At 52.3% G+C, this 130,444-nt stretch overlaps 4 protein-coding genes across 36 annotated transcripts; all 4 read right to left on the bottom strand.

The window, feature by feature from the left end:
* Positions 1-15,551: 15,551 nt before the first annotated feature.
* Positions 15,552-79,853, bottom strand: Cacna1g (calcium voltage-gated channel subunit alpha1 G). Of its 29 annotated transcripts, XM_038324877.1 has the most exons (38): positions 79,612-79,853; positions 72,459-72,570; positions 72,141-72,274; positions 71,732-71,829; positions 69,645-69,804; positions 68,411-68,711; positions 68,156-68,248; positions 64,873-65,656; positions 62,699-63,075; positions 50,218-50,369; positions 49,345-49,530; positions 49,143-49,257; positions 48,908-49,063; positions 45,806-45,874; positions 44,226-44,310; positions 43,948-44,144; positions 40,303-40,734; positions 39,394-39,494; positions 39,146-39,269; positions 37,429-37,497; positions 37,082-37,266; positions 35,415-35,541; positions 33,777-33,902; positions 32,818-32,907; positions 32,185-32,377; positions 30,046-30,099; positions 25,213-25,364; positions 24,424-24,533; positions 23,626-23,759; positions 23,298-23,368; positions 23,083-23,161; positions 22,863-22,984; positions 22,051-22,404; positions 21,249-21,392; positions 19,414-19,548; positions 17,809-17,986; positions 17,401-17,570; positions 15,552-16,283 (listed from the first exon to the last, which is right to left on the bottom strand). In XM_038324877.1, the coding sequence occupies exons 1-38, from the start codon at positions 79,851-79,853 to the stop codon at positions 15,552-15,554; spliced, it is 7,143 nt and encodes a 2,380-aa protein (XP_038180805.1). The 29 variants fall into 29 exon arrangements, with proteins under 29 accessions (XP_038180805.1, XP_038180806.1, XP_038180808.1 ...); XM_038324878.1 differs by lacking the exon at positions 30,046-30,099 and having other exon boundaries at positions 32,164-32,377; XM_038324880.1 differs by lacking the exon at positions 19,414-19,548.
* A 5,762-nt stretch (positions 79,854-85,615) lies between these two features.
* Spata20 (spermatogenesis associated 20) lies at positions 85,616-92,865 on the bottom strand. 3 transcript variants are annotated; one of them, XM_038327049.2, is made up of 17 exons: positions 92,770-92,865; positions 91,957-92,216; positions 91,666-91,848; positions 91,517-91,581; positions 91,260-91,414; positions 91,040-91,183; positions 90,758-90,959; positions 90,387-90,517; positions 90,194-90,298; positions 89,916-89,990; positions 89,618-89,827; positions 89,342-89,534; positions 88,957-89,125; positions 88,507-88,718; positions 87,082-87,281; positions 86,126-86,206; positions 85,616-85,948 (listed from the first exon to the last, which is right to left on the bottom strand). In XM_038327049.2, the coding sequence occupies exons 2-17, from the start codon at positions 92,031-92,033 to the stop codon at positions 85,778-85,780; spliced, it is 2,373 nt and encodes a 790-aa protein (XP_038182977.1). In that variant the 5' UTR covers positions 92,034-92,216; positions 92,770-92,865; the 3' UTR covers positions 85,616-85,777. The 3 variants fall into 3 exon arrangements, with proteins under 3 accessions (XP_038182977.1, XP_038182979.1, XP_038182980.1); XM_038327051.1 differs by having other exon boundaries at positions 92,076-92,216; XM_038327052.1 differs by lacking the exon at positions 91,957-92,216 and having other exon boundaries at positions 92,770-92,844.
* Positions 92,866-97,674: 4,809 nt separating this feature from the next.
* Positions 97,675-106,953, bottom strand: Epn3 (epsin 3). Of its 3 annotated transcripts, none has more exons than XM_038327771.1 (10): positions 106,743-106,953; positions 103,183-103,862; positions 101,911-102,029; positions 101,144-101,224; positions 100,834-100,962; positions 99,903-99,990; positions 99,195-99,464; positions 98,928-99,044; positions 98,600-98,827; positions 97,675-98,507 (listed from the first exon to the last, which is right to left on the bottom strand). In XM_038327771.1, the coding sequence occupies exons 2-10, from the start codon at positions 103,721-103,723 to the stop codon at positions 98,182-98,184; spliced, it is 1,899 nt and encodes a 632-aa protein (XP_038183699.1). In that variant the 5' UTR covers positions 103,724-103,862; positions 106,743-106,953; the 3' UTR covers positions 97,675-98,181. The 3 variants fall into 3 exon arrangements, with proteins under 3 accessions (XP_038183699.1, XP_038183701.1, XP_038183700.1); XM_038327773.1 differs by having other exon boundaries at positions 98,928-99,038; XM_038327772.1 differs by lacking the exon at positions 106,743-106,953 and adding an exon at positions 105,231-105,279.
* Positions 106,954-108,437: 1,484 nt separating this feature from the next.
* Positions 108,438-127,228, bottom strand: LOC119813197 (MYCBP associated protein). The gene is made up of 19 exons (XM_038328382.1): positions 127,186-127,228; positions 121,151-121,278; positions 120,414-120,573; positions 120,211-120,314; positions 119,344-119,527; positions 118,939-119,054; positions 117,923-118,064; positions 116,887-117,002; positions 116,685-116,800; positions 116,169-116,280; positions 114,860-115,049; positions 114,311-114,498; positions 113,124-113,270; positions 112,380-112,805; positions 111,880-112,001; positions 110,871-110,986; positions 110,304-110,449; positions 109,997-110,167; positions 108,438-108,539 (listed from the first exon to the last, which is right to left on the bottom strand). Exons 1-19 carry the CDS (start codon positions 127,226-127,228, stop codon positions 108,438-108,440), a joined length of 2,829 nt encoding a protein of 942 aa, XP_038184310.1.
* Between the last annotated feature and the right edge of the window lie 3,216 nt (positions 127,229-130,444).

Raw genomic sequence — 130,444 nt, 5'->3', positions numbered from 1 at the left:
TTTCTGAGGAGGCTATAGAAAAGTATATAAAGCATATGTATTGCATGTAACATATGTTAATTCTATTTCAGCCTGACCAGGGTGGGGATGGGCAGTGAGACCCCAGGAAGAGCTCCATACTAGCAACTTCATCTTAATAGTCGGTCTGCTAAAATGGCCTTCCCAGCTTGGTTGTGCTGGGATCCCCTCCACCTCTCTCTTTCCTTATAGGATCCCAACTTACAACCCATCCCTGGAGCTAAGCAAAAAAAATCTTCTTGGTCTAATTTATCGTCTTTATCTGCAAGCTCCTGGTGTGTGTGTGTGTGTGTGTGTGTGTGTGTGTGTGTGTGTGTGGAGGAGAGAGAGAGAGAGAGAGAGGAGAGAGAGAGAGAGAGGAGAGAGAGAGAGAGAGAGAGCGGAGAGGTCGGCCCTCCCTTGGCACTTGTTCCCAGATGGGATAGGGTATTTTCTAGCCTCCTGGGGGTTCATGTACGTATTGCAGGGATCCAGGAGGACAGTGCAGAAAAGATTCATCTCTTACACCTCTGAACTGCAGGCAGGAAGTCCTGGGAAGCCAGGATAGAGATGAATCAGTAGAGTGAGGTGGGCAATGGCAAATGAGGTCCCCTCCCCGCTTCCCAGGTGGTTTTTCTGGGGACCTGTGCAGATTCTCTCAGCCCTTTTTTCCTCCTTCTTTCCCACACTGCCTTCCCTGAACCTTCTCTGTGCAGAAGACTTTAGGAATTTCATACCTTGTCAGTGTGCTTTTGGTTACATTTACTTGCGAAGTCTTTCTTCTTTGCCGGTCTAAAATGTCCTCATGGCCAACTGAGTCACCTCTACCTCCCCTTCCTGCCTCAGGTAGTAACTTTTGTGCACTATGTAACCTTAACAGGCTCCTGTGTCTCTGGGACCATTTTCACCTTATAAGTGAGCAAAGTGCCATGGAAGCTCTCTTCCTAACTGTGGTCCAGGTCCCTAGGACCAGAGCATCTGGGAATCAGTCTCTAAGCCTTCCATTATCCTTGAACGCAACTTCTTAGCACCTCTGCCTGGCATTTTACTACTGACTCTCTCTTAGAGTCTGGCCATGGTTTGAGGAGACTAAGGGGCCTCCCTCTGGTACCCTTTAAGAAGTGAGCTCCCCAGGTACCCTTCTGGTTCCCTGGGACCTTCCAGCTCAAGGTCAGCGTGGACTCCACCAGTTAACTCTCTGATTTAAGGACAGGAGTCTGGATTCAGCACTGGAGCAAAGCTCCATCTTCTGTGACATCAGCCTTTCCATCCTGCCTTACCTTACCTTACCATACCATACCGGGTGGGAGGTTCTGCAAACAACGTGCAGTCCCTGGCGATCCTTGCCTTCCTCTGCCTCTGGAAATGCTCCAAGTTCATTCCCTTGGCCTCTTTCACATAGTCCTTGAAGAATGAGCATAGTGTTTGTATGACATCATTGTTTTGGTTTAATTGGCTCACCAGAACAAGAGATTTCAAGCCTTGGGACATTCCACAGTTTGCCCAGGGCCTCAGAGCTTCGTCTGGCACAGATATCAAGAGCCTTCTTCTCCTGTATGTAGCTTCCACACATGGCTACTCCAGGCAGCTCCCTGGACAGGATGCATTTCCTGGACCCTTGACTATTGTACCCCTGCCCCTAGCCCACCTTCTAAGATGCTCTGCCGACTCCCTAGCTCCCCCAACTCCCTGTACCCACCAAACTCTGTTTATCTTTCAAGATATCTGTCAATGGCTAGGCAGTGGTGGAACAGGCCTTTAATCCCAGCACTTGTGAGGCAGAGGCAGGCGGATCTCTGTGAGTTCAAGATCAGCCTGATTTACAAGAGCTAGTTCCAGGACAGCCAAGGCTGTTACACAGAGAAATCCTGTATAGAAAAAAATTACACCCAGTTGCCAAAGATTGTTAAGACAAAGATCCCAAGGGACTAATTACTCTCGGTTTGGGGATGGAGGAGCCCAACAAATAACAGTCGTGGCAGGACCAGATATTTTGCTGAATTTGTATCTGTGATACTGAAATTGTTTCTGCGAAGCTCTGGATACATGAGAGAGGGAATGGAGAAAGCAACTGACAGAAAGAGACATGACGAAGTTGTCAGCATTACAATTTCCTTTTGCAAGGCGACATTCTGTTTGCCATTGAATGTGTTGAATAAAAACAGAATGAATTCCTCTGTGAAGGAAGCTTTCCATAGAGCTAAATGCTGATAAGTCTGAGGTGTATAGACAGATACTGCCTAGACATGAATAATCACACAAACTATATTAGTTGCAACATTGTTTGGTCCATGATTTAGGCATACTCCCAGCTAGCTCTTACATCTTAAATTAGCCCATTTTTTATTAATCTATTTATCGCCACAAGGTTGTGACATACCAGTAATGTTCTAGCACTTTTCTCCTTCGGCAACTACATGGCATATCTTTGACTCCACCTACTCTCTCTATATATATATCTCTGTTTGAATTTCCCACCTGGCTTTACTCTGCTAAGCCATTGGCCAAAACAGCTTTATTCATTAGCCAAAAAAGCAACACATATACAGAAGGACATTCCACATCAGAGGTATGAGCTAAGGTGGCTTTGTGATAGCTAAAGAAACTCCATTTTATGCTAGCCCTCCGTCTTGGTACCCACTAGCCCCAGTCCTGGAAGACAAGTTCCTAGTAACTCTGAATCAGTGGCCCAGAGATATACAGCCACGACCATCTACTTGCTATGATATGGCTAATTGCTTTTTTGGCTTTTGTAAGTCAAGGATTATTGTGGTTCGTCTTGTCCATTTAACTTGGCAGAACAGACTAGTCTTTGCTTACTTTTGTAGATATTGAAGGTCTCCTTGTGGGTTTTTTGCCTTTAAAAAAATTGTTTCTGAGCAGGAGAGATGGCTTAGAGGTTAGAGCACTGGCTGCTCTTCCAGAGGTCCTGAGTTCGGTTTCCAGCGACCACATGGTGGCTCACAATCATCTAAAAGATCCGGTTGCCCTCTTCTGGCATGCAGGCAGAAACACTGTATACATAATAAATAAAAAATCATCTCCTGTTGTGTGATAGTGGACACACCTTTAAAACCCAAGCACTGGGAAGGCAGAGGCAGGAGGGTCTCTGTGAGTTTCGAGGCCAGCCTGGTTTACAAATCAATTTCCAGGACAACCAGGGCTACACAGAGAAAATTCTGTCTTAAACAAACAAACAAAACCCACACAAAATAAATCAAATAAAAATAAAAATCCCTTCCACATACCCTTTCTCACGACAAGCCCTGAGATTCAGTTTTACGGCTGTCGTCCTGCTAGCAGCCAATCAATAATCCTTTAATTATAATTGAATTAAGTCCATGGTCTTTCCCCAGGGGTCACAAACTCCATAAAAGCTTGAAATAAAAGTTGAATGCCTTGAGTCACATAGTAAGAATCAGTTTGTAAACTGAAAGTCTGAACAAGGATTTGTTTGAAGGCAGAAAGGGCAGTGAGGGTAAGGGCTGTTTGGGGGGGGTAACAAAAAAAATGCCATGCTCCAGCCTCGTTACAGCAAGGTTGGCTTCTTTGCCCGATATATTGGCTCCATCTGAGAAATGATAAATGCACCAGAAATAGGATGTGTACTTGCGGGACAACAGGCCTATAAAGGAAGTAATGAAATTCCACAGAATTTTATAGGTGTGAGATGAAGAGAGATTTGTCCCCCACAAAAAACCAGTCAAAGCTATTTGCTGGGGATGTCTTGTGTGGTCTGTGAGGGAAGGTTGAGATTGTCTTGAGATACAGAAGAATAAACAATATCAGAGTCTTGTTCAGTGAGTCAGGCAGTTCTTCCTCTGCCTTGTGTAAGAGTGATTGGTGAGTAAACATTTTTTATTTTTATTTTTTGGTTTTTCGAGACAGTGTTTCTCTGTGTCTCTCTGACTGTCCTGGAACTCGCTCTGTAGGCCAGGCTGGCCACAAACTCACAGAGATCTGCTTCTGCCTCCCAAGTGCTGGGATTAAAAATGTGTACCACCACCACCACTTGGTGAGTAAACATTTTTTTTCTTTTTAATATTTATTTATTTATTATGGATACAATATTCTGTCTGTGTGTATGCCTGCTGGCCAGAAGAGGGCACCAGACCTCATTACAGATAGTTGTGAGCCACCATGTGGTTGCTGGGAATTGAACTCAGGACCTTTGAAAGAGCAGGCAATGCTCTTAACCTCTGAGCCATTTCTCCAGCCCGAGTAAACATTTTTTTGAGTAAAAATATTTTGCTTAGGCATACTGTTTTTAAATGCTGACAGGAGAAGTTAATTGTTCCAGTGACTACCCTAAAATCTAAGTGTCTGTGAAAAGGTTGTCTTTGCTGCAGACCTGTGTAAACAAAACTCTACTCCAGCCCACTGGTCCCCCTGGGCCAGTTTCTCTCTGCCCCGCCTCTTCCCAAATAACTACTCAGAGGCTTAAAATCAGTTACCAATAGTCTGGCCAATGGCTTAGGCTATTACTGGCTAGCTCTCTCTATAAATTAACCCATTTCTATCAATTTATATTTTACCATGAGGCTCGTGGCTTGTTACCTCACATTTTGTTTCTTGGGTGGCTACATGGGATCTCCCTGACTTCACTTACTCTCTCTGTATCTTTGTTTGGACTTCCTGCCTAGCTTTATTCTGCTAAGCCATTGGCCAAAACAGCTTTATTCATCAACCAATAAAAGCAACACATACTTGCAGCATACAGAAGGACATCCCACATTAGACCTGGAATGATTAATTGTGGTTACTGCAATGAAAGGGGTCAGGGTGTGAGGTGAGCGTCTCCTTTAAGAGAATCAAAAAGGTGAAAAAGCCCCATAGGGAATTCCCATTCAAAACAGAGGCCCATTGATACTGCCTGGGAACTGTTGAAGAGAATTTAACATTGTCTTTCTTGGAATAGACAATGATTATCAATAAACTTTAATAAAAGAATGAGTAACAGAATTCCATAATAGCTGTCTGGGATCTCTGTTTTAACAAGGTATATTACCTTGTTAACCCACCATTGGCAGAAGGTGAGGCTATTGGTCACACTTGGTGAAGAACATTCCATTGAAAATGAGACATAAATGCATGATTATAAAGAGTAGGTACTGAAAAAGCAAATCTTTAACATCAGGGTGTAAAGGGACAGTTAAAAAAATCTTAAAATCAGTCAGGTGGTGGTGGCACACACCTTTAATCTCAGCATTTGGGAGGCAGAGACAGGCAGTTCTCTGTGAGTTCAAAGTCAGTCTGGTGGTCTACAGAGCGAGTTTCAGGACAGGCTCCAAAACTACAGAGAAACCCTGTCTTGAAAAACAAAACAAAAAATCTTAAAATCAATAATAATAATAATAATAATAATAATAATAATAATAATATAACATGGAGCTGGGTGTGGTCATGCATGCCTTTAATCCTAGTCCTTAGGAGGCAGAAGTAGGTGATCTCTGAGTCTGATGCCAGACTCAGAGCAAGTTCCAGAACATCCAGGGCTCCACAGAGAAACCCTGTCTTGGAAACAATCAAAATTATAACAATAACATCGTAGTCTGAGGAACTGTGGTAGGAGAGGGACCACCTGGCTGAAGGACACCAAAGGGATGACGATGTGTATAAACAGCACAGAGATCTTATAAAAGCCTCCATTGACCAGATCCCTCAGGAATACAAAAAACAGGAATAATTCAGATCCGAAAAGATGGTTCTGTATGGTCATCCTAAAGCGCTATTAAATTAGCTGGTGTAAATATTTAATTTCTTTGTTTCCTTTAATGGGTCACTGGCTTACCCAAATTGGGGGATCTTTTTATCCTAAGCTTGGGTAGGTGTTTTTCAGTGGCCCTTCGATAAGAGAATGTTCAAGTAAAGAGTTGCTACAACCTCCGTGAAACAGGAGGTCTTGTCCCCAAAGGGAAAAAGGTCAAGGATGACATAGACGGTTGCAATATGCACCTGGATTCTGGGAGCAGCAAGGAAGGTTTCTACACTTGGTAGGGGATGTCTTTTGCAACCACCACCTTGGACATCTACTACTGAAGATCTAAGCATAACTGGAGAGACAGGATTATTCAGCTATAATGGAAACGTGAGCTCCTGTACTGATAATACCAGTTGTGGGGATCTGGTTGACTGAAACTGCAATATAAGGTTTATCAAGAGACATCAGCTGAGTCCGGTATGCATCTGAGGAATCAAGTCTTTGATTTTGTCAACAATCATCAAGAGTTTCTATGATAAAGGCATTTTATCAAGATGTTAGATCCATCAATTGCTCCAATTAAGTTAATGTTAGAATTTCTTGGAGTAACTGGGAATGAACCTTAATATGAATTTGACCTGTGTAATTTGTATCAATAACATCTAAATAAAAATTCTCTTTATAATCCAATTTGATTTACCTCAAATTTAGCCAAAACATTTTGTAGGAAGGAATCCCCATAAGTGTGTGAAGAATCTCATTACTTTTCCTATTACACCTAATTTTATATCTTTAACTAAGGATAGATTCATGTTGAATTATTTTTAATTGTGATCTTACTGTCTTGAGGTTAGGGGTGGAGCCAGATGGAATGTTTCAAAAGGCCTAAAGCGAGGAGACCAGCTGTGGCTACAGCTGGCTGTGCTCCTGGCAGCTGGGAGACAGTACAGGGGAGGGGACTCTGGGCTTCCAAGTTGGGGGTGTAAGAGGGCTGATTTATGTCTTCTGCAGTGTCCTTGGGACTCATTTTTCCATTTCCAAAATTGGATCACCTTCTTTATCAAATTTAGAATGACACTGGCTGGCCTAGGGAAAACCCATTATACTTTGGGCATATTTCAAAGGTGGGTTTACCAGGATGAGGTTATTTCTATCTGTTTGTCTGCATTGCTTCTGAGAATGGCCTCTTTTCCCAGGTTTGAAGCATGCAGGAGGTTGCAGAGCTGCTTCTACAATTTGGGCTTTGTGCTCCTTGGTTCCAATGTTCTGACATGCTTTGACCGTATCAGCAATAGTATGCATGGCAAGCTGTCTTAGTTACCATTCCTGTGATGAAACACCATGACCAACAGCAACTTGGGGAAGAAAATGTTTATTGGACTTACACTTCTACATCACTATTCATCACTAAAGGAAGCCAGGATAGGAACTCCAACAGGGCAGAGTCCCAGAGGCAGGAGAAGATGCCAGAGGCCATGGAGGGGTGCTGCTTACTGGCTTGCTTCCCATGGCTTGCTCAGCCTACTTTCTTATAGAATCTGGGGCCACCAGCCCAGAGGTGACCCCACCCACAATGGCTGGGCCCTCCCCATCCATCATTAATGAAGGCTCAGGCTTGCTTACAACCCAGTCTTGTAGAGGCATTTTCTCAGTTGAGGATCCCACCTCTTTGATGACTTCAGCTTGTGTCTAATTGACATAAATCTAGCCAGCACAAACACTGACTGCAAGGACCATGGGATGAATTTTTGCAGTCCAAATTTGCATTTTCATAAACTAATGAAAGAGATAAGATGTAAAAAGCTGGGGCTGGAGAGATGGCTCAGCGGTTAAGAGCATTACCTGCTCTTCCAAAGGTCCTGAGTTCAATTCCCAACAATCACATGATGGCTCACAACCATCTGTAATGAGGTCTGGTGCCCTTTTCTCGCCTGCAGGCATACACGCAGAAAGAATATTGTATACATAATAAATAAATAAATAAATAAACAAATAGATGTAAAGAGCTGCTCCAGGGGCTGGAGAGATGGCTCAGAGGTTAAGAGCATTGCCTGCTCTTCCAAAGGTCCTGAGTTCAATTCCCAACAACCACATGGTGGCTCACAACCATCTGTAATGAGGTCTGGTGCCCTCTTCTGGCCTGCAAGCATACACACAGACAAAATATGGTATGCATAATAAATAAATAAATATTAAAAAAAGAGCTGCTCCATAGCTTGTGTGGAGAATCAAGCGTATGAACGTAGGGCTGTGTAGATCTTTGTCTGATAGTGGAAGGGGACTGTGGAAGAGTTGTTATGGTCGGTCAGGGAGCTTCTTCCAAGCCCTTGCCGTGGTTCTACTGATCTGTTTATTAACCAGAGTGTTGGTGAGTTGTAGAGCTACAGTTTCAAAGTTTCCTTGTCTGATTAGTTGATCTCTAAATATTTAGAGAGGCTTGTTCCCTTGGATTATGAGCAGCAATAGGCCGGCATCTGTTCATCCATTCATCCATCCCTGGAACTGTAAACAATATTGAACAGTGGTCAGAACTGTTTTCATAAGGGTTTGCCAGTAAAAAGGTATCATTTCACACACGTTTGCTATAAAATCTATTATTTCTTGGTAAAATAGCCTTGGCCTCCATTCTCTAGAATGCACTTTTAAAAATTTATTTTGTCTTTTATTTATTTTTGTTTTGTTTTGTGTTTGAGACAGGGTTTCACTGTGTAGCACTGACTGTCCTAGAATCCACTCTGTAGACCAGGCTGGTCTCGAACTCAGAAATCTGCCTGCCTCTGACTCCTGAGTGCTGGCATTAAAGGCGTGTGCCACCGTTGCCCGGCTCTATAATGCTCTTTTATTTTTAAAAAATCTTTAAGCAGGAAAACAAGAACCCTTCTTGGCTGGGAATTGTTTTCTCTAAAGATAGGGCATGCAGTTAAAAAATCCTCTTTGAGAAGCCTCTTCCAGGCATTTTTGGAAGGCACTGTGTGTATGTAGATTACTAATTGGCAGAAAATTAGGCCGACGGGGGTGCATGAGTTTTAGTAGGTGGTGGTTTTCCCAGAAGTTCCCCTTTCCTCTATTGCTAAGATTCTACAGTTTACCTAATATGGTTCCAAAGAACCAGGCGTTTCCATTGAACCTGTCCTATGCCACAGCGTAATTGGATACCAATTCTATCCCCCACCCCAAGTTTCTAAATCAAGCATCCCACGATCGGGATACCAAGGGCAATACTTGTGAATAATGCTTAAGAAGTTGTTTTACATGGACTGGAGAAATGGCTCAGAGGTTAAGAGCATTGCCTGCTCTTCCAAAGGTCCTGAGTTCAATTCCCAGCAACCACATGGTGGCTCACAACCTTCTGTAATGGGTCTGGTGCCCTCTTCTGGCCTGCAGGCATACACACAGACCAAATGTTGTATACATAATAAATAATAAATAAATATTTTTAAAAAAGAAGTTGTTTTACAGGTGTCTTAGTTATGATCTTTATAAGCAGAGTTGTTCATTGCTGTGCATGAACTCTAAATTAAAGAGACAGGGTCCTGAGAGCGAAAGTCAAAACCAGAATAAAGCAGGCTGGCAAGAAGGAGCCTGACTTACTAACACTCACCAGCAAAGCCCCATGCTTGTTGCCCGCCTACCAGCTCCAGTGACCAGCTGGGGGTGCCACCTTTGCCTTTTCCTCTAGGTTTCCTCCCCACAAGGCTCCACATGGGTCTCTGCCATGTGAAAGAAGACAGACTAACACTTGGTGAGCTTTACCCAAGAGTGGGCATCATATCCTGAGAAGGGTTTGGGTCTCTCCTGTCCCCGTCTAATAGTAGTCTAGTCTGAAAGAGTAACCTCATTTAAGAGAGTCTCAAAAGGAGCTGCTGGACAAAGGCTGTCCTCTCCATATTGAGCAGCATAACAAATCCAGTAACGAAAGGGAGTGAGGAATCTTTGTCTTCATCTTTTACGGGAGTCTCCTAGGGAGAAAATTGTCTTCCTGGCCCTACTGACTCAGAACAACACATAAAGTCATAATCAGATATAATGAAACTATACCCACATGTTGGAGGGGAGGTGCTGTTGCTTTCAATGCCTCGTTGCTTCTAACAAATGGTCTTAGACCTGGTTCTCACATCTTCCATACACATACATTGTTCTGAGTCAGAGGTGTGAAAGATTCCCAAAGGAGAAACAGGGAACTCGGTACATTGGGATGTCTAAGGCACAGCAATACTGACTGCATTCTTAGAAGGTACTTCTGAACAGGTTGAGCTCACAGCCTGCAAACAGAATGAATGCAAAGCTATAAATAACCTCAGCGAACGTGGTTAATTGGTTACAGGTTGGGTGAAAGTTTGATTTGTAAAGGGAAACTTTAAACAGGGTTTCTCAAAAATGCCATTTCCGCCATAGGTAGGCTACCCTGTCACCAGGAACAGTCCCCGAAGTGAGCATGGCCTCCTTGGCTTTTGAGTTTTCAGAACCAAGATGTTTCTAGCCAGAAGGCTGCTGAAAGGAGCAACAAAGGCCATGTGGTCTGAGCTGTGGCACAGAGGGGAACACAATCTGGTGACCAGTGCCTCCCCCTTCCCTTCCACCTGGCTATGATTCTACAATAGATGGAGGAAGCATGCTCTGTGCCTCCCCCTGCCAGTGAGCATCCCCAGGCAGCCCAGCATCAGGGTTTCTTCTGGCAAGAAAATGGTAAGGGACAATCACTGCAAATACAGGACAGGGAATTGAAATCAGGGTAAAGGGTACAGGGAAATCTAGGCACAGGAAATGCTGCCTGGGGACAGGGCAGGTTGGAGCTAGCCAAAGGGACAGTGTGGAAAAAAAACAAAACAAAACGATGCTATCAACCCCCGCCCCCAACCTCACTGCGGTTGCTCCATTAAAAACCCCTTGGAGTCTGGGAACACCCTTAAATTATGCTCCAGCACACACCCTGCCTTTCCTTCTGGCTTCCCAAGCAGCGGGCCTATTTCCTCCAGTCTGCAGCCTAGTTGGAGCCACCTGGTCCCCTCCCAGGCTCAGCAAGGCTGCCCTCTGCCCTGGCCTGCTCCTCATCTAATTGGTATGCAGGTGAAGGCTTGACTACTGTACTTGATCCCAGAGTTTTCAAAGTAATAATTAATAGACAACATGGGCCTCAGCCAAGCTCGCACACTGAGACAGGGGCTAGGCATGCAGAGTGTCATTTGTAGCAGAATTCCCTCTTGGAGTTTACTGAGCAATTCATTTCTTAATGCACCTTATCCTGCCCTATAGGTGGGACCAGTCCGCACGGAAACTTGCTTTGAGAGTTAAGTCCCCTACCCACCATGCCACCTCTGTCTGGAAATAGTTCATTGGTTTTAGGGGCCATCATTGGCAGTAGGGCTTCACTCACCTCCCTTTCCCCCCAGCTGTGGCTCCCTAGCACTCAGATGGGATATCCCAGTCCAGGCTTCCCCACAGACAAGACCTTCAGCTTCCTCTTGGGGGGGGGGGTTGTACAGCCCTTCTGTCTGTGGAAGGATCCATCAGGGTTGCTATCTTCAGCCTGGATTCACCCCTTTTCAGAAGAGACCTTGGGTGGCACCAAGAGTGCACGATGCTGCCCTGTGGTGTCTAACGCCCTCATTACACTGCCGTCACAGAGGTGGGGCAGGCTGGCAGCTCAGCAGGTCAGGGGAGAGGAAAAGGGGCCACAGGGCACTAGGTTGTGATGGGTGGGGAGAACGTTTGAAGGTGAAACTTATTTGGAAAGTGGGCAGAGGCCTAGGTGGGGACAGGAAAGGAGAAGGGTGGAGACAGTGGTGGCTGAGGAGAGCAGGTGCCAGGGTTTCAAAGAGCAGAGCCATTCTAGGGAAGGGTGTTGCCTGGAAACCCCGGAGCAACTGAAATCACCCATAGTTAAAGGACGCCCTCACCATCTCTGGGATCACTGGGATCACGTTGGAGGCTAGGATCTCACCAGGTGGGAGACTGTGGACCTCTCTAATCCACCAAGTATGCCACGTGGAAAACTCAAGTACGTTCTTCTGGAACCAGACATGACTGCTTTAAGAAAGGGTCCCCTAGTTTCCTTGCAAACCCTTTTCGTTTTGCAAGTACGATTCTTCCCATCGCTTCCCATTCTCTCCTCGATGAGAACCGACTGAGGTGGTGCAGGCTGCAAGGACAAGTCCTGACGTCAAATCCTAGCTCTGCCAAATTCTGGCTAGGAGACCTCAGGCAAGTCCCTTAACCTCTATGAACCCGCTGCTGCCTGGACAAAATGCTAGCGGGGTGCTTCCCTTGCTGAAGCGTTTGGAGGAGTAAGTGAGAGACTGCGTTTGAGCCTCAGGTTTGTTTTTAGCACCAGCTCAGATCACTCCCCTTCCCAGTTCCCCACCCCCAGACAGGCCTTTTCCTGGAGCCTTTGGGGGTGGAGGAAGCCGCAGCAGCCACGCCTGAGGCGGAAGCCTGGTGCTCTTGACACAATTTCCTCTTTGAACCCCAGGGAGAAGATTGAACAGAGGTGAAGCACAATTGTTAGGGAGATAGCTGCTCTCATTTCCAAAGGCATCCCTATCTCAGAAGCCCCTGGGCAATTCCAAGCCTGCCTTGGAGGGTTCTAACCAAAGACCTGCCAAGTCCCCAGCCCCATTTCCACTTCTCTGAGATCACCAGCCACCTGTCAAAGACTCAGCGGCAGCCTCTTCTTCACTTTTGAACCCATCAGACCCAACGATTTCTTCCCATCAGCAATGTTATAGTTTTGTTGGTGGTTTTTTGTTTGTTTGTTTGTTTGTTTGTTTTTGACAGGGAATTTTCATGAATCAAGCTGGTCTCCAACTCACTCTGTAGTGGAGGATGACCTTGTAATCCCAAGCCTTTTGCTTCCACCTCCCAGGGCTGAGATTACAACACAAGCATCCCCATGCCTGGCTGATAAATACATCTTCATATTATTGGGAAAGTGGCCACAATACTTGCCCCCCCCCAAACATTCACCTTGACTCTGCTATTAATATGCCCACAGCATCACCAAGATGCCTCTGTAGTCACTGCTTCCTGCCAGAGACTCAGGGCCACAAATGGTGTAGGGTGAGAGAGGGTAACTTTGCCTTCTCATTGGTGGATCACAGTAGATCTCTGAAAAGCAACTCTAAAGAATATTGAGTGTGGCCCCTAGCAAGCTTCCTTAGTCCTTTCTGGGAAGGGAGGACTAGGGGAAGGGAGATGCTAAGAAGAACCAGGAGCGCTCTGTATTACCTCATGTGACACTACGGTGGTACAGCACACTGCTGTGTGTTCACAGAGGCAGGGAGGGTGGTGAGGGAGGGCTGGGTGAGAGGAGAGGGTTCAGCTTTCTGCCTCCCCTCGACCCAGAATCTTCTGACCATTAGAAGAAGAAGGGGGAATCCCAGAACAACCCCTCCCAAACCTCCCACCCATAAGGCACGGACAGCTATAGAACTGCACAAAAATACAAAAGCTTAATCTCCAGATCCAGGTGGCAAAACTCTAGGAATTTTGTACAGCTCCCCACCCAAACCAAAAAGGAAAAAAAAAAAAAAAAAAAAGAAAGAGAGAAGGAAGGAAGAAAAGTAGGAAGAGTCAGCTTCTCCAAGCACCCCTTTCTTCAGCTGACAGGGCTAGAGAATGAGAGCTTGGCACTATCATACACCCTAGGAAGATCAAACCAGGTGTTTGATTCAATGAGTGGTATCATTTCTGTCCAATAGAGCCATCAGAAAAGCTCTCTCAGCTTAGGAAATAGGCCAGAGGATGGACGCCTGCAGGTTCAGCCTCCCAGCCACCAGCAACTTGGCACTGGGGCTCCCAGCTGCCTATGCAGATGGGGGGGGGGTGCTGTAAGTGAGGGTTCTTGTCGCTGAGGCTGCAAGAATTCAGTTCAGGGCTGGAAGTGCAGCTCAGTGGCAGAGTGCTGCCTCAAATATGTAAAAACCCTGGGTTTGCTTTCTACTCCAAAGCTTGCACACACACACACACACACACACACACACACACACACACTCAGAGCTGGTTTAAGAGAGGCAGGGATGTTCAAAGGAATGGAAATAGGACAGATGTTCGAGGTGGCTGATGGGTGTCAGGCTGGCTGACTACTCCCTTTTGGTAGGAGGACTTCAACCAAGAGACTGTTGCCAGCAGTAGCACCAGAAAGGTGGCTCTAGGCCAAGTGGCTCTCCCCACCTCTGCCCCCCACTACGCTGGTGGCCTTTCCCCCTCTTCCCTCTCCCCTGGCTCCCTCCCACTGGGCAAGCAGCAGCAGACCATGTAAGAGCCTTGCTTGGATCATTCATCACTCCTCAGGGAGTCAGATTCCTAGCTCAGTGTTCTGGCCATCACCAACCCTCCACCTTCATCAGGAGGTCTCCAGCCCTGGTTTCTGCAGTCTCAGTCTCGGGAGGGGACAACCGGCTCCGTTTATACAGATTAATCTCAATCTCAATGGGCAGGAAGATGAGGCCTAAGGGTTTAGCCCAGACACCTCAGGTCACCACCCAGCCAGAGTGTGGCAAATGCTGGGGTGGAAGAAAAGGGCAGGAAAACCCAGCAGCATTTGCCCCTCCCCTCAGGAGCCCCTAGATTTAGAGCGGCAGCAGCTGAGGCTGCCTCCCAGCCTCCATTGGCCCCATTAACCAAAACAGCTTCATTATGCCAATTTCCAGCTTTCAATGTGCGGCTGATAGCTGTCAGCAGAAATAAGAATTAATCTGGAATTACCCACATTCCCTGAGCTGCCTGGCTCCAAGGATGCGATAAAGCTTTGACAGAAAAACAGAAACCCCCTCCCCCTCCACCACCACTCCCCCCACACCGCCCAACCCTACCTGGCACAGGATTTTCTTCTCGCCATGGTTGCAGGGGAGGTGCAAGAATGGAGGCCTCCACAGCTGGACATTTGTGCTTCTCCTCTCTCAAACACACAGCTCATATACATGCCAGTGCATACACACCCAAACACACACGCACCCGCCTCCCTGTACACACGAGCACACACACACACACACACACACACACACACACACACACACACACACACACAAGCGGCCCCGATTCTTCCCTCCCACCACCCATTCCCCGCTCTCCAAAGCCATCTGCACACACCTAGCTTTCCATCCCCTTTGTTTTTACTCTGGACTGTGATTAACTTTTTATTTTGGAAAATTACTTTATTTTATATAGATATATAGATATATAGATATGTATGTATGTATATATAAAAAGATTCCATTTTCATTTGTAAAATCTCATTTTTTCTCTTTTTCTCTTTTTTTTCCCCCTACAGAAAACGATGACGATGTTAAAGGAGAAAATAAGTTACATGACAGTTTCCAAAATGGTTCTCGCTTTCCACTGAAGATGGGCCACCGTTGGGTTGTAATGCACTCACGGTCCCTGCTTGTGCTTTACAAGAAGAGGGAATATAACTAGACTGGTTATTTTAGGTTAAAATAGCCAAGAGACAGACGCCTTCGCCTCAAAAATATTCTGAGACACATAAAAGTAGAAGGAAACCAGTCTCTTCAGTCACAAAATGTCGTACATCCGGCATATACTAGATTCAATTAATTTAATAAAATAGAATATACATAGAGATTCTGCACAAACGTATTGCTTTCTCCCAACAGCTCCTGGTGTCGGGAGCCTCGGCCACACTGGGCTTCTCCCTTTCTTTCTTCTCGGAGGCGGTGGTGCCAGGGCTGTGCTCTCTTCAGACTCCCTGGAAGTCCTGCTTGTGATCCCGCAGCCACTAAAGAAGGCAGGCGAAGCGCCTCGATGTGCATGTGGGACTTTTCAAGAAAGACTGCCCAGGAGGCGGAGCTAGGATCTGCACCCAGTAGAGAAAGGTGAGAGGGAGAGTGGGCGGGACTCAGGGGTCCAGGTCTGTTGGGTCAGAGGACAAACCAGACAGACTCAACGCATCTTTCTTTGGGGAGGGTGAGGCAGCCGAGCTGTCAAGGGGGCCAGAGGCCGAGGGATCCTTGGAGTCACTGGATGGCGCCCTCCTCCTGAGGCAGACACCAGGACTGCATGGGGGCCGAGAGCCCTGGATCTCCGGGGGGTCTATAGAGATACTGGGTGGGCTGAGTTTTTTCTTAGGCCGACTCCCAGGTCCCCCAAGAGGTTGTCCCCCTAGGCTTGAGGGGCTTGGACATAGGCGGGGTTGGGAGCCGCTGTCCAGGCAGCTGACCGCAATGGAGTGTCTCCTTTGTTCGTCTAGCCAGGACCCAGGCCTGCGCCGGCAGCTCTGGGCTTCTACACTGTAGCACTTCTTCAGGTCCCGTGGGGACAGGGGTTCCTCCTGGCTGCTGGGCAGGAGGTCTCCTGAAATCCAGCTCAGCTCTGTGTCCAGCTCTAAACTGCTTCTGGTCTCTGGAGGGTCCTTGGCCCAGCCGGGTTCCAGGCCTGGGCAAGCGGCCGGCCGGCGGATGTGCTTGGAGACCTTGCTCTGGCTGCCAGCTCGCTGCTGCACCTGGATGCTCGATCCGCCCCAGAAGGATGAGGATCGGGTCAGAGGGCAGGAGGGCCCACTCACCTCTGACAGCAGGTCTTCCCGGCTCCCCAAGCCTTGCACATCCAGGGAGTCAGTCCTTATTGCTGCCTGTAGGGAGTGGGTGCAGGGCTCAACCCAGGGATTTCTTTCCAACAAAGATTGTCTTCTATCCTTTCTGTCAGACTGGGTGTTCCAGAACCCCAGGAAGCTGCAGGACTACCGTATTAACTTCTCTTACTGAGAGAAGGGGGCCCTGAGCCCTCTGTGATCTGTGGTTCAGGCTTCCACCACTTCAACCACCAACCCTTTCTTTAGTTCTCTGTGCTCTGTTTCCCCAAATCCTGCAGGAGGAACTCTGCAGTCTTTGCTCCCCCCCCCCCCCCCGGGGTGGGGGAGCAGAAAGAATTCTGTTTCCTAAACGGCCCTTTTGTGCCTCTAGCCCTTTAGAGAAACCAAGGAAACAACTCCCTTGGCCTTGAATTCCCTTCCCAACAAGTGTCCCTCACTCTTCTGAGCACGGGTTTTGTGTGCCTGGCAATCCACTTCAAATAAAATTAACCCATGTCTCTTCTGGATTCCCTGCCACACAAGCACCTTGCAGCTATAACTTGCGGCTGCAGTGTTCTGGTGGCATGCATGCCGCCACTCTCAGACTGAGCCCAGACAGCAGGGACTGTGTCTCAGTGCCCAGTAGCTGGAGGCTGCCCAGTGAGAGGGTGCAGGATGAGGGGACCGTGCCTGCTCCCCAAGAGCATTGGGCTGAGCAGAGATTCATATAACTGTGCTCAGACGCCACAACACAAGGCACACAAGCCTCCCTAGGCTACATGAGCCACAGAAGGTGGACCCCTGCCTTGTGTCCCTGAATTTAGTTCAAAGTGTGAAGAAATGCGGGAAACTCTGAACCTGGGATTGGGAGCCTTGGTACCTGGGTACCACCTTCACTGGATGTCTGTTGCCCTGGAATCAACCGTCCCCCTGGACCCTAGGCCTCGTCAGTAAAACAAGGTATGTGCATGGGGTAGGAGGCAAACCCCAGCCACTTCCGCTTTATCCAGTATGCCATGTCCCCATGGCCTGGAGCCGTGGTGTCGTTGGTACACGTTCCACACTCGCTGGAAGAATGAAAGTGTCCACTCTGCTCACTACCAACAGCACAGGGGTTCCGATCCAGAGCCTTACCCCAGGGCCCAGGGCCCAGGGCAAGTCCTCCATACTTGCTTACCTGGCGCCTGAGCGGCCTCTGAGCCAGAGGAGAACGGCCTGGTGGGGGTAATTTAGGGATGGCACCCCAGATGGGGGCCCCATGAGGCTGGAGCAGATAGGGTGCATCTTTGGGAAGCTGTAGGATGCAGCTGGTGTCTGCTGGTTGGGAGTGAACAGACAAGATGGAGCCTGTGGGGAAGGGGCATGGAGGGGTGAGTAGGGAGGAATCTGTGAGGCCTCCTGTCCGACCTTCCTCCCCATCAGGGCCACTACCCCTCACTGCCCTGGGATGAAAGCTACTTCCTCCAGTCTGGGTATTTCCCTTCAGCTCAGGGTTTCCTCAAATTAAGGACCACTTCTTTTGTTGGTCTTAGGTAAGGTTGGGTCTCCCTGTGTGAGCTAAGCTAGTTTACCCCAGCCTTGGTACCTGACTGGGCTTTGGGGAGCCCCCAGCCCCTGTGTCCTAGGGATCTCTCAGCAATGCTCCCATTGCGGCACATGTAGCTGTCATTGGGCAGAGAGTGCGTCCGGCTGACACCAGCCTTCCTCACTGTCAGCAGGTCTGGGCCCAGGGGGCCTGGCACCTCCTCAGGGTGGGGTACCATCTGCAAAAGGATCAGGGGATGGGGTAAAGAGCATGCAGCTGGGTTTGATAAATGAGGAAAAGCTAGACAGCGGGAACTAAGCCCTCCTCCACCAGATCCACAGCCCTCTCCCCCCATCTACCCACACCCCCCTCGACACCCTCCTAGGCCAAGGTGATAGGCATGAGCGTGGGAGGAGATGGGGAGACATACAAGGAGTTTCTACATACAGGGAGGAAGGAGTGGAGAGGCCCCACCCTGAGAGCATGCTCACAGGATCCCCTGTGAGCCTCTGGGCTGGGGATGGCGAAGGGAAGGATAGTGAGGGATGAGAGAAGCGAGAGCAGCCCCCAGCACGGCTGGTAATCCTCTTAGAGAATTTGAAAGTTACCCCAGGGATCCACAGGGGGCAGGCCTGAGTCAGATTCATGCACAAGGGGCATGCCCCATAAGGGGCACCTAATCTCTGGCTCTTTAACCACACAGCCACTCTGGAGAGTGGAGGTGGGTAGCAAGGCCTGGGTACTGGGGACTCAGTACTCCCTCAGTGCACAGACTTGAGGTGGGAGTGGGTTTGGGAAACCTGTTTCAAAGAAAGGCAGTGATAGGCCCTGGACCCCAGAACAGGAAACCAAGGCCTGACCCAAGAGTCTCTCTCCCCCTTGGAACCCTTTACCCTGCACTACTCATTCCCAGTTCTCAGGGCTCTTCCTCTCACATGGGCTCAGCCAGCTCCAGCTCCAGTGGACATGGCTGTGCTGAGTATAGTCTGAGTCTTTCCCTCCTATTCTCAATCCCAGGGCCCACTTCTTCCACCCAGCACAACCTCTAGAGACCCTCCCAGCCTTTGCTCAAGGTCCTGCCTCAGCTGGACCAGCTCTCACAACAGAAGGCAAGTGAGAAGAGGAGGGGCTGCTCACTGTCAGAGGGACAGAGGGAAACTGAGGAAGGGCAGAAAGGTCAAAGTATCAAGAACCCCCCAGTGCTTGTGGAGGACAGAACACAAGGACACACAGGGCCAGCGAGAGGAGACAGGAACAGTCCCCAGCGGGGACGGGCATGGTGGTAGCAGCAGAGATGGGACTCTCACCCAGGACAACATGAGTCTCTTGAGGGAGAGGCAAGAGGAGGGAGGGGCAGGGAGGGAGGGCGGGCTGGCTGGTACAGGGCTCCAAACACAGAAACTGGCTCCCAAGCCACTTCTGTTTGGGCTGTCATTCCTGGAATAACCCTGTCACCACTGATGCCCCTGTAGCCCTCTGAGAAGGGCCTTGGTTTTATCTTATCTAATTCAAGGAAGAATCCATGCCAGCAAAGGCTGGGGCACTGCGTGCCCACAGGTGAGTGCCTCTGGGTAGGACCTGGGCACAGGGTAGGAAGAGGATCTGGAACCCTGCAGCCAGCCTAGCCCAGGCCGGGGGGAAGCAGCAAGGGATGTGTGCATGTACATTGCTCTCCAGGGCATTAAGTAAGAGTGTGTGAGTGTCATCAGGCAAAGAGTCATCCGTCAGAGCTAGAGAGCAGGACGGTTCAGACACAATCTCTGACGTCAGAGACAGAGCCTCCATCTCAGCTAGAGGGATCTAGACAGGAGAGAGATGAGCAGGCATGAGAAACCAGGACACATACACGTGGCACACTCGCAGCCCCCACTTCCCCTCTCCATAAAGCAGGGAGGAAGGTATCCCATTTTGCTCTCCACCCCTCGCCCAATAGACCCACAGCACCGCCCCCTCCCACCTCAACCCCCTGCTCTGATCAGAGAGTCTGCAGCAGGCACCAAAGAGACAGAGCAAACACTGGCAAAGCAAAGAGACCAAGAGACACAGAAACACATTCTAAAGATACCCCAGGCATCTTAGCAGCCCCCTCCCACACTACCACCACCCAGAGAGAGAGTGGCGGAGAGGGCTTCCACTCTCATAAAGATGATACCAAACAAAAAAAGAATGAAGAAAGGCCAGCAAAGCCCCGTCTCCTCTCTGCAGACAGAGCGGCATGGGGGTGGGGGTGGACGCACTGGGGACAATGCCGACAATCTGACGGCTGTTTTCTGCCTATTCTCTTCGCTTCCAAAAGCCTAGCAGGACTTGGCCTGCCCCCAGATTCCTGCTTCTCCCCTCATGGGCCCTCCTCCGCCTGCCTGCAACCTGCTCCCCCTCTCCAATGTGGGCCTTGAGAAGTGCTCTCTCTCCCAGCTAGCCTAAAGGGGGCGCACTGGGGCCACCACATCATCAGCCTGGCTCATCTAAGGAGAGTCAACATCTGCAGGATATGGGGGCTGAGTGGTGTTCAGGTGAGTGGGCTGTTCTGACCATTGTCCTAGGCCACCCTCCTCCCTCCACCTTTCCTGGGGACCTAGTTTAGAATGGGGGAGCCTGGGGAAGGGACCGACTGCATTCCTCTTCCCACTGACCATTCTAGGTCACTGCTGGGTCTTTATCATGTGAAAATCCCTGTCTATTTACTACCAGGCTACAGGCTCCTTAGGAACCTGGGCGTCTACCCCTTCTCCCAGTAGGGTTTGTGCCACCAGGCTCCAGCTGGAGTTGACACCCATCTCCTTAGTCCACTCTAGAGCTATCGTCCCTGACCTGGGGTAGGGGGGTGGAGGTCTTGAAGGAATACTGGGCCAAGGGAGGAGAGCGGGGCTGGGGGACCAAGACAACAACAGCTCAGGGTTTGCCGGACCCAAGAAAGGACACCCTAGGTGTGTAAGAAGGTGGGCTTTTGGTGAGAGAACCAAGCCTACTTCATGTTTATATTCCAGAATTCACTTATATTGCCTCAGGTCAGAAAACTGCCTACCACAGCCCTTATCACGTCCAGTGGGTTTTGTACTTACAAAGCCACCAGAGGAGGGAGGATGGGTACTGGACACTACAGAAGAAACAGACTGGGTAAAGCAGGTCCCTCTATGGATGCCACAGCCACTTGCACTAACCTCAGAGGCTCTTCTTGCCTGGACCTGGCACAGCCTCCTTTACCCCTAAAGTCCACTGTCCCTTCTCTTCTCTCTTCCAGGTTCTTCCCTCTCCAAGCTCGTCCTCCATCCTTCCTTCCCCCCTCAGAGTGTGATCTCAGCCTCTCTACCTTGCAGAGCCTGGAACACACGCACCCCTCCTGCCTCCTTCCAGATGTAGTGCTCGACTGTGGCCCTACACCTGCTCTTTCTCTAGCTACCCCATGGGCAGGCAATACCTCCAAGCACCCCAGAAGCACAGCACAGCATGGGACAGCTCGGCACGGTCAGAGGAAGTGGCACATGACAGGGCACAGTAACCTGTGGGTCGGAGCCGCCCGGGCTGGGGGCGGAAGGGAAGGCAGAGGGCTGACCCCCTGGGCCTGCCAGCTCGTCCATCAGCTTCAGCTCCCCCTCCAGGGAGCCCTGGATCAGCAGAGAGATGGTGTCAAACATCTGTCTGTCCTGGGAGGACCAGCCCATAAAGGGAGCCGGAGAGCCAGAGGGGCAGGGATCAGAGGGGCAACAGTGAGAAGTGTCAGGGGCAGGGGATTAGAGAGGGGCAGAAGGAGCGAGTGGAAGTGGAACCCACGTGACAGGCACACATGAACGCATGCGCGCACACACACATACACAACACACAGCAACAGAGAGGTGAGAAAGAAGAGCATAGGGGAGGAGGAAGGAGAGGTGGGGGATGAGGATGATCAGGGTCCACAGGGGAGGATGAAGAGAAGATGCAAGGATAGGGAGATGGAAGGGAGTCAGGAAGGTAAGAGAGTGGGGAGGGAAGAGGTTTGACAATCAGGTAAAGATAAAAAAGAAATAGAAAGGAAACAGAGAACTTAGCCTTGAGCTTCAAGCCTAGAATGGGAAGCCACACCAGGCTGGAGGAGCCACCACTTTGCTAGAGGGTGGCCGTATACAGTGAATATGGGTAACCATTCTAGGAAGGGGCAGGTGGCAGCTAGTCCCTCAACCTCGAGGAAAGAGGGTTGGGAGGATGGAGGAGAAGCCCTGGGGCCTGCCGGGCTCCTATGTACCCTCATTAAGCTGCTGTTTGCCCTGCCCTCCCTTTCCCTCTCCTGCCCCATGGCCCTTTTGAAGGGGCACCGTCGCTCACCGTGGGGTGCTCAAGGGAGAAGCCCGAGGCTGCTCCAATGTGGGCCATGGTGTGCGGAGCCCCAGGCTTAGGGCTGCCAGGGCTGTTGGCCCCGTCCACCCCAGGCCAGAGGAAGGGGCTGCCCAACGGAGAGTGGGGCTGCGGGCTGAGTGTCTTCATCTCCAGCTCCAGCTCCGCCTCCAGCTCCGCCTCCTCCTTGGCCTCTTTGTTGCTTTCTTCCAGGTGCTTCATCAGCACAGCTATGACCACGTTGACCAGCACGAACTGGGCCGTGAGCACAAAGGACACGAAGTAGATGGGTGAGATGACTGTGTTGTAGCAGGTGGACTCCTGGTCACAGTCCCGCAAGGTGTCCTGTGGGAAGTGTCAGGGGCAGAGGTGTGAGGGTGAGGAGGACAGAAGCTGGAGCTGTCCTGGAAAATCAGAGTGCTGAGGGAGAAGGACCTGGGTGGAAGGGTGTTTGACGCTACCGGAGCAAGTCCGAGTGAGTCAGAGGATGTCCTCAGAAGAGAGTCCAGAATGCCCTTCCACGTGCACCAAGGGGACACGTTTTTTTTTTTTTTTGCTTGTTTTTTGTTTTGTTTTGAGACAGGGTTTCTCTGTGGCTTTGGAGCATGTCTCTGGAACTAGCTCTTGTAGATCAGGCTCGTCTCAAACTCACAGAGATCCACCCGCCTCTGCCTCCCGATTGCTAGGGTTAAAGGCGTGTGCCACCGCCGCCCGGCAGGAACACACTTTTATTAATGACTAATACATCTTCTCAAAGAACCTTAGGTCAGAGACTGGGGTGACCTCCCTGTGTGGGCTCTCACCTTCATTATGCCATTCCAGTTGTCACCAGTAGAGACTCGGAAGAGGGTCAGAAAGGCCATACCAAAGTTCCTAAAGGTGGCATGCCGTCCCAAGCCCTCACAGGGGTGTGTCTCATCACACTCTGGGAGAAGAGGGTAAAGGAGAGAAGCCATTTTACTCCCAGGATTCCCCCCTTGCTCTCCAGCCCTGACTCCTCCACCATCCCCAATCTCAACTCACCCAGGTCTCCAAAGAGCTCCACACCCAGAGCTGCAAAGATGAAAAACAATAACATGAAGAGAAGTCCCAGGTTCCCCACCTGGAGAAGAGGAAAAGAAATGGAAAAGATGCTGCTGGCTCTCCAGTCAGCTTCCCTGAGCCCCCTGCCCTTTCGGAGGGCACCTCCTCCTCCCCAGGAGGACCCTTCCCTTCTGCCCACCCCACCTCCCAGCTACCTGGGGCAGGGCCTGCATCACCGTGTCCAGCAGCGCCCGCATGCCCACAGCCATCTTCAGCAGCTTCAGCACTGAGGAACAGGACAGTGTCAAGAACTGGCGCCCTCCGGGTCTCCCATCACTTCTCTGGGAGAGCCAGGCTGGGCTGTAGCTGGTGGGATGGTCCACCCATACCCAACCCACTCGTGCTGGACAAACCCCTATGGCGGGGGCTGGGGGAAAAAGCCCCTGGGAACCCATAGCCATTCCCATAACCGACTCTTTCCATCTCCCCCTGCAAGCCGGTTACTGTGGGAAGGCGGGCACAAGCGCTGAAAGCCCGACCTACCTCGGGCGATGCGGAGCACCCTCATGATACGGATGATAGTAGGGTTGATGGGCAGTGAAGCATTGACTTCAATCTCCTCCAGTGTGATGCCCATGATGGACAGGAGAACAATAGCCAGGTCCAGCTGGTTCCACCTGGAACATCGGGAATGCAGCTCTATGAGTGGGGGAAGGGGTAAGGGGTGCTGTGGGGGCTCAGAAAAGCAGAACAGAGGCGAACCTGTGCTTTTCCTTTTTGAATCATTATCTAACCTCTCCTTCCCACACACACACATGGTGTTGCTCAAACTGACCTCAAACTCAGCAATCCTTTGGTCTCAGCCTCCCACCATGCTGAGACTACTAGCCCGAGTCTCAGTCTCCCAGCATGTTGAGACTTCACCTGACTTTGTTTTCAGCATTGATATGTTTACTTTGCACCGAGCACTGTTTTAAGAGCTTTATATCCATACCACAACTCTGATATGGAGAGAGACAGTTCATGTTTCGGGCAATGCCCGAACTCACCCGTCACTAAGTAGAGGAACCAGGATTCGAAACCAACCCAGGCAGTCTGGTTCCAAACTCACAGTGATTTCTTGCAGTCAAAACCCTCTACGTCTTCCCTTGTCAGACCCCCGAATCCCTCCCTCCCATCCCTTAAGCCCTGGATCCGTGACCACCATCACTATCAGTCCAAGGGTGGCGGCTGGACTCACAGAGTTAAGAAAGGTCTTTAGGCTCAAAGCCTTCTGGGTGTTTCCCCAGGAGACACACCTCTATTTCCTCTCAGCTCTACCAGACCCCTCTCCTCTGTTACCTGTCCTGGAAGAAACGGCGGAAGCCAAAGGCCACAAGTTTGAAAACCGACTCCAAGACGAAGATGACAGTGAAGATGTAATTGCAGATCTTCAGAGCCTCGTCCAGGATCTGGCAGGAGCGGGGGCCACGTGCAGGGTTTCCTTAGGGCCAAGACTGAAGCCTGCCCCACCCTCCATCACTGTACCTCCCCAAGCGGGGAAGCAGGGTGAAGCTAAGGAAGCCTTCTTTCCCCATCTCCTACCATGACAGCCGACCACTGACTACTACCTCATGACAATTCATGGTGCTTAATCTCTCCTTGAGAGGTGGTGAGGAGCACATGAGACTATGCCGGAAGGCACAGAGCGTCAAGCCTGGAGAGAGGCTTGCATATTAATCAGTTTAACCTCCTACTTGTACAGATGGGGAAACTGAAGACTAGAAGGTAGACGAGAGGGATGGCTGGAAACAGAAGAGCTTGGGGGCTGAGTCTTTACTAGAATCTAAGTCTTGAGGGCCAACATCCATCTGTCTTCTTCACTGTCCAAGGCCCAGAGCCACACATGCTAAATGTTTGATAAAAATGTACTGGTCCCCCACTTCCTAGCTATGTGATCTTGGTCAAGACAATTAACCACTGGGCCTCAGTGTCTTCATCTATAAAACAAAGGGTATAGCTGCCTCCAAGGAGACTGCTGCAGGTACAAAGACCCACACACTGTTTCCAACACGTGCCGGGCACATGGAATTCAGGTTGTTGCCTCATCTGGGGAGGTTCCAAGGCTGCTGGCCCATCACTTGTTCTTACCTGGGGCTGCTGGTAATGTTCCATGGCCATAGTGACCACATTCAGCCCGATGACACCGGTGATGAAGAGGTCCAAGTAATGGCTGGTACACAGGTGGTGGACTAGAAGCCGGAAGCGTGAGTAGTCTGAGTAGTAAGGCTTGCTCTGGGCTTCTGGTGGGGGGGGGGGGCAGGAAGGAGAGTAGAACAAACATCAGGCCCTGCCCCCCACACCCCTCCACCCACAGCCCCTCCCTGCCGCCAGCCTCTACCGCCAGTGCTGAAACATTCCATGTCACCAGCATCCCAATGGCGCCCCCCACCCCCACCCTGCCACCGCGGTGCCCTTTGCAGGAGACAGGCTGTTTTGGCCTGTCCCCAGTCAAGCATCTGTTCTACTGCCTGCAGTCAGAGGTGAATGGGATAGGGACATGCAGAGCCCCTCCCCTACATTAGATACTGGGTGAGCCCCTATCCTAGGGCAGCCTCTAAATTGTGCCAGTTCCTTATAACACCTTTGATTCCATGTTCAGTAGCAAGGTGGATCGATAAGATGAAAGATCCCATCTAATCGGGCTCAGAGGGAGCTCTAGCCACAGAAGCGAGGCTGCGATGCCTTCTCCAAGCTCAGCCTCTGGGGCCCGCCGAAGGGATTACATGGATCTGGGATTTGTGATAGGACCAGAGATTGGAAATTGGACATCTTGGCTGCCTGCTGACCTACCACAGGGCCCCCAGAGGACAATGGCTCAGACTTCCCACAGCCTCGTGTGGGGAGGGTAAAGGGGAGGCCCAGGGCTCTGCTCTGTCCCAGACTCAAGCTGGGAGGGTGCCACCCACAGACTCACCCAGTTTCTAATGAGGCAGTACCCAGTCTACCCTGGGTATTGGGGTGGCCTGACACTGCAGGCTGGGCTGAAGCGCTGTCTGAGATCTGTCACAGGCACAGGGTTACTCTTGTAATTAGCCGACCCCTTAGAGAAGTCACAGTGTTGGGGGTTATCCTGTCGAGCAGGCCAGAGAAATCTGGGGGCAGATTTCAGAGGGCCCTCCCCCAGGTGCTGAAGTAAGGGCCAGGCCAAGGTGGGGACAGGCTATCTGGAAATGTGCCAACATATAGGTCTCACAGGAAGACACACAGAGGGAAGAGAGCCCTCTCCTGGGAAAGCATGGCCCGCCTCAGGTCCCAGACAGCCCTTCCCCTCTTAGGAGGTCTTGGCAGAAGCCAGTCAGCGGGGGGGGGGGGCCTACAGAGGCCCATGCCAGTAACCAGCTGGCTTAGGGGTGGCAGAAAGCTTTGGGCCCAGGCCAGCTCAAATACAACTATCTTTTTCCCATGCAGAGGATTCCTTCACAGAGAGTTAAACTGAGGCAGGGAGTGGCTTGGGGGCGAGTTCCCACCAAAAGCCAAAGGAAGAAGCGTGCCCAGAAGTGGCAGGTTTGGGTTTGCGAACCACTCTGCAAGCCCTTTCGACCCGACTCCACATCGGCCTTGAGGTGTGGATAACCTGGGGCAATAGGGGCACAGACCCCAAAAGGCCAGGTGCACATCAGAGGTACATCAACCCATCTCTTTGTTTTCAGAGATGGGCCAGTCAAGTGTGACTTTGCTCTGGCGGCCCTCCTGACACCCAAGAGTATAGGGAGTGGAAAGGCCCGAGGCAGGGGCTCCATGAGACCACAGGTCATCCACACCCGATAGTGGAGGGTGGTTGGGCCAGCCAGGGCCTCTTTCTTTCTTCCTTCCTTCCTTCCTTCAGTACCATGAGAACCAGAGGGCGCTAGTCACCCTATGTTGCTTTAGCAGCCGGAACTCTTTCTCTGCATTAATCTCCATAAATGCCGAGCACACCCGATCCCATTATGCTAAAATATGAATGGAGAATTAACTAAAATGTTTGAGTACAATTAGGTTAAAAGAAGCGGCTCCTTATTAGCCCCATTATTAGTCGAGACAATGTCGAGGGGAGGCTGGAAGGGAGAAGTCCCCTTGTCCTCTGGTACCCCAGCCTGACTATTGCAAGCTCACCAGGGCCAAATAGAGGTATCACTAACATCCATGCCTTCCAGCCTTGCTTCAGGAGCCTGAGTGGTATGGGGGGGGCTGCATTCATCCAGGGACCCTCCAAGCAACTAGGCGGGAGGGGGGGGCTAGGGGACAGGGAATGACTGAGGCAGGACATCTGTTCATGGCCACAGGTCCTAAATACCCTTCTACCTGAGCCCCCAGCCGTGATCAGCAGGCATCCAGGAAATCCTCCATTAGCACACAAGTCAAAAGAGCATCGAGCCAACTAGAGTGGCCTGTCCTCCTCCAGCAGCCCCTCCCTCTACCGTCCAGAGAGACCCAGAGAATAGGTGGCCCAGCACCAGGATGAGACAGCAAGACCCCAGCCTCCAGCCTGACCTCTCCGCCTCTGGCTGGTATCAACTGCCATGGGCGGAATTGGGCTCAGAGTGAAACAGCGGGAAAAGAGCACCAGGTCCCTAGGGAGGTCCAGGGGCATTTGAGGAGAGTGGAGGGGCCTGTGAGTGACAGCAATGGGCACAGTGAGTTAGTAGAGGTCACGGGGAGCTCAAGGCACAGCCAGGGTGACGGGCTTGCCAAGGACAGTGGTAGGGGATAAATAGGCTTTTAGTAGGGATATAGGCCTATCTCCCACAACAAAAGCCATGCTGCTGTGGGTCCTGGCCTGGTGGGAAGAAGAGAGGATGAGTGGGGATGGAGGCTAGAGGTGGCTGAGGTAGAAGCTGGTGCTGGAGGCCAAGGTTCACAGGGCTGGTCTTGTCACCCAGAAACCCCCTCTCTCTCCTTTCAGATCTAAGTGTCTGTTTAGGCCCAGTGTCTCCATAATCCAATTTTCCCTTTCACCTTTCCCTGGGCACGTGATATTTTCTGCTGGCTTCAGCAGAAGGGTGGGTGAAGATATTTTAGCAGAAAATGGGTTCATATGTTGGACCCCCAGAAATCCCAGGCTAGAGACTTCACCCTTGTCATTGTGGTAGGTAGGCTGGCATACCAGCACCCCAGCATCTGAGAGTCTATTAGAAATTCAAGGCCAAGATCCCTGTGGGAGGAGACCTTTAGGGTGCGTCTCTGGAAGCCCTGTCCTGTTTCTCCATGTAAGTCTTATATTGAAGTTTGGCAGGCTCTGGTCTAGACTCTGATGGACCCCAGGCCCTGAGAAGAGGGATGTAAGATGTTAAGAGGCCCTATTCAGAGTCTAGGTTGTTGCTACAACCCAAGAGACCAATGCACATGCCAGCTGGAGCAAGCCGGGGCTCCTGGATAGGAGGGCAGGATGTCAGTGTGTGCTGTGGCGCAGGAATGGTGTGCTTCGACAGGTGTGCCTACACATGCTGATTAACGGGGCAGTCCCCTGGGAGTGGAGCCTCAGTGGGCCAGCCCTGTGATAGGATGGTGTTTAGGGTAAAGGTGAGCATGTGTATTCTTCAGTTTCCACACCAACCTGCTACCCAACACCTCAGAAGAGTTAAGCTGAAGACCGCTTCCTCCTGCCTTCCCCACATCCCCTACCATATCAGAAATTCGGAAAACAATTCAACATGGAGTCACGGGGATCCTAGCAATAGAGGCACAAACCAGCCAGAGACTCCTGAGCCCCCAGAGGGACGCTAGCCAATGTCAAACACCATAGCTCAGGACCATAGCAACGGGAGATGATGACCTGCGGAGGCTCAGAAGGCCCCACAGCCCATTCCCCCGGGGGATGGTGCCCGCTTGAGGAATGATATCGTCAGCGGTTCCCAGGCTGAAAACCCAAGCCCTCGGCAACAGAGAAAGCAACCATGTGGGGACCTTTCATTCTCAATAAAATTTCTCAAGGCTTAAAGGAAATCATACTTTCGCTCATGTGAAGACCCCATAGAGTAATTTAACGGCAAAACAGTTCTCTTCACCATCATTAGGTGTGTGACCTTCTGCAGCTCAGAAGCTCTGATCAGCAATTAAATGTGCCTTTGATTAGTAAAAATAGTGAAACAAAAGCCGTTATCCACGTGCTCCCGACTTCAGACAGTCTTCCAAACTGCAGAATCTGTGGGAGGAGGCCAGAAGGGGAATCCTGGGATAAACAGCTTGGGAACCACCAGGTGGAGACGTCAGGGGATGTGATGAGGCCCAAAGCCCTTGCCATAGACTCTGATCCTCCCAACCTCCATCTGGGACCAGTATACGGGGGGGATTAAGAGACAGAGTCGGGCACAGGGTGAGGGGCAGGCACTGGGGAGTCTTCCCAGAGACACACACAGCTTTTGGAGGTAGGGACTCAACTTGTTCTCAAACCTCTGGCTTTTGGGGGAGAAGCTTGTAGCTAAGGCACTCTTTCAGCTCCCAGTTCCTGGTGTTTATAGCGACGATGTGGCCACTGTGATTACTTGACTATTAATGAGTTGGTTCAATTATTCATTGCGACATTTTTTTAAAACAAATCCTTCCCCTCCCTGTTCCTCTCATCCTCTTCCTTGGATCAAAGACTCCCCTTCAGACAAGAGAAGGCAGAGAGATTTGCAGCTTAATAATCAAAAGGTTGAGGACAGGAGAACAGGGAGGTGGTACAGAATCCCGGGGCCTCTTCAGAAGACCCGGACCCTCCAAGAACTGTGAAGCCAGAGGGGGCCAGGCCCACCTCACTTCCATCCAGCTTAGCATGGGCCTGGGGTGGGGGGAATGGGGTGGTGGATGACGACGCAGACCCGACGCTTCGGACTCTGCCCTCTTGGGGGCCCCAAGGACCCTCAGCCCTTCACCCCTAGAGGATAGAATCAATGAGCCACGGAGAGGGAGCAAAGAGCACGTCCCCACACGCATGAACCCACACCCCAGACGCAGTACCTGACGCAGCGCTGGCTGAGCTGCCGGAAGCAATTACATCGTCCAACATTAGATCTAAAAGAACGAAACACGACATTGGTCATTGACCGGACCAGGTGCGCTGGGCCAGGTGCGCTGGACCAGGTGTGCTGGACCAGGTGCGCTGGGCAGGGCCCTCGGCAGCCCACTCCCCCTCAGCTCCAACCCTCATTCTGCCTACAAATAGGGTCTACTGAGCAATAGCCATCGCTTCTGACTGCCCAACCCCAGACTCAGGCACATGAAGAGGACAAATGTTTTATCCGACTCTCCAGGGTGGCAGGGGTGGGAAGGTACTGGAAGGGAGCAGGCAGATTACCATCAGAACAGACGTGTCCACTCCCACCCCCGCTGTGGTCTCAGCTGTACCTGAACAGCTACAGACCCCAGAAGTGGAGACAGCTGGTCAGGCAGGGGCCATAGTGCCTCCTGCCAAAACAATCCATCTGCAGAGGCCGTGTTGAGGCATCTCACTGCAAGGGGTGTGCATTGGGTGGAGCAGAAGTGGGAGCGTGGCCCTGGGACAGGGTACCTGCTCAGCTCTAGAATCTACAGGAAAGCCAAGGCCAGACCCCAACCCAGAGCTGGGTAGAGGGGGGCCTCTGAAGGGTGATAGGTGGATGTGAGAGAAAGGGAGCTGCACCTGCTCATGGCCACCTGGAGGCCAGAGTCCCCCTCCACATCCTCCTGGAGCATCTCTGGCTCCATCCCACTCATCCTTTCCTGTAACTCGGCACTCTCCCCTTCCTCCAAGCACCTGCCGCAGGCAGCAGGAGATGCAGCTGAGGGCACAAGCGGGCAGAGGTACTGAGCCCCTGACTCATTTATTTGGTGGTACTCACATTTCCACACACCAAAGGGAAACTCAGAGCGCGGCACACATCTGATCGGCGGAAGGCAGACGGTTTGTGAGCGGGTGGAGGAGAGGGAAACCCACAGACCAAACAGGGAGAGACACAGGGAGACACACAAAGGCTTTGAAACCCACACACAGAGACACGTGGAAGGACGTGGGCTGTGACTGAGAGGCATCGAGATGACAGAGCACCAGACAGACAGGAGCCCCGAATGGGAGCCAGGTGCACACACACCTGCACACACGCCGGAAACAAAGCAGCTACAGAGCTGCTCACCTCCCTTCCCAACTCTGTGTATCTTTCCCATGTGTCTCAGCCCGTCCACGGCAAAGCTTGAAGGTGAGAGGCATGAAGCCTCACCTGCCCCGTGCAAGAGATGCTGGGAGCACAGGTCAGGGCCTGGAGGTGGTCTTGGGCCAAAGAGTGGTCATTTAGCTTTCCTATGAGTTTAAATCTTTCCAGATACGAGAGAAGCCTCTTTTCCTGTCCTTTGATTTTCTCCTTCTCACCCTTCCTTTCTTTGTTTGACTTTTTGAGACAGGGTTTCACTGTTTAGCCCAAGCTGGCCTTAAACTCACTGTGGAGCCCAGACTAGTTTTGAACCTGTGATCCTTCTGTCTCTGCTTCCTGGGTGTTCTGATCACAGACTTGTGCTACCACGCCTGGCTTTTCTTTTCTTTCTTCTTTGGCAAGAAAACTACCAACCATCAAGGAGCCAGGCATTTTTTGTTGGAGAAAAGGAAAAGGCTATGGTTCTAAAGTTCATTCTCAACCATCAGCTTTTTGCAGGTTCACTTGAGCCCTGGCTGAGCAGCTAGGACTCTAGGACTCTGAGAAAGTACAGGGGTTAGAACACTTTCCGGGCAAGCCTGTGTTGATCTGAGTCGACACCTATGCTAATCCCTAGGTCACTGGACACCACTACAGGGAGGTGTAATGTCAGGTCAGGGGGATGTCCTTCCTCTGAGAGACAACTGAGATGCTGAGTGTCAATTTCTCCCTGGCATCCTCCGGGGAGTATGAGGCTGAGACCGAGGGAGCCTCCAGGGGGGACAGCTCCTTCCCCATGGAGCTGACCCGGGTCTGCTTCATGCAGGCTCTAAAGGCGGACATGCTGTCGGGGAAAGGAGATGAGGAGGGGGGCAGGAACACTTCTCCCAGCCCCCGACCCCAGCTCCCAAACCCCTGCAGTCGCAAGGCCAAGGTCAAGCATGACCCAGAGAGACGTGGAAAGACTACCGACCGGCCATCTGCTTCTCCTTACTCCTTCTCTTTTTCTCCAGCCTCCGGAGCCGCTTCTCCTCCCGGCGCCGTGCCTCCTCCTCCTCCTGGTGCTGCCGACACTTGTGAAAGTTCTCCACCACCACTCCCACAAACATGTTCAGGACAAAGAAGGCCACGATGAGCAGAAACGAGATGAAGTACAGCAGCATCCAGGGGTTGTGGTTCATAATGGGCTGGTGGGGAGCAGGAAGGCTATGTGGTCACCTCAGCCTGACGGGGAGGCCATCTCAGGCGCTGCCCACCTTGGCTGGACTTGTACAGAGTTAAATAGCTTCAGGGATCTGACAGGTGAATGGCTGGTGTGAGCTGGCACCAGGCAAGGATGGCTATTCTCTAGCTAGTAGCTGTTTCTTTGTTCCTGCTGACTCCTGGCCTGAGGGAATGGGAGCCCCATGTTCTCAGACCTTCAGGCTTCTCATGCCAAATTTACCAATTTTTAACTCTTCGGCCATCATTTGGAAAAAAAAAATTAAACTTATTGTAGGCTCACAGATGCAGCCCCGCAGTAAGCTGCAGCATGTTATTCTGACCCATGTTCGCCTGGTTACCCTTGGCAACCAGCCCAGGCTGAATGACCTGAACCCAGAAACGGTCTTTCTCATCCCCACCTTACCTGCTGGTCCACACCCACAGCATCCAGCCCATCATACATGATGTCAACCCAACCATCCTTGGAGGCCAGCACAAACAGAGACATCAGAGCCTGTTGGATGGAGGGATAGGAGAGGAAATGACAGACTGTTTGAAACCTAGAATGTGTGGCCAGACTACCCACCACAGACCACCAAAGCACCTCCTGGAAATATCTTGGGATCCCTTTTCCAAGTCCCAGGAGAACACTCTGTCCTGGGTCCCATGGTTGGTCAGAAGCTATGAGAGATAACTAAGTCTCTGGCCTCATCTAAAGTGGAGGCTCCTAAGGCCCTCAGAGTCTGGAAACCAAAACAAATCAGGAAGAACCAGCCACTTCATTTTCTTTTTGTGCAGTAATAGGAATCAAACCCACGTTCCCAAGAATGGTAGGCAAATGTACCACCCTGGGCTGCCCCAGCCTGTCTACGTCACTGTCTATGTATCTGTTTCCATGAATGGGGAGGAAAAGGGATCTTCTGAAAAAATAAACCCTGACGAGGCAAGCAAACACACATTTCATAAATTATACATTACAAATCCCAAGAAAACAGCAGGGTGAACTCTTTTCCAGATGGGAAATTGGAGGTCTCCATAGGTCAGCTGCCCAAAGCTGACCAAGATGGTGCCAGGGTTCATATCAAATTTAACTTGCTCTCAACCTCACATGTGTTCTCTGCTCTACCATGAGACCTGCGACCCTGGGCCAGCCCCCTACCTTCTCTGAGCCTCCATTCCTCCATCTTTGGCAAGCTACAGGCCTTTGTGGTCTGTTCACTGGGGTGTGCCGGTCCACTAGCTCTGGGACACAGTGGCAGTGAGCCAGCTGAAGGCCAGACTCTGTGGTTGCCCACTCTGGCTGACTTGGCACACATTGCTCAGGATGGATGTGTCCTGTCCTCCTCCCCACAGGATCCTCCTCATACCAAACCTATCACTCACCTGGCCCAGGTTGTCAAAGTTGTACTTGTGCCGGACCCATCGGTAACTGGCCTCAGCACAGTCTGATTTGTTGGTGATGTTCCTGGTGTCCTCACCCTGACACACGAAGAACTTCCCCTTGAAGAGCTGGACACACACATGTGGGAGAAAGAGAGTGAGCCCGGGGCTCCCAACCCTACCATAGCTCTGAGTCCAAGGATGTAACATGCCCTGAGTGACAGGACTGTTCACCTCTGGGGTCAGTCAGAAACCCTGACAGGAAGCTCCCCTGTAGGTGCCCTCTTTCTTTTCCCAGGGAAGAAGGACAACGTGGAAAGAGAGAGTTAGCCATTACCCTTCTACCAAGAGCAGTGGTGCTCTGAATTGGGGGGGGTGTCCAAAGTCACCCAAGAACAATGCTCTACCCAGACTTATTGGATCAGCTATGCTACAGTGGGCTCCATAATCTTTTAACAAGAAGCCTGGGTGATTCTGATGGATGCTCAAGTTTGAGGGGCCATGCTGAGCTAGGGCATTTAGCTCTCATAGTAACTATGAGGTGCGTAGGTTATGAGCCCCACTTTAGAGAGAGAAAAACTGAGGCTCAGAGACCTTCACTCACTCACTAAGACCATAGCAGCAGAAAAGGTCTTACATCTGGGTCTGCCTAGAAAGCTTATTCTTGCTTCAGAATAGCCCAGGCCATGCCTGCTGGGGTATTAGGGAAGGGATTTGAAAGACAGGAGAATCAGGGGCCTGAGGGAACCATTCAGGGCAAACATAAACCCATGGGATTGAATTCAACAATGGCTCACTCTCCCAAACCAAGGGAAGTGGGAAAGGGGTGGGCCCCAGACCACATGTGGGATGGGGGTGGGTTAGAGAGGCTCTGCACAGCCTTGGTAAATGTAGCCTGGTCCTTGGGGCTAGAGAATTTCTAGGAAATCAAGGAACAGCCCCTCCCCAGAGCACAGAGGGCATTCTAGAAGCAGAAGGAGAAGGGAGGGGAGAGTAGCTGCAGTCACCCAGGACTTCCCACACTGCCCAACAGTCAGCTGTCTACCCTGCAGCTGGAGTGGGGACACTAGCAGATGAAGATGGGCTGAGGGGCTCCCCCAGTTCCCTGAGGTGTCTGCTGAACCCTGCAGGCTGCTATGGCTCTTTTTCCTTCAGAGCTAAGTTCCTTCTCTGGGCCAGAAGCCAGGTTTCTCAGGCAGCCCCCACTTCCTGCCTTGTCTAGGGTCTACACCCGCCTGCCTGCCAGCACTCGGTTAACCTGGCCCAGCTGTCTGGGCCCTGGATCCCCAGACCTGGCACTCAGCCCACCCTGCTCAGAGAAGCAAAGAAAGCGGGAGATCCTGGAGCAGACCGACATGTGTGATCAAGACACAGGGGGTAGGGACAACAGGCTACAGTTACCAATGGGCCTGAAGCTTCTGTGAAACTGGGTCCTTTGGAGGGGGTTCACCCTAAGGGGTCCCAGTTTTCCGTAAAACTCCCATCAGGCAAAGGGGCCTGAAGCCTAGGCCACAGAATAAATGGGATGCTTTATTTTTTATTTGAAACAATGGTAGCAGTAGCATGACCCAGGACCAACAGGAGAGGAGGAACTCCCCAGGCTCTCCCGACAGACTCCCCAAGCCACCCATCCCTGCACACCTGCACCCCCAGAATGCCAAAAATGATGAAGAAGGCACAGCAGATGACCACAATGTTGCCGATGGGCTTGAGAGAGGACATCAGCGTCTCTACCACCAGCTTCAGCCCCTGGGCCCGGCTGATGACCCTGGAGAACAGAGGAGGGGTGGTGGATGCTTAAACACTCCCTGCTAGGACCCCTCTTCCCACCCTAACCTTAGCTTGCTGTCTATCCACTCTGCCTTCCCGCCATGCCATGTGAAAGTCCCCTTTTCACAGAGCCCCCACCACGAGGACTTCCCCCCTCTGCAGTCTCCAAACAGGCACCCACAGCGTCCATGGCTCCACCTCCACTCTCAGGCTAGCAAGTGTATTTCCTGATCAGGCTGGAAGTGGAGAAGACTCAACAGGAGGGAGACAATACCCAGAGATGCAGTGTGACTAGGTGGGGGTGATGACAACCAGGAGCCTGTAGTAGGGGCATGCAGGGAGGTACAGGGGAGAGGAGATGATGGGTACAGACAGAGAAAGAGCGCCATGGGTGTGGCATCATCCCCACTCAGGAGAAATTCTGAGTTAGGAGGTTGGGGCCGCCTGGCTGGGGAAGGAAGATCCCCTGCTGGAAGAGTTAGCAGGGATGACTCCTGAGGGGGCAGAAGGTAAGAAAAGACAGTAGAAAGATGTGTCACTCACAGGGAAGGCAAGAACATCACCCTGAAGGGACTCGAAGGCAAAGCTTCAACTGGAGGCCATGGGGTAGGGGTGGGGTTATGATCTTTTATATAGAGCTGACTTGTACAGATGTGTGTGCCACACTGGAAAGGGGTGTGCAGAACTCACAGTGGCTATGAACCTGTGTGCTGCACTGGAAAGGGGTGTGCAGAACTCACAGTGGCTATGAACCTGTGTGCTGCACTGGAAAGGGGTGTGCAGAACTCACAGTGGCTATGAACCTGTGTGCTGCACTGGAAAGGGGTGTGCAGAACTCACAGTGGCTATGAACCTGTGTGCTGCACTGGAAAGGGGTGTGCAGAACTCACAGTGGCTATGAACCTGTGTGCTGCACTGGAAAGGGGTGTGCAGAACTCACAGTGGCTATGAACCTGTGTGCTGCACTGGAAAGGGGTGTGGCAGAACTCACAGTGGCTATGAACCTGTGTGCTGCACTGGAAAGGGGTGTGCAGAACTCACAGTGGCTATGAACCTGTGTGCTGCACTGGAAAGGGGTGTGCAGAACTCACAGTGGCTGTGGACCTTGTGTGCTGCACTGGAAAGGGGTGTGCAGAACTCACAGTGGCTATGAACCTGTGTGCTGCACTGGAAAGGGGTGTGCAGAACTCACAGTGGCTATGAACCTGTGTGCTGCACTGGAAAGGGGTGTGCAGAACTCACAGTGGCTATGAACCTGTGTGCTGCACTGGAAAGGGGTGTGCAGAACTCACAGTGGCTGTGGACCTTGTGTGCTGCACTGGAAAGGAGTGTGCAGAACTCACAGTGGCTATGAACCTGTGCGCTGCACTGGAAAAGGGTGTGCAGAACTCACAGTGGCTATGGACTTTGGAGGGAAATGACCAGAACAGTGACTTGAGTGTTGTCTGGAGTAGAATACAGAACCTGTGGGATCATAGCCAGGAGGTAGAGTTTTGTTCCCTTGTGGGGGTGTTGGTTAGGAAAGGTGGGGGAGTCACCTGAGTGGACGTAGGGTCCGTAGCAGCCGTAGCACCCTCAGCATGCCAAGGATCTTGGTGCCACTGTCGGAGACCATGGATACCAGGATGTCGATGACAGAGATGAGCACCAGCAAGCCATCCAGCACATTCCAGCTGCTGCGCAGGTAGGCCTGCTCCCCAAAGCACCAGCCGAGTGCCACCACCTGGGGACCACCACCACATCATTGGCACTAGCCACTCTCCCTGCAATCCCCAGCCTTGCCCTCCACCGTGGCCATCCTTCCTACCCACTCCCTACAAGTTCTATTAACCCCACATCCACTGGAGATCCGAGGGCCTGAACCAGTGCTACCCACCCCCCTCACCTTCACTGTCATCTCAGCCAGAAAGACCGCGGTGAAGATGTAGTTGGAGAGAGTCAGGAAGATTCGTTCCTGCAGGAGAGAGAAGGCGGGAACCACCCATCAGGAGGCCCACCCGTGAGCCAGATCTGCTCTGCATGAAGAAATCAAAACAGCTCCAGAGACTTGATACTTCACAGTGTCACCTCCAGCCTCACTTGTGGCTCTGAGGAAAGTTTTGCCCTGCCCAGAACAGAAGAACCTCTGCTGTGTGCTGTAGAGGGGATAGGCTGCGATCTGAATCCCCAGTTCCTTGATTTCTTTCTTGAAACTGGAGCAGGATTTAACTGGATCTCCAACCCTGCCAGCCATTCTACCCAACACACTTGCTTTCCTGCTGTGAGCCCCAGAAATGGTGCAGCGGGCAGGCTGGGATGCTTGGGCACAGACTGTGCTATCCTAGGTACTACGTTTATGCCTATGCCGGGCATTGCTGGTGGTGACCCAGTGCCCTGGCGTTTATGGGCTGAAGTCAGCCCTTATGGCTGAGGGGGAAGCTTGAGGGGTGGCCAACAGTACTAAGCATGTGTGTGTGTATATATGTGTGTGTGTGTGTGTGTGTGTGTGTGTGTGTGTGTAAGGGGGACAAAGGATGGAGGGAAAAGGCTGGAGACAAAGTGGGAAGGCAGAGAGACTGTGTCAGGGTGTATGGGGTCTTGGGTGGACAGCAGGCAGGCATAGGGGGTACACCATCCCTGAAAGGGAGTCCCCAGTGCTCACCTACCCACTTAGTCCTGGTGGGCAGGTCCCTCCAGCTCTCAGGCTTTCTCCCCCTTTCCTGGCCTGGCTGGAGCCCACCCGAATGGAAACCAAGTCCCAGCAGCACTATCTGAACGATGGGGAAAGCAGCAATGAGGAGTGAGGGGACCTCTGACCACCTTGAAGCAAGTGGTGCACATTGTCAAGAGGGGGAAACAGGGCCACCCCGTCACCCTTCTAGAACCTCAACTGCTGCCCGTGGGAAGGGCTCTGATCCCAGGCTGGGAGAGGCAGCTCCTAGAATGGGCTGGGCCCATCCAAAGAACTGAGGCCCTTGGGAAGGATGTCTAGCTAATGAAGCCTCTGACCTCTGCTGTTCTGAGTACTGGAAAGATTCACAGCCAAACAGAGGTGACCAGCATACCTCCTATCCTCCAAAGGCCCCCCAAAGCCTAGTTGTTTGAGACTTGGTTAGATCTCAGGGAACAAACAGTAGCTCCTCCATCCAGCTCTGCTTTACCCTTGGGGTGGGGTGTGTGTGTGAGAGATGTCCCCGAACAATGTACCAGTCACAGTGACACTGAGATTCCTGGCCAGGCACAGGGGAAAGCAGCTACCGCTCTGCCCATATAGGATCAATCTTATGTGTCACCTCATCTCAGGACAGGGCTCAGAAGATATGACTATATATGTCTGTGTGTGTGTGTGTGTGTGTGTGTGTGTATGCAATAAAGTGCCCAGCTGGGTTGTTATTCCAGTAGAAAGGAAACTGAGGCAGGAGAGGACACGGAAGGCATCTTGGCAATGGGACCAGAAACAAAGGCTAGAGTCCAGGAGACCTAAAGGGAGCCCTGGCTTATCCCCTTGCCATGTCTGTGATATGTGACCTGAGGCAGACCGGGGACAGTTTGAGCTTTCTCCCCAACTTTTCTTGTTCTGACTGCTAACCCAGGAGGAACCTGGCACCCAGCAGGTGACTCACAGCGCTGTGGGGGTCAATTTTGGGGCGCTCCATGGCGATGGTGATACAGTTGAGGAAAATGATGACAAGGACCACGTGGTCAAACATCTTGTGGGTGATGATCCGGTGACACAGGAGGCGGAACCTGCTCCAGGGACAGAGGTAAAGGCTGGAAGGAGAGGCACCTGCAGACTACCCCTGCTGCCTTGCACTGGGACCCAAGGCTAGCATCCCCATGGCTGGCATCCCCAGGTAGGGACACAACAGACCTTGATTGAGGAGGAAAGATGTAGGCAGACCAGGAATCTCGCTCTCGGCAACAGGCAGGAAGCCGGGCTCTGACCCAGGCTCGTATTCGTTCCCCTTTGCTCTAAGAAAGGAATACTGGGGTGTGAGCAGGACCAAGACTCCAAATCATCGACGTCTGTCTCCTGAGCAGCACTGAGCCTGGTCCATCCTTCCCAGCCTCTACCAGTCCTCTGCCCTGTTCTTTACCTTTATCTCTAAAACCACCTCTCAACTTGACTCCCTACACACCAGCCCCAGCATTGCCCTCTTTTATCTGCCCCTCCTCCCCTGCATTCCAGGTCTCTTGCCTTCAGCCTCCAGCCCAGCTCCCTGCTTTTCTTCCTCCCCTCCCTGCTGGGTTTGGAAGCTGCATCAGTTACAAACACTGTACTCATCACAGCTGTCTGCTCAGATACACCTGGGCAGAGGAGACACGGCCCCTTCTCATGGGCTACGCCTGCATCCTGCATCCCTGTCCCTGTGCTCTTCTTCAGGGTTAAGGGGGTGGTGAATGGGATGGGGGAGGAGGAAGTGGCTGAGGACACGCTGTAAGTCAAGGCTTGTGATGAGGTTCAGCCGAGAAAGGGGGACAGGAGGGGAGGGGAGCGATCAGTTTAGAGAGATGAGTGATGGGTCTTCCTGAGTCACAGGGGGAGGGCCATGAAAGATTCATACACATCTGCCTGAAACCATTCATATCCACCAAGGACAGCGGAGAGCAGTCAGCCCTGGCCACAAGCATGCGGGATTGAGGCTCTGCAGGGTGGCAGAGAGAAAGAGGCTGCTCAGAGGTCAGATTGCAAGCTGGGCATTCCTGGTGACAAGTCCCTTATACTGCTGCCTGAGCAAGGTCAGGGGTAAGGGGTCACTGTACCCCGCTGGGATCTTACCAGGTTGCCCTCATCATCACCATCATCTCCATCTAGTGGAGGGTCATCCGGCCTCAGGGCCCGGGCCAGACGCCCTGAAGCTGACTTGCCATTGCAGCCTTGGTGCTCAGAGGCAGAGCTTCGGCCGCTGGCTGTACGGTGCAAGCCTGGCACCTGCAGGGTGTCAGGCAGGTCAAAAGAGCTCTTGGCCTCACGGTCCAAGGAACCCCTGTGGCGATGATCACTGCCTGCTGGGCTGGTCCGCTCCTCTTCTGAACTCTCATCCTCATCCTGGCTCTCTTGACCCTCTCCTGACAGCAGGGACCTCCGTTCCCCACTCGGGCTCCTACGCTTTAGGCTGGGAGCCCGGCCCAAGCTGTTGCGGCTGGAGCGCCTGCTGGTCCAGCTGCTTGCTGCACTCCAGGGACTGTGTGGGGAGCTGCGGGCACTTGGCTGTGGAGTGAACAGAGGAGAAATGAACTCAGCTGAGGCTACAAGGATCATCATTTCCCTAGCCTGTGAGCCTCCCTGGAAATGGACACTGGGAGAAGCAATGTTAATCAAGGGTCTGGAATCCAATGCCTCAGTGCAGACATTGTTTCAACTTTCCAGTTATTAAGCCTCTCCGTGCCTCTGTTTTTCCATCTGTAAAGTAGATCCAGCAATAACACTTGTTTTTCATTTAGCTGGCGAGATGAGTATTGTCATTACTGAGAGGCCGCATAAAATAACGGCAAGAAAGAACTCAATAACAAGAAAGCCAGAGGTTCTCAACGTGCGGGTTGCGACCCCTTTTGGGGTTGAATGACACTTTCACAGGGGTCACCTAAAACCATCAGAAAACACAGACATTTATATCTATAATTCATAACAGTAGCAAAATTGCAGTAATGAAGTAGCAACGAAAATAATTTTATGCTTGGGGGTCACCACAACATGAAGAACTGTACTAAAGGGGCGCAGCATTAGGAAGACTGAGAACCAAAGCCAAAGCAATCCGACTGAAGGCCGGGTGCGATGGTGCAGGTTTGTAATCCCAGTACTTTGGAGGGAAGCAGAGACAGGGACCAGGAATTCAAGACCACCCTTGGCTACTCATCAAGCCCAAGCTCAGTGCTAGCCTGATACAGAGACTGCCTCAAAACAAAACAAACAAAACAAAAACCGAAAGTGAACGGAGGACCCGAGTAAACATTTCTCAAAAGACGACAAAACCTGCAAGCAAAAACATGGGAAATGTTCAGTATCCTAGCCGTCAGGGAAATGCTAATCATTTCTTTTCCACCTTTGTATGTGTGTGTATATGAGGTCTATGTGTGTGTGTATGAGATCTCTTTCTGAGTATATGAGATTTATGTATGTGTGTATGAGGTGTGTGTGAGATGTGTGTATATGTATATGAGATCTCTGTGTATATGATATATCTCTGTGTGTATGAGATTTATGTGTGTGTATGAGGTGTTTGTGTATGTGAGATATGTCTATGTGTATGAGACCTGTGTGTATATATGAAATCTCTCTCTCTCTGTGTCCTGAGTTCAAATTCAGGTCCTCATGTTTATATGGCAAGTGCTTTCCCTCCCGAGCCATCTCCAAACTCCCTAAATACAAGTTAAAAGCACCTAAATACAAGTACCTCACACCTGTTGGAATAACTATGGTCCACGTCAATGCGGAGAAAAGGGAACATTTGCACACTGTTGGTGGGAATATAAATTAGTACAGCTACCGTGGAAAACCATATGGAAGATCTTCAGAAGTCTAAAAATAGAATGGCTGTATAGTCCAGCAATTCTACAACTATAGGTATATAGAGAAGATATTCTAAATCACTATGCAAAAGATCCCAGCTCTGCTCTCATGTTCATTGCTTCACTTCTCACAATAGCAAAGTATCCCTCAGCCAAAAGGATTTTAAAAATGGGGCTACACAGATGGCTTAGTGGTTATGAACACACAATGCTCTCTCAAAGAACACATCACGAGGCTCACAACTGCTTATAACTCTGGTTCCAGGGGGATAAGACACACTCTTCTGAACTCTTGAGAGCACTACACACACATACATACACACACACACACACACACACACACATGCACATATTTATAATTAAAAATAGAAATAATTTTCTAAATAAAAAGAACATATGGCACATATACAACACTCAGCCTTTAAAAAGAAGGCGGCTGGGGAGATGGCTCAGTGGGTAAAATCCCTGCCACACAAGCATAAGGGCCCGGTGCGGGTAGCCAGCACCCATGGACAAAGCCAGGTTGTGCATAGCTGTAACTTTAGCACCGGGTCAGGGTGGAGACAAGCACGTCCCCCAAGTTTGTTGACCAGCCAGTCTAGACAGTCAGCGAGCACCAGTTTTACCCAGAGACCCTTTCTCAAAAGATACGGTACAATAGAGAAAGAAATCCAACACTGACCTCTGGCCTCCACACATGTTCATACGCGCACACACACAAACACACGCACTTAAACCCAAATAGTAAAAATGGAAAAAAAGAAATCCTGTTACTGCCAGTAACGTGGGCGACCTTGGAGAAAAGGATACTAAGTAAAATGAGCCAGACACGGAGAGGCAGATTTTCCCATGATCTCAGTTTGGATTCTGAAAGGAATGAATGTATACAGGAGCTGAACGGTGCCCCATGGAGCTTGGGAGGCTCGGAGCTATTGGTCCAAGGGAACAAAATGTCAGTCAGAGCAAAGGAGTGCACCTATAGTGGCATGGTGCCTATAGATAGCAATGACATAATGCACGGTCTGAATCTGGTAAGAGAGTAGACACATGTTATGACACAAAAATGTATGTGAGATGCTATGGTCATTAATCAGCTTAATAACACCATTTCATATTCGCATGCACCAAATGCCACATTTTACTACATAAACATATACAATAATATATTAATTATATAAAAAAAAAACTCTTAGCTAGCCAATGTGGTGGTATGCACCTTTAATCCTAGCACCCTGGAGGTAGAGGTAGGCGGAGCTCTGTGAATTCAAGGCCAACCTAGTCTACTAGTGAATTCCAGGCAGCTAGAGCTACATTGGGAGACCTTGTCTCAGAAAAGCAAATAAATAAATAATAAAGTCTTGGCTGATGGTGCATACCTCTTATCCTAGTACTCTGGGAGACTGAGGCAGGAGGTTCATGTGCTCAAAACCAGCATGGGCTATGTAGTGAGACCCTGTTTCAAAATGCCAAGTAAAATGATAATAAATTAGAGGTAAAGGCCTAAAAATAAAAATAAATAAAAAGACAGTATAACTATAGTCTTCTGCCCTATAAAACTGGCTTCGTCACTCACGTCAGCCACCTGAGACTGGGGTCCCCATCAGTGAGATGGAAGCAATGATGGTACCTCCCTCACAGTAGCTGGCCAGTAAAGATCGCAGTCACGATATCCACAGCAGAATCTAGCATGGTAGCAGGAGCTAAATGAGGGTTTAAGTATAAAGGGGAAATGTGTTCCCCATCCTTGATCTATAGAAGGGGCCCAGAAAAGTTAATCCTTCCCGGGGTCACATGGGATGAGAACAGGGGCGCTGGGTAAGAACACTGCTTCCCTAGCCCTGGTTGCTCTGTCCAGCCCGTCCTCCTGCTGTCCTGTTTCTCTCCCACAGTGGGGCACCGACGTACGATCCCTTACCGGTGACTTCATCTCATGATGGGCAGTTCCAGGTTCAGCGGACCCACTACTACTGGTGCGGCGAGAGCCGGGACCCAGTGCCTCCCCCACACCTGTGCTGGAGCTCTTGGGCAGTGACATTGGTGTAGCAGCCGTGTGGATGATGAGGGGCGGCAGGAGGCTCTTCTGTAGCTCTGGGTGTTCTCCCAAGGCCACCACTGCGGGAGGAGAGGGGAGATCCTGAGTCCATCCAGGCAGGTTTGGGGCCAGAGGCTATTCCCCTCAGGACCTTTACTCACAGGCCAAGCGCTTCTTCCTGTCCCCATCACCATCCACGCTGGGTGAAAAGAAATCAGGCTCTGACTCGGACTTGGTGGCATCTCCCTAGGGTCAGGGAACGGTGGATCATTAGGACCCTGGTCAGGCAGGTGTCATCAGCCTGGGATAAGGTCTCCCTCTCATCACATGAACACACCACACACAGACCACAGGAACCAGCAACCACGACATGAGGCATGCATGGGGATGGGCCAGACCACCCAGGCTGGGGGCCTGGGGCTTCCCATGGCTGATGCCTCTGCCTCCCACCAGCCAAACCTTATGAAAGGCCATGGATAACCAAGCCCACAGCACAGGCAGCCTGGCTGGACTGGCACTAAAACTAACTGAGGGGACAAGGGGTGGCTGGATGGGCAGGTGGCATAAGCCAGAGGGGTGGAGAACCAGGGTGAAGTGGTCACTACAGCCCCAATTCCAAAAGCCTACTCGGGACCCCTTCCCCTCACCTCATGTCATCCCTCCCTGAACCTCATACCTGTGGATCTGTGAAGGAAACAGAAAGACCCAAGCCAGAGCAACTTAGCACAAAGATGGCACGTGAGTCCCTTAACCCCTGGCCTCCACCTACCCCAAGCTCCAGCTTCTTCCTGGCCCCATTTCTACTTCTCTCTCTGTCTCTGGGATAGATTTTTTTTCCCTCCCTTCTTAGCAGGTCAGTAGGTTTCCCAGTAATTATACATTCCTCCTTAAGAAGTTATTAAAAAATACTTGATTGCTACTTTTGATAAGGGCATAAATACTGGATAATTGGCATCTCAGGGGATCATTTTCATTAACTCAGTTTACATCCCTAACGAGGCCTTTAATTATCAAGTGGGATCTCCAGGGGGCTGCTAGGGATGCATAGCCCTATGGGGTCCCATGGGAAGCCTGGCTTTGCCCCAAATTCTAGTGTCAGTGCAGGAAACAGCAAAGTACAGGTTTGGCTTGAGGGGCCAAATGGAGAGTCATGCTCAGAGATGGCTGGTAGAATTTAATTCAATGACTGGTGGTCAGAGACTCAAAGGTGGCTTTAAAATCGTACGGCCAGAGCTACACCCCATCTCTGCATCCTCCAAAGACTTGTACTGAGCTGAGATATCTGTGGGACCTTCAGTGGAGACCAGGGCAAGGGGTGACAGGGAAAAGAATGAGGGAGCATGTTCTATGACCACAGGTCTTGCTTCCACCGAGGCCGGATGTTTCAGGCTCCTTCAGGACCCAGGTGCGGGCAGGCACGCATGCGGTGCCCACATACATGTGCACATAGAGGATTCTAAGTCCCTTCCTTCTCTGGCCCATCCACAGGCCCGGCAGAGATGGGAATGTGCCCTCTGCAACCTGATGTGGGCAGAGGTAAAGAAGCTCCTCCCTTCCGTGTCCTTAAGGTGGGGGGAGCGGGGAAGGGACTTAAAATCAAAGCAAACCTCATGACACCAATGACCACCACGGCGACCACAGGTTGCACAACAGCTGAGCATGAACAGGAACACAGAGACACGGGGCAGAGTGGAGGGGGCACTGGGCACAGGGACATGCCGACTCGTGATCGCATACCTACCCCCTGGGAGTCGACAGGCAGCTGAATACAGCTTAACTGTCCACTCGCATCTTCCCGTTTGCTGATTTCCTACAGGGAGAGGGGGAGGTAGGGGAGGGCTGCTGTTCACAGGCGCTCAGGCCTTCAATAGATCAGCAATGTCCCAAGAGGATGAAGAAAAGGAAATGAAGGACATGGGGTAGGGAGAGCGGGACAGGACAGCCTTCGAGAATTCAGCCTCAGGCTCCCAGGCCTGAATGAATCTGAAGGGTGAAGGCAGAGGCCACAGAGGGAAGGCAAGTGCAGCAAGGATCAAGTCCTCCAAGAATCCTTGTAAGAGTAGCCACCGTGCTTTTCTGTGGAACCAGGGGTCAAAATCATGGCCTTGACTGTGCCAGTGCTCTACCACTGAACCGCATCCACAGTCCTTGACTTTTGAGGCAAGGTTTCACTGTGTGGCTGGGATGGGAATGGAACTCACGGTCCCCTTGCCTCTGCCTTCTCAGGACTAGGATTACAGGTGCGTGTGCCACCATACCCAGCCTTCAACGGCTCATGAGCAAAGCTCACGTCCTTGCAAGGTGGGAGATGGCACCATTACAAGCATCCTGCAGAGTAGACACCTGAGGTCACAGAAGTTAAGGAAATTGCCCCATCCTGTGCAGAGTTGGAGACTGTGGGCTGCGCCCCACATCTCCCGCTGAGAGCACAGCTCCCCGCTCTCTGTTCCAAGGTGTCGATGTGAGCTGCAAGGGTAGGAATGGGCAGAGGGAGGGAATGGAGAAGCGGATAAAAGCTCGGACCAGGGCCTCGATGTGGGGGCAGAGTCCGGTCTCATCGTTTCTAAGACTCTCAGCCCCAAGTCCTCTCCAGTCAGAATGGATGCGTGTGCCCAGGGTGGGATGAGAAGTGACAAGTAACAGTGGAATGGCAGCCACGATGTTGTTTAGTATCAATTAATGGCTACACACAGGGCCTGCTGCTTGTTCATCTAATTAAGTGCATGGATGACAAATAGACAGGAATTCAGGGCACTACCCCCTGGGAATCAGGAAATCAGCAGCCAAGCAGGCTCTGTCCCCAAGCCACCCCCTACCCACTCTTAGCAGGATGTTAAGGCCAGCAGGAGAGCTACCCTTGAGGTCTCCCGCTGAGGCTCGCCAAAATGAGGCAGTTGCTCCTTCCACTGAGGTGGGTTGTCTTGTTCATAAAAGCAAAACAGTATTTCAGGTTATCACGACCCCAAAACTAGCCTCCCTTGCCAGACCGTGGGACCTACTGAAACCCTACAGAGGAAAGGATAGGAGGTTCCAGAGGTGCCCAAGTCATCAGCATTGAATGACACCCCATGCAGGACAGTGGAGCCGCTGGTCCAACACCTCAGGGCTCTAGCTGCAGCCCACCCCAGGGAAAGGAGGATTAACCTTGAAATTCTTCCCCTATTGTACACCTTACCTGAAGCATCAACCCAGCCCTTGAAGGCACCAGACCCTGGGTGACACTTTCCTGGGAAGGGCACTTATACTATGAAGGTTTAGGAGGGAATCTCCTGTGAGGCCCTTGTCAATCCTTCCCATGCTGGGAAAGCTCTCAGGCCCCCAGCAGGGCCAGGGTGACCAGGCCAGACATAAGGGCCTGGCAGCTCTCTTCCCACACTCAGTCATTGCTGCTGCCTAGCAACCAGGCCAGCTCAGCTGCATTCGATTTAGCAAGGTATTTGTGAAAGCCAGTTGGTGGGGAAGGGGCTAGCTATCTATGCTGGACACCCCAGGTCTGCCATGGTAGCTAGATGAAGGAGAAAAGGCTAGGGTATTTTCTACTTCCTTCAGGATTTTGTTTTTCCCTGAGAGCCTGAGAGTAAACTCAGTCATCACAAATTGCTTTTGGAAGGGACTGAAGAGACCCTTCCCCATTCAACTCTTCACTCTGGCAGGCAGCTAGCGGCTACCAATCATGACGCTCTTGGGAGAACCCTGTGGTATCTCTCAAATCTTCAGGTCCAGGGGAAACCTCAAAGAAGCGTCCCATGGCAAGGACAGTGCCAGCGGCACACTGGCACTGCAAGAGACCCACCCACCTATCACTAAAGCCTCCCACACACACACACCTCAAGCTGCCTTTGCTGCCACTCAGCAGGGAGGAAATGTGGTCATGGATAACTACACAATTGAAAGGGAAGTGGAGAAGGGCCAGTGAGGGACAGATGCTCCCTCCTGCACACCACTAGTGCCCAACACCCGCACCCCCTCAGCCCAGCCCAGCCCAGGGGGAACAGCCCTCCCTTGCAAGACTGGGAAAGAGTCGGAAAATAGATTTTTGTTTTTCCACCGTGTGCTGGGTATTTATAGACCAGGCCGCAGCGGGAGTTTCCATCCGGGTCACCCAGCGAGAACTGGACCAAGAGCTTCTCCAGGCCCAGCCTGGTGAATTTCTAGGTTGGGTCAACCTGCCCTGTTTGAGGTGCTGGCGTGACGGAGTGGGGATGAGAGCTTGGGTGGGAAGACGGGCAGAGCTGAGGGAAAAGGAGGTAGGTCTTTGGGACAGAAGCTGTGCCCTGGCACATCCAGGGCAGGATCAATGTGAATCAATATTAATTGATGACGCTGCCTGTGACGGAGGTGATGAAGTCTGGGCTGGAAATAGGACGCTCATCTCTGCCATGCCCGCAGCTAATTGGGCTCATTTCTCACCCTGGGCAGCTAAGCCCTGCCTGGGGCCCTGGTGGCATCTTCATCAGCTCAGCCTGTGCTCAGAAGATTTGCACACAAGCCTCCCACACCCCTCAGCCCTCATGAGTCCTCCCTACATGCACCATAAAGGCCCATGCTCTGGGATCCGCTACAAAGGTCCCCAAATTTGGCTTGTCTATCTGGGGAAGGACCTAGCTGACTAACTTACAACCTAACCTAACCCTGCCAACTTACAACCCACACAGCCATCTCCTGTCTCACCCCTGATGACAGGCTTCAAAAGGCCCAGCACTCCCCACCCCAGGTCCACCCTGGCTTAGTCCAAAGAGTCTCCCAGGCCTCATAGGCAGCAGCAGAGAGAAGGGACAGTCATCCCTTCTGGGAGTTAGGAGACTGCCCTCATTAGGGTGAGATGGGCAGAGCAGGGGGTTACCTCTGCCTGGAAGCCCTCCACCAGAATGGCGACAAGCAGGTTAAAGAGTACGTAGTTGCCAAACGTCATGAGGGCGATGAAGTAAAGGGCAGCCCAAGATGATGTGGAGGCCATGCCGTTGTAGAGGACTTTATTCCAGTCCTCCTGAGTCAGAATCTGTGGGCAGGGGACAGGAGTCAGGGCTTGACTGCATGCCCAACCTCCCCAGCTCACCCCTGCCCTACGACCCTTGAACCTGAAAGACAGTGACGATGGCCCAGAGCAGGGAGTCAAAATTCTTCCGGTCTGGCAACGTGTCCCCATCCCGTTCCGATGCAAACTTACAACCAAAGAGATGCATGCCCAGGATGCTGGAGACACAGGAAGTTCCAGATCGGGTCAAGGTCCTGTGCTCCTGCCTCTAGTCCCACCCTACTCTTGGCCAGCATTGTGCTCACCTGAAGATGAAGATGAAGAGCATGAGCAGCATGCAGAAGGTGGCCACGTTGTCCATGGTCTTCATGAGCACCACGAGCTGCCGCTGCAGCGCCGGCAGGAAGCGTACGAGCTTCAGCACCCGCATCAGGCGGAAGGTCCGCAGCACCGACAGGCCACCTCCCTGCTGGCCCACAATCTCCCACACACTGTGGGAGGCAGGCAGCCTGAGTCCCTACACCCCTGCAGCCTGACTTCCCTTTCTGAGGACCCACTGGTGACCTCTGAAACCCAGCTGCCCAGCACAGCTTGGAACAAGGTCAGGCACACAGTACGTCTGGTTTCAGAGGTGCTGAAAATCCAGGTGATAGCTCCTGCTTGCTTGACCCTCCCCTCTCAGCCAGAGATCACGTCCTGGTAACAGGCCGCCCTCTCCTTAAATCCCACCGATGCAAGAGCATCAAGTTGTGGAATATTTGCTTTGTTCTCTTCTAATAAAATCTAAAGCCAATCCCAGAAACCAATAAAGTAGTTCTGGCCCTGGGTTGGGGGTGGGGGATGGAATTCTTTCCAAGTCTTGGAAACCCTAAAGTAAGTTGCTGGGTGTCTGACTTAGTTTTCCAAGCACTTTGTGAGCAGAGAAGCTTACGGCATCTCACTCTTCCTCCAACCCCACTTGAGAGCCAACTCTCTGATCCTCACCCACCCCAGGCCTGGGTAGGATTGAGGACAAGAGCTAGATGCAAGGAGGGCAGACGGAAAAGGGGCCTGGGCTCTAGGAAAGCAAGGTAAGACTCAGAGAGAAGATAAAGGATGGAATGCTGAGGCCCCGTCTCCCACCCCAAGCCATCCCGGCTGACTCTCTTTCAGACAAAGGCAGGAGGGGGCAGTTGTACCTGATGACAACAATGACACCGTCGAAGATGTTGTAGGGGTTCTTGATGTAGCCGAAGGGGCCATATACGAGCAGCTTCAGCAGCATCTCCAAGGCGAAGAGGCTGGTGAAGACGATGTTGCTGATTTCCAGGGCGTTGGTGAGCTCCTCGGGCTAGAGGGCAGTGGCGTATGTAGTAGACTCATCCCCAAGTCCCATATCCCAGTCCTCCTGAACATGGGGCCCCAGGGAGAAGAGACGCCTGAATGGCAACCTTAGGGAGTATCTAAGAAGAGAGGTATTGAAGGACAGCCACCCTGGGATCATTCCCAGGGCTGGATCTCAGGTCCCAAGACTAAAAGATTTTTGGGGGGCTACTGTGTGAGTTCTGTGGTTTCTCCTAGGGGGGTCTAAGATTTTTCAGTTCCTGTATTAAGACCCAGACTAGCAAGGTACACTAAATGACCAAATGGGGCACACCCCACCTTATAGCCCGTGTCGCCATACATATACGACAGCTATTCAATGAGCTTGGCAGCCTGCTCCAAATAACAAAGGCTACACCTGCTTCCTCCCAGATAAATTGCAAATGTGCACACTCCTGGTCACACGCGTGTTAGCAAGCAGGTGGGCAATCCCCAAAACAAGGATGCATCTGCAGCTTGTGCCTGATGGTATCTGGACTAATCCTCACCCTATCCTGCCACTCATGCTGCGACCTTCAGTAAGATTCCCAACCTCTCTGGCCAACTGTAAAACCCTAGAGGTAATTCCATTTATGCTTCTACCCAAGGTCTGGGATGGGACCATGATTGCATCCTAGCGAGGCCCTCCGAAGAACAGATGACAAAAGCCGTCTCATCTGCTTGTTCCAGCTCACTAGCCCCTTCCCTCCAGTGTGAAGGAAGTGCATCCTGTATGGCTAGCAATGTACCAGGCATTGAAAGAGCTGTAAAAAGCACGCCTCCCAGGAGCCCCGTGTCTGGCTAGAAACAAGTTGTATACACACTAAACGGTCGAATAACCACAAGGGACCTTAGAACCTGCCTTGGTGCCAAAACATATGATCCAGATATAAAATCTGGATGCTCAGGGCAAGATGAGGGGAGATGATGCGGAGAAAGGCTATTGGGAGGGAGCATTTATGATGAACTCCAAAGGGTGAGTGGGTCTCCCAGGAGAGCCCCGGGGGTTCAGGGAGAGGTGAGTAGGCAAGAGGAGCTATTATCCTAGCTGGGGGAGAAGGGAGGTGCATGGCTTGGCTGAGGGCTGGGATGTAGATAAGGATGTGATTAGCTCAGTGGGCTCACTGCCCACCTGACAGGTGACCAGACAAACCAAAAGCCCTAGGTGCATAGTAGCCGCCAGCCCAAGGAGCTGAATTACAAGAAATACCCACAGCTTTGCAGTGGTGGAGAGTGTATTTAATCTTGGGCTACAGAGGGAGCTGGATCTCTGAATTCGAAGACAGCCTGGTTTACAAAGTGAGTTTCAGGAAACTCAGGACTGTTACACAGAGAAACTGTGTCTCGAAAAACCAAGAAGGGGGGGGGGAGGGAAGAAGCAGCCAAATGAGGCCTTCATTCCATCAGACACCTCCTCCTGTTTACCCAGATGACTCGTCTGGCTGCCCAAGCATGAAGCCAGGTCCTCGGTGCAACCAAATGTATCCTGATGGCCCCAATCTGTGTGACCAGGCTGGGAGGGAAGTTAGAGAGCTGGAAGGAAAGGGCCTCTCACTAGTGGGCTGGGACATTGGGGCGGGAGTGGGGGGATCACATACATACACTCTCAGCCCATGCATGGGGTTCTTCCTAAAGGCAGGCCTGGGTGTCTGAGGGTCATCTGAGCTGTTGGGGGAGCTCTTTCTGCCCTCCATTGCTCTGGCAGATCTTGAGTGAGTATTTGATTCACCAGCTCTGAGTCCTAAGAGGACACGGTAACCAGCTCTAGTTAATACGGTCACACCAAGGCGAGACCTTTGGCCCCTCCAGAGTCAGCACAGTGCAAAAAGCAGGGAAGAGGCCATTTAAGTGCAGATAAAGCCCAGTGCTCAGACCTCTTCTGACCCCACTCTGTACTCCAAAATCCAGTGACCAAGTTGCTACTGTCAGTGAGCCTGCCCCACTTACACAGCCCTCCTCCCTGAGCCTTGAACACACAGGTACGGCCTCACAGGCTCCAGGCCTGAGCAGGCTTCTTCACCTGGCACCCACCTAACAACCTTCCTCTGCATATGCTATAAGGCAGCAGAAGAAGCTAGGAGATGGTGGGAATGGGCTCTAAGAGAGAGGGCAGGAAGATCCAGGGAAAGCGAATCTCACATTGTCCTGACCCTGATAACACTAAACCATGAGGATTCAGACTGAAGCCACAGAGACAGTAAGGAGCCCGGAAATCCAGACAAACGACGGCTGAGCACAGAACACATCTGCTACAGATGTGTGTGTCAAGCACAAGCAGACATGAAAGCAGCATGAGGTAGAATCACAAGGGGTGGATTTTAGGTCACAGAGAGTACATAGATTGAGCTTCTCTAATCTAAAACCCCAAATTCAAAACCTACAACTTCCTGAGAACCAATGTGATGCCACAAGTGGAAATTTCCATCTGACCACATGACAGAACAGTCAGAACAAGTATACCAGCTAGGCAGGGTGACACATGCCTTCAGTCACAGCACACACCTTAGTACCCAGAGGCAGAGGTAGGCAGATCTCTGTGAATTCAAGGCCAGCCTGGTCTACATAGTGAGTTCCAGACCAGTCAGGACTACATAATAAGACCCTATTATAAAACCAAAACCAAAAAATGAGACAAAACAAAAGCACAAGCATTCTCAAAATATATACTTTTTAAACCAGGCTGTGTGTACAAGGAGTATATGAACCATCAATGAACTCTGACATAGGCCCTGTACCTAAAATATCTTATTATGCACATGGAAATGCTCTCCGATCTAAAACACTTCTGGTTTCAAACATTTTTTTCCAGGTTAGGGTGGGGTTTAAGACAGGGTTTCTCAGTGTAGCTTTGGCTGTCCTGGAACTAGCTCTGTAGACCTGACTGGCCTCGAACTCACAGAGGTCCGCTTAGCAAGTGCTGGATTAAAGGCAAGCACCACTACCACCTGGCCCAAACATAGCAAATGAATACAAGATAGTCCAATCTGTGCTTCAAAAATCCACTAAGACTCAAAATGTATCAAACTCCTTCCAAACAGCTGAAAGCATAGTAGCTCTCAAGACTTTTTTGAGACGAGGAGACCAAGGAAAAGGGGGTGGAGGGGGCCTCACTGTGTAGCCCAGTCCAGGTTGGCCTTGAACTCACACACACCTTCAGCCACAGTCTCCTGAGTCCTGGGCCACAATGCCTTGCCAGCACCATATCTTTGGTATGTATGTGTTTGCTCTAAAAGTGGGTCCTAATGAGACAGCTACTGTGTGTACACAGGCTTCATCCGGGGGGCCCTAGGCAGTCTGCATCAATAGCCTAGGGGCACATACTAGCACAGTTTATCAGCACACAGCAAAGGGCTCAGAGAGAAGGCAGGTGCAAGGGACCCCTGGAGGGCTATCCCAGGATCTCCATCAGAGAGGTGGGGCAGCAAAGGCTGAAGATCCCACCCAGCTCTGCCAAGCAGTTTTGGAGAAGCTGGGGTGCCTGGTATGGGTAGACAGAGAACCAGGCATTTGGCCTCAGCCTTGCTACTCTTCTTGCACACACTTAAGGGCCAGGACCTCTCTTTTTCCAAAACCCAATAGTCCATCCCCTGGTGATCCATGGAAGAAGAAAAACAAAAAAACAAACCAACAAAAACACCTTCCTTCTCCAGAAAGCCAGGTCCAAGCTACTAAATCGGAGGCTGGGAATGTTATGCCAACACAGGACAGGACACAGACACAATCTTAGTAACACGGTGGCCCTGGGGACTGCAGCCATAATTCTGACCACTCACAGGGGCAGAGGTGGAGTCACTTTCTGCTAGAACCCAGTACTGTGCCAGTGGATGAAGGGCCTCCCGGAGTTCATTTCCTCTACGCTTCCAACCAAACAAGGGAAAGAGAGACTGAAGCTTGTAGAGGTGTGGGAGCTTGATGAGGCTACGTGGCTTCTTTGCAAGACTCATGATACTACATCTACCACACTCTGAGAGAAAGTCCACTCAATCCCTGAGGCACGTTCCAGGCTCCCCTCATTCCCTTCCTGGCTTCAGATCCCTTTTCTCAGGCCTCTGACTGGGTATCTCCTGCCATTCCTAGATGTCAGGGCCCAGTGGATACATTATATAAGAAGTGGCGGACAGCCTGAGCCTTTGCAGCTGAGGCCAGGACCTCTGCTCTGTGTTGATGCTGGCTAGAGTCCCTCCTTGCCCATCTCCCAACCTGTCCTCTCCTGATCATCACTGTGTAGGGAGCATAACAGGGTCAGCAGCTTGCTACCATACCAAGTCCCTTGACTACACTTTAAAGTGGCCTCTGTGGACAGGACATTCTTGATATAAACGTGGGACTGAACCCAAAGACAGTAGGCCTGCCAACTCCGAACCTTTCTGCCGTGTGACCTTGGGAAAGTCCCTGAGCAGCTCAGACTTTCTTGTGTTATGCTTCTCTGCAGAACAGGGGAGTTCAAGGCTGCGAAGACTCGACGCTCAGGCCCAGGCTTGGGTAGCCTTGTGGATCCAGACGGTGGAAGCAGGGCTCAAGTGTGTCAGGACAGACTCTCTGCTCTGCCAGCTACAGCTCAGCGGGAGAAAAAGCTAGGAGCAACACAGAGCTCAAAGCCAGCTAAGTCAGTGGGCCAGTACAGGTGGGGGCACTCAAGAAGAGCTATCGGTGGGAAATATCCCTAGCTGGTGCAGCAGTAGCGCAAAGGGCAGGGACTATGTGTGTGGTTGGTTGGTTGGGTGGGGATGGTACTCAAGACCCAAAACGTCGCGAGTGGTCGCGAGTGGGAAAGATGGGAAAGGATGGGGCTGCAGGGCCCACAAGGAGAGTGGCTTCCAGCCACAACTCCAGCAGGACCAGCCTTGGCCCATAACACGGCCATTGATGTTTCTGCGGGGAGGGAGGAAATGTGCATGTCTGTGTATTAAAAAGATTAATCTGGCTGCAGTGGTGGCAGCATGCAGATGGCTTGGAGGGGAGATGAAGACCAATTAGGAGATACTGCAGCTGTCCCGGCAGGAGGCCCGAGAGCTGGTTCTGACAGACAGTGAGTGCCTTTCCCAGGAAAAGGTGGAGAAGCCAGACCAGAGCTACAAAGGGGCTGGGTGAAGCCACTCCGGTCTGCTCCCCATGCCTCGTCCATCTCCTTAGCACCTAGCAGCCCCACCAGGCCTAGAAGATTCTGCTCACCAATCTGGACTCCCCAGCTAATCTCAACCCTGTTTTTGCTGTCCCCAGTTCCTGTTTCCCAGGAACTGGAGTCTAAGCAGGCTACAGGGACGGATGAGTCAGGAGAAGGCAAGTATCCTAGAAGGTGTGAGAAATCAGGGGACGGCAGGGTGGTGAAGAATTCCCAAACAACCTCACAGACCGCATACAGCTCTCAGCCTGGATATCACATCTCCGCACACTTCACCCCTAGCACCCTCATTGTATTTCCCCTGTATCCCTAAGCCAGCAGCTAGCTTTATCTCCTCCACCATCTCTCCAGCTACTAGAAGTTTCCCAGCTGAATACTTGCCAGGTAGGCATAGCCCTGCCAATGCTGGCTCAGCTTCAAGATAGCCAACCCAGGCCCCTGCCACTTAAAATTCTGGAGCCTTGAGCCTGGCATGGTGGCCCATGCCTGTAATCTCAGCACTCAGGAGGAAGAGGGATAAAGAGTTCAAGGTGATTCTCAGCTAAGGCTACATTTTAAGCTCTAAGTCAGCCCAGGCTATAAGATAACCCATCTTTCACACACACACACACACACACACACACACACACACACACACACAGAGCAAATATAGAGTGCTTGCCTAGCATATGTGGAGCCTGGGTTTGATCCCCCAGCACCATGCCACAAAACATGGTGATACACACTTATAGCCCCAGCCCTCAAGGCTGAGACAGGAGTATTGCCCAAGTTTGAGGCTAGCCTGGGCTACACAGTGAGACTCTCATAAAGAAGTTAAAAAGGAAGGGAAGGGAATGAGGGAGGAGGAAAGTAGGTCCTGCTCCTCACCCTCTTGGTCAACCTCTGGACTGGAGCCCATGGTCGGCCATTGAGGATCAATCTCATGCTACTGACTTCAGAGGGTTCCTGCCTGTAAGGTCTCTGGTTCAGGTGAGTCCCCATGTCCCTGCCTCTCTGCTGTGTTCTGAACTGCTGAGTACAGTATTCAGTCACCAACGAGGCTGTGCTGACCAAACAGTCCATGCTTGCTGGGTGGCTGCATGGTTGTGTTATGCTCGGCCCGCAGTTACCCATTCTCCCATTTCTGTTCCAAACTTGGCCACCCTTGGGTTTCTTCCCACACCCAGCCTGCACCTTCATCTTCCTCCCTCCTTCACCTGCACTAGGATCCCTTACATCAGTGTCCCTGTCCATTTCTCAGATGGCGCTCTCCTGCTCTGGCCACAAACAGACGCTCTCTGCACACTCAACTGTAAGTCATGTCCCTGCCCCAACACCGCCCCTCACCTTGAGAGGAAGGATCTTTCCAGTCCTTCTTGTAGTAATTGCCTTAGCAATATCCAGCCAGGACTGCCCCCCCCCCCCGCACCTGGTCTCCGTGGCCCTATGCAGCCACCTCCTGCCTCTCTAGGGGACCCTTCCCCAGTGGTCTCTTTTCCCCTCAGCCAGTATTCTATAGAGTTCATCCTAGGCCCACTCCCTCCCCTCGATGCCCTCCCTCCACCATCACCTCACTTCCCACCCTCCAGCTGTCACTGGAGGGAGAGTGTAGAGGACACTAAACAAAAGTCCTCCAAGTCCCTGGCTTCTCATCCGGACGGCCAGCGCCTGCCTGATAGCCCTCTCAGCATGGCCCACAGCCATCTCAAACTCAACACGTCCAAAACAAAGCCTTCACCTCCTCTTCGAACCTGTTCCTTCCCCCTCTTCCCACTCCAGTGTGCCTGGGGAGTCTGCTTTGGAGCCTCAGAGTTATCTGGAAGTCATGCTTGCCCTTCATCCATCCCGACAGTCGGGTGCCAGGGCCAAAGACCCTGCCAGTAGGCGTACAGCCCTGCCCACTCCTGTCCTCTCTGTGCTGTCCCCTTGACACGGCTCTCATTGCCTGACATCTGAGCGATAGGAACGGCTTCCTTACCCCTCCCCCACCAGGCCTGCACCTCCTGGCGGCTCAGGCTTCCTCAGAGCCCTCCCTCCCATTCCTGCCACTCCTGACTTGATCACCTTGTGCCCTTATGCCAAGCCGGGACATTTACAAGCTAGGCTGCTGGCTGTGCCTTCATCCTGCCCCCTCACCTGTTGTAAAGGTGTGAACACCTCTCCTTTGTCCCCTGGAGGCCAGCACCTGACATTGGGTGTGAAATGCCATTGAAAAGGAACAAGGACACCTCTTGGGTGCTTTGGCTCTGCCCCTACCCTCTGGCATCTTAGAATTCTCCCAGTGGGATGTGCCCAAGATGTGTGCCCCATGTGAAACTGGGGAGGCCTAGAACCAGGGGATGCCTCAAAGGACACAGCCCCATAGCTCCAAACAGTACCCTATTTACTCCCCTCAACCAAGACTCCTTGAAAATATGGGGCAGGTCAGCCATCAAGGAATTGTCACCCCAAATCTTGCTAGGCCCACAGGCCCTGGGCCACAATCTGGAAAGCAAGGGTCAGGCCCAGGTAGAAGGCATCCATAAAGCCTTGCCTTCAAATGCCACGCTTGGAGTATCTATGTGGCATATCTGTGTCTGAAGAGAGAGTGCTCCCGGCTTTCAACAGAACCAAAAAAGGAGTCTGTGACCTCCCCCCCTTCAACAATCCAGGCATACCACGTGTGGACCCCACCCCCATCTTACCCTCACTTCCTTTTCTGTGAACCAGCCTCAACCACTTATAAATAGAAACCTTCTCTGGACATGTATCTGCAGTGACAGGATGGGTCCGGACACTGGTGACAAGCAGAATCGTGCCCATCCTGTCCTCTCTTGGCCTAAGAGGCCAACTACACCCGTCTCTCTCTGTTCTTCAGCTTCCCCAGCCCTATATGCCGCCATCTTGCTTCTAAAATAAGTGGCTAGCACCTTCCTTTACTGGGTTCAGAACGAAGAAGGAGCAATTAGCCTGTGACTCCAAGACCCCAACTCACAGAAAGGCCCTGGATGGGACACAGGGCACAGTGCTGTTTCTTGGCCCCCAGATATTATCTCAAGTCCCTGTTCCCCACTGGAGGCCTGGGCTCATCCTTGCTGTCCCCCCTCCTAATAGCTACCTGGTGCTAAGTCTAAAGATTTGGGTCTGGTGGGCTCTCCCCAGGCCCCTTCTCTCTGTCTCCAAGAATAAAAACAGGGCATGGACCACTGCAGTGGCCCCTTCTTTCTCTCCCACTTTCCTTCCTCACAGCTTCCAGGAAGTTCCTGATAAAACACAAACCTGGTCATATGACCTGCTAAAAATCCTTGCTAAGAACCTATCAACACAAGCCAAATTCCTTCCTGTGCCTCTTAAGATCTGGCCTGAGTTTTTCCCAACTTAATCTCATGTTACTTGTTCAGCCAGCCCATACCCAGTGCCCCACTCATTCCGAATGCCAGAACTTAGGTTTTAGTGTCTGGTACCTCTGGCCCTCCCCCTTGCTGCATCCCTGGATGGCTGCACCCTGGCTGTCCTGTAGACTAAGCTCAGGGTCCATCCCTTTCCAACTCCACCTCTCCAGGGACTTGGCTATGGTGGGAGCATTTACACCTGGAAACTGGCGAAATAGGTTGGGATTGTTTGTTTCTGTAGTACTAGAGTTTAAAATTCGGGCCTAGGGCATGCTAGGAAAGCACTCTACTCCAGAGCTATATTCTCAGCCTTCCTTTATTTTAAAAAAAAAAAAAATTCTGAAGACTAGAGAGACAGCTCAGCTGTTAAGAGCACTTACTGCTCTTGCAAAGACATAGGTTTGATTTCCAAAACCCTCACAGCAGCTCAAAATTGTCTGTAACTCCAGTTCCAAGGGATCTGACACTTCTTCTGACCTCCATGGGCACCTGCTCATACAATACACACACATACACAGCCACCCAAACTCTCACATATATACATAAAATAAATAAGTAAATATTTACATTTTTTTATATACAGAATCTCAGTAAATTGTGCAGGCTGGCCTTGAACTTTCAATCTTCCTGCCTCGGCCGCTTGAGTAGTGGGATGGCCAGCCTAGTTTATTTTGTTTTATTAAGGGCAACACAATAAACATTTATCAGCACCACTGCATAAGTCCAACTCTGATGCATTGGATATGTGTGTGGAATGGATGGATGGGTAGGCGGGTGGGTGGGTCAGTGGGTGGATGGAGGGATGCATGGATGGATGGATGGATGGGTGGATGGATAGATGGATAGGTGGGTGGATTGATAGATGGATGGATGGATGAAATGGGATGGATGAATGGATGGGTGAGTGGATGGATGGACTGATGGACGGATGGGTAGGTAGGTAGATGGATGGACTGATGGACAGGTGGATGGGTAGGTGGCTAAATTGATAATTTACCATTCTGAACCTCCTGTACTGACCCCTGTTGGTGGGACACATACTTCGACTCATCCTATAGTCAACACTATATCACTTTTCTTGCTCAGGTACTCCTCAGTCTTCTCTGTCCTTGTCCTTCTCACTAATCTTTCTGGACACACCAATGCTGCTGGCAAGGGGCTAAGGGATAGAGGAATCAGAAGAATGCTGAAGTCAACATGGTCCCAGCCTTGGGAGTCTGAGGGGAGATAACAAAATTATGTTTTCCCATCAAGAGGAAGGTGGAAGGGACAGGCACTGTCTCCAGCAACGAAACGGAATAACTGGCAAAGCAGATGGCAGTAGGAGAAGATAGCACCTGAGAGGGGCAGAGGACTAGGATCACTTACAGCATCCCCTCTCCAGGGCTCCCCAAGCTGATCAATACCAGAATTGATGGATGTAATCACTTCATTAAGAGCCCCACAGGGAAACCAGGAGCCTGGGGCCCAAGAGCCACTGCAGTAGCATCTGCAAGCCTTCCTTCCAATCAGCTTGACTTCCCCTGCAGTCAGCTCCATCTGAATCCTGAGCTCCCCCTCCCTGCCCCAACCCTGTCCTCCTTTGCATCTGGACCTTTGTCTCTGTCTCTGTCTTCAGTGTCCTTCCTGTCTTCCTCTGTCTCTCTAAATGTCTGTCTGTCTCCGTCTCTTGTCCCCTTGTCTCTGTGTCTCCTTCCACATTTCTGTCTCTGTCTTTTCTGTCTCTTTCCCCCGGTCTCCATCTTTCCCTCTATGCATCCGTCCCATTCCTGCCTCCCCTCTAAGCCCCTCTGTGTCACTGTCTCTCAGCCCGGCATACTTTCTCACTCTCCTTCAGCCTGCTCAGAAGCCCAGATGGTGGGACATTCACGCCACAGTGCCTGCAAGCACAGGACCATGGCAGCTTCTGGGGTTTTATGCCACCCTGCCTACCCTCTGAGCCTTCCAGGCGGCAACCAGTCATCTGCCCAGCCTGCTGGGGACTCCCACTCACTCTCATGGGGCCCGTCAGCCACCAGGTACTAGGACAAACTTATCCCTCCAGCAGATGCTGCCCGTTCAAAATGAGGGCCAAGGGGGAAGCTAGGGTTGTCGCCTCTTTCCTCAAGAACGTGGGTAAGGAGATGCTGGAAGCACCTCAACTAATGATTTTTCTTTCCTTTCCAAAAGGGGCATCCTTCTTGACATCTAACTGAAAGCCCTCTTGCAGCAGCTTCATCTGCCTTGAGCCTGTGTGACTCAGCTTCTTCCCAGTGTAATCAAAGCCTCCACCAGCAGCATCTGGCCAGGCATGGACTGCTGGGCGCACCTCCACCACCTCCCCGGGGAGAGGGGAGGGCACCAGAAATGTGCTCCCTTGGGAGAGCAGGACGGACACAGCCGGCACTGAGTGAAAATGAGGAGGTGGCAGTTCAGGCTAGGGGATCCGAGGTGGCAGAGGTTAGAGATTGCCATCTCTTGGGTCACAGAAGGAGAAAATGCTGTCCTCACTCTCCCCCAGCCACCTGGCAGAGTAGAGCACCTCTGTGCGGGAGGCTGGCAGAACCAGCATGTGCATACATGCCCACGCCCCACGCAGCCCAGACACAACACGCCCACCCAGTGCCATGCATGCCCACCCACTGGCACTGCAGCCGGTGTGTGGTTCCACCCATACACACACACCTCTCTGACACGGGAAGAACAGTACATAGCATAGCTGCTCCATACTGGGTCCTTCGAGCAAGAGAGAGCAGAGCCAATGGGATGGGTTAATGAGGGGTGTGCCTGGCCAGACAGGGCAGTTTACGAGCCAAAGGCTCATGTCATTTCCAGGGCAGGGGTCAGTGAGGTGAGGCTACGGGGTCTCAGAACCCACTGGAAAGTGAACATTTTACTGCTTTCACACACCCTGGCTCAGTCCCTACTGGTTGAGACACCCCTCTGATTTCGTGCTGGACTGTCACGAGCTCTCAATACCTCTGTCTTGGCATGGGAATCAGGAACGAGGGGTACACACGCTTAGTTCCAAACCAGGAAAAGAGAGGCTCTGGTGGCCAGTCCCCTCCCTGCTGCCCCAGGATGGCCAGGACACCCAGATGAGCAGAACTTCCACACATGCTTCGCCACTGGCCAACCTCTTTAGACAGCCCAGGCCAGTGCAGGCCCCCGACATGGCCAAACATTCCATCTGCACAGCTTGGAGGTAGCTTCCTCCTCTCAGCCAGATCTGTAGCTGGCAGCCATCGTCGACCCACAGAACAAGCTTTCCTCTTCCACATGACAGTCCTTCAAATATTTGAAGACAGCTCACGGTCCTTGCTGAGCCTCTTCTCCTGACCAAACACCCTGCTCCTTGGAGCAGCTCCTCAAACTCGCTGATTTCTAGCCACCTGGCCATTCTGGACACCCTTATCTACCCAGAGCCACCCCAGTTCACAGCAAGGCTCTGACCTTAGGCTAAGCCAAGACTGCTTTGTAGCTGCACCCTGATATTCTCTCAGGCACGGCCACTCAACACCACCAATCCCTCACTTATACCTGAATGGCCCTCCTGCCTGTCAATCACCCTCTGCTTACTGAGTTAATACATCTCCTGCCTGCCTTGCCTTCTCCAAAGACCCAAGTCTCTTCTGGTGGCTTACTGCGTCCCTCTTCTGAGAAGCCTTCCCAGACAGAACATACCTGCAGCTGCCTGGGCAATCTCTAGATTCAGAAAACATGCAAGGACAATCATTGTGCTCACCCTCAAGAGACCCCATCCATAACTTCCTCTTTCCATTCCCCTCTCCCAGGCACTTCAACACAAAGAAGAATCAGCCCTAAGGAAGAGCTGTTATCTGGAGCCAGCCGAGGCTGCATCCTTACCTGCTCGTGGTACTCGATGCCCATGCTGAGTGTATTGACCAGAATAGCGATCATGATTCCCCGGCCAAAGTATTTGCTATCTACAATCTTCCGGAATGTGTCACAGATGAGTCTCCAGAAAGCTAGTACAGAACTAGGCTCTGCATCTGGGCCTAGGCTCCTCTGTCGCCGGCTGTGGGGGTCCCGGAGGTCACTGTGCTGAGCGTCCTGTGTGAACTCATACACAGCCTCACTGTCTGAGTCAGGCATTTCGTGGTCGGCGGACTCTGGCTCCCCTGCCCCTGTCCGGGCACAGTAGGGGCAACTGTCTGGCCCACAGGTTCCACTGTCTGCCTTGGAGCAAGGGCTGGAGATCTTGCAGGAGCTATGGCAGGCTCCTGGAACAAAAGAGTAGATGTTAGAGGATCAAGACGCTCGCCAGGAGCTCCCCTGCCCTAGGAGGATGTAGAGCCTGTGGGAGAGAGGCTGGGGGTTACAGTCATGAGTATGCTAGGCACTTAGTGAATGGGTTGTTCCTGAACAACAAAATATCCCAATGTCAATGGTGCCCTATTGATGGTCACTTCTGAGGATCGAGGCAGAGGGATAGCCACCATGTCCTCCGTGATCCTGTACAGCTATGTCTTGTGGAGCTATGTCCTATGTCCTAGTAGCTTTCTGTCAGGAATCTAGACTAGCTCCCCTCCCTAGAGAGTGTAGGTCTGTACCCACACAGTGCTGAATAGTATTTCCCAGAAGATCTTTGGGACCCAGTCACACATGCACCCTTCTTATCACACATACCAGACACACATACATGCACACACTGTGCACATGTATAGTGAGCACATACAATCTGTGCACCACAATACACACACACACATACACACCCCCACACGGAGCACACACATGTATACCCAAACACATTCATGCCATCCAATGTTTATATACTAGACCCACGCACATATGTGCCTATGCAGACACCAGGAAGCAGCACCATACCCAAATGCATGTAAATCAGACACTTGTACCCTCATATACACACACACACATAGGGAACACCCCTCCACTTTCCTTCATGCACACAAGCACACAAAGTATATCAGGTATGTTCTGAATATACACAGGGACATGTCCCAAGGCACCCCTGTCCATTTAAATCCTGTTTTGGTCACAGGATATGAGAAATGAATGACACCTTAGAGCCTACTCAGGTAAACAAGTGTGAGGGGGTCGTCAGCTCAAGGCCTGACCCCTAGGAGAGACAAGATGCTATGTCCCCCTCCTGAGTGTATCTGTGTACCACAGGCCATCAGTATGCTCCCACGGTAGTGACAGCCTCAATCCCACACAGAGGAAAATGGAAGCCTATGTGAGAGATGACCCATGGCAGGGCAGGGGGAGAGCTAGCCTAAGAACCTTTCACTCTGAGTTCTGTGGTGACACTTTCTGGCCTCCACACACACTCTCAAGGGACATCTCACATATGCCGCTGCATTCTGTCACCACATCTTCCCTGCAACATGGGTCCCAGGCTGTGTCTGCCTGGGTAGCCAGCCTACAGGCGGCAAGCATCCCACTCCCCCAGGTCACCAATGCTCCACCCACAGGCTGGCTGCTTTCAGCACTGGCTGCTCCTGCTCTAGGTCTCTTTGTTTACAGCAGTCACCTTGTGAGGAACCAGACTGCCACAGTCACACACCATTTCCCCGCTGAGCCTTGGGACAAAGGACACAGAGTGGGCTGTGGAGTCAGATGGTCTTGAGGTCACACTCACCAACACTCCTAGTCACTTTTTCTCTTATGCACACAGCAAGAGTGCACGCAGGCTCATTACCAACCTGTCCAGAGGACTCAAGTTGATCTTGCCTGCAAAGCATGTGACGGGCACATCATCGGGCAGCAGTAGTTAGATGTTATGGCCAAAGGCATAGTACATGGGAGGCATGCATGTGTGACAACTGTCATTCCTCCTACATTGTAGTAATACATACAGTAATCCTAGCTCCCGTTTGATAGGGCTCAAAAGAAAAAAAAAATGGAACTGGTGGAAGGTTCCAGAGCTACAAGGAGCAGCACGAAAAACTAGGAACTGGGCCCTGGGTCTTGGATCCTCAGACTCCAGACCCTTAGTCTTCTAGATTACCACCCAACCTCCAACTGTGGGGTCCCAGCACACCCACCCATGCTCTCACCCGTACTCTGTGTCTCCAGTAGCTTGTGCATGGAGCTGAAGGGCCCAGGTGGGATGTTGAGGCTGGTGAGGGTGGGGGGCCCAGGACTGGGGGCCACCTCCACTACTGCCTTATCCTTCAGCATCTCTGGTGGAGGGCTGGTGTGCACAGTGGGGTATACCTTCCCACTACCCACAGTCCTGCCAGATGCCTCCGATGGGGACCTGGGAGGGGGTGCCTGGCAACGGACTGGCTCCAAGTGGCAGTCGGCATGGTAGAAGCTGTGCACAGACTCTGCACCCCTCGGAGGGCCCCCAGAGGGAGTGGGTGTAGAGGGTGGTGGCAGCATGAGCCGGCGAGACCCATTGGCATCCCTGTCCTGGATCTCTGGGCTGGCCCGGGGAACTCTGAGCGTCCCATTACCCAGGTGGTAGTGGTGATGATGGTGGTGATGGTGGTGCACCAGGTGGTGGACAGACAGACGTCGATGTGAGCGAGAGCAGCTGCCACTGGACTGGGGCTCCTGCCCACCATGGGCCACTGGGCTGCTAAGCAACCCAGCCCGCACACCTGCAGCCCTAGAGACCTGGGCCAGCCTGCGGGCTGCTTTGCGGAGGATGTACACCAGGTACTTGAGCAGCTCCTCATAGCAGCTGCCTGGCTCGGAGAAGCTTGCCAGTGTGCTAGCGTTGGACAGGAATCGCACACGCTGCTCCCGCATCAGCTGACTCTCCCGCTGCTTGGTCTCTGAGAACTGTGTGGCAATCACCACCAGGCACAGGTTGATCATGAAGAAGGAGCCCACCTGCAGGGGTGGGGCCAGAAAGAGGAGATGTCCTGAAGAAAAGCGAATCTTGATGCCAGCTGCCCCAATCAATGAATTCATTGTGGACCAGGCACAGGGTTTGTAGTTGTCCAGGCATCATCCCATTTTATTGTCATGATAATTTGGGGAGCAGACACTTTTGTACTCTCCATCTGAGCAGGGAAGAAGCCGAAGCTCAGACTGATCAAGAAATTAGCCCATGATCACTCAGCTATTACAGACCAAGTAAGACTGAAATTGAGCCCTATGGACGTTCAGGGTGTTGCTATTGCTGGTGATAGAATGCTTTGAGATATCCCCAATTCCCAGCCTTTAAATGTGTATGAGCAGAGACTCTAAGGTGTCTTCCCAGTTTCTAGTTGGAGAGAAGTCTGGAGAAACGAATGCAATACTAGGGACAGAGGACCTTCAGCTTGGAGCAAAACATTTTGAGGTCTACTTGTAATTCTCCCACTTTTTCAATTCTAGCTGCATGACCTTGGGGGAGACTCATAACCACAGGATTTCAATATCCCCAGCTGAAAGGGGGGACCCTACAGACTAACAAAACCGTCATTCTGATTTGCCCATCCTTCCCCGGTCCCCATCTCCATGCCTCAGTTTCCCCAGGACCCTGAGTAACCTACTGCTTGGACAACAAGCCTGAATGATGGAAATAAATATTTGAGGTGACAAAGCAGACTTTTTTTTTTCTCTAGCGCATGTCCTAGTAATTATGATAATTAGCTTCACTAGTGTGATTCCAAAGAGCTGTTTGGGAAGAATTTTCAGGAGGTGTGTGGGAGGGTGGAAACTAGGCCCCCCATGTCCCTGTCTATCCCTCCCCCACCCAAGCAAGCCTGAGGACGGTAACAATTATCAGATGAGTCCCTATCCTGAAGTACTGGCCTTGCTGTTGTGGTAATGGTCAGGGATGCTAAAGGTCCCCAGGAAAGCTTTGCTCCAAGCTTGGTCATTCTTTCACACCTGGGAAAGCTATGGTAGCCTAGGGAACCCTCTCTCTCTCCTTAGAAGTAGCTTCATTCTGTCCTCACCTCTTGGAAGCTGTCCTGAGTGATTGGTCTTCTTCTTCTTCTTCTTTTTTTTTTTTTTTTTTTTTTTTTTTTTTGGTTTTTCGAGACAGGGTTTCCCTGTAGTTTCTAGAGCCTGTCCTGGAGCTAGCTCTTGTAGACCAGGCTGGCCTCGAACTCAGAGATCCGCCTGCCTCTGCCTCCCGAGTGCTGGGATTAAAGGCGTGCGCCACCACCGCCCGGCCTGAGTGATTGGTCTTAATCTCATTCATTTACTTTTCCCCCCTTAGGGTTTTTGAGACAGAGTCTCTCTGTATAACCCTGGCTGTCCTGGAACTTGCTTTGTAGAGCACGCTGACTTGGAACTCCTAGAGATCCGCCTGACTCTGCCTCTGCCCCCCAGTTTTGGGATTAAAGGCGTGCACCACCACACCTGGCTCCTTAATCTCCACTCAGTATCCAGCCCTCCACCTGGCTCTGCCCTGACCTCTTGGTGAGATGGGAAAATGGAAGGGCTAGATTTGGAGTTGGTAACCTGGAGCTGCCATCTCAGGTCTAGCCCCGACTTCCTACGTGATCTTGTACCAGTGGCCAACCCTCTAGAGCTCTGAGTTCTCACTTAGAAGACAGAGGCCACCATCCCTGAAGCGGCCACATCATGGGAGCATATAAGGAAGAACAGCCACATTAGCACTGACAGCCCTCCCTGGAGACACTGATCCACAGCTTAGACGACGCACATGGTAGGGGGAGATAAATGAGGAAAAGTCATTTTCCTTCCTCGGAAAACAAAGGTAGCAATGAGATCATGGTGAGGATGAAATGCCCAACCCTCGGGAAACAGTGGCTGGCACACAGTAAGTGCTCAATAAATATCAGCTTTAAGTGGTAGCCATGAAAGCATCTACGATGACTGGTAGTGATTAAAATGATTAAATGATACTGCTTTGGTCTGTCTTCTGCTTTCCGAGAGCCTTGGAATTTCAGAGCTGGAAGGAAGAAGAGATCTCACAGCATTTCTCAATACCAATTGGAGTTTTGGGTGCATGATTCTTTGCTTGCAAACATTTTGAGATATTTAGCATCTTTCCCTTTTCCAACAGCATGTCGGCAGAGCTCCCCTAGAGCTCATGAAGTCAGAACCACACTTGGCCATTTCTGGTACCCTTAGGGAAGGTGATGACAACATTGTGGGGGTTTGAGAACCCTCTACCATACGGGTAAAGAATCAGAAGCCTATAATGGGTGTGGGGACTCAAAGATGACTTGCAAAAGGTCCTAATAGTAGTAAGCGGTAGAGTCTGGCCTTGATCTTGGATTTCTCCTGTCTCACCCCATAGCCTTCCCACAGTGTGACAGACGCCACCACCTCTACAGGACTTGGGAGCTAAGAACTTCCCCTCTGTTCACAACTTCATGTGCAGTCCCATTATCTCCCACTCCCATGAGGGCTGAAGGAGTCACTCACGATGATGAGGAGAATGAAGTAGATGAAGTTGTAGAAGGAATGTGCGTCCATCACAAAGTACATGATGTCGACCCAGCCTTCCAGAGTGATGACCTGAGGCGAGAGAGACAGCTGACTCCGGCTGGGACCACTAAGGCCTCCTTCAGTCTCCCCCACCAAGACCCTGGCCACCACCCTCACCCTGAGGATAAGCCCCAGTCTGTGCTGTCTCCTGGGACTGTTCTGGGGAATACCCCACAGCCCATGTGGCCCCACCTGGAAGATGGCAATCCAGGCATAGCCGATGTTGTCAAAGTTGATGGCGCCTTTGAAGGGGTTGTGCTCGCCGGCAGAGCAGTTGGTATAGTATTGGTTCCAGTTGACACAGGTGGTGTTGCTGGAACTGTTATAAGCCTCGTAGTCCAGAGCACAGGGCGGACCACCACCACCTTCCCCGCGCAGTGTCGGCACGCTCCTGCAGGACCGCATGCCGTTCTCCCTCGGCTGGGAGCAGATGAAGGGACTCTCGTCCTCGTTCTCTGTCTGGTAGTAAGGCTCCAGGTCCACACTCAGGGGGCTGCAGGGTGAGGGAGAGACAAGAGGTAAGACTGGGGAGTAGGGTTCCCCATAGAGAAGCCAAGGATAAAAAGGCTGGTGTGGGTGCACAGAGACACACAGAGGATAAACCAGACCTAAAGCGGGAGAGGAGATTGGGCAAAACAGGGCTTTGTAGACAGGGTTGGGGGCAGGGAGGGATGTGAGAGGTTGGCCTGGTCTACAATAGGGAAGTGGTTCCAACTTTGTTGCAAGTCAAAAATCACAGGAGGGGTTTGTTCCTCTGCCCTCCCTCCCCTACCCCTTCCTCATCCTTGTGCCATGTGTATATTCCAGGCTGGCTTCAAGCTCTATGTAGCCAAATGATTGTGAGTTTCTGATCCTCCTGTCTCTGCCTCCTGAACACTAGGACCACAGGTGTGCACCTCAACACCCAATTTGTGGGGTGCTGGGAATTGAACCCTGGACTTCGTGTGTACTAGTCAAGCACTCTACCAACCGAGCTATACCTCTAGCCTTCAAGGAGTCTCTGTCTTTCTCTCCCTCCCTACCTTCCCCCCCATTTCTTTCTCTTGGGGCAGTGTCTCACTACATATCTCTGGCTGGCCTGGAGCTCATTATGTAGACTAAGCCAGCCTGAAACTCAGATTCGCCCAATCCTTTCTCCAGAGCTCTGAGATTAAAGTTGTACACCACTGTGCCTGGCTTCTGGAGGGCTTCTCAAATGCCTAGATCCAAGCTGAACCCCAGGTCAATGCAATGGGAACCTCCCAAAGACATGCCTGGGCGTCAGGGCTTGAAAATGCCCCAGGTTATTCCAATGTGTAGCTAGGTTTGCAAGCCCAGTGCGTGCCAGATATGAGAAGTTATATCCATGGCGACAGGAAGCCAGGGACTGAGAGAGGTCCACAGCCCCCCCCCCCTCCGTCCGTCACCCACCGGGTCCACCACTCACAGGCTGAAATTCTCAGGGAGGAAGCATCGGTTCCGAAGCAGCCCTGCCCACAGCTGGACACCAACGATGCCAAAGATGAAAAAGACGAAGAAACAGAGCAGCAGGACATTGCCCAACATAGGCAAGGTGTCCAGCAATAATGTGACGAGGATACGCATGCCTGTGGGGGGCAGAAGAGCCATGCTGGGGGTTCCAGTCTGGTCCAGCGAAGCTGAGGGCCACAGGCCTGGCAGTCTTCCCCACGAGGGCCCACTGGGAATGCTGAGAGGCCCAATTTAAGCTGGAGGGGAGACTCTCCCAGACAGCCCTTGAAGCCCCATTGGCCTGCCCATATTATCTATTGTATGGTACCAACACCTATCCCCAGGAACTGTGGCTTCCAAAGCCCTCTCAGGTTCTGGGTCCCACCTCACTGTCTCATTGTCACCACGGAGCTGATGATATCACCCCCAATTTACAGATGAGAAGTCTGAGGCTCCCAGAAGTGACGTGAGATGCTCAGGATGGGAGCTGCTAAATGTAGGCGCCAGGACTTAAATTTAGGTTTTTGTGCTTCCAAATCCTGCTCCCCGAGGCGCAGGCACACACCTCCCACTTCCTTCTCTCACCAGACTCAGTCACCTGACCTTCCTAAATGATGGTCCCAGGGGCCACTGGGGAAACTGAGACAGACCTCCTGTATCCAGGGAGGCTAGAAAGCAGCCAAGATGACCAGCGCTTTACCAGGTTTCTGAGCCCACCCCCATCGCCCGGTCCTGCATTTCTGTTCCCTGTGTGTCTGTTCCATGCTGGCTCTAGGTCTTGAAATCAGGGTCTCCTGAAGAGATATAACTCTGTCTTCTTGGGAACATAGCAGTTAATGCTCCATGGGCAAAGTCACTGCATCCCCACCCCCAAATAAAAGCCTGGTTAGGGATCCATTCCTCACTCCGGGTCTACGACTCATTAACCCAAATACTTGAACTAGCCTTTAGGAGACTCAGACATCCTAAGCCCTTGTCAAAGTGATGGACCTCTGGTGGCCCATGTGACCCCCAAAGTGCCCTGTGTGGGCTCTACTCCCTCTGGGGCAAAGGTTCTAAACAATAACACAACAATTGATTAACCTTTCTGGTGACGACAGCCACCCTATTCTGACCAGCCAGTCAGCCCTTTCCCCCCCTCCCCGCCTCCTTAGTTCCTCCCATCCTCCTTCAGCTCCTGGGAGCTCCAACTGAGATCAATTCCTCAGGGCTTGCTAGCATTAAGGGAATTACAGCAGTGGTTAGTCTGAGGTCTATCAATTTAGCAGCTGTCACCTGGGAGAGGAGGCCAGCCACGCCCCTCTTCTGGCTCTCCCGTTAACATCAAGCATGCCCCCCCCCACTCACTCAGCAGTTCTGTCCTCCCAGAGGTAAGCAAATCTCACACACACACACACACACACAGAGACACACACACACACACACACACACACACACACACACACACGGCTACTGCAGCATCAGACATTTAGTCAGGCACAGTGCCCCCTCCCGAGGCCCCATTGGGGACCCATCTGCAGCTTGAGGAATTGCAAAGGGGGCCTGCAAATGGAGAGGGGCAGAAAGGCAGGGGAGCTGAAGCTGCCAAACCTTTGCTGGCTCCAGAAACCAATGCGGTTTAATTTAGATAATGGTCTCAGCAGTCGCTGCAAGAGTTGGAAAGGAGTGGGGAGCTCGGGGGGTGGGGGGGGGGATGCAACCATAGCCGGAGGGTAAGGCGTGGAGTGGCCTTGTCTTGAGAGAAGTGGTGTTTAGTGCCGGTGTGGTCACACCAACGAAAACCAAAAAGACCATTAACAATTTGTGTCCCCTCTTGCTGGTCTGATGGTCTCCCCACTGGTCCCCATCCACCCTATTCCTCTGGAAAGGGGTCATCTGAGGTGTTTCTAAGATTCAGCCTGGCTGAAATGAGTAGAACCCAGGTAGCTTTCCTAGTGATACCACCAGGGTTAGAGGCTCTGACTGGGTCCCTGCTGTGCCCTTTTCTGCCTCAGGTCATGACGAATGTGCCACATTTCCTCTGAGGGCCCTCTGTCCAGGGGTGAGGGCTAAGGGGTCACTCACTGGGCACCCGGTTAATGGCCCTGAGCGGTCGCAGCACTCGGACTGTCCTGACTGCTGAGAAGCTGACGTTCTGCAGGTCCAGCGAATACTCCAGCATCCTGTGGGGAGGGGCCGGGATGGAGGCCCTTTGAGTTTGAGGCCAGTGAAGAATCCTGCTGTGAGGTGGCAGGATGACCTAGGACTCTTCCCTCTCCTCCACCAAGGGAAGCTGAAGATCAGCTCTCTGTCTAGGGGACAAGGATACCCCCAAGCCATGACAGTCAACTCAAAGGGGAACAGACCCCAAAGGAACACTGTGGGGGTGCAGATGACAGACCAGAGCCCTGCAAGCAGGCAGCCCTGGAGGAGTGGACAGCCAGACAGGCAGGAGACTTGCCCAATGACCTCCCACCCTAACCCAAGCCCTCACCCCGCAATAACGATGAAAAAGTCAAGTCGGTTCCAAGTGTCTCCCAGGTAGCATTTCTTCCCAAAGATGCCCAAGGCCACCATCTTCACCACCATTTCCACAGCAAAGAAGGCAAAGATGAAGTCATCGAAGGCCTAAAGTGAGGAGGAGCGGCTGCCGAAACTGAGGAGAATAGGGGACACCCACCCCACCCAATGCCCACCAGCTGGACCAGGGCTTCTGGCAGAACAGAATTCAGGCTTTACAATCCAAGAACCACTCAACCCTTCCTCTAACACACACACAGAGACAGATGAACAGAAACACACACATACTCACCTGCAAGATCCGGCAGCGCTGGGAGTCACAGGCGATGTCCTCACATGGCCTGAACATACCCAGAGTCACACAGTTGAGAAGAATGACCAACATGCTGATGCGCTCGAACCAGGTACCAGGTGTCAAGGAAACAGCTCTCCAAAGCCTGAGCTGAAGATGCCTCCTAGGTCAGACCTAACACTCGCTACCTGTCAATTAACCTTTGGAAACACAAGAGCTAAGCTGGAAGGAGCCGGGCCTACCACGGTCATTTTATCTCTCCAGCCCAGTCTTCCTCATTTGTAAGGTAGAGTAGGCCATAAATACCCTGACTATTTGCACAAGCCATGTAGGGAATAGAATTGATTGCGCCCGTGGAAATGCCAGGCTCCATGAGTTTGCTGTGAATCTGATCCTCCTCTCCCCACCGCACTGGGTAGATGTGAGAAGCAAGTGAGATAATGTATGCGAATGTGTTACACAAACCTACAGTCGGATTAAGCCTGCCTTACAGTTTACCACGCACTTTCACACAATGCCACGATCGCTGCTCACAACAGCCCCATGAAGCATCCAGGGTGGATCATTTCATTCCCCACAACCCAAGGACAGCAAGACCCAGAGAGCTGAAGCCAAGTCATATGCCAGAGTTGCTCCAGAAGCCAAGATAGGATGGAGGCTTCCAAGCTCATGGTCTACTACGTTATCTTCCATACACTACAACTATGCAGGCAGACAGGGCCTCAGGATAGCCCTGGTACCAGAAAGCGAGCCCACATCTGCAGCCCTGCTCCCCTTGCCACTTCACAGGAACCCAAGGCTCTGGCTTCAACCACCAGTTCCCGGCTTCTCCAAGTCCTCAGCCTTTAGCCACATTCACGCCTTTTGGAAACAAGACCCATGCCAGACCCTGCACTTGGTAGAAGCCTCAGCTCTGCAGAGAGGGCAGTAGTAGCATCATACATGTCCAGGCTTCTGCCACACCTCTTGTGTCTTCTAAGCTAGATCCGAGCAGCTAGGGCCAGAGGGAAGTCTAAATCCCAAGCCTTTCTGCGAAGTGAATTCTGTTGAGAGGTTTGGTTTACCTTCCGCCCATTTGACATGAAGGTATACAAGATGACCTCCAGGTAAAGAAGGTTCTAGGCCCTGGACCCCACAGATGAACAACAAAACAGCCTAGCTTCCTCATGAAAAAATAGGAGTGAGGCAGAAAGAGCAAAGAACCCAGGGACAAGCAGAGATAGAAGGAAAGAGGAAGGGGTTGTGGCAACCTGCTGCCTGCCCTGCCAGTCCACCTGGGGTCTTGGAGTCCATGGACCCTTCCTGTCTTAGCCTTGCTTCTGGAATGAGAAGGCTTCCACCAGGCATGAAGAGATGACCAGGAAGATTCAGAGACCCAGTAACCATCCTCCCAAAGGACCCCACCACTGTCTGACTCTTCAGCACTAACTTCTTCCTCAGCCACCTTGAAGGGCTCCCCATTCCTGTCAGCAGGCTCTTTTCTATTGGGTGCACATCTGTGTCACCACCTGTACCTAGCACCCCAGAAATCCTCAGACATTTCTGTTTTCATAATATCCATCCCTTAAAAAAAAATGAGTGGCCAGGCGATGGTGGCGCACGCCTTTAATCCCAGCACTCGTGAGGCAGAGGCAGGTGGATCTCTGTGAGTTCGAGACCAGCCTGGTCTACAAGAGCTAGTTCCAGGACAGGCTCCAAAGCTACAGAGAAACCCTGTCTCGAGAAACAAAACAAAAAAAGAGTAAAAAATGAAATAAAATCTTAGGTTCAGAGCAGGGAAGTAGGTGAGAGGGGGAAATGAAAGTGTTTCTATGGGGCTGTTTTCCTGAGAGTAGCTGTCGGATCTCTCTCCAGAATAGGGGTCAGCCAGGGGTCACTCTGGAAAAAATGGGGACAGGGAGGAAGCCACCACTTGGAAAGGAAAGGATGCAATTACCCTTAATAACGGGTCCGTGCTCCCCAAGCTAGCCCACTCCTCTCTGCAGGAGAAGCAGCACCTAGGAGGGGCCCATGAGAACGACTGTGTGGGGGGAAAGGCTCCAGGATACTCCTGTGGACATCTAATGGCAGTGACTCCACGGAGTTAAGTCGTGTGCTTGGCTCTTCTCCCTTGCTGGCTATAGGCTCCTGGCAGGTAGGAATACTCTGCTTCACCCTTAACAGCACCCACACTACAGAGCCCTGGGTAACATGTAGTCCATAGCAGATGAACAGTGCACAGGAAGAGCGAATGAATGAATGAATGAATGAATGAACCAAAGTACCAACCAGCCAGTCATCTGTCCGTCCAGAAGCCTCCCCATTCATGTTTTCCTGATGCTGCCCTCGGTGGTGTCAGTCAATGACAGTGATGTGAAGAGTGACAGAGCTGATCCCACAGAAGGGATGGCCCCCACTTCTGTTCCTACTTTTTATTGGCTCGGACTGGGGCCTCTGATAGTCAGAATCTGCACCCAGACAACCTTACATTGGGCTCTTAGCCAAAATTCCCTTCTCCAGGCCCCTTGGCGACCCAGCCTGCACCCGTGTACATGCCTTCCACTCCACGATCCCTTCACTATGGCTAAGTCTTAAGGGACAGGCAAATCTAGAACAAATTGAATAGAAGAATATCTAAGAGGGTCTTTCACCCTTCTCAGGGTGGGGCTTGTTTCCTTGGGAACATGGCAGTATGTCACTATGTGATGTTCTTCTGTTGCCATAACAACCGGAGAATGTGTCACCAGGTGGTGTGAATTTGTTGCCACGGTAATTAGAGACACCCCCCTTCCCCTTACACATGCGCTCCCCTTGCCCAGACTGCTGTCTTGTCCCCATGCAAGGAAGCAGAAGCAGGGAGACCCACAGGTTATCAGGTTGGGGGGAAAACCATGTGACAGATCCCCATGGTAACCAAGGGAACGGGGGACAGTGGTTGCCATAGTGACTATGAGAGACCTGTGCGGTCACATGTCTACTGTTGCTATGGTGACTGTCCGGGCTGGAGTGGATCCCAAAGGGTGGGAGCAGGAGAGGGGAGGATCTTTCTCCTCCCCACAGCCCACCATCAAAAGCAGAGAAAAAGAGAATGGCAGAAGACGACCTCTCTATCATCCCTCCCCCTCCCCTCCTTCCTGGGAGAGGGAAATAGAGCATGTTATATCCACAGATGAGTCTTCTCCATAGGTTTTTAATCTAGACACAGTTTTCCCTAGCCTGGCAACTAGAGATCTAAGGCGCTGGGCCTGGGGTGTTAACCCAGACAGCAAGCAGGCCTTCTAGCTACCTCCCTCCCTTCCAGAAGTCTGGAAATGTGAGACTAAAGAACATTGAGGAGGAAATTGGCCCAGACCCAGGAATTCTGGCCTTCTAGTAAGAATTGAGGGGTGGGGGACCAGGTCCTCGCCTCACCCATCCTACAGAGAGAATAGTGGTCTATGGCATCTCATGCTTCTTAGGGTGGAAGAAGATTCAGGGGTTCAGCCTGATGGCCTGTGCTCGTTTTTTTCCCTTTCAGAAAAGGGGATTCCCCAACAGAGGCCCCCTCCCTCTAACTAGCCTATTTCCCTATGCACCCCCAGCTCCAGTGTGTGGGTGTGTGGGGAGGGAGGTTTCCAACTGAAAACTGAAGCCTGCCCGAAAGGCAGCCAGCCCCACCCAGAGACAGAGACAGGAGGCACAGAGACACAAGAGAGAACGCCACTGGAATCTTTGGGAGGGGAAATAGGCCAGAAATCTGATTCAAACGTCTGTGACTGTGTGTGTGTGTGTGTGTGTGTGTGTGTGTGTGCGCGCGCGCGCGCGCATGCATGTCTGTATATGCGAGCACTGTGTCTGTCGCCATCCCAACTAAGGCAGGCAGGGCGGGGTGAGAGCTGGGGCGGGAGTAGCAGAAGGGGGGTAGGGTGGAGGGGTAATCCCAGGAATGGCTCCAACTGGCACTAGGGGTGATGGGGAGTCCCCCAGCAGTGGAGCACAGTGCGTGCAAAGGAGTCTATATGACCCAGAAGAAAGGAGGATCTGGGACAAATTGCCAAAGATCCTCTGCCCCCAGTCCACTTAACTCTCTGCTCTAGCCCTTCTCCCTAGAATCTTCTCTAGATGGTCTAGGGTTTGAAAATGGGATGAGAGAACATAGGAGATTCAACACCCCCACACACACTTCCTCTGAGGACCCAGTGGAGAATCCTCCCTTGGGAAGAATAGGAAGACTTGGGGGCACTGGGACAATGGCAAGGAAGACTAGAGAAATTCCTAGGGCCTCCTCCCTTCTAAAGACACACTCAGACACACACAGTGACACACAGCCCCACACTCACATTCACTTCTGGAAGCCATTAGGACTCCTGCCTCTCAGGCCTCCCCCCTCCTCCCCCCCCCCGACTTCTGGCAGACTCCCCTCTCCTTCCCTGGCCCCCCTCCCACCCCTCCTCTCTCGGCATCCCAAATGCCAGCCTGTGATTTCCAAATGAGAAAAAGCTGTGCTGGGCTCTGAGCTTGGAGAAACTCCTACACAAACTTCCAGATGTGACACAACAGCCCGAGAGGGAATGCTCAGGAACTCCTTCCCCGGGAGGGGAGACGCACGCCCTCACATGTAAGAAACACTGCAAAGGCAGCAGTCCCTGTAACCTAGGAGGCTGTGACCTGCCGCGGAGCTGGTTGGGGCCCATGTCCCTCCTCTCCCGGGTACAGGAGCATATACTTTTTGTGTCCCTTCTTCCTCTTGTTGTCCTTCTTCCTTCCCCAACACACACACACACACACACACACACACTTCCTACCTGCATCTAGATCTCCATTCTAGGAAACCTGACCTCATAGTGAGGCCGCAAGAGGAAGGGGCCAAGAAAAGTATAGTAGGGAGAAGGGCTAACTAGCTTCAGTTAACTGGAGAGGGTAAGTTTGTCTTCAAGTCCCTCAGGACCAGTGTCTTCATGACCTACATTGGGGACTCCTGGAGCTAACAGAAGCCTCTCAGAAACCAAAAGGAGAGAAAGGAAAGGCTAGAGGGCAGTTCAGAGTACCTCTCTGGCAGTGGAAATACAGTTGCCCCTGTCTGTCACTTGGATAGGATTGGAACTAGAATGATGGATAGATTGGAACTGGAACAATGGGGGACTCGGGCAGGCAGCCCCCTTTACTAAGAAATTGTTCTCAGCATACTGTCAGTTGGTGTGCTGGCTAGTCTAAATATAGGGACATAGATTTTACACACCCAAGACCACCCCCTCCCCAATTGGGCCTGCTCACCTAAACTCTCTTCCCACTTAGAGCCTGGGTCACTTATCTCCTTCCAGGAAAGCATTTACCTCCAGATCCTCCACCTGGAGATAGGGCGAGTTGGCAGAGACGCCTGCCCAGAAGTCTGCTTTTGGGGCTTTGGGAAGGGAGAGGAGACAAGACCTTCCAGTCACCCAAGGATCCCTGAGGAAGAGAAGCAGGGACTGCTGGGGTTTTTCCCATTCATCGTGTGATTGGGAGTGGAGAGGAGGGCGTCTTTTCCCATCCCCATCTCTGCCACAGAGAAGGGGACGTTGGGATGGAGGCTCACAATTTTGAGATGTGTTTGTTAACAGCGAGACCACAGACCTCAGAGCCCCTACTCTCCTTTCTTCAGCTCGGAGAGAAAGGAAGGAAGGGGCAAAGTCTTGGGAGGGATGATGAGGGGAGCTCTTCAAAGACTCGGAGTGTAGAGCAGGGGGTGGGGGACGCAAGCTTATATCCTGCTTTCCGCACTAGAGGCGGCAGCGCTGCAGAGTGAGGGCGGCACCAAGCTTCCCACTGCCCCTGCTCTCCAAAGCAGTGCCCGGCTTGGACTCTCAAGGGCTACCAGGGTAGAATTGTGGTCTCCCACCCTGAGTCCCAGAGAACCTCTGGGCTGGAGAACCAGAAGATGCTGTCGATTACTGGGATATTAATACAGCCAGACCCCACATTTCTGCTACCCCAGAGCTGGGCGTCAGTCAAGCCAGTGCTTTGTGCTAGGGTTTTACAGGACTAGGGGCTCCCTGACTGCTCCAGGCTAAGAGGTGAGGGTGAGCAAAATTCATCTGCCTGGAATGTGGGGCATGCACTTCCAAAACCTAGCCATAGAGTAGGCTTGGGGTGCCCGACCTCAGTCCTCCTTAGTGAACACGCTGGCAGTCTCCTGGACCCCCAACACTTTCAGACGACTGCGGTTTCCCATACCTGGTCTGCCATCAGCTGGAGCACTCTGATTTGTGAAAGGGGAGGCGTAGTGTGTGGACGACGAGCTTAATCCCATCCCCCACTTGCCGGAGCTCTTGTCTCCCCCCCCCCACAAGAAAAAAAAAGCACAAAACTCCCCAACCCAACCTTAGTCACCAGCATTCAGATAAAGATTTGAGGTGGGGAGGGCGCTGGCCGCATTGGGCTCTCTCTGAAAGGGGCTCTGGTCCAGCTCTGGGGGCAGACAGCTCCCCCTTCACCACATCTTGTTCTCATTCTGCACCCCTGACATCAGCCGCCGCCGAAATCTCCTTGTTGTGCCTCCAACCCGCGGATTGGGAGGGTGTTGGGGGGCGGGGGACAGGACCTCCCCCTCCCCATTTCCCGCTAGGTCAGTAAAAACCTCAGCCTTGAGGACCAGGTCAGGGGACTGGACCCTAGAATCCGCCGCAAACTTTGGGGCGGGGGCATAAGGAAACCCCAGGAGATTGCGGTCTCCCCTCCTCCGTCCCCGCAGCTTCCTCTCCACCCCTGCCCCCAAACTCGAAAACCAAACCCAGCTCGCTAACCCGTGGCGGGCGAGCTGTTGGAGTAGAAAGCCCAGGCTCCCGAAGCTGCCTACATCTGGAGGATGACGACCCTCCTCTGCCCACATCTGTAGAGCATCCAGCTGCATACCAGAGGGTCACGTCTCCTCTCTTTTCCTAGCTTGGATTTCAATCCTCCACCCCCCTCCCCGCCCAAGGAAGACTGAGGTGTGTGTATTCGGAGGTGGGGCTCGCCTAGGGTACCCACCAAGCCTGCTTTAGTCTTCGCTTCTACTCGGACGCCCCCTCCCCTACTCAGCAGTCCCCCCCCTCTCAACTGTCTACAGTTCAGGCTCACTTCTTCAACTCACCTGGCTTTCGGCCCCCTCTGGCGACACGACCCGCCCCCCTGTGGACCCCCCTAATCCGGTCCATCGCGGTGCCCCGAAGGATATGGGTTACAGACCGTGCGGAGACACCAGCTCCGCGGGCGGCTGTCCTGGCTCAAGTAGAAGAAAACCACCGGGGCCAACGCCGGGTACGGCAGCCCCTCTGCCTCGGAGTCCGCGCTGCCCGGGTCCTTTTCCGTCGACCCCGGCCCCTGCCGGCCCCCGGCCCCGGACAGGTCGTTGAGCCGCGTGAAGCTCCGAGGCTGTCCCGACTCCTCGGCGCCCGCTCCATCCTCCTCCTCGTCCATCCTCTGGCCAGCCGGGGCCCCGGGAGGTCCGAAGAGGGCGGGTGGCGCCCCTCAGAGGAAGTGTCCTCACGCAACCGGGGGACCCCGGCGGGGGAGCATGTGGGGGGCTCTAAAGAGCTTGCTGAGCCCCCAGGAGGGACAGTTCAGCCCTGCTCCCCCTGCCCGCAGGGGCATGCTGCCCGCGGGGCTCCGGGTCGGAGGGAAGCCCCGCCTGGCGAGAGTCCCGCTTCCCCTGGGTTCCCGGGGGCTCCCCGACTAGACAGCCGGCTTCCCCTCACTTTGTTCCGGCTTCTTCGCTTCGCGCCCAGGCTCCGGTTGCCCGAATTGGCGCTACCTTCGGCGAAGCAGTCCCCGAGAGATGGAGGAAAAAAAGGGGCCACCCGGTAGAGGGCAAGGGTCCGGGAAGGGGCGCCCCCTCTTCCCTCGGCGCAGCTGGAGAAGGATCTAAGGGGTCAGCATCGTCCCGGCTCCGCGCCAGAGGCAGCAGGGGGGAGGGGAGGAGGGATCTCTTTGGGGGTGGGTTTGGAGGGGGTGGGGGCCGGCTCCTTCCTCCGCCCCGCGGCGGGCTAGAGAACCGGGAGGGGCGGGGAGACGGTGGGGGGCCGTCCCTGGCGGAGGTGGAGGCGGAGATGTCACCGCCGCCGCCGCCGCCGTGGCTGCCGTTGCCGTAGCTGTCGCCGGCGCCACTGCCTCCTCCTCCGGCCAAGACGCGGAGCGAGCGAGCGAAAGCGGCGGCGAGCAGCCCGGCGCACACCACAGCTGGATCCCTCACTCCAACTTCAAGCCTCGGCCCCGCCTCTCCCAGCCAACCTCACAGCCAATCGCCGTGCGTCACCGGTCCAGAGCCGCCCTTCTATTGGTCAGTCGCCGTGCCAGTGCGGGAGGGGGTACCGGGGGAGAGAACCACAGCTGGAATCCGGTTCCCACCCCAAAACCAGGACCGCCTTTCTCCCCTCCTCTTGCCCCTGGGTTCGCTCCCGAAGGTTGGGTCCAATCAGACAGTTGCCCAGACCGAACCCACTTTTCTATTAGTCTCTAAGGTCTTTGGGACTCCCCTCGAGCGAGCCTTTAGAAATCAAAGTATTTGGCATTGAGTCCTGGGGTGGCCCCTATGCACCCCCGAATTGGACAACAGCCAGAAGGCAGAACTTAGCTCTAAACAGTACTGGAAAAGAAGGGAGACAAGAACCCTAGGACTTAGGAGTGTTACCGGGGTCCCGCAGTGAAATTCGACTCTCCACCTGGTTAATCACCCAGATTAACCCAGAGCCACTTGAACCCAGAGCCAGACTGGGGAAAGGGAAGAAAAGTGGAATGCCTGGTATTTCAGACTGGAAGGTGACTGAGGGACCTTCCTAGGTGACGCTAGAAAGGTAGAGGTGGGTGTGGTCTGGGAGTGTCTTCCACCAGCCTCTTAGGTTTGCTGGTCCAGATCTCGGGTCCACTTCTAAGACGTTAACCCTGGCATAACCCTAACCCTTCTGGCTGATGCTCTGAGCATCACTTCCTGCTTCTAGAGATCATTGCAGGGTGGAAGCTCCTCTTGGGGACTTCATCCTAGAAAAGCATAGCCCCAGAGGTGGCACCAGACAGCAGAGCCTGGGTCATCGGAAGCCAACGTGGAGACCACCTGCGAAGGCCACTGTGGGCCTCGAGTGTGGTCTGAGCTTTACCTACTTCATCCTGCAGAGCTCCACTCTGTGCCTCAGTTTCTCCCCTTTCTCAGATTCTCAATATGGCTTAAGGGAAGCCTGTCTGAGAGATAAGTGCTCTGCATAGTTACTCTCCTCCACCACTCTACTGGAAGTGGTGCTTGCGTTCGTGTGTGCGTCCCAGGCGTGTGCAAGCAAGCGAAGACCCTGGCTTTTGCCCCGCCTCATCTCCCTGTATTCGGGGTCTCAATCAGTTTTAACTCCCTCACACCGCCTGAGCCTCCAAAACCTGTGGGTACCAGAGATCCAAGCGCCACCGGAGTTCTGAACGTGAGGCGGGCGCAAGAGGGGAGCGCGGGGGGGGGGGGCGGCGTTGAGATCAGACACAGGAAAACATCTCCACATCTCCACAATCTGCGTAGTGTGTATACGATGGAACCCACAGGATCTGCAGCTCCGTAGTCCCGTTAGACTCAGGAAAGCCCAAGCCACTGCGGAAAAGCTGAGGAATGGATCGGACCACCTCCTGCAGCCCCTGATTCCCAGGCGTTCTTCCCTGGCAAAGATGCAACACCCACACATCCTCCAGAGACCTCTTGGCACCACGACATGGGTTTGGGGCCGTCCCAACTTCCACTCTGGCCAGTTGCCAAGGTGGAGTGAAGAGGGCAGAGCCGCTGCTGCGCTGTCACCTTCGTAGCTGCCCTTTCGCCAAAGCCGAGCGTTGAATTGTGCAAAGGAGGCCAGGCCTATTTGCATTTCATGCTAATGAGCAGATCCCCTAAGTGCCTATTTCTCCTGGAGAGAGTCTCTGCTCTCATTCCGAGTGTGAGGTGCCAGTCTTGAACTCGGGGCCCCTTCTGGGAGAGAGGAGCTATTTAAGGCTTGCTGTTACAACCTGACAGCCTCTTCCCTCCCTCCCTAGCGTCCTCAGTCAAGCAGGTGGGCTTGCCCTTTGGTCACCATCTTGAAGCCCTAGGGTTGGCAGCTAGAGGTTGGAACTTTCATAACCCGGTCTCTGAAGTGGAGAGGCAAACCTCACCCAGCCCCACAGTTCTCCAGTGGTCAGAGGCTCCGCATCATCCTTGGGCAGCCCCTGTTATGGAACATACCAAGAAAAGAGACAAGCAGGCACCAGCTGGAGAAATTGAGACCTACTTCCCTGAGTTTGCTAGTGGGAAGATCTGCCATCTAGGACAGCCTAGGGTGTCAGGGGACCCTATCTGCTACCTGAGTGGTGGAAGGGAGGAGGAAGGCAAGAGAAGATAGGAAGTCTTTCATGTCAGTGTTCCAAGTTTCAGCTCTGACACCACCCCCTTCTTACTGGCTTCCTGTCTGGAGATTTTTTTTTTTTTAATGTGCTTTGGTGTTTGACCTGCATGCCACTGGAACTTGAGTTACAGTAATGAGCTGCCATGTGGGTGCTGGGAATTGAACCCGGGTCCTCTGGAAGAGCAGCCAATGCTCATAACCACTGAGCCATCTCTCCAGCCTGCTCTTTCTGGCCGAGGACACAGCGTTGACTTGGTCAAAGGTGAGAAACCTCACAGTACGACGTCTGGGCAGAGATGAGTGTAGACTTATTTCTGCCCCTAGGCTGTGCTTCTTGAGCCAAGCCCTAGCCTAATGTTTGATACATACACAGAGGGCACTTAGTGAATTTCTTTTGGATGAATGGGAAGTGGTAAGAGAGGAACAAAGAGTTCCTTTATGAGCCTGGTGGTGGTGATCCATGTCTTTAATGCCAACACTTGGGAGACAGAGGTAGGAGGATCTCTGTGAGTTCGAGACCAGCCTGGTCTACAAAGCAATTTCCAGGACAACCAAAAACAGGTAAGGTTTCACAGAGAAACCCTGTCTCAAAACAAACAAACAAAAACCTCCTTTGTTTGTGCCTATTTTCCTACCAACTTAGACCTACATATGGTCCAAACACTCTTCTGAATTTGCTAAAGTACCCCATATATGCCTTGCTCAGCAAGCCCCCGTAGGTCCCTACAGTCTTTGCCCCTCCCCTGCTGCTTACTGGTTCCCTTAAGAACAAAATTAATCATCCATTTGTGGTACTCTTTACTTAGGGATGCTGCAAGCATCCAATTTGGTTCCCTCCACATCTCTAGGAATTAAATGAGACCCCCATTTCTCAGTTAAAGAATCTGGGGCTCGCCGGGCGGTGGTGGCGCACGCCTTTAATCCCAGCACTCGGGAGGCAGAGGCAGGCGGATCTCTGTGAGTTCGAGGCCAGCCTGGTCTACAAGAGCTAGTTCCAGGACAGGCTCTAAAAAAGAGAAACCCTGTCTCGAAAAACCAAAAAAAAAAAAAAAAAAGAAAAAAGAAAAAAAAAGAATCTGGGGCTCAGGGAAATGAAATAACTCCCAAACCATGAGGCCACGTATATTGTGACCCTAGGTCACAAAAAAGCTGCCCCAGTACAGTCCTGCTGACAGAAGAGGGGGCGTGGAAGGTGGTAAGGTGGCACTTGCCAAGAAAGAAGAAGAGACGTGGGACTTTTAAATCAACTTCACATCTAGTAAGGATCACGTTCAGCCTGGACTCTGGAAAACCCAGCCTTCCTGGGAGAAGTAATTCCTTCTTCAATCTATTTACAAGATGTCTTAGCCCCGTGCCTGCCTGATAGCAGAAGGGAAATGAGAAAAGCAAAAGGAAGGCAGGGTGAAGGGAGAACACCAAATGCACTTTCCTTTATAGCCATGCCTCCACCTCCTGGCAGGAAGAAGCAGCCTCAGTGATCTTTGTGGTCATTCTGAAGACCCCAGGGAGAACGTGGTATGCTCAGGGGTGTCAGACTGAACTCCTACCATTCTGGCCCTCCAATAGTTAGCCCCAGAGAGCTAAAGGCTCCTGCTTCACCATCTCATTCATGAGGGTCGAAGGGACCACAGGGACAAGGGGACTGCATGTACTGCCCAGACTGTTCCAAATCCAGTGCTGGGGTTGCCAAAAAGGCCACCTGTGTCTCACCATGCTCTACTCTTCCTTCCTGTCACCCCCAAGGCAGGCTCCACGTGTCCGGTCTTTGACTTGTTGGCAAGGCTGAGTGGGATCCATCAAGAAAAGGGCCAGCTGACCTCATTGGCTGGAGTGCTAATCCCCTCCAGATGGGCTGGTGGCTTGCACCAAGGGCCTGCTGCCCAGACTGCGACAACTCTGGTCTCAGTGACCATGTGTAGCTGTGTGTGTGACAATGCCCTGTCTCTAGTTTTTTTCCTGCTCTATTCCTCCCTGCTGCTGACATCCTCCCTCCCCCCATCCACTCCTCTTTGTCTCTCTGGCAGCTTCTCCCAGCTATCTGTGTTGCTTGGCTTGGAGGCTAGGATGATCAAATTCAGCAAACCTCAAAGAAATAGTTTCTTTACAATCTCACAACCCCCTCATTCTCTACCTGCCCAACCCAAGCATGTCCCCCGGCTTCCTTCCCTGATGGCAACTCTGTGGAGTTTTCCAATCACCATTTGTCAAGGATGGCCTTCAAGACCATCTCCTAACATCGAGAGGCCAGGAGGAGGTCCAGGGAAGGTGCCAGCTTCCTCTGCAGCAGGAGTCAGATGGATTTGGGGAAGGGTTTCCAACACAACAGATGCTCCCCATGAAGGAGAGTCCTTTCCCAGATCATCCTGCAGGAAGCAGAGAATGACCATGACCTCCTGTAGTGATGCTAGGCTTGAATGGGTAACCCCAAAGAAATGCCTTGGTTCTGGTCATAGTAGTTTCTACAGGTACTCTACAGTGCACGGCAATTTGTCTTTCTGTTAAATATCAAAGCCTATACTGAGCTCTATCCCTTCCCTAGCTTTAAATGAAGAGACCAGGGGGCAGATGGCAGGCCGCTTCCTAACAGGGGCCCTTCCTACCTGGGCCAGTATTCACCTTGTCTTCACTCTGGTTCCTGTACTTGGTTTTGGTTCACTGACTCAGTTACATTCAAGCTTATTAATCACGGACGGAGGCAAGATCAGGCTAGTGACCCATGGAAGGTGAAGGGGCAATGAGAGGAGACAAAGGAGGCAGCTGGGGAGGCAGGGAAAGGTCCCAGGCCAGAGCAAGAGAAGCTAGCATCTCAAGGTCACCATGGGACACTGTTAGGTTTATTTCATGGTAAGCAGGTGCCCATGGGGGAGCTTACAAGAGTGACTGTCATCACCTGGTGGCAGGGTTCCCAGTGGTGGCTGTAGGGGATAGTCTTGCAAGGCCTAAGTCTCTGGTCAGCTGGAAATTTCTGCCTTCTGGCCCAGCTCAAAGGGTTCTGGACAGTTACTGGTGTAGTAGCTTCCGTAGTTCACAGGGCTCAGTGATAGGCATGGAACAGGCTTGGTTTTCAAAAACGTAGACTGTGGCCCTGTCTTCTACTCGTCGAAGGGTGCTCAGGAAGGGCAGTTGTCGGGACAGGAAGCTGGATGGGTCTCCGTCGGCCAGAATCAGCACCTGGGGTAGTGGTAGAGCAAAGAGCGTCACCTGGGAGTAGGAACTAGTCATTGCAGAGCCCAGTGGGACATGACCTCTCCCGCAAGCCTCCAAAAGGCAGGATGTCGGGAGCCAGCCCAGTAGGGAGACGCAACAAAGGGAGGCAGAGGGTGAACCCAACTTCGCAGGGATGTGTACCTTGTTAGGGATGTAGATGGAGTGGACGCACTGTATCAGGGCCTTGGTGTCCTTGGCCTGAGGATCTCCACAGACCACAATCTGGCCAGTACAGGAAAGTCATCCAGGGTCAGAAAGGGAGAAGCTAGGCCCCAGATCTGCCAGAACCTCCCCGTCCTTCCTCCACCCACCCAGTGTCCCTAAGAAGGGAAAGGACTCACCTCAGCCACCAGGAGGATTCATCAGATTTAATGCTTGGCAAACAGAAACACGCAAACCACACACTGACACACAAACACACACACAGGAAGGCACACAAGTAGCAATGTCATACATTGTGCTGGATATACAAATCTGGGGGGAGGGGATTCAGAAGACTTGATACACTGGATGACACACAACATTCAAAGAAGCACAGAATAGTTATATACATGCAGAGCAGATGCCCAAAGAAAGTGGATGCCACACACATAAATACACACAAACATACTTTCACACATATGCACACACAGGCACTCACAAGTATTCATAGGCAAACCAGAGGCAAAACACTCTGACACACACCAGGCTACAAGCCAGAAAAACATGTGTGATGTGTGTGTGTGTGTGTGTGTGTGTGTGTGGTGTACACTAATAAAGCACAAAGGAACAGAATTAATCAGACCACCATGTAGAGCCTTACAGAGAATCACTTCACCAGCCACCCAGCCACCAGGAACCCATATATTTAGCCCCTTCATTTTTGCCTTTATACTTTATACTTTTGCCTCGCAAGCATGTCCCTGGGCCAGAGGCCTGTCACCAATGATACTGCCCTTCTACAGACACCTCCACTCCACAGATAGAAGACCCCCGACCTTATAAGCACCTACACACATTAAGTGAGTTTGGGGAGAGCGCTGAAGCTCTACTCATGGCTCCCATACCCCGCTACCCTCCTGACCTGGGTCTCAGTCCGCGTATAACCACCTCCCTACCTGCTTGAGAGTCTGCTGTTGAGCTGAGAGGGCACGGACCATCTCAGGCAATGCCACCGGGACACGGCGCATGCGCTCTGAGAAGGCTGTCAACAGGGACACACACTTGTCCATCCAGTCCTTGTGGCCAGTGAAGCCATGCAACCGAAGCAGGTTGTGGGCAGACACAGAGTTGGCACTGGGTTCTGCGCCATCCTGGTCTGCAAGGGACAGGAGGTGGTATAAGGGGAATGGTCACTGAGTTTCAGGACTCTGCCCTGAGACTGAATCTGGGTTATGAGGTTCAGGGGTAGGATGAAGAAGTACATGCATTGTTGGTCTGATTGTTGTTTTTTGTTTTGTTTTGTTCTATGAGATTGGGTTTCTCTGTGAAACAGCCCTGGCTATCCTAGAACTCACTCTGTATCTGTAGACCAAGCTGGTATCTAACTCACAGAAATCCACCTGCCTCTGCCTCCCAAGTGCTGTGATTAAAGGCATGTGCCACCACGGCCTGGCTATTTTTCTTTCTTTTCTTTTTCTTTTTTCTTTCTTTTTTTTTTTTTTACAGACCCCTCTATCCTGCCGAGCTGTGGGTATTCAGGTTTCTTTACCTCATTACTAACGCCTTTGTCCAGTACTGACTGCTGGGGACAGGGAGGCACTCCACTCCTCCACATCTTCTAATCCGTCTACACACCCTTCTGGGCTGCTGCCTGGACAAGCCCCAATCCCTCCGTGTCCCCCTCTTCAGGTGCTACCCCTGGCTGCTTTCAGTGGTGCCACCGAAACTAAACGCCAGTCCTCTTGATGGGTCACCCTGATTTCCGTGTTCCTAATCTTCTCTACAACTGTCAGAGTGACCTCTTTACACTCAAGCCAGAGCAGGTCAGAACCCTCTTCCACCCTGAGCCCTCACTTCTTACCCCAGAATCCGTAGCCTCCCCCCACACCACTCCCCACTCTCTTGGTCTTCTATCACTTGGCCTATCCCCCTAGGGCTCTCTCGGACTGTCTCTTCTGCCTAAACTCTCTCCTAAGTGCCTCCCTGACCATACAGCTCCTCCTGATTGACAGCTGTCCCACAAGTCTACCGCGAGCTCAATGCTCTGGGGGTGTGTCACATTTTATACTCTTCCTGGTTACCAGTCCTCAGCTCCTACCACACACTGCAAACTTCCTGCAGGCAGAGACCAAGGCAGTCTTGTTTAACACGTGAATCCGTGGGTTTCAAAGACCACTGCATGATCACAGGACAGCTAGAACCACCTCTCCATTGACCCTGGGGAAACACTGCTGCTACACTCGTGTGAATATTAAGAAGCAGATTCAGAAATATCAGGTGACTACCAAAGTCACACAGAATAAAGACATGAAGTCAGAAGCCCCTCTCAGGAAATGCCCGGCCCTAACTAGGACCAAGGGCTGGCCCACAGCCACACTGACCGTCCTTTAGACGAAGAGGCAGGTCCGCTCCCAGCTCAGCCTCACTGCAGAAGTAGCCACCACCTCGGGAATCCCAGAAGAGCCTGTCCTGTGTGTCCTGCAGGCGCAGAGCCCACTCGAGCCACGAGCTCTCCTGTGAGGCCTCATACAGGTCCAGCAGGCCCCGCACCACGAAGGCATAGTCCTCCAGGAAGCCCCAGCAGGGTGGGTTGCTAGGGGTACAGGAGAGAAAGAAAAGTCTGGGGGGGCAGGAATAAGCAGACTTCTCTGGGTCAATCCTCAACACCCACCTCTCTTGTGGCTACAGTTAGCCCGTTTCCCAAAAGAGTCAAGGGGTCCAGGAGTACTGAGTGTGTGCATGGCAGAGTAGCGACTGATCAGGCAATTGAAGAGGAAGACCAGGGCTTGGAATCACACAAGATGGCCCCTTGGCTTATCGAGGCCCCTTACCTGTGCTCCACTGTTCCCCTGGTGCCTGCATAACATGTCCGCTTCAGGCGGCCACTGGCTACATCAAACATGTGCCGCTTGAGGAATTTGGCGCCGTTGGTGGCCTGGGTGACCAACTTATCCATGCCCAGGACAGCCCCCGTCACAGCAAAGCCAGACACCATCAGGCCTGGAGGGAAGAGAGACCAGGGGTGGTAAGAGGCCAACAAGAGCTCTCCAGGGACACCCACCCAAGGCTCCAAGGGCCAAGCCCAGGCAGATTACTTGGACTGTAAATCTGCATCTATTTCTTTCTAATTTGAAATAAAGACACCTAGGGGGAAAGAATGCACTGATAGAAGGGGCTTAGCAAATAGGATCAGGACTTAGAGAAGGTCACCCCCACCATTCCAGGCAGCCAGCATCTTGCTGTCCAGGTGTGCTTTTGGTCGATGTTTCCGGGCCTGGAAGAGCTTCTCCAGCCCCGAGTTGAGCAATGTGCTCACAGCTTCTACCTCTAGGCCAAAGCGGGCTGCGGTCAGCTCCAGCGAATACCGCACCGTTAGTACATTCTGGCCTTGCAGCTCCCCCTTGGGGTCCTGAGAAAAACAGCCTTAGTCAGAAGGAATCCATATAGTTGGTGGGCCTGGGGTCCTCCTCCTGTGTCCCCAGAAGTCCTCACCTGAGTGGAGCTGATATTGCCTGCCTCACTGAGTCCATAATGCTTCATTAGGAGCTGGCCCGAGGTCAGTGGCTCGCTGGCACCTCCCACAGGCTCTGGGAGCAGCTGTTGGACCTCTTTGACTGTCCACACGTAGAATGCACCTTCTTTTGGCTTCATGCCCCGCTCTGGAGGAGAATCGGCATCCTCGGCACTATGAAAACCTCCAGACTGTGGGGACAGGAGAGTTGGCAAGTCACCATCCAAAGCCCTCCTGCAGAAAGTCGCCCCCCCCCCCGCCGCCTCAGTGGACACGCACCCGATGGCTCAGACTTCGGCTCACATACTGCAAGATGCCTTTGGCCACATCAGAGTAGAATTCATCACCAGAGATCTGTAGGAAATGGGAGACTGTAAACAGAGGTTACTGGGGTGGCTCAGAGTCAATAGAGGATAGTCACCCAGAAAAGTGAGGGGAGGGAAGCCCAGGTATCCAGGATGTGATAAGGAATTATGGGGTGAAATTAGGAGGGAGCCACAGTTACCTGGAAGGCTTTGGGATTGGTAGCCAGGGTTGAGGTTAGGGGCAAAAGTCACCTGGAAGGCCTGGGAATAGACCACCGATAGCTGTGCCTGGTCATAGAGCATCTTCTCAAAGTGGGGGATATGCCACTGGCGGTCCGTGGAGTACCGGTGAAAGCCCTGTGCCAGGCAGGAAGTAGAGCTAAGTTGATCTCAGCCTCTGTCACCAGCCCTGCCGCCCCTCCAGGGAACCTGGCCTCCCCCTCACCTGCCCCACATGGTCCCGGATGCCCCCGTTGGCCATCATTTTCAGGGTATGCAAGGCCATCTGCTGAGCCCGAGGGCCATCCTGGGTGACCCGGTGACTGAGCCAATAGGAGAACAAGAAGCTCAGGATCACTGTGGAACAGGAAGAGGAGGGTGAGAAAGCCAGGCAGTCTCTGGTCCATCCATCTCTGTCAGGCTGAAACGGGGAAACTTCCACTCTCCACTCAGAGGACACAGGTCAGAGGTCAGGTTATTATTGGTCTACTGGGGACCAGAAAGGTACTGAGTCACTCAGCCACACAAGACAGACCAGGGTCACTGGGTTGCTTATCTAAACCAAGACAGTCATTACATAGGTCAGAGGTCACTGACCAGGTGTGGGAAACTTGGGGGCCTCAGCAAAACCACCATACTCCTCATCATAGCCTTCATCCAGTTGCTGGAAGCAACGGGTGTTCATGGTGGAAGCAGAGGGCGGCAGCTGTCGGTCACCCATGGTGATCTCAGATCGGGCCAGAAGGGCTGAGGTGACACGCTCGCTGTTTTCCAGAAGGGTGTTCTTGTTCTGTTTCCACTACCGGAGGTGAACACACAGCTGGAGGTCAGCACGGGCCGCAGGCTCCGTGGTCCCTCCCCTCCCTGATAGCCACCAACCTGATCGCGGATTCGCATCAACACTGTTCGGAAGCCAACGCGAGTCAAGCCATCCTCTGGTGGGAAGTAGGTGCCCCCGACAAACGGCTGGAGGCTGGGGGTCAGCCACACATTCATCGGCCAGCCCCCTCCGCTGCTGGTGGCCTGAAAGACAGAGGGTCAAGGGTCAGGGGAGCTGTCATACACAGGTGTGACGAGACTGCCACCAGAGATGGCTCACCTGCACAAAAGTCATATACACTTTGTCCACATCTGGCCGCTCCTCTCGGTCCACTTTCACACTGACAAAGTCCTCATTGAGCAAGTGCCCAATCTCTTCATTCTGGAAGGACTCCTCCTCCATCATATGACACCAGTGGCAGGTGGAGTACCCCACTAGGATGGAAGGGGGACATGAGGGCAGGAAAGGGTCGCTGGGACCCAGAAGACCTCCCCTGACCTGCCGCCCGTCGCCGAACCTCTCAGGTGGGTGTATACCTGAGAGGAAAATTGGCTTGTTTTCTTTCTTGGCCTTGTCGAAGGCTTCCTGTCCCCAAGGGTACCTAAGTCCAACAGGAAGAGGCATCACTTGGCAGCCTTGGGAATCTCAGAGGAGCTTGGGCCCTTACCAGTCCACCAGAACTCACCAGTCCACCGGGTTGTAGGCATGCTGCAGGAGGTAGGGTGACTTCTCATTGATTAGGCGGTTAGGGGTCTTCTGAGGTGCGGGCGGAGGAGGACAGCTGGTCCGGCTAGCCTTTCCTCCAGCAGGCATGGACACTGAATTACTAACTGTAGCACTTCGGTCCTTGTCCCGGGAGGAGCTACCCCTAGGGTAGGCAGAGAGGTCACATAAACGAGGACAGCTCCTCCCTTGCCCACCCCAACCAGCTCAACTCCTCCCAGCCTCAGGAACTCCTACTCTTAGCCCAGCCCACCTTTCTGAACCACGGGGGAGACCGTGGCCTTTGTGCTCCCCCTTATGTTTTGGGGGTGGTGAGGAAAGGTGGCTCATTGGGGGATCCCTGCCAGGTTAGGCTCCCCCAGCTTCTCAGACCTGGCGGTAGGTAGGCTATCTGTGAGGTCACGGCGGGTCACAATGAGTAGAATGGTCCTTCCAGCTGGGTTCTGTCACCCATGCAGGGCCCCTCCCTGAGGTGGTTGCACTGCAGGCATCCCTAGCACACATGTGGGTGACCTGTAAAAGGGAGTGGCTACTGCCAGTGTCTGGACAGGTCAAAGGGCGTTAGGTCTGGGACTGGGCCAGGTGAAGGACAGCCAGAAGAAGTAGGCAGGGATGGCTAAGCCACAACAACCAAAAACGGAGTACAGGACACTCTGTGGGACCAGGTCTTGTACTATCCACACCCACAGAACACCCAGAGAATCAAATAGGCCTGTCTCAGGGAGTTCAGCCCAAGAGAGTGGCCCTGGGAACACAGCTAAATAACAGGCCAGTGGCAGCAACCTAAGGCTGTGACAGAGCGCATGGTGCTTCCCGGGAAGGGCCTTTGGACAGTACAGCATTCTGGAAAGGCTTCCTAGAGGTGGTGTTAAGGTAGACCCAGAGCTAGCCCGGTAGCAGATAAGGGGAGGCAAAGAAAGGAAGCCTTCCTGCTGGAACCAAGGAACAGATGGTGTTGGGGAGAGCCAGGCATGCAGAAGGATCTCAGCAGACACCACAGACGCGTGCCTGAGAGACGATCGCAAGCCCTACAGGCGCAAGGCATGTTGCAGTGACCAGCTCATACCTGCAGCGAGCGACGAGGCTCAGCCCCACGCAGGGAGACCCGGAGGCTAGGGCCCAGTCAGGCCCACACTCCCAGTATGGCTGCTCCAGTTCGGGCGGTAGTTGCGAGGGGCGGACCTAGAGCCCGATCCTCGCCAAGGCTCGGGCACTGTGGCTGGTCTCCGAGCGCCGCCCGGCGGTAGAGCGCAGAAATACAGACCCGCTTTTGAAGCTCCTTCAGGTTCCGCGCCTAACATTGGAAGTGCTGGCGGGAAAAATTACCCTCGCCCTTGGGAGGGCGTGAGATCTCAGAGAATCCTATTATTGTGCGTACCCTTTGCCCCTTTCACAAGCGAGAAATGAGACTCCAACAGAAGGATTTGCTCGGGCAGCAAAATTTGCTTGGTTCATGCTGTCCATCTCAAGGTCCGACCTAGAACCCACCCACTGCAGGAAGCTTTCCCTGGATGATGACACAGAGCCAATGCGTCCTATTGCATACCCTATGTACTCGCTTCATTCGCTTTATTTAGCCAGGGTCGTGTCGACACCTCTCTACTCTACCAGGCACTGGACACTGGTGTGCTCCTCCTTAGCCTTTATTCACAGTCTATAGCCAGTAAATACTATCACACACCGTGACAAGCACCTTGAGTGGGTATAATCTAGCAAGAGACTTGATCTGGTAGACGGGACAAGCAGGAAAGCTCCGCCAATGGGAGGAAGTCCTACTTATGCGGTAACTAAAGACTGAGAGAGACCCTGCAGTGGGTGACAGAAGTAGCAGAAGGCACAGAAGGCTTAAGGATCCTGAGGGAAGGAGTTGGGACTGGAGAACAGCAGAAGGCCACCCAGCACGGCTGGAGGTTGGAGAGTCAAAAGACAGGTAATGGAGGCAGACAGGAACTGGTTTAGTTAGGTTTCTATTGCTGTCATGAAAAACCATTGCAAAAAGGCAAGTTGAGGAGGAAAGGGTTTATTTGGCTTCAGCATTGCTGTTCATCACTGAGGGAAGTCAGGACAGGAACTCAAACACAGCAGGATCCTGGAGGCAGGAGCTGATACAGAGGCCTTGGAGGGGGGCTTGCTTCCCCTGACTTGCTCAGCCCACCTTCTTCTAGAACCCAGGACCAGCGGCACAGGAATGGTGCCACCCACCATGGGTTGCCCCCCCCCCCCTGTTCACTTAATGAGAAAATGCCTTACAGCTGGATCTCAAGGAGGCATTTCATCAGCTGAGGCTCCTTCCTCTGATGACTCCAGCTTGTGTCAAGTTGACACACAAAACCAGCCAGTCCATCAGGGCTGGAATTCAAAGCAGGAACCTGGAGACAGGAACCACAGCAGAAGCCGTGGAGGAACACTGCTTACTGGCTTGCTCTCCATAGATTGCTCAGCCTGTATTTTTACAGCACCCAGGACCACCAACCCAGGGGTGCCATTGCCCATAGTGAACCGGGCCCTCAAACATCAATCAAGATGTTGCCATCAACATCTTGCCAACAAGCCAATCTGGTGAGGACAAGCCTATGGTGTGTTTTCTCATTTGAGGTTCCTGCTCCCAAAATGACTCTAGTTTGGTGTCAAGCTGACAAGGGAGGTTAGGGAAGTGGGTAGGACCAGGTGGATTCTGAGAAAGGGGGGATTGCAAGGGATGGAACCCAGGATCTTGTACAAGCTACACAGGTGATCCGGTGCACAGTCACATCTTCAGGGGAGAAAGGGAGTTTTGATGACAGAAGAAAGCTGTTGAGGGGCTTAAATCAGGAGAGCAGCCCTTTAGGTCTGTGCTCCAGGTCTCTCTGATAGAAAACACACTGGAAAGGAGAAAGAGTAGAAGCAGGGGTAGTGAGGTCATCGCAGCACCCAGGGGAGACAAGAGGCTTGCCAGGGGGTGGGGTAAAGTTACAGACACGAGAGGGTATCAGAGTCAACATAAAGGGTGAGGCCTTTCTCTGAAGACGGAGAGACAGAGGAGGTCATGAGGTCATTTTGGGCCTATTGGTCTGAATGCCTTTGAGACGTCCATGTAGAATGGAGGTGGCAAGGTTTGATGAATAGAAAGGAAAGGATCGGGGCTGAAGAGATGGCTCAGAGGTTAAGAGCATTCATTGCCTGCTCTTCCAAAGGTCCTGAGTTCAATTCCCAGCAACCACATGGTGGCTCACAACCATCTGTAATGGGGCCTGGTGCCCTTCTGGCCTGCAGGCAAACACACAGACAGAATGTTGTATACATAATAAATAAATAAATATACTTTAAAAAAAAGAAAGGAAAGGATCTTCTGTGTAGCCAGCCATTGAGAAAATAGCATATTGGAAGCAGAGAGCTGAGTGGAGCTCATATATCTTGAATGTTGACAACACAGTGGGGCCCATACATACTGTCAGAGACATTAGTATCCTGGAAGCAGAGCCACAGGGATCTAAAGAGCAGCTAGGTATGGTAATACACACCTGTACATCTCAGCGCTTAGGAGGCCAAGGGGAGAAGATGAGGCTGAAAGCCGAGACACAAGGAGCATGAGTTCAAGGCCAACGTGAGCTTCAAAGACAGATCTTGTCTGAAGCAGAGGGTGTGGGAGAGGGGGGAGCATGGGGGAGGGGTGGCTCAGTCAATAAAGCTCTCGAGGACCTGAGTTTCAACCTCAGAACCCATACAAAGCTAAACAAAAACAGCAGCTTTGTGCTTGTGATCTCAGCCACGGGGAGGCGAAGGCAGAGCTAGACGGATCCCTGGAGTTCTCTGCCCTAGCCTGGTCTACTTAGCAGAGTTCCAGGCCAATAAGAAACCATGTCCTGGGCTGGAGAGATGGCCTGATGGTTGACAACACTGGATCTTCTTCCAGAGGACCGAGGTTCAATTCCAAGCATCCATATGGTAGCTCACAACTGTCTTCAGTTTATGCATGTGGTGCACAGACATAAGCAGGCAAAACACCAATACACTTAATAAAATAAACAAATGAATGAATGAATGAAAAGGAACCCTGTCTCAAAAGGTGGAAGGTACCTGAGAAATGACTCTTAGGCTGTCTTCTGGCATCCATCCACATACATGTGCCCATGTGTGCATGTGCGCGCACAGACCCACCCACCCACACACCACGCACATGCATACACACTGCAGAAGAACAGAATAAAATGCCTAAGGAGAAAAGACAAATGTCCTCTGGATTTAGTTAGCTGGACCTTCTGCTGATGAGAGTTGTCTGGGTGACACCGGGCAAAGGGCAGGCGCCCCCTCCCCCTCCCCCCCCCCCCTAGGAAAGAGAAAGAGGAAAATTTGATTTCAAGAGGGATGAAGTCAAGGAGGCTGTATATTGGTGGGCAGGAGCTGGCTGGAAGGAATTGATCTGAAGACCTAGAGGAGAGACAGGGCTCCTGACCCTGAGTCTGAGTGTGAGGGCAACAGACAGGGGTGGGGATGGACACTGCCCTAGGTCACATGCTTCAGTGCCAGAAGAGCCGTGCCCAAGGGAGAGCAAGAGCCCTGACATGAGTGCCAAGGATTTGGGGTGATGGCATCATGAAGGCGGATGAGAGGTCCGAACCAGGGAGTTAATATGGAACTGGGGTGGGAACTGAGCCATGAGGAAAGAATGCTGGGAATGGGGAGTGCCCCAGACAGGGCAGAGCAGAGGGCCAACCTTGGAGAGGAAGGCGAGCCTGGTAGCTCCAGGAAGCAAGGCCACCAACCTGTTCTTCGGGGCTCCGGGGGTGGAGGGGCAGAGCTATGAAGGAGTAGCAGAACCCCGGGGCCACGAAGCACTGACCCTTCAGGGTTTGGGTGGGGCAGAAGACAGAAGGGGATGAGAGTCACTGGTCTGGGAGTATCTGCATAGTAAACCCACAAGGAACTCTTGCAAGTAAGGAAACAGAGGCATAGACAGAGGTAAAGTCATTTACTCAGGAGTGCCTAACCACTCATTACCAGGCGATTATCATTAAGTTCGGCCCTGGAGCAGAGCTTGGCAGGCCCAGCTGACCTCCCAGCAGCTGCCCTTGCCCTTCCTGCTTGCAGCAAGCAGTCTTGTGGCCTCCCTCCCTTATGAGCAGAACAGTTCCTGCCCATGTACCCAGGAAGGGCAGGATATTGTGCAACCTCCACCAGCGGTGGTGCTTCAGGCTGAGGAAACCCAGGTGCATTCTGTGACCCCAAAGAGAGTGGGACCAGCATCAGGCTGCCTGATAGGTCAGGCCCTGAGTCCCAGGTGCACATGGATAACCATGGTACCCCCCCCCCAGGAGCCCGGGGCCAGCCCATGTTTGGTTTTCTACATGCCTCAACAACCCTCCAGAGGGCCAGACCTCTGGGGGTCAAGGTGGCTCCCTTCAGCCCTGGTGAAGGGGCAGGGGTAGGGTTGGATTTAAGATGATAAAGTCAGACATAAGATAAGGGGGCTTCCCATGGCTGGCTATGCCACAGCCATATCCAGTGTTATTGATGTGTCTACCTTGCTGCCCTCCTAGCTCCTGGAAGATGTGGGTTCAGACCTCCTTGGTTCCCCCTGGGTGAGCCTAGCATTTTGTCCAAGACAGTCAGTCAGTGTTTACTGAATTAAACCTGATCCAGTACAGACAGCTGGACTGTCTGACTCTGAATTCCTGCCCCACGTCACTCCAGTTTTGTGAGCATACCACTGTACCCCTCAAAGCTTCAGTTAGCTATTAAGCAGGAGTAGTAAGAAAGACCTAAGCCACCTCACTTGGGAGGGTTGGGCCCTTAGTTTATTGTTCTCCTCTTCTTGTCTTAATTTAAAAAGAAAAAAAGAAAATGAGCCCAGGCTGACCTTAAACTCAGTATCCTCATGCCTCAGCCTCCTTCAAGTGCTGGGACGACAGGTATGTGTCACCATATCCATCCAACTGTGTTTTGAAATTCTTAACCCAGTTTTGGACAAGGAGCACTGCATGTTCAGCTTGGGTAGGGCCCTACAAACGCTGAAGTCCTGAGTAACAGTGTAACTGCGGAGGCGCCTTGCAATATGATTACATGAAATTCTCTGCCTAAGGTACATCGCGCATCAAAGAATGAGCAAATGCGGTTACCCTTGCTAGCGGGGTAGCCCATGTGTGACAGCGGATGGAGGCCTGAATGAGTGAGAGCATAGGGAAGGAAGGCACCAGGCCGACAGGAGATGGGAATGGGGGGTTGAGAGGGTTCTGAGGGAATTCAGACTGTCAAGTAGTTTCCGCCTCGACTGGTAGTGCTGTGGTCCAGACCCAGCTGCCACACCCCTCAAAAAGTCCACTTGGTAAGAGCTGAGGACGTAGATTCCAGTCTTTATTAGGCGGGTGTAGTCTTCGTCCCCTAGATGTCAGCCCCTAGCTCGGTCAGGATCTGTCAGGGGTCCTCAGGAGCCAGGATCAAAGCTCAACCAGCACGACCGCCCTCGAGGAGGCGTGGCCTCACGCGCAGGCGCCGAAGCGTCTCAAAGGAAGGGATTGGTGCTAGCCTGCGGGGGCAGTGGTCCTGCCGGGCCGGACGTGGGCAGCAGCGGCTGAGGCAGGCTCGCGGGCGACGGGGCGAAGGCTCCGGCTTGCGGAAAGACGCTGATCGAGGCGGGGAGGGTCGCGCCGACCGGCACGCTACTGAGCGGGAGGGGCAGGGAGGCGCTGTAGGTCATGGAGCTCAAGGGCGCCCCGACGGGTCCCATCGGCAGACCCAGAGCGGGAGAGCCGGTGCGCATCTGGTTCAGGGTCGGCCTGCCCTGCTCGCCCGCACCAAACGGGTTAGTAGGGGACGGAGCACCCAGACCTGCGGGCGAGAGAACAGAAGATAAGGGGCTTTGCAACAGCGGGAGTGGCACGGCCCAACAGGGTCCCAGACGCCAGGCCAGGGTGTTCTACCTGTCAGGAAGGGGTTCCGGGTCCTTGCAGCCAGGGGTGTCTTGACTAGTGAGTCCAGGTTGACCAAAGAAGAGGCGGAGGGGCCCAGGAAGGACTCCGGAGTCCGGCAGGGGCGCGCCTCCTTTCCTGACTGTAGCGCCTCCCCTAGAACACCCAGGTCAAGGGCTTCAGAGTCCTTCATGCCATTTTGCTTGCAACTGGGACTGGTGTCTCCAAATGGGTCTAGTTCTGAAAGAAAGGTGATCAGTTCAGCGGTGGGGAAGGAAGAGGGCAGAGGCGCCCTTTGAGTCTAGACCAAACAGCTGTATCCCAGGGGCCTCTTACTCACCCACAGGACTGCTAGACTTCCCCGTGGCCAGGGCCTGGGCACCGTCCAGGCTCTCCTTCTGCTCCGTGGATTCTAGAGGTTTGGCAAATGGGTCGAAGGACAAGGCACCACCTAGAGCTCGTCGGAAGAAAGAGGGAAATAGAGTGAGCCAGAGAAAAGGGTAGAGATGGGTCTGAGATACGGCCTTCTCACCATAGGCTGTCCTTGGTACTGGAGGGAAGGGGACCCAGGAGTCCCCAGCTTCTCACCCATGTGCCCTCCACTTACCAGAGGTGTCAGAGGTCTCCAGAGAGGCCACCCAAGGGTCTGTTCCAGTGCTGGGGAGTTTGTGGTTGGGGGAGCTTGGTGCCCAGGGGTCTGCCATGGGGGATCCTGCAGGCAGCACTGGGGTCCTGCCCCAGGGCTCGGAAGAGGAAAGAGTAGGAAGCAAATCCCAAGGCTGGCTTCGGGACAGGGCATGTCCAGAGGGAACTGGAGACCAAGGGTCTGCTGAAGGCCCCCAGGAAGAGCCACTTGGCTCGGTGTTCGGCCTGAGACCTGGAGAGGAGAGAGAGATAGCACTGACATTATCCCAACACTCCCACACCCTTTGTCCAGGGCCTTTCTCATTTGCCCAGCCCAGGTTGGGTGGTGTGGTACACACTTCACAAGTGGGATGCTAACTTGGGAGCCAGTGGCACTCTCAAGTCCATGTTTAACAAATAAGCTCAGGAACTTGGACCCCCAAACCTGGGAGTATTGGCCTCATCAGGGCTTGGCTAGTCAGTGAGGACAACTAGGCCCTCTGTAGAGCTTCCTAGGAGCTAAGATCTGCAGATATGCCCCCCCCCACCCACTTACAGCAAGGCCCTCTCCCTGAAGCAGCACACTGATTCTCAATTATAGAGAGGAGGTGATTTGCCGGTAAGAGGCTGGAAGGAGGAGGCTCCTAGAGGCCAGTCTGAGGGGGGGCCTCTTGAAGCCCTGCATGCCCACCTGGGATGTCCCATGGGTCAGCAGAGCAGTGTGTGGAAGGCAGGGCTGGGGCAGGTGCGAAGATGTCAGCCAAGTCCAGGATGGAGGACTGTGGAGGCGAGAGGCAACCATGGCTCAGAAGTGGGTGGGGCCGAGAGGGAGGGGAGGCCTGACCCAACGCCAGCTCATTCCCCTCCTTTCTTCATTGCATAGGCATCTTTTAATGACCCCTCACCTCTGATCAGCATTTCTCATTTATAAAACGCTTCCTCGTCCATCCAGTGTCCCATCTCATAACATCCCTGTGAGGTAGGTAATGTACCTATTTGACAGATGAGCCAACTAGCTGAAGCCCAGAGAGAGGAAATGGTTTGCCCAGAGTTGCATAGTTACATAGTCAGAGGGAGGCAGAGCTGTGCTAGATCCCAGGCCAACAGAAAGGGGTACTCTAGACAGATAGAGGGGGCGGAATGAGTCTATTTCCCTAGCCCAGTACTCAAGAGAAACTGGCCACCACAGACACAAGAGAGGAAGAAGAGAGAGGCACCCCAGGGGCAGAACGAATAACCTGGGAAAATTATCTTGCTTTCAGTGGCCACCTGCTCCCCTTCCCAGGGAACCCTATTTTCAGCACCGTGCGCTTGAACCAGCTCCTAATCCAGACCCACAGTATCACCTGATCCTACAGTGTGAGAGCTGGAACTGTTCAACACACCCACTGTGCAAAAAGGGAAACTGAGGCCAGTCCTATGTCCCAAGTCATTCAGTGGCAGGACGCGCAAGGCGTCTCCATCATGGCTCTGATAGGCCACTTTGCTTCACCAACCCCTGCTGTGTTCCCTGCCACCTTCATTTCCCACTTCGTGCTTGCAGCAAGCTCTGCACATTGTACAGATGCCAACTCGGCTACATCCAGTCCTGGTGGAGCGGCGCTCCTCAGCCCATTGTCTACCTGACTAGTTTTCAGCTTCTCCTCCTCCTTTCTCTCTTCTCTCCCAGGCTCTCTGTCCCGCCGCCGATGGCCAGCAGATTCTGCACCATTCGCCACTGGAGAGTCATCTTCCTTCCAGGACCTGACCCCCTGCAGGAGGGACAGGTAGAGCATGAGCAAGGGATTGGCGGTCAGCAGAGAGCAGGTGGGAGGCACCCAAATTAGTGCAGCAGAGAAGCTGATTAGTGCCCCTTGATCCACCACCAATGCCTTCACCATCACCGAATCATGGTAGGCACCTGTGGCCCGGGCGAGTTTGCCCCTATACTACCTTCTCATGCTCCTGCCGGCTCAGGCTCAGAGCCAGCTGCAGCTGAAGGTCCTCATCCCTGTGGGAGGCTGGGGGGACTGGCTGTGAGGGAGGAAGAGACGGGTGAACTTGACCCAGTGCTCCCACCCCAGGGCTAGAGAGGGCTAGCACAGTCCTGCCCAGACAGAGTGATGGAGACAGAGATGCCCCTTGCTCAAGGGGATGGGCCTTGAAAGGGTGGCTGTCTGCCTGCTATGGGTCTGAGATGCAACTTAAGAAGCAGCCTCCCAAGTGGAGGCTAGTGAGCACCAAACTTCTTCCTTCCTCCACAGCCACCCTGTGCAGACTCGGGTCTCACCTATCTTTTTCTTCTAGGTACCCTGAGAACCTCTCTAGCCCACCCATGGAAGAGGCATGAATGTTTCCAGCCTGCTCGGTCCATAGAAGTCATGGCAAAGATGTGGAGGTATCGGAGGAAGGGCAGTTGATAGGAGGGAGCAATAGTCCCAGTGTTTTCTCAGAACATGTCAGCACACACCTCTCCCTAAGCACAGAGAGGAGCAGGCCCCAAAGGTACACCACAGACCCCCCAGCTTCTGGGCCCTGTCTGAGAACCACCAAAAGTTGGAGTCTGTGACTGGGACAGATCAGGCACATCGACGTGCCCTGTGCCGCCTTGGGAACTAGAGCGGGTCTCCAGGTCCAAGGTGGAGAGCCCAAGCGGAGACTAGTGAGTACCAGACCTCTTTCCTTCCTCCACAGGCACCCTGTGCAGACCCAGGTCTCACCTTTTCAGCCTCCTCACGGCTCATGGCCAAGGCCAGCTGCAGCTGCAGCTCTTCTTCTCCAGACGTCTGGGGCCGTGCCTGCTCCAGGTCTGAGGCATAGCGCGGGGATGAGGACGCAGCTGCAACAAGTGTGGCTCCCGTGAGCACACCGGTCCCCACGGGCCCCACACTCCTCTGCCTGCCCGGAAGCTGGGGCTCACAGAGGGTGAGCCAAAGGAGACTGGCTATTCAGGTGCCAGTGAGCCAGGCAGCACACTGCACACCCATTATGGATTTTCCACTGCACTGCTAAGGCAGATGCCAGGGCCCCTTGGCAAGGAGTAGACCATGCATGGGGTGCCTGGCCATGATCTTAAGTCAGGACTTAATGCAGGTCCCTGACTTCAGCTCTTGAACTCTTCCAATAGGACCCTAGCCTGCTTGGGGCCACAGGGATTAGGAGGAAGGGATCTGCCAATCAAAGAAAATCACAGCCTCGAAGCCCAAGTAGGCCATCATAGGCTTTATGGAGGAGGGCCGTTCTGGTATTCCCTGGATCACAAAGGTCTCCACCACTGTGGCAAGCCATCAGAAAGGATGTTTCGTCATCAGCCACCCTTGTTTCCAAGGACAATACTGTTGAGTGGTGGGGGTTTACAGACTGTCAGGTATCTGAGTAAAAGGGTCAAGGGCATTCTTGGTCTTGTCTCCTTCAGTTCTCAGATCAAACAATAGAGGGAGGTAAGTGGACCTCTGCTCTACAGAGAGCTGTTTGCCCAAACCACGCAGCTTGGAAGGAACAGAATGAATGGTATGCAAGTCCAGAGCCTTAGCCGGGTGGTGGTGGTGCATGCCTTTAATCCCAGCACTTGGGAGGCAAAGGCAGTCGGATCTCTGTGAGTTCGAGGCTAGCCTGATCTACAAGTGCTAGTTCCAGGACATGCTTCAAAGCTACAGAGAAAACCTGTCTTGAAAAACCAAACCAAACCAAAGCGAAAAACCAAACCAAACCAAAGCAAGTCCAGAGCCTGCATTTTGACCTCCATGCTACCTTTTCAACAGCTAACTAATAGCAAGGGCAAGCAACTGATGATGCCATTATTTCATCTGAATTACTAAGCACCTACTATGTGCAGGCATTGTGCTTTTCACTTTACATTCTTTACCTGAATGGGTCCTCCCAACTTCCATTCTGAGATAGGAACTATCTGTCATTCATTGTTCCTGCCCACAGAGCCAGGACTGTGGCTGGGCTACCCACCCTCTCCAGTCATACTGTTAGGGTCTACTCACAGGTGTAGGAGGAGGGGGAGCCCCGAGATCTTCGGCTGAAGCCCAGCTGCCCGCTGCCAATGCCCATGCCTTCCAGGGCCATTCTCTCTTTGGTCTTGAGAGCGTGGGTTCGCTCTTGTCGCAGGCGCTCCTCGTCTTTGAGCAGGGCCATCACCTGCTTGACCTTCTCCCGAACGTTGACGCCTTGGTCCTTGCCGTCGCGGTCAATGTACTGGAAGTCCTTGAGTGTCTGGATGGTGTACAGGTTCTCACGGCATTGGTGGGCCACACGCTCCGAGCCCGTCTTGAGCAGGTAGTCCAGCAGTGTCAAAGCCTTGTATACATGTCGCCAGTTCTTACCGCTGTCATTGAGCCTCCGCCACAGCATGCCCATGACCTCAGCAAAGGCCACTGTGTTGAAGGTCAGGTCAGCAATCTCTGACATGAGGGAACTGGGTGGGCCCCAGGGGTCATTGCTGGTGGCCTCGCGCACCTTGACCTCAGCCTCTGAGTAGTTGTGAACAATGTTCTTCACCTGGCGGCGAAGCGCAGAGGTTGTCATGGTTGGGGACTTGGAGGTGGGCAGTCCCCGCCCCCGCCGGAGGTAGAGGGCTGAGGGCCACCGTCTTGAGGTCACGGTCTCGAAGGATGGGCCGCCTTGCTTTCAGCAGGGCGGCTGTGTCCTTGGGTTCCACATGGGGCTGGGAAAAAGAGGACCTGGGACTCAGGATGAGTGGCTCTCTTGTTGTTCATTTCCTCATCAAGTATGGCCTGGCCGACTGTCCCTGCTGCCAGCGAAAGCTTTTGGCCGACACCTTTATCTTTCCTACCATATTCAGTATTCAACGGACCCTGTTTGGCGTCCTCGTCTATACGACCACCAGACCAAGATGTTGAAATCCCTATATCTAGTCACATATACGGACAGTGGGACTCAGAATCGGTCCACGGTTCCCTTGCGGTCACAGAGCTCCCTCCACCTGAATGTGTGGCTTCAAGGATCACCCAGTGACCACCAGGAATGTCACTCTCCCGCCTCGCGCATGCTTGTCTCCTCCGCCATTTGCGCTGCGACCTTCCCAGCTTAGCCCTTCACTTTTTCTTCTCATATGGCCATTTTTCATAATTTAATTCACGCAGCACCTATTTCCTGAGGGTCCTTCCCCAAGCCCCGCGATATGCTTGTAGAATGCCCACGGCCCAGTGTAGGCATGCTCAGGGGTAAAGGAGGCACAAGCAGGGAAAATAGTGGGCAACTTCCTATAGGAGGTGGCGCTGAGCTAGAGACGAGCCGCAAAGGGAAGAGCAAGGAGAGAGAAGCAACCAGCAAAGTGGGGAATCTGTGAGTACTTGGGGCACACCCCCTGGCTTCCCCCACTGACACATAGGAGTGCTGCAGTGACCCGCCTACGGCAAAGGGCATGTAGGTGGCAGGGGTAAGACTGACAATACCCAAGTCTTCTTGAGACTAATGCAATACTTATTGTCGGTGTCGCCTAGTTCACTATTGAATCTAATTACTTGCCTCGGAACCACCTTTTCAGCCAGAACGGAAGTTCCCCGAAGGCAGGGGCAGTTCAAGCAAACTACCAAGGCCCTAGGCACGCGGCAGACCTGACAGACCAATAGAGGCAGACTCAAAGGGACAATCATGTCTTCCCACAACCTCAGGAGGCATAAGAGAGTCCCCCCAGGCTTGTCAGAGACCCAAAGAAGGAGCCTCCTGCCAGCATCATGGCACTTAGTTTTACACACGAATATATGTGCGCGCGCGCGCGCGCGCACACACACACACACACACACACACACAAGCTGGGTTGGCAGAGCCGCCACTTTCTCCATGAATGCCCCCTACTACCACAGAGATCTCCCCTCCCCGGATCGCCCTCGGGCGGGCCAGCTGTCCCAGCCTCCTGAAGGGTAGGAGTGAAGGTTGTATACAGGAAGTTAGTCCTTCCAGTGCCTCAAGGGAATGATCATCTCAGTTTAGAGTACCCGCGGGTCCCATTCTTGGGCAGAGGGATGGGAGTCTGTGGAAACTGGCCCCCCTGGACCATAGGGCTGCCTACCTTGTGTCTCTCTGTCCAGCTGGCCTTCTGTGAGAATGGCCACAGCCACAACTTGTTTAACTCCTGCCCTCCCCCTTGCTAGTGACTCAGACCTGTGTTCACCTCCCCAGTGGGAGGGCGGGCTGGCAGTGGCAGAGTCAAGATGGGGAATAATGGTGTGCGAAGCCCGCCCTGGTGTACTTGCTCCTCCCTGCTGGCTGCTGGAATTGGCAGAACCAGTCAGGTCAGACCTCCTGACTCTACCAGAGCACTACCTGGGCCTGGCTTCCCAGGCCTTCTCACTTTGCCAGGGTGGGTACAACCAGCCTTCATGGGAAGGGACCCTCTGTGTAGGCACCATGGCCAAACCTGGATTTTTCTCCTAGGAACAAGGTGGACATTGCTTACACACTTTTGCTGGAGCCTGGGAAAGGAAGGGACCAGAAACAAAAAGAGATGCCTGAACCTCCACCCCAGCCGTTCCTCTACTCTTAAGGAGTTTAATGTAGTAGGGACACAGTAAGGAGCAAGAGGGGCAGGGTAAGGTCCCCCGGAGCAGGCATGAAGCTGAAGCTGAGAGGAAAGGAAGGCGGGAGGAGCGGCTGGGAGCCCTGCCAGCGGTGTTACAAGCAGAAGGTTTTATCGAACACAATATGCCCAGGAATAAAAGGGAGTGAAACACAAACCCAGCTGCCCATAAGACGGCGCGGCAGCGGCAGCCCCGGGGCAGCGAGTGTGGAATTACTGCAGTGACCTTGAGCCAGACCCTGCCAGGTGGAGGGAAGGACGCTGAGAAGCCAGGACCTGGGGAGGCCACTTCAGAGATGGAAAGAAGGCAGGAGGGTACTAGTAGAGATAGGGCATAGGTTGGTCTGGGGCATAGAGTATAGACTCCCTCCTCCACAGGGGTCCTCAAGGAGGAATTGGAGAGGAGGGACTTCTCAGGACACAAGTCCAGAAGGGTACCAGGGTGGGGGAAGGAGAAATTCCTAAAAGTCAGCACTGAGGAAGCAGATGGCATCCCCAGGGTGGAGGTTCAGAGAGATAGAAAGAACCAATCACGCACGAATTTGCCAAAGTATGTGTGCACCCCCACCAGCCAGCACCCCTCCCCATCTTCTGTCCCCATCAAGCCCAGAGTGAGCAATGGGGGAGTGGCAGTGTCCTTCTTGCTGCTAGAGGGATGTGGGACTGGATGGTAGCTAACCTTAGGCTGTCTGGCTTCATCAGACCTGAGTTGGCTGTGTCCAGGGGCACACTGGAGTGGACTAAGGGGCCACCCTAAGGTTAGAGGTGCACATACAGAGATATGCCAGGATCTGAGGGGAACGCCACTGAGAACCTCCGGATGGCCCTGCGTCCCTTTTCTGGAGGGATCAGGAAGGTAGGAAGGGTTGCAGGTAAGAAGCCTCCAGGTCCTTCTCCACTGCCCTGCCTTGCCTTTTCTCGAGCCTGGGAGAGAGACTAAATCCTGAGCCCACTCTAGCCCCCGCCCTCATGCAGGGCACCACCGCGGCGCGGGAGGGAGCTTACCTCCAGTGTGGGCTCCCTCACCCCAGCCCCAGCAGGCTCTGCAGTGAACCTCTGACTTGTGGGGGATGGTACAGCCTCAGGAGCAGCTCCAGAGCCATCCACCATAGACCCTGGTCTCGGGAGCCCAACCCTCGACCAGAGGCTCAGGGCCCTCTGAAGGACAGCAGAGTCCCCCAGCAGGTTGCAGCTCAGCCTCTCGGGAGGCTGCCTCTCCGACTCCTGCCGGCCAGCACTCTCCGGAGGAAAGTTGTTCAGCTGGCCAGGCAGGTCTGCCTCAGCAGTAACAGGACACAGGATGACGGGCGGGCGTGTTTAACCCCTTCCTGCTGTCTGCCGGGCGGTGCCTTTGGTGGGGAGGAGGCCGGCCTGTGTGTCTGCCGGTGACCTCAGGGGTACAGACCTAGAGCTGACCCACTCCCACCCTGCAGTGAGTTGACCTTTCCACTACTTCCTCAGATAGAAATGGGGAAGGGGTGGGAGTGGAGGCAACTCCAATACCTCCACCACGCCCTTACCCCTCCTAGCCGGGAGGACAGTAAAACAGAAGGCAGAACACCCCCCGGGGTTTGTCTTTTCCTGTTCCCTGCTGGCTTCGCCCGGCCTCTCCGACTCTGGGAGGGCCCTGCCGCCTCTGAACCGCCTTCCTCCACATCTCACCTGGAGTGTGCTAAGGCTCGTGAGGTATGAATCCCACAGGATTTTGCTGCGCCCGAGCTGCCGGCTGCCCTTGATCCACTGCTGCTCCTGAAGACCCTCAGCCCACACGTTTTGTTTTGTTTTGTTTTCCCCCAGTTGTTAAAACAGAAACCCCAGGATGACCCGAGCAGGCACTGCCTTTCTGTCCCAGCTGCTACCCTTCACCTATTTCACAGCCCCACACTCCTTCGTTCCAGGAAGGAGTGGGAATTCTTAAAGCTGTTTTGTTCTTGAGACATTGTCTCCAGGTGTAGCCCAGGCTGGCCTCAGAGTCATTATCTAGCTCGGGCTGATTTTGAATTTAAAACCTTCAGTGTCCCACTGAGATTACATTTTTCACCAGAGCAGAAAAATGGCCCTGGGCCAGATGTGTTGGCTGGAGGAAGGGATAAAGCAGACTTAGAGCCCAAATCCTAACCTCTGGCTTAGGACAGAGGTGCTAAAGAGAACAGACTGGGAGAGGAAAACAGTACTTGTGAGACTTTCTTGGATTATAGCAAATAGTTGTACTTTGTTTTTCTTCAGACCTGGGGTGGGTCTGGGCTCGGCCCCAGTTCCTGCAGGCTTTAGAAAGCTTGGCAAGTACCACCCTGGGGGTTGAGGAGAGTTGAAGTAGGAGACCTCAGGAAGTCAGATCCCATTGGTTCTGCTTCTCCTCCTAGTCTCTCACTTGGTCATGATGCCACTTGAGTTGACTCCAGGAAACATGACCCTGAAAGTGTGGGCTTGAGGCGGGGACTGCTCCAAAGACAAGGCAATCTGCCCTGTCACCTGACTTCATTCCTAGCCCTGCTACCCCCTTGTTCTTCGGCTTGTCATTCGCACACTGCCTCCCTACATATGGGTGGCTCCCAGAACCACGTGGGCAGGTGGGATACAGACATCACCTGACACAGTGGAGATCCAGCATGCCCAGAGGCACAACGGAAGTGGTAGGAACCTAAAGATTCTTTATTGACTTTTTCTAACCCTTTTCCCAGGAGGCAGCGTGGGCCCGAGTCAGCTGCAAAAACGCAAAGGCTCTTCAGCATTCTTTAGGGGGCTGAGCTCATCCGCTAGGACCATCATGTCAGTAATCAGGGTATCCAACAGCCTGTAGACCTGAAAGAACGGGACAGACATCAGAAGCGAAGGCACCAATGTCTCGGCCTTGCAAAAAGAGAAAATACGGAGAGGAATGCCAAAGTTGTACAGTGAACTGCTGCGTGTAATTGCTTTTTAGATCTGGAGTGGGCCTGGGCTCAGACCCAATTCTGTGTTGGTTTTCCAGAAGCCAACTCTCCTTCCTGTAAGATCATAGATCTACACGCTGAAGCTTCCAAAACCGAGTCTGAGCCTTCTGCTGCAGCTGGACCACACAGCCTAAGAAAACTGACTCTTAGTACCAGAGAATCAAAGAAGGGTTTATACCCCGAGTCCCCAGAGCCCTATAAGTACTTTCTAGACCCCATCAGCCATCAGAAAACTCAGTGATGTCACAGGCAGCAGCAAACAGAACTGCTGGTCAAATGAGACCCTGGGGTGGTCCCACAGTGTACAGTAATGTAAGCCCAGGTTCACAATGCTTTCTCTGTGAAAGACGAAGTATCCCTGTTAGATAGGATGATGGTGAGCATGGTTTGGAAGACCTCCCCACACCTCAGAAAAACCAGAGTAACAAAAGACCAAGCTGGCCTGGCGGCGTCTCCAAGGGCCTGCTGCTGAAGACCAGATCCTGATGAAGTCTTCTCAACAGACACACACATGTCCTTCCAATGTACATTGCCCCCTCTAGAGCTCCCCTTAAGATCCCCTTCCCGTGGGAGTGCTGGGAAATCTGGGGACCTTTAAGAGGTCTTTGAGTCATGAGGAGCCCACCCTTGCAGGGCAATTAATATCTTCACCACCGAGAGTCCTAGCTCCTCCTTTTGTGCACCTTCCACACGAGGCCAGTTGCCCTTCTGCTTTGGGTCATGAGTTGAAGCAGCATAAGTGTCCACTTGTCCCCTCCCTTCCTCCCCCTCCCCCCTCATGCCCTACTCCTGGGCTTTCTGGCCTGCAGAGCCCTGAAACCAAATCAGCTTTTCTTATAGCAACAGAAAAAGGACTAAGGCAATCCTACATGGTGTTTTCCCAAGAAATGTGACTGCCAGCTTGGACCTGTGGGGAGGCAGAAGCAGCTCTGGAAAGGGAAGGGCCTCTTTCCTGTTGTGTTCCTGAGAGTCTATTTTCCAAAGGACGGCGAGAGGCACCCTAAATCCCATCATATCAAGCCCAGTGAGGAATTCTGCATCGCTTCTGGGGTCACTCAGAGAAAACTCCAAGGCCTCACAGGGGCCAGCAAAGTCCTTCTTGCCCACCGACCCTGTCTGCAGCCCCGCATCCTAACCGCTCTGCTGGCCCACCCCTCTTCCACACCAGCTGCTTCCTCTGCCTAAGGCAATCTTCCTTGGCCAGGCTTCATTTCTCTCTGGTATTTTTTTTTTGGTAGGTAAAAGCAGGTGCTCCTCAGTAGAATAAAGGGAATGAAAGATGCAGGTGTGAGGGCTGGGAGGTATGCGGTCCCCTCTTCCCTTCACCTCAGCGTGCAACCTCTGGGTATATTTCTCCATGACCAGGGGGTCTATGGGCTCCTGGGAAGGGACCGTGCTGTCAGTGGTCGGATCTTCTGAGGAGAGCCTGTCCCGGCTTGCAGACTTCACTACTTTCTTATCATCCTTTGTCTTCTGTTTCTTGCTGTTCAGGCGGTCCTGCATGAAGAAATGGAGACCCCATAACCTCGACAGCTTCTGAGGGAGGTCTGATGTTCTCTCCAGAGGCTCTCCTGGAGCCACTCCAAGAGTTCTCTCCAGTCCCATCCAGAATGCAGACCATACCTGCACATACCTCTTTCCCTGGCGTCTTGGCCCCCTTTTTTTCCTCTTTGTCTCTGATACCTGGTACCTTCTTCTCCTGGGTGGCCACTTTCCGCTCCTCCTTCCCAACTTTACCGACTGCCACCTTCGCTTCTGTGACTGGAGGGGACTTACGCCCTAAGAGGGGGAAAGTGGGATACATACCGAAGGCCCCTATGGCCTGGCCTACACCACAGGCTTATGCCAAGGTGAGCTGAAAAACAGGCTCAGTAGGTTGAGAGCAGAGAGGGCTAAGGGGGAGGGGGAGCTTCCTTAAGCCCTCCACGTGACCTTATGGAACAAGACTGTGTGACAAGGGCAAGAGACAGTTCAATCCCAGCTCCAATATATTTAAACTCCCAGTGACTCAACGTGCTAAACAAGGGGCTCCACTGACGTGAGCCTCAAATCCTGGCAACAGATACGAAGATGGATGAGCCCCACGTCTATGGACTCAATCACATACCTACCATAAGGGGATAAACAGCCAAGGTACTGCTGCCTTCAGGGCAGAGGACTGAGGAAGACCACACAGAGGTGAGACCTTACAATGTCTGACCTTGCTCTTCTGGGACATCCAAATAAACCGTCTCCTTCTCAGGCAGGCCCAAAAGAGCCCTCAGCCATAGCGACTGGCTTACCAGGCTGTCAATCACATCTTGCCACAGCTGCAAACTGGAGGAAAAGACACCTTGAAGGAAAGCCAGCGGGCTTCACCTGTCCTTGAACCTTCAGAGGCTCGGTGCCTCCCTTTAAGGACTCCAGCGAGGGAAACTACCAGGAAAAGGCCACGTTACCAAGCAGCCAACCCTCCCTGACACTCTGCAAGTGTTCACGTTGGAATCTAGCTTCCCTGTGACGGCAAACAAGAGATTAGGTCTAGGACTAGTGTTAAGAACCCCGGGGTGTGGCGCACGCCTTTAATCCCAGCACTCGGGAGGCAGAGGCAGGCGGATCTCTGTGAGTTCGAGGCCAGCCTGGTCTACAAGAGCTAGGTCCAGGACAGGCTCTAAAAAAGCTGCAGAGAAACCCTGTCTCGCAAAACCAAAAAAAAAAAAAAAAAAAAAAAAAAAAAAAAAGAACCCCGGGGTGAACTCAGCATTCATTGCTTCAGAGTCTAAATTCCAGCTTGGAGCGATGGCTAGACTCAGGCTCCACAGGAAGGGCTGGGCCTTGCACAAGATTCCCGGTATGAAGTTCCCCAGGACTGTGTCCTACGGAAAATGCAGCCATGTAAGTCTAACCAGGCAGTGGCTGGTTGGCAGCAAGGTGAAACTTGTGAGGGCCTCTCTCTTCAAGTGTCTTCTGCCCCTCCCCCTATTCTTTGGCTCATTGAGAAGGAACAAGACGGGTAGGGGGACAACGGGACAACTCTTTGTTCTGCTGGGACTGCTCCCCAGCGAAGCAACAGGCAGCTTTGGGGCTGCTGAGGCAGGTTCCAGAGGATGAGATGTTTGCCGCATTTCTAAGCATCGGAGCTCAAGGGAAACCTAGCCTCCTGGATTCTGGAACTACCTTCCCAGGCCCTAGGGAAGGAGACCTGGGGTGGTCCCCTCAAGGACACCTACCACATCTGGTGCAGGAGGTCAGACTGCAATGGCTTCTGGTCCTGGCATAGCTCCACAGCTGCCTTGTTGAGCCGGATGAGGGCATCCTCTCTCTGGGTCTCCTCAGGGAAGGTCATCACTGCCTGGTTAGGGTCATGGACACCATGGGCAACCATTCTGGACCAGAACTCCAAGGGTCCCTGTGTTCTCTAGCAATGGGCCTGGTTACACAGAACAGGGCCCCAAAACTAGAAGCTGTGGAGGATGCTTCCATATGGGGACCTGACACCTCCCGCAAAAATCTGTTCCCATGAACTTCAGTCTTCAAGACTTTCACAGAAGCTTCTTATTTAAAAAAAAAAATAGTTTTGACTCAAGAGACTGTTTTTTTTCTGGGCCCTCAGGTTTCATCTATATGCCCATAGGGCAAGGGAGGTTGCTGGAGCCTCCCCAACTGGTTCCAGAAAGGAGCAACATACTCAGGGGCTTTCTCCACCAACCCCTCAGAGCCTTGGGGGTACCTTTCTGAAGTCCTCCAGGCAGAGGTTCCACTTGGGCAGGGGAAGGCTTTCCAGCTCCCAGGGGCTCCTGGTAGGCTCCATGTCAGGGCTCTCCTCCACAAGAATCTCCTCCATGATGCTCTTCCGTGGAAAACTCTTGGTGCCAGTCTTATGAGAGAGGAAGAGCTCTCGGTGTTCTCTGAGGCTATCCATCTCCTGCCTCAAGAGCAGCTGAGGGGCCTCCATTACCCAGCACCTACTGCTCACCAGGTAATGGGGGTCTCCCTGGGACTTCTCCACAAACATGAATGGTGCCGTAGCAGGCCGCACTCTGGAGCTGAGGGGATCCTCTTGACCTGTCCCGGCCTCTTCAGTCTTCAGGGGCAAGGTGGAGTACTGCTGCCACAGCTCGTGCAGGTCTTGGATCACCTGATGCTGGTAGTGCAACTGCAGCCAAGAAGAGGGACACACACACACACACACACACACACACACACACACACACACGCACATGCGTTTGGGCCTTCCAAGACACGCGAGGTTTAAAGGAAGAATTATATGCTATTCTGGTCTTACTAAGCATCCGCCCACTTGTGAACTATTTTGGGGCACACTCCTTAACATCTCCAGGCCTTCATTTCCTGTATTTACATGTAAATCGCACCCGTTATCTCTTAGGAGTGCCATGAGTCTTGGGGGAAGACTCTCAGCACGTGGAAGGGTTTACTATGACAGTCACCCAGAGCACACAGGGCCAACCCATACCCGAGGATTCCTGTAGTGGAACAAGTCTTCTTCGGTGAGGTAGGCATCCACGGGGGATGGCGCACGCGCTGGAGTAGAGATGCCCCTCAGTAACTCCTGCAGCACGCTCTGTGCGATGGTGACAGCCTCATGGGCAGCCAGCTTATTCTGGGGAAAGAAAGATGGCACAGGATGGCAGCGTAGGTTCTCCACTGCCCGTGTATCCTCAAGGAGAAAGTCAGAACACTCTAGAGTCAAGTCTGAGTTCCTGCCTGGCTATCGGTCATTCTGACTTTACAGAGACCTATTATTATTTCAAAACTCAAAAATCTCCAGGTCTTTCCAAATATCTGTGTTCACCTCACAAAGGTAAAAGGCATCCGGCAGAGGCCAGTCCTGGAAGAGAGCCACTCCGGCACAGGATTTGGACCCTCCGGTACCCCCACTGGAAAAAGGGGGAGAGACAGAGTGCACAGTGAGGGCGCCAGTGAGAATGGTAGTGAACTTGGCTCTGGCCTGGTGTCACAGAAACCCAGCAGAAGGGCATCTCTCCATACACAGGTCCTGAAGTCAGCAAATACAGTGAACTTGGCCTTTATCAAAGTTACAATCTGACTGGCATGAGCCAAGTCCCAGCCTGAAGCAGGCAGCTGTGTGTAGGGAGGGCACGGCATAAAAGCCCAGCTTTCCACAGAAACCCACACCGACACCCAACAGGGACAAACAGCCCCCAGCGCTCACCTTACACTCCTCAGGGAGGCTGATAATGGAGAAGGGAACCGGGGCTGATTATTTAAATCATCGTCTCAGGGTTGGAAGTCTTATCAATGCAACCTCACTCCACTGCACAGTAGCAGGCGGCAGTGAAGAAAACACGGCCCCACCAGAAAGTCTCCCGTATCGACCCGGGCCTCACAGCCCCAGTGGGAAAGCTAGGGACTCCGCATGTATGTCTGTGAAGTCTGGATCTCAGAGTTTCATCTTGTTCCCTTCTAACTCAGGTCTGCAAGGCAGGGCCACTTGTTGTCCCGCCCTAGCCCGCCCTCCCATCTTCTACATCATAAAGGTATGATTTCCTAAGCAAGAGGAGTTATCTGTCATGTGGTGAAAAAGATCACCTCCCAGGATAGGACAAATAAAGATCCCTGGAGGCACCCCTTGAGTGACCCATGTACTGTCCCCGTGGCTGAGGTTCTAAGTCTTCTTACCTCCAACAACTTCCTCTCATCCATAAAAAGGTCCTGGGTCAGCGAGATAGCGTGGAGAGTGACCTGAAGGACAGCGCCCCCCAGGAGGGTAGGATGAGTCCCAAATTCCCAAGATTCCCTGAAGATGCCAGCATTCAGAGACTTGAAGAAGAAGGTAAAGTGTTTGGTTTCCCCGGGCAGAATCACACCTGAGGGAGACAGAGGCAGAGGCTGTGGTGGAGGAGCCAGCTGAGCCATCAGTCTGTGTGTAGAAAACACGCAGCAGCCCAGCCCGCCCACATCCCCGGAGGATGTATGACATGGTTATAGCGGGGAACGCTCCAGTCAGTCAGGGGGACAGTTGGTTATCCCGGCCCCAGGTCTGTGCTCCTGGAGTTCTCTTGTTTGCTCAACAGACGTGAATGGCAGACCACACACTTCATGAGAGAAATGGGAGGGTCAAGGCGGAAGGAGGGGTCAGACTGGTAGGTACTAAATGAACACCGAGTATCGAGTATTGCAGTCATTGAGGCCAATGGGGAGCTGGTGAGGAGGGTAGCTTTGGGGTACCTTCCCGGTTGTTAAAGTAAAATCTCTGTGTCCTGTTTCTCCTTAGGTCTTGGAAAAAATCCGTACGGGGCCGCCGTCGCCAGTCATACCAAATGGCCACAGTGCCGTTATTGACCACAGTCAGTTCCGAAGACGTTTTCTCCCCTTCAAGGGTCTCAAATGTCAGGCGGACAGCAATTCCAATGTTTTTCTGTGGGAGGGAGTGGGTACAAGCACTGTCTTGTACATACATATACATGCATATATGGAGGTCTTGCCCTACAGTGACCAACTCATTCCTGTTTCCTCTGACTCCTCTGAAAGTTCAGGGTTCACACTGGTCCCCTGGGCTTGGTCACCCTGAGTGCTGACAACCCCTACACTGGTAATTGCCTCTGAGGTTATCACTAATACTAAGAGGGGAAGTATTTTTACACCTGGAATTCGTTTCTGCTCCTTAGCATCTGAAGAATGTTCTAGAACTGGTCTTGGGGAGGTGACTCAGAGGTTAGTTTGCAGGTCCAAAGACTGGAGATTGGATCTCCAGAAGCCAGGTTGAGTGTGACAGCCTGCCTGTGATCCCAGCACACAGGAGGTAATGACAGAGTCCCCAGAGCAAGCTGGCTAGCCAGACTCACCCAGTCATTAGCTCTAGGTTCAGTGAAAGCCCCTGCCTCAGTACACAGGTGGAAAGCAAGAGAGGAAGACACTCCATGTCAGCCTCAGGCCTATACACATATGTTCACACAAGGGATGTGCACTGCACCCACACATGTGCTCACACATATTTGGACACGCACATGTATGCAAGCCTGCATACATATCATGCATACCTACACATATAAAACTATATTATTATTATTATTATATTATTATTTTTAATTATCCTAAAACCTCCATCTAGCCCTATCTATGTAAAAGAGTTTTTTTGCCTGCTTGAGGACTAGGTAAAAACTAGGTATTATCAATGATACACATGCACTCTGTCTCCCCTCTCCCCAGACACGGTTTCTTTGTATAGCTTTGGCTGTCCCAAAACTAGCTCTGTAGACCAGTGTGGCCTCGAACTCATAGAGATCCGCCCACGTGTGCCTCCTGAGTGCTGGGATTTAAGGTGTACCCCACCTGTAGCAGCCTTTCTAGCCTTGTGATCTCATTTTTGTTTCAGTTAGTGCTACTGTTACCATTTTCAGGCATGCAGAATGTGCAATCAGATAAAAGCACATATCAGAAACCGTGTGGACTCCTTGTGACTATCACGGTCACCTTGGGGCCTGATCCATCAGGAAAGCCCTTCCTGCAAGTGCATGAGGCTGAAAAGGCAGTTCACCTTGTCGTCTGGGTTACTGCCTCTGATCCAGCAAGCTGGCTTCCCACAGAACAGCAGGGAAGGGCCAAGAATCGGCATGGGGACCATGTCAGAGAAGTTGGTCAGTGAGTCTCTGTAAGAAAAACCCATTATTTCTTTTCCCGAAGGCTGAGCCCTCACGCCACTTGAAACTGTGGACACAGTTGTCAGGAAATCTAGAGTCTCAGTCAGCCTTGCAGGGTCTCTGCAAGTCTCTCTCCAGGGCCATTCCCTGTTAATAGCTGTGGAGGGCTCTGTGGGTGAGGACATTTAAGTAGCACAGTAATATATGGCATTCGCCCCACTAGGATCCAGCTGTGGGGAAGGAGACTACGGAAGCAGACAGCTGGCAGACATGCTGGAATGGCTTAGAGGAAAGGAGGCGGCTATTGGCAGGGCTGGGATGAAGTCAGTCTGATTTTGATTTCTAACACTGGCAGATGTCAGGGCAAGCACGTTCTCCAGCCGCCTTCCTCTCTCCCCAGGGCTCAAACTCACAGGAGTATAGTGTCTTCGGAGGAACTCTTCGGGCTCTTTTCTTGTGGTGAGTGCTCTTCCACTGTGATAGATGAGAAGGGCTTCCCACAGCCCACCACCTCCAGGCCATCGATATCCTAAGAGGAGCAGAGAGAGGCAGTGTGAACTGCCTGGCAGTTATCACCTGAAGCACCTCAGGACAGGGTATGAAGGCATTAGCAACCTGCTGGCTAAAATCCAGTTCTGCCATGATGTTCTGTAGCTCCTTGCGTCGGTAGACCAGAAACAGACTCCTGTCCCAGGTGTAACGGTACCAAGCATCCTTCTGCGCTGGTAATCCTAGCATAGAGATGGAAGACCGTCAGCACAGGCTACTACCATGCCTGCTTCCTACCCTTTGCCCAGGGGTTCTGAGAACACCCATCCCGACAGCACTCCTGAGAAGGATTGGGGGGTAAATACAGCTTCTGTGGGGGAAACTCTACTTCAGTTCTCTGGTCCTATATGTCCTTAGCAACCCTATTCAGGAATCCCACAAAATAAGCTGCCGAATAGACAAATCTTTGGCTTGCAGAAACAACCGCAACTACTTTCTGTGCAGTCTTAGCAAGAAACCAGAAACCCTTAACACATATAATGTCTCTTTGAACCCCCTCACAATGCTTATGATAGAAGATCAAGGACAGTGGGAGCCAAACACCTCACACAAATTCAGAAAGCTGGGGTGTGAATCTGTGCAGGTTGGCGGGCTCTAAAACATGGCTACCCCACGGAAGTATACTACATACAAACCACGGATGCAAGCCGTGTGTGTGTGTCACTTCAAATTTTCTATATGCATGTTGAAAAGGTAAATCTCGCCAAACTCTAAGTGAGATTCATTTTAACATAGTTTAGTTAGCTCCATATATGAAGACTATTATTGCAATAAATATAGAAATGACTACTAAAATATTGGTTTTTGTTTGTTTTTGAACTGGTCTACACGACAGATTATTTCTATGCAGACTAATCACATTCCAGGGATGCAACAGTTGCCTGCGGCTGGTGAAAGCACTATGCCCAGGACCCTAACTACCCTGCTTCCCTTACCGCGTCTATCAGTTGCACCGAGGTTGGAACCGGATCCCAGGTAGAGTCTGGGACTTGCTCAAAGCCAAGTGAACCAGGGTTTGGGCCAGAGTCATGCTGACCATCGCCATATACTGCCTTGCCTCGCGCACCAGGCAAAGTTCATGGGTTCGGGCCCTGTTCCTCACCAGTCTCCACTTGGATGGAGTGGGGCTTCCTGATGTGTGTGATGGGTTCCACCAGGCCACGCTGGGTCTTGGTTTTTGTCATGAGAAGACCTGTCACCTCATCTCCCAGGTACTCCAGTGGACTCCAGAACCAATTGGCTGCCTTGAAACCCTGACAAGGAAGGACAGAGTAGTGAGGTCACCTCTGTACCTCAGTCAGAGGCTGGTGGGGGCATCCACTGGGACCCAATGGCAGAAGAGTGGGCATTTAACAACTTTCTTGTTTTCAAGATACCAGAAGATGGGGCAAGCTGATCCCAGCCCAGGCACTCACTGATGTGCACAGCACAGTGCTTTGTCCTTGGTTAGACTACATATATATTAAAAACCTTTAGGAGACAAACATTAAGGCTCTTATGATAAACTGACCACCAGGGACCACCACAGGCTAAATTATTCAGCCCCAAAATATGAAATATAACACAATAAAGATCCCAAGGGCTTAACAATGCTTGGTAATGGACAGGCTGTTTTCTCCCCAACCGTGTGACTGGAGACAAGTTAGCACCACTTCCCATATGCATTCTGTCTCTCTCCTCCCCTCCCTCTCTTCCTCTCTCCTCCCCTCCCTCTCCTCCTCTCTCTTCCCCTCCCTCTCTTCCTCTCTTCCCCTCCCTCTCTTCCTCTCTTCCCCTCCCTCTCTTCCTCTCTCCTCCCCTCCCTCTCCTCCTCTCTCTTCCCCTCCCGCTCTTCCTCTCTCCTCCCCCCCCTCCCCCCCTTCTTCCCCCCCTCCCTCCTCCCCTCCCTCTCTCCTCTCCCTCTCTCCTCCCCTCCCTCTCCCCCTCCCTCTCCCCCTCTCTCCTCCCCTCCCTCTCCCCTCCCCTCCCTCTTCCCCTCTCTCCTCTCCTCCCTCTCTCCTCCCCTCCCTCTTCCCCTCTCTCCTCCCCTCCCTCTCCCCCTCTCTCCTCCCCTCCCTCTCCCCCTCTCTCCTCCCCTCCCTCTCCCCCTCTCTCTGTACTTGGGACAGGTGTCCTCACTTTTTTGTCGTGCTGGGTTGGAAGTGCGCGGTCAATGAGCTCCCTCTCCTCCTGAATCCTTCTGTAGCTCTCCCCAGCATGCATCAGCAGCTCAGTTGCAGGCTTCTTCAGATGCTCTTAAAGAGGGAGAAGGAAGAATGTGACCGCTGCACCCAGACAGAACGCACAGGTTCTGGTGCTATGGCTGCATCCAGACAGAACACACAGGTTCTGGCGCTATGAACCGGGTGGTCCACTTTCGGGCTCATTTCAGGACCCACTGAGGCCTGAGAACCCGAAGCTCTCAACAGTGATGGCACAAATGCTAGTCGGTGTGAGTCCAGGTTGCAGAAGGGTGGGGGAGAAGACTCAGTAGAGCCCCTGTACCAGATGGAGGCCTGGCAGGTCCCTGTCAGCTTAGCTCACCGCTGAGGACTTGCTGCTGCTTCTTCCACAAGGCAATGTGCCGTTGCCAGTTCTTTAGGAAGTTGTGCTGAAGAGGTGGAGCCCATGGGGGTCTCTTCTCTTCCTTTGGGGCCTTTGGCTTCGGCTCTTCTTTAGCTGAGATGAGGGTCATCAAACAGGGCTGGGTGTGGATCAACTTAGCCAGCTGGAACGTATAAGTAGGGAAGGGAGTTCTGACCTGGGCCCAGGTCCTGGCTTCTGCCCTGCTCTAAGAATCACTCCTCTTCAGGACCATAGGGTGGCAAGGAACAGAAAACAAACCAGGGGACCTGGGGAACACTGCCAGTGTCCTCTGCCCAGAAAGGACAGCATCCTTCAGGGTAGCTCTTCTTCACCACTGATGACATCCCCCAGGGTCACTGAGCTGGGCCCCTACTACCCACAGCCAATAGAAGTGAAGGATCTAAAGGAGTGCTATGTGACAGGAGGGCACCACAGGGGACAGTGGAGGATATCTCCTCCAGAATCCATTCTCCAGAAACGGGAAGTGAGGAGCCGGGCCCAGAGCTGCTCGCTACCTTGTGAGGTTCAGTTTACCCAGACCCAGGTCCCCACAAGGCAAGTTTCTCAATTCCTTTCAGTAAACCCCCACTTTAGCCGGAGGTGGCTTCGATGGGCAACTGGCTTCTGTAATTTACAACTATTTCCCAAAGGATACCTTACCATCTGAGGCCCTGGGTTCAGTTCCTCACACCACAGGTTCAAGGCTGACCTATATCACTCGAACCCTACCCATGTACCCCCATCTCCACAAACACCCTTTGACTTTGCGGGGGAACAAATGGCTTTGCCAAATTCTCTTGATCACAGAGCTCCGTAGGAACAAACCTGGGTGTTCCCTCGGGCAACTGCGATTCTCTTAAAGTCCTGAAGACTCCCCAAGATCTGGTGAGGCAGGATCTGGTCACTGCTTAAGTAGTTGTCGCCCGGACCTGGGGAGGAAAGGGGGATGGAGAAACAGAAGCTGTGAACTACCCACAGAGTGGGCTTCCAACACCCACCCGAGAATGCAAGGCCTAGTGAAGCCATACCAGAGTAGTCCAGGGGCTTTGTGGCAGCATCGGGATGAGCAGGGTGTGCTACCAAGTGGTAGACCTTCCGGCTAGAATCCTTCGGTTTGAGCTTACGGATGATAAATTTTTGCGTAATGACAGGCTTCCCTTCTATTTCTGCAAACCGAGGAATGTGTTGCTAAAAAAAGAAACAAAGCTGAAGAAAATGCTACCTGGGAAGAGGAGGAGGAATGTACACAAACACACACACACACACACACACACACACACCAGTTCTTGGTAGAATTCCTGAGACTGATTACTCTGCTTCCCCAACTCCATCCATACTTCTTGACCTGGAAATGCCTGTGACAGACCTGAGATTTAGGAGCGACCTGGAGCAGGGAAAATGACACCTGACATGTCCAGACAGACTATGTAAGGGTGACTGCCAGGTAAGGGGAAAGGCTGGAGATCAGCAGCCTTGTGCTCATTTCTAACTACGCTGCTAGAACTTACTTGCCCATCTGCGGAATGGGTAGGATGGCACTTGCCACAAGGTACCTCACTATTATGTGGCTCTACTAGAATCTCAAAATTTGAAACCCTAACTTCTTGTAAGTTCCTTCAGCTACTAAAGTAAAATAAATTTTATCTGATGGCTTTTTTTTTTTCTTTCGTGGAATTGGTGACTCTTTGGGATCAGGAAGCCAGTGGAGGGATGGATCATGAAAGTGGCTGGATATTCTAAGGGATCCCTGGCCTATCCACCTTACCTTCTTCAAGTCTTCCTTCTTAATGGCCAAGGCAAGAATGTCATCTCCTTGTAAGACATTGCTGACAGGCTCAGGCTCTTCCTGAATGGGGGGAGTGGGCTGTTCGGCTGCCTTTGCCCGCTTCTTTTCTGGAGAGAAGCAGAGAGACATGTACCAAAAGCTCTCTGCATATATTCATACATAAACTCAGGATGCAGCTCAGTGGTAGAGTGCTTGCCTAGCAAGCATGTGCAGGTTAGTGAGGCCCTGGGTTCAATTCCTCACACCACAGGTTCAAGGCTAGCCTTGAGCTTATAGAGATCCACCTGTCTCTAAGTACTAGACTTATTTTGGGCACCACTGGGCTTGGCCCTTTTTAATTTTACCTTTTTTATTTTATTTTATTATTTATTTTGAGACAGGGTTTCTCTGTGTAGCCCTGGCTGTCCTGGACTCCCTCTGTAGACCAGGCTGGCCTCAAACTCACAGAGATTTGCCTGCCCCTGCCTCCTGAGTGCTAAAATTAAAGGCATGCGACACCACTATCCTGTTAATTTTGAATTTTTTGAGATAAGGTTTCATATAACCCTGGCTGCCCTTGAATTCACCATGTAGCCCAGGATAACCTTGATGGTCGTACTAACTCCCTCTTTCAAGCACTGAGGTTACAGGTGCATGCTACCACATGCAGTGGCTTAGCATTGGGCTTCTTTTTCTCTTTTTGAGACAGAGCCTTTCTGTGTCATCCTGGTTGGCCTGAAATTTGCTATAGAGACTAGGATGACCTGAACTTAACAGAAATCCACCTGCCTCTGCCACCAAGACAGTTTTGACCAGTGTCATAAGACCTGGCGATTGTTTTTCTTGACGAGGACCCGGGTTCCGATTACAACACCTGCATGCCATTTCAAAACCATTCGTAACACCAATCCCAGGGGGTCTGATGCCCCCTTCTGACCATCATATGCTTTTTTTTAAAGAAAGAAACCTTTCATCCTAGCACTTGGGAGGCTGAGACAGGAAGATTTCTGTGTTTCAGTCTGTGCTATATAGGGAGATCAGACCAACCAGAGCTACATGGTGAGGTCTGGGAAGCCAGAGTTTCAGTTTGGGGATGAAAACAGATTCAGGGGACAAAATGGCAGGTCGACTGAACATGGGACACTAGTCTGGCACGCAGGGGCCCCCAACCCAGGGGTGGCTGGGGGAGCTTCCATAACGAGATGATATTCCTACTGAGAGCAAGGAAGAAGAGAAGCCCAACAACAACAACAAAATTCCAGTAGGAACTGTGTGAAGAGGCCTTGAGGCCAGAGAGGAGGGAGAACCCCCTGGAACTCAAGGCATGCACTGTGAAATCACTGGGTTGGAGTGAGAGGGGGGTGGGAAGAAGAAAGGCAGGAGGAAATAGGAGTCCAGCCACGGAGAGCTTAGTGATCCATACAAGGGATTTCAGCCTATCCTGAGGACAGAGGCAGGCAGGGCCAGAGACAGCCTAGGGGGCCAAGATTGAGGACAAGATTATTTAAGGGTCTAACGCAGCCAGAGATGCCAGATGCCACCAGTGGCCCATGCAACTGCACACAAGTGCAGAGACCAGAGCTTATGCTACTTAAGTGACAGCCAGAGGCCCTCTGATCAGGACACATTCTGTCTGCCTCCAGAGAGGTGGCTTAACTCTTTCAGATGTACACCTTGCTTCTCTCGTTGGTGATTTCATCTTTTCCTTCCCCCTGGTTGAGAAGGGTTTGATGTAAACATCTATACAAAAACATCAAAGGAGAACCTAAACTCAGCTGTCAGGACATTTAGAACAACATTCTGGTTTTATCCAGCACTTCAGGTGTTTAGAACAACATTTGAGTTTCATCTAGTGCCTCTCAAAGTGTTCTAGTCTGTGGTACGAGTACCACATCAAGGTAGGGGCTTTGGTTTACACAATCAAACTGGTTTGTTTGCTTTTAAAGGAAATGTCCACATTGCAGGTGTTTTTTGGTTTTGTTTTGTTTTGTTTTTAATCATTTCAAACATAACTCTAAGTCCATCTCCTCCACAGGCGAAGTAGCTCAGGGTCTCTCTGCACAAAGTGCACACACACAGACACACGCAGAGCTGAGCAGTCTGACCCCATTTCAGTCTGATCTTCCATCACACCAGGAGATGCTGCCTTGGGTTTTGATATTTAGCTTTCTTTTCTTTTCCTATTCTTTTTATTCATTTTCTTTTCTTTTCTTTTCTGTTCTGTTCTTTTCCTCCACTGGAGACAGGGTTTCTTGTGGAGCCCTGGCTGTCCTGGAACTCGCTTTGTAGAACAGAGACCCACCTTCCTCTGCTGGGATGAAAGTCGTGTGCCACCACCCTGCACAAAAGCTTTCTTTCTGAGACAGGATCTTCCTATTGAAGCCCAGGCTGGACTGGAATTTGTCATCTTCCTGCCTCAGCTGCCTGAGTGCTGAGATTATTGGCCCTCATCACGACGGGCTTGGGCTCTGATTTTGAATTCTCTCTCCTTCTATACAAACATCAAAGCAGGTGGTACCCGTGAGGGAACTGCGGCCAGCTGAAGATCCGCTGTCAGAAGCATTTCCATATTATTTATGTTTCCCAGGGCATTTGTTTCTTCTATCCATCACTGTGGCTGGGCTACATCTTTCCTAGGAATATGCCTTTCGCTGATGGGTATAGAATTACTGGTAGATACTGTAAACACAAACCTTCAACGCTGCCAATGACTCCTGGGGCCAAAGATCCCACCACACATAGCTAGCAACACAGACCCTGATTGGTTGAGGCTGATGCAGCCCTTGAAAGCTCTGGTCTGAGGTTTGAACTATCTTGAGTGCCTTACAATAAACGCTGCCACTCTGCACAGTTGGGGGATGGTACGTGCTCTGGTTAACTAAACATTCATTAAACTAATATATGCATTTTAAAGTGAAGTCCATCTTAGAGAGTATCCACCAAGTACCTACTTTTGTTGTTCTGTTTTCTTTTGAGACAGGGACTCCTTCTAGCCCAGGCTGACTTGGAACTCACTATTTAGCCCAGGTTTGCCTCACACTCGTGGCAATTCTCCTTCCTCAACTTTCTCAGGGCTGATTTTACAGGTGTGAGCTACTACGCCTGGCTAACCAAGCACCTTCTATGGGCTGCAAAGGACAAAGGGGGTAACAGATAAGGCGTGTTAGTTCGGTTCCTCTTGAAGGAAACCCACAGTGAACTTAACGTGAATGAAAAGCACGCTAATAGGCCTGATTAGCCATTCAAAGAGCAGCTATGCCAGTTGCAGAGTTAAAGACCCTAAAGAAGGTTCCAGGAACAGCTGCAGGGACAGCTATCCGGCCCGGAAGAGCTGGAAGGGCACAAACGCTTTGCAGAGGTGGACCTGCAAACGCGGTATTCCAGGTAAGACCACGATGGGAGCAAGACTGGATGACGCGGAAAGCTTGGTGGGGCGGGGGTGGGGGGCAGGGCTGCTGATCGGGATGAGGGACAACAGCACGGTGGCTTTGGGGCCTTAGCCCAAAACAAACGAACAATGACAAAGGTGCTCTGTGACTATTTGCTGGTGAAGTGAACTGGATATTAAATGGCCTCCAGATCAGGGGTCTGACTCCTGGTACAGGATTGTGGCATGCTGACAGTGACATGTCAGAATGATCCATCCAGCAACAGAGAGACAGACAGACTGGAGGCAGACTAGGCAGGAGGGACTAGTCCACAGGCTGGTGGCAGTTCTGGCATTCTGGAGAACCACACAGGATAGAGGTGCTTCACCGCTGAATTTGAGGCCCATGAGCTTCATTCTGGAAACCCAAGCTGAGCGGGGCTGTTGGTCAGCCAGAGGGCTGCCAGTTCTCTGTCCTGACAGGGGTCAGACAAAAGCCTCTTTGAATAGGACAGTTGGGCAATACCTCTGCTAAGGCAAGAGGAGTTGCCAAGGGCGTCAGGAAGAAGGGACCCGTAGAGGGGACTTAAGAGGGGATCTGATTTTTCTTTTCTACTTCTTGCACAAATGTCATTCTTCCTCAGTGTTGCTGAAAGCTTTTGGGAAGCCGACCTCAGGGTTGAGCTGAGGGAACCAAGCCAGGACCTGTCTCTCTCAGAGCAGAGCTGTCTTTATAGTTAGAAGGGGCACCTGGTGCTTCTGGTAGCTTAGCAACAAGGCGAAGGAGAGCCACAGGACTCGGTAGGTGGTTCAGGTTTCTAAACAGGTCCCCAGTCAAGTTTGCTTGCCTTTACGCTCACGAATCAGAGACCCCAGAGACACACAGCACACACACTCCAAGGTCACACTGTGGATTGGACACACTGGGCAGGAGGGCGCACAACACTGGAGGCTTCTAAGAAAGTTCAAGAGAAAGAGACCTTGCCTGCTAAACACTGTTTCTTTTTCCTTTCCTCACTGCGGTACATGCTCTTAACTCAAAGACTATTTAACAAATCGAATCCTTCCCTTATTAAAAACAAATACACGATGAAAAAAATCCTTCCTTGATCTGTTTACAGCAGAAAGTTCAAATCTGATTAAGGTCACTCTGAAAGTAGGTGAGCACGAGGCAGTGGTTAGGAGAGCCCTTGGCTGCCCTTGGGAAAGAGAACCGATTTTTCCCCCCTCTCTCTCCTTCTCTCTTAACTATTAAAAGTATGTCATGAAACAGCACTAGCTTTTTATACTAGGAAGAAACATAAAAGGACGACAAATCAAAAAAAAAAAAAAGCCCACTAGGGTCTTTTTAGTTCTCTGGGCCTCCCAGGGGACTCTTACTGACTCTTGGCCTGCCCCCCTCTTCACAGTTGGCTGCCAGGCCTAGGAAGCTGGGACCCCTCAGGGCCTGCAAGGTCACACAACAAGACTTTCTGACTTTGCATGGGAAGTCCTTTTATGGTCTGGCCCCTGCCCACCTGCATGGAGTCCTCAGGTTCCTGTGTTCATTGATCCATGAATTCACACTGCTCTCCAAACCCACAGAAGCAAAACCTTCCTTTTTTAGGTGTCTTTTCCTTTAATCTGCCATACAAACCATCTACATCAGAAAATCCTTTCCTCCAAGTCTACCAGCCAAGGCCTAACTCAAAAGCTCCGAGGGTCCTGAATTCCTATAGGCATCCATATCTGCATTTATAAGTCTTTTGGTATTCCTCTGGGTCTTCGCTTGATTGTGTTTCTGGAGAACTGGAGTCACACAATGTCCGCACAGAACAGACCTCAGTAAATGAAAACAGGGGGAGGGGATAGCTCAGTACCAGAGTAGCTTAGCACACACAGGGCCTCTGGATTCCATCCCCAGCAGGACCTGTTTTAAAAGGGAGTAGGTTGCAAACCGTAATAGAAATATTCATGGTGCTAGCCCATGTTAGCCTGGATATCTGTCATGAGGCTGAAAAGGCCGAGTGGTAGGAAATAAATGGCACTTTGAAACCAGTAGAGTTAGGGCTTTTGCTGTTGTTTTTACTGGTGGATTTTTTTTCCCCAGCATGACTATTTAGGTGACCCCTGCCTCAATTCCCAAGAACCTCATCAAGTGCTCCCTGGTTCTTAGGCATCTCACCCAAACCGGGAAGCTTGTCCCCTGCCTCACCCTAAGATCTAATCTGAGTTGGAGGAGTCTTACTCCTGTCCAAGGTTGTCCACCTCCCACTGACCCCAGAAGTCTCAGTTAGTCCCTCACTTGCCATATCACCAACACCTAAGTCCAGAGCGCTGTCTCCCTCCTTCGTCTGTGTCCTGTACCCCATGGTCTCAGTGACCTTCCCTCGAATTTGTAGTGTCCTAACCCCAGCCCAAGCATCCCTGTCGGGTTTTCCTGAGCACCCAAGGCCTCCAGCGCCAACCTTTGACGCTCTCTGCGGCCTCCAAGAACTTGCTGGTTGGAATTTTGACACGAGATTCCTTCTTAAGGGCCTTCATGGTGCCGCCCCCAGGTTACCAGCGTGGCCCTGCGCGTCCGGCCGCCAAGGTGACTGCGCAGCGCGGCACCCCCTGCGACCCGGCCCGCAAGCGGCCGCCGCAGCGTCCATAGCAACCAGCGCCCCGCGCGGGGGCGCGCACCCACCGATCAACTTGGGCGGGGACAGCTTGTCATTAGACTTCTTCATCAGGATGCGACCCCGCGCGCCGCGAGCGGCTCTTCAGGCTCGCTCGCAGACCCGGAGAATGCCCGAGTCAGACTCTTGACGTCACAGGAGGCGCTAGAGAGCTCCAAGGCGTCACGGACTGGTTAGGACAGAGTATGGCTGCAGTAGCCGGCCGAGACAAAGTGGCTGGAATGGGGACAGTAGTAATTTGGCTGCCTTGTGCGATCCCCTACCCAGACTCCCCCAGATGCTTCCGCCCTGGACCATCACTTGCTGGCCAGCCTTCAAGCTTCCCTGTCCCTGTCATCTACCTGGCCCACGCAGTAGCCACTGGGACTTCACTTCCTAGGACAGCTTAACTTTTCCCATACTTGGGATCTTTGCATACAGATGTTGCCTTTGATTCCCAAGTGAAGATGTCCTTTCCTGTTATCTCAAATTAATCTCTCTCTCTCTCTCTCTCTCTCTCTCTCTCTCTCTCTCTCTCTCTCTCTCCCTCCCTCCCTCCCTCCCCCTTCCTCCCCCGCTCCCATCCCCTCTCTATCTCTTTTCATTTCTATTTTTGGTTTTTCAAGACAGGGTTTCTCACATAGCCCTGGCTGTCCTGGAACTTGTTCTGCAGACCAGGCTGGCCTTGAACTCCTACCTCTTGGCCACTGCCCAGCTTCCAAATTTCTACGTGTATCTGCTTTTAAAAAAAAAAGAAAAAAGAAAGAAAAAAAAAGAAAGAAAGAGAGAGAGAGAGAGAGAGAGAGAGAGAGAGAGAGAGAAAGAAAGAAAGAAAGAAAGAAAGAAAGAAAGAAAGAAAAACCCAGAGCTCTAATGCATTCTGGAATTACCTGGTTTGTTTCTGAGGTTGGACCCCTCACAAGGGCCAGGACTTTACTACAAGCTCGGCTAGATCTCGCACCCCATGGCTGACACATGCTCCAAGGGCAGCCCTCCTGCTCCTCTCTACTCCCACAGAGTCTTCCAGGGACACTTATGGGGCACTTAGGATATACCAGGTAAATGCTGTGACCTGGGCCCTGCAGGAGCAGGCTCTGGGATGCAGATGAGAATGAAAAGCCATAAGGGGCCTAGGTAATACATGCTGGTGAGATTTCCGTCCTCTGTAGGAACTGTGTGGTCCACGAACAAAAGGAGGAGTAACGGAGAAGGAAGAGCTTCTAGCCGCAAAAGCAGGCTCACCTTCAGTGATCTTTATGACAACCTAAGGAAGTCTCATGGGTTTTTCTTTTTCCTTTTAAAGACATGATTTCTTTAACCCATGTTATCCTTAAACTTAGTCCTAGAGCAAAGGATCCTGATGCGTCTGTCTTCCCACAAACGCGGAGACCACAGATGTGCTGGATCTCCAAGCTTGGGTAAAGATGGTTTTGTGTTCCAACACTGGAGATTTAACCCAGGGCCTTGCTGCACACTAGGCAAGTGTTCTGCCCCTGACCCGTACCACAGCCCATGTGGTTTTCCACGGGAAGGCATGTAGGTTCCAGACAGGTAGTCATTTCAATTATGTAATGTTAAAAAAAAACCCAGCCCTTTTGGAACGTGGTGGGCTCTCCATTTTATGCCCACGGTGGTGAGAGCTGTAGAACAGGGGTCTGAGGAAGACACAACTCCCTACTCGGCAGGTTAGAGCAAGTGGATCAAAAGTTCAAGGTCATCCTCAACTACGTAGTAGACATTAGACCTGCAGGGGCTACATAACAGGGGGTCTGAGGAAGACACAACTCCCTACTCGGCAGGTTAGAGCAAGTGGATCAAAAGTTCAAGGTCATCCTCAACTATGTAGTAGACATTAGACCTGCAGGGGCTACATAAAATCCCGTTAAGAAAAAAAAAATCAAAAGAATGGAGAGAAAGAAAAGAGACAAGAAAAAAATGTCTGGGTTGGTTAAAGCAACTGGTACATCGATTTTGTTGTGGTCAGCAGTTCTGGCAAGCAGTTTTCCAGCTGTGTCTTTTTCCCCAAACTTGGGACTCGGGAGTGCTCCAGAAGGGAGGGTGTATGCATTCCTAACTATCTTTATTGGTATAGTTAACCAGCAAGAAACAGAGCAAAGAGGAACCAACAGAAACTTCTGAGAATGGTCTCCGTGTTGGGGGACTCCTGTGTGTTTTCAGTCAAGCTAATGACAGAGGAAGGGGAGGGTATCAAAACATCACATGTACCCTACAGACATGTGCAACTACTACCTGTCAATTAAAAATAAAACTCAAGAGGACTGATGGCGCATGTCTGGAATAACACTGGTGAGAAGGAGATAAGAGAATATTGAGTTTGAGGCCATCCTAGGCTATATGGTGAGTTTCAGGGCAGCCTAGGCAACGCAGTCTGGCCCTATCTCAAAAGAATAAAATACAACTTTAAAAAATATGAGTATATCAGCTAGAGAATCCCAAACTGTTGCAGATCTAATGAAGTCCAGGTCAAGGTCAATGCAGCGTATCATCTGGATAAAGAATGTCCCTCTGAGGCAGTCAGCTAAGAGCCCTCCTTCCTAGCAAACAGCAAGCTCTTTTTTAGCAGAGGGTGGGTTCGAGACAGCCTTGGCTGTCCAGGAACCAGAACAAGCTTTTTCTTTTTTTTTTTTTTTTGGTTTTTCAAGACAGGGTTTCCCTGTAGTTTCTAGAGCCTGTCCTGGAACTAGCTCTTGTGGACCAGGCTGGCCTCGAACTCAGAACAAGCTTTTTCTTAAATGGAGACAAGACCATTTCCTCCCAAGGTTACTTCTGAAGCTCGACACTACTCGGGGGGTGGGGGTGTGTGGTGGTAGGGTGGGGGGTGGAGTGCAAAATGCACTCTAGATGCTTGGGAGTTCACCGAGAGAAAGACAAACATTCTTGTAGTCCCAGTCCTTCCGGAAGGCCTTTTCCGTTTGTGGAGCCACAGGGCTTGTGGGTAGCCTGGCTGGGAGGTTTCATTGGGATCAAAGGACAGAGGAAGGCAGGGTGCTTGGTCAGGCCAGTGGGCAGGTGGCTGGGCTCCGCCCAAGTAACCTTCCATGGGCCTCCCTCCCTCTGCACCCCATGAAAGTGTTGGACTAGACCAGGGCTCCTTAACCTTTTGAGAATCTGATCAAAGTCAAAAACCTTCTCCTTGGAAATGTGCATTTGATTTTTTTTCAATATGACTAAAAAGGACTGACATAAAATTTGCCACTGTAACCTACACAGTTTGGTGGCGTTTAGTACAGTCACTGCACGGGGTAAATCGTCATTACACCTGGTTCT

Source organism: Arvicola amphibius, chromosome 4, assembly GCF_903992535.2.
Source record: "Arvicola amphibius chromosome 4, mArvAmp1.2, whole genome shotgun sequence".
In the NCBI taxonomy this organism is placed as follows: domain Eukaryota; kingdom Metazoa; phylum Chordata; class Mammalia; order Rodentia; family Cricetidae; genus Arvicola; species Arvicola amphibius.
Note: the sequence above shows the minus strand (reverse complement) of the source record. Positions and strands in the feature narration are given on the sequence as shown.

Bases quoted from the DNA above. Each gene is read 5' to 3' on its own strand.
- Cacna1g (XM_038324877.1), bottom strand. From the start codon at position 79,853: ATGGACGAGGAGGAGGATGGAGCGGGCGCCGAGGAGTCGGGACAGCCT. The intron at 32,378-32,817 runs GTAAGGTGGGGA...GCTCCCCACCAG, and splicing joins CTGTGGGTGTGGACCAGCAG to CCCATTATGAACCACAACCC. The intron at 16,284-17,400 runs GTAAGCAAGTAT...CACTCCCTACAG, and splicing joins AGAGGCCGCTCAGGCGCCAG to GCAGCAATAAGGACTGACTC.
- Spata20 (XM_038327049.2), bottom strand. From the start codon at position 92,033: ATGAGCCACCTTTCCTCACCACCCCCAAAACATAAGGGGGAGCACAAA. The intron at 90,518-90,757 runs GTCAGTGACCTC...CCTGTTCCACAG, and splicing joins CCCCAAGTTTCCCACACCTG to TGATCCTGAGCTTCTTGTTC. The intron at 88,719-88,956 runs GTAAGGGGCCTC...CTGTACCCCTAG, and splicing joins AGGGGAACAGTGGAGCACAG to CAACCCACCCTGCTGGGGCT.
- Epn3 (XM_038327771.1), bottom strand. From the start codon at position 103,723: ATGACAACCTCTGCGCTTCGCCGCCAGGTGAAGAACATTGTTCACAAC. The intron at 100,963-101,143 runs GTAGTATAGGGG...TCCCTCCTGCAG, and splicing joins GCCGGCAGGAGCATGAGAAG to GGGGTCAGGTCCTGGAAGGA. The intron at 99,045-99,194 runs GTAAGTGGAGGG...TCTTCCGACGAG, and splicing joins GGAGACCTCTGACACCTCTG to CTCTAGGTGGTGCCTTGTCC.
- LOC119813197 (XM_038328382.1), bottom strand. From the start codon at position 127,228: ATGAAGAAGTCTAATGACAAGCTGTCCCCGCCCAAGTTGATCG. The intron at 113,271-114,310 runs GTAAGAAGACTT...TTCTTTCCCCAG, and splicing joins ATGAGAGGAAGTTGTTGGAG to AATAAGCTGGCTGCCCATGA. The intron at 108,540-109,996 runs GTGAAGGGAAGA...CCGTTCTTTCAG, and splicing joins CCCAGAGGTTGCACGCTGAG to GTCTACAGGCTGTTGGATAC.